General features: G+C 40.5%; 2 protein-coding genes and 1 non-coding gene across 8 annotated transcripts; 2 read left to right on the top strand and 1 right to left on the bottom strand.

Annotated features, from left to right (window-relative positions):
• Positions 1-912: 912 nt before the first annotated feature.
• On the bottom strand, positions 913-18,586 carry CISD1 (CDGSH iron sulfur domain 1). 6 transcript variants are annotated; one of them, XM_058672070.1, is made up of 4 exons: positions 14,828-14,900; positions 13,178-13,334; positions 11,477-11,682; positions 913-1,253 (listed from the first exon to the last, which is right to left on the bottom strand). In XM_058672070.1, the coding sequence occupies exons 2-4, from the start codon at positions 13,182-13,184 to the stop codon at positions 1,164-1,166; spliced, it is 303 nt and encodes a 100-aa protein (XP_058528053.1). In that variant the 5' UTR covers positions 13,185-13,334; positions 14,828-14,900; the 3' UTR covers positions 913-1,163. The 6 variants fall into 6 exon arrangements, with proteins under 6 accessions (XP_058528053.1, XP_058528048.1, XP_058528050.1 ...); XM_058672065.1 differs by having other exon boundaries at positions 13,237-13,334; positions 14,828-14,896; XM_058672067.1 differs by having other exon boundaries at positions 13,240-13,334; positions 14,828-14,896.
• Positions 18,587-20,043: 1,457 nt separating this feature from the next.
• Positions 20,044-73,973, top strand: IPMK (inositol polyphosphate multikinase). The gene is made up of 6 exons (XM_004583391.3): positions 20,044-20,556; positions 36,034-36,119; positions 46,764-46,860; positions 54,856-55,028; positions 63,240-63,321; positions 68,905-73,973. Exons 1-6 carry the CDS (start codon positions 20,364-20,366, stop codon positions 69,525-69,527), a joined length of 1,254 nt encoding a protein of 417 aa, XP_004583448.2. The 5' UTR covers positions 20,044-20,363; the 3' UTR covers positions 69,528-73,973.
• On the top strand, positions 22,343-22,502 carry LOC118759502 (U1 spliceosomal RNA). The gene has a single exon (XR_004996230.2). It is a non-coding gene; the product is annotated as a U1 spliceosomal RNA (small nuclear RNA).
• Positions 73,974-121,896: the final 47,923 nt, after the last annotated feature.

Below are 121,896 nucleotides of genomic sequence, written 5' to 3'. Positions count from 1 at the left end.
TATATGTATTTCCCATGAATTTTCCAAAGATCCCTCAGATATTAGCTATTCCAGCTTTCTCGGACTGCTACTAATTATTTTCAATTTTCATAATCAGTAACAAATGCAAAGCTCCTGGTATGACCCTTCGAAGAATGTCACATAAGCACTGTCTTCAAATCTTTGCTTTCTGAAAAGATGTACCTCTTAGTTTTCTCTAGATGCTTCCTTACTAATGTAAGCCATGTATTTGATTTCCCAGAGTGGGGGCAAGGAACCACATAGCCATCTTCCCTGTCTTTGCTCTAACTTTGTGAATACTATTTCTGCCATGGATGTGAGGCTTTGTAATGAAGACAATTGGCATTGTATGTTCCAATTGCTGCTGCCCTCAGTTCCAGCCTTTGCCATTCCTTGGATACAATTTGGGAACATTATGTTGTTGTAAGACATTCTTCATGACTTTACATCAGTTATGATTTTGGTTTGTTAGTTCCTTTAATGGATCAAGGAAATATTCATCAAGATAATACAAAGATGTTACTGCCCCTTAATTATGGACTTGGCCACTTACAACTAAGCAGAATAACACAGCTCATTTCCTGATTGAAAACTCTGAACACACAGAAGCCATGTTTCCTCAGTGTCACTGCTACTGTCAAGAAGAAATCAAGGTTGTAACAGTTTTTTTCTAGCTTGTACTAAGAAGTATATATAACTCGATCATACCCTATTTACTTTCTAGCATAAATGAGTGATATGAAAAGGTGGTAATTTTTCCTTGAAACTTACAAATACAATTTGCATATGTGTGATTTTGAGAATAATTTAATACATCAACCTCAAGATATGCTATATTCTAATATCATTATTTTAAATTTAAAGAAACGGATCCTTACAAGACCAAAATAACCCACAGGCCATGAAGTTGGTTTTTACATTTTCTTTTTTTTTTTTTTTTTTTTGTTGCTGCTGTTGTTTACACAAATGTGCACCACGATGTTTCAGCAATTAAGGCAAATGCCATGAAATGTGAAAGCTGCAATTTGCAATATACCACATCTAGAACCCAAAGGAGCTGAATTAGACAGAAGTGGTAGTCACTCTAATTAAACAACCAGGTAACATCATGACAAGTTGGTTAACATCATGACAAGCTGGTTTGCAGCATGTGAACTGTCCCTCTAAGTTTCCTTCTTCTTGACAATCAGGGGTCCCACGTTGTCTCCAGTCTCCTCGTTGTGTTTTGTGTGGGATCCATCACAGAACGGGAACTAGCAAGAGAAAGAGAGCATGTCAAACATCCAATCTCAGGATGAGTAAGACGCTTGGCAGAGTGGGCAACGATGCCTAATTCAGATACAGGACATGGTCACTTTTTCAAAGACTTTTCCTGGCTATTCTAAATAGGCTTTCTCAAAGAGCAAGTCTAAAGTACGTATACTAAGTAGGAGGAAAAACTAATCTGTAAAATGGATCATTAATTGATTTTCATTGTTGGCAGCCTTTTCCATGGTTAGGTACTAGTTCAATTCCTTTGTAGTGAACTATCTTATTACCTGTTTATTTTGAAAGATTCCAAGCTCATTCATTTACAAACAATTTACCTGTTTTCCCATGCTGGTTATCTCACAGTAATTTTGCCTCAAACCTTTCCATTTTGTTTTTCTTCATATCCCAAATTCCTTCACTTTTATACACATACGCCAGCACATCGTTTGTAGATAGCATTTAAAAAGACTTCCCTCTTTCAGAGAGGTGATAACAGAAATTCCCGTTTCTTCCCAAGATTTCACATTTTAGATGTAAATGATACTTTGTTGTCCCAAGGGAAAGGGACAATTTCTAGTAGTTGTTTCCCAGACTACACCAGGGAAGCTGAATCCTGTAAAATATTCAGATTTGGTTTCATTACATGTTTGAAAACATACCAGGGAGTCCTCTTAAATCACAGCAAAATTGTTACTCATTTTCATAGCATTATAAATAATACATTGCAAAATGCTCTTGTAAGAGCCTGTTGTGCACCCGGTACGACAGCATAGCAGTTCAAGTCCTTGCCTTGAATGCGCCAGGATTCTATACAAGTGCAGGTTCTAATCCTGGCAGCCCTGCTTCGCATCCAGCTCCCTGTTTGTGGCCTGGGAAAGCAGTTGAGGATGGCCCAAAGCTTTGGCACCCTGCACCCGCGTGTGGGAGACCTGGAAGAGGTTCCTGGCTCCTGGCTTCGGATTGGCTCAGCTCCAGCGTCATGGCTGCTTGGGGAGTGAACCATCAGATGGAAGATCTTCCTCTCTGTCTCTCCTCCTCTCTGTATATCTGTCTTGCCAATAAAAATAAATAAATCTTTTTTTTTAAAGATCTTGTTGCTTCATTATTATTAGAGGTCATTATTTCCTAAGTTGTTGTATATTGATACAATTTTACCAAAATAAACTCTACATACAAGTGCCTATTTATAGACAGTATGTTCCCCTTCTGATCAGCCTACTACAAGGGTATTGAATGTGCTTAAAATAAGTTTCAGTATTGGTATGGAGTTTTCCCTTCATTGTTCTTCTGTGCTAAATTTCATTGAGCTTTACTTATCCAGATAAGCTTGAGATTTTTTTTTTAACCAAGTTTCATTTCACATTTAAAGCACATTTTCTTAGGGTTATTTCCGTATTTTATCTGTTTTAGATAAACACTGCTGGATTTTCCAAATGCATCCTTCCTATTGTTAAATAACATTAACATTTAATGTTAAATAACATTCCTATTGTTAAAATCGTAACAGAAATACGAATGTAAATGCTTCAGATGACACCTTGGGACTTCGAGATTGGAAGGTCCAATCATCAGATAGTTTTTTAATTTCTTCCCTTCTGTCCTTATACCTTTTATTTCTGTTTAATGTGAAATGACGAGAATGTCTTTTATTTTTAAAGATTTGTTTACTTTTATTGGAAAATCAGATATTCAGAGAAGAGAAGAGAGAGGAAGATCTTCTGTGTGATGATTCACTCTCCAAGTGGCTGCAACAGCTGGAGCTGAGCTGATCTGAAGCCAGGAGCCAGGAGCCTCTTCTGGGTTTCCCATGCGGGAGCAAGGTCCCAAGGCTTTGGGTCGTTCTGGACTGTTTTCTCAGGCCACAAGCAGGGAGCTGGATGGGAAGCAGGACTGCTAGGATTAGAACTTGCGTCCACATGGGATTCTGGTGCATGCAAGGCGAGGGCTTTAGCTGCTAGGTTATCGAGCTGGGTCTGAGAATGTCTTTCTAGTCTCATATTGAATGCACCTATACTCTAAAGTGTATCCCTGTTCAATGTACAGTTTGCTGTTATTTTGACGGAGCCAGTTTAGAGTCGTCAATCGGGGCAGACGTCTGTCTGACACAGTGGCTAAGACACCGCTGGAGATTCTTGTCTCCTATTCTGAAGTGCCTATTTTAGTCCTGACAATACTTTCCCCAGGAAGGCAGATAAAGGCTCAAGTACCTTAGTCCCTGCCACCCACATGGGAAACCCATATGGAATTCCATGTTCCTGGCTTTGGCCTTTGGCCTAACCCTGGATGTTGGTGAACCAACCAGCAGATGGAAGATCTGTGTCTTTTTCTCTGCCTTTCCTTAAGCAAAAAGTAAATAGGAAAACAAAACCAAAAAATGTAAAGTAACAAGAGGTTTGGCCTTTAATGGAACAATTAAGAGAGTATAATCTTATATAACTGAAATTTGATAATGAAGGCATATTATCTTCAACCAGAAGTTAGATTAAAATAGTATTTGGTTGATGGTAAAAACTTTCAATGTTAATTTTATGATTATATTTCTAGATATAATTCTATTCCCAAGTAGATGCAATGTAAATGTATCTTTATTATTTCTTTTCTTAGGTCATTAAAATGTGATGTGTGATATTTCTTTTCTTAGGTCATTAAAATGTGATGTGTGATATTTATTAAAAACAAATTCTTCCAACAAAAATAGGAACGCAAGCTTTCATTTTTTCTTGGCATGGCTGAGAAGAAAGGCTATAAAAACCAAACAAAATGTATCTCATAGTAAAATACAGCGTTTCAAAGTGACATATGTTTAATAAACAAACATGATTTCACAGAAATGAAAGTTTACACTGTAAAGACCTCATTTTTACAAACAGTATAAGCAAAACATTTTACTGTGCAGTTTTATCTAGTTTATAAAACATATCCTTGAAAAAGGAGATATTTCTAAATAACCTCACAGTAATCATTAAAAAGGTATGTTTAACTTATTTCTTTTTTATATCATGTTGAAAATGTTAGGAAGCTAATGCTTATTGTCAAATTATTTTTCTTCAATGTATACAATCAAGAACAGAATACAAAGAAATAGCCACATATAAATGAGAAACCATTTTCCTAACAATCTAGTTCTGCCTAAAAACTGAAATTAGCTTATTTGCTTCATATTCTGAAAAGAAAATAAAAAACATGCAAACACATACCTCATATCTTTATAATTGTTGCACTCTTAAGTTGTAAACCAGGTATTAAAATAATTTTGTTCAGAAATACAGATATCTTTTAGTGGTAATTTTTAAGTCATTTAACTCAAGGAATTATAACTTTAAATCAGAATCACTTTCCAAAATTCATATATTTGCTCATTGGTGAAATTTCACTTTAAGAAAATGAAAGGATTAAAAACGTCCCCTTTTCTCCAACAGGATCAGAAATTTTTAAAAAAGATTTATTTATTATTTTTATTGGAAAGTCAGATATACAAAGAGGAGTAGAAATAGAGAGGAAGATCTTCGATGTGATGATTCACTCCCCAAGTGGCCACAATGGCTGAAGCTGAGCCGATCAGAAGCCAGGAGCCAGGAGCTTCTTCTGGGTCCCTCATGCAGGTACAGTGTGTACAGTGTCCCAAAGCTTTGGGCCATCCTCAACTGCTTTCCCAAGCCACAAGCAGGGAGCTGGATGGGAAGTAGGGCTGCTGAGACATGAACCGGCAACCATATGGGATCCCAGGCATGCAAGGTGAAGACGTTAGCCACCAGGCTACTGCACTGGGCCCAGGACCACACATCTTTAATGATCAACCCCTGGAAGTTGCCTAATATGAGATGCCAGCATTGTAGGTAGCAATTGCACATGAACAAAAGTCTGAGACCAAGGTAGAGGCCTGTGGGCAAGGGTCTGCAGTTGGGCAAGGTCCAAGGATATCTCAGAGATATCCTTGAGCCAGTCACATACTGACTCCTGCACATGGGTCACATTGTTACTTCCTGATCATCATGCCCTGGCTGGTTAACATCAATCGGAGAAGTAGGAGATGGAGCTTTCAATGGTTGTGTGGCATCAACTACAGTCATTTGCTCCCCAGGCAGTACAATGAAAGACTGAGGCATCGAGCCTTCTAGGTCAACCTCCTTTCTCAGAGAAGTGGGCTTCCCTCTGGCCATCTGTTATTATAGTCTTAATCTTATGTCTGTCTCTTTTCTTATTTTCTCAAATGCATGCTGCCCCTTCTCCAACCCTGTATATGCCATTGCTGATAGTGGTATTTTTATTTTATTTTATTATTCTTTAACAATTCTTCTTTTTTTCTTTTTAGATTTTTATTGGAAAGGCGGATATACAGAGAGGAGGAGAGACAGAGAGGAAGATCTTCTGTCTGATGATTCACTCCCCAAGCAGCCATGACGCTGGAGCTGAGCCAATCCAAAGCCAGGAGCCAGGAGCCTCTTCCAAGCTTCCCACGCTGGTGCAGGGTCCCAAAGCTTTGGACCGTCCTTGACTGCTTTCCCAGGCCACAAGCAGGGAGCTGGATGCGAAGCGGGGCTGCCAGGATTAGAACCGGTGCTTATATGGGATCCTGGCGCATTCAAGGCAAGGACTCTAAGTGCTCAGGTCCAGTAGTGGTATTTATTAACAAATCCTGGGAAAATTGTGTGAATGAAACTGGCTGAATTTCCTGTATGTTCAGAAAATATTGTTTATGTATCTAATTTGAAAACTATAAATTCCAAAATTATTTTAAAGAAAGACCATGGATTTTTCTTTTGAGACAGAAAGCACACTGGTTCTCTCTTTCAATATCAACCAAAGACAGGCCTGGGTCAGTCCAATGTTAGGGGCTGGAATTCAACGCAGGTCCCTGATAAGGGAGGTAGCGGCCCAATGATTTAGGTCATTACCATGCCTCACAGGGTCTGTGTCAGAGGGAAAGTGGAGCCAGCAATGCAGCTCTGAGGCATATGGCCTTCTTACCCATCAGGCTAAATGCCCACCCTGTGACATCTTTTACCACTGAGGAGGAGAGGGCAGGAGAAGAGAGGCTGCAACAAAGGTTTAGGAGAAAAACCACCATGGATCCATGCTTACTATCTGGAAAAACCCAGCAACGATATTGCAGCTTTTTGCTCAAATGCAGAATGTGTTTTTTTTAATGGCTCCACATCTCAAACCTGTATGCTTTTAGGGTGATTCATGATAGAAATTGAAAACCACTCCTCTCTCCCCTTGATTTCTTGCTTTCACTGGCAACAATAAAACAAACAAACAAAAACCCCACACCTCTCTCAGGGCCAGTTTGACTCATTACTACAAGCAACTCTGAGAAACGCTCTTGCTCTGGTTGAGAAGGAAAAGAAAAAGTGAGACTCTTAAACACTGCTTAGAGAAAAATATGACATTTACTAGCATGTGCACTGAAACAATACACAAGACAGTGGATACAGCATGAAACCACAGTGTGAGAAAATACGATTTTAAGAAACCTGTCCGAATGCAGGGTGGCCAGAGAAGGTTACCAACATTCAGAACACTGTTTCTATAAAGCAGTGGACTCAGTGCACCCCACCTCTCAGCCACCAACGGGATGGAGGTCTCTCGTCTCTCACACCCCCCTCAAAACATAACCACCGTAGCTGCCAGTGAAGGGAATTGAGCCTAAAGAGCAGGACCAGCCACATTTCATTTTCCCTTGTGCTCCTGAGGTCAACTGGCAAAGCATTCCTTTATTTCTTGGTCTGCCTTTTCTTGCTCTGTTCAACCTTTCACTGGACTCCTCCCGCGCCACCAAATAACTATGATGCAACCCACTTGAGGTGAGGGGCAGGGAAACGGGAAGTTGAGTAAGAAGAATAGGTTGCACTCTTCATTCTAACATCAAGGTCCTTCCATCTTCTTGACTGAAAAGTAAGATTCTTCCTTTTCAAGGCTGTTTTATATCTTTCATTTCATTTTCCTTCATTTCTTTACAAGATCTTCCATCTGCTGATTTACTCCTCAAGAGGTTGCAATGGCAGGAGTTCAGCTGATATGAAGCTAGGAGCCAGGAGCTTCTGGGTTTCCCATACGTGGGCGCAGGGTCCCAAGGCTTGAGCCGTCCTCGACTGCTTACCCAGGCCACAAGAAGGGAGCTGGATGGAAGTGGAGCAGCCGGGATATGAACCGGCGCCTATCTGGGACTCTGCAGCACGCATATAAGGCGAGGATTTAGCCATTAGGCTACCATGTCGGACCCTTTCTGCCCTCTTTCAAGATTAACAATGGCTCAAATAATACCTCTCAAGTTACTTTACAGGTTTATTTATTTATATATTTTTTTAAGATGTATTTATTTTTATTGGAAAGGCAGATATACAGAGAGGAGAGACAGAGAGGAAGATCTTCCATCTGATGGTTCACTCCCCAAGTGGCTGCAATGGCTGGAGCTGAGCCAATCCAAAGCCAGGAGCCAGGAGCTTCTTTCAGGTCTCCCACACGGGTGCAGGATCCCAAGGCTTTGGGCTGTCCTCAACTGCTTTCCCAGGCCACAGGCAGGGAGCTGGATGGGAAGCAGGGCTGCTGCTGGGACATGAATTGGCGCCCATATGGGATCCTGGCGCATTCAAGGCGAGGACTTGAACTGCTATGCTATTGTGCCAGGCCTGCTATTTATTTTTATTAGAAAGGAAGATTTATAGAAAGAAGATGAGACCGAGAGAATAATCTTTCATCTGCTGGTTCACTCCCCAAATGGCTGCCATGGCCAAAGTTCAGACAATCTGAAGCCAGAAGCCAGGAGCCTCCTCCAGTTTTCCCACGCAGGTACAGGGTCCCAAGAACTTGGGCCATCCTCCACCACTTTCCCAGGCCACAAGCAGGAAGCTGAGTGGGAAGTGACACAGCCAGGACTCAAAGTGGTGCCCAGAAGAGATGCTGGTGCTTGAAGTTAGAGGCTTGGCTTGTTGAACCATTGTGCTGGCCCCTCCTTAAGTCACTTTAAACATTTCCTCTCTTGGCTCTTTCCATTCTCACTTAAAATAGGGATAGACTTTTTGTGAAACACAATGGAATTGGCCAGCTTCTGAAATAGCAAACAATATACCAACCCCAGAAAGCTGAAGGGAACAATAGCTTATGTCAACAAAATATAACTTGTACACATTACCAAGACATCCAATTCATCTCACTCACGAAACACACTCAGAATGTTAGAAATACACAATAGGTTTCTAGTGAGTAGAGCTTAAGAATAAATTAGAGGGACTGGTTCAGTAGTCAGGTGGCTAAAGTCTTCACCTTGCACGCCTGGATCCCATATGGGTGCTGGTTCTAATCTTGGTGGCCCTGCTTCCCATCCAGCTCGCTGTTTATGGCCTGGGAAAGCAGTGGAGGACGGCCCAAAGCTTTGGGACCCTGCACCCACGCATGGGAGACTGGAAGAAGCTCTTGGCTCCTGGCTTCACACATAGCCTCTATACTAATTATTATGCTGAAATGACATCAGTCAATTGCCCGATTGCTTAACACAATAGTCTTACTGCAGTAGTCTATTTACCTTTTTTTTCTTTTAAAGATTTATTTACTTGAAAGGTAGAGTTTAAGAGTGAGAGAGGCAGAGACAGAGAGATAGAGAGACAGGGAGAGACACAGATGTTCCACCTGCTGATTCGCTTTCCTTATGGCCACAAAGACGAGGGCTGACCCACACTGAAGCCAAGCACTTCTTCTCTATGGTGTGGGTGCAAGCACTTGGTAATCTGCAGCTGTTTTCCCAGGCAAATGAGCAGGCAGCAGATTAGAAGTGGAGCAGCTAGGAGTCGGACTGGTGCCCATATGGGATTGCTTCATCACAGACAGCAGCTTTACCTTCTGTGTCACCATACCACGCTGACCTGGGTGTCTTTGTACAAGCTCATGTGTAGTGCTGAATCTCTGAGAATTCTTTCCACTTAAAAGCCACATTTTTAGTTTTCTCTTAACCCTTCCAGTTCATTTCATCTCCTTAACCGGCTTCTGCTCTTATTCAGCATGTAGAAAATGTTCCAAGATTTCATGCTTAGCCCAGTTTTTATCTATATCAAGGATCAGCTGCACTCCTACTCTTGACTCATCAGCTTTGCTGATCCCTATCTCCGACCCTGATGAAGCACTTAGCACTCGCACACAAAACAAAACACAACTCTAAACTGAGGAGGGTAATGGGAAGAGCTTGTGCCTCTAGACAAGGGGAAGCTGCTTGGCAAGGACTTCAGATTTAAGTTATGCCGCTTAAACCAAAGTGCCAGCTGTGGAAACGGAGAAATGGCAACAGATACGTGAAACCTTTTGACAGTAGGGTTAACCCAATATCGTAATTTTTGTGTGGAAGACTGGAGAAAGATCAGAAGCATTAAAAGAGCAATTAGATACTGCAAACAAACAGGAAATTCAGGTTGACAAGATAATTTCCCTTGTCAGTCATAAGGATTCCAATTTCACATGGTGAATTTGGTAACAGTTGAATGGAAAGGCACAGCAGATAATCTCAATGTGGGAGCAATCAATGTGGGGGTATCCGGGTTAGAGATAGAGATTAGCAAACTGATGAGGGACAGGGAGAACTCTTCCACCCATTGGTTCAGAAGTGGCTGCAATGGTCAGTGAACCAGGAATTTCACCTGGGCCTCCATATGTGTGGTGGGAGTTCAAGGACTTAGACCATCTGCTGCTGCCTTCTCAAGTGCATCCGAAATAGACCAGCTGGGACTTGAGTGGCATTCAGCTATGGGATGCTGGAATCGCAGGCAGCAACTTAACTTCTTCTTTTTTTTTATTATTTATTATTTTTAATTCATTAATTACACTGTATTATGTGACACAGTTTCATAGGTACTTGGGTTCTCCCCACCCCTCCCCAAACCCTCCCACCATGGTGGATTCCTCCACCTTGTTGCATAACCACAGTTCAAGTTCAGTTGAGATTCCTCCATTGCAAGCATATACCAAACATAGAGTCCAGTATCTTATTGTCCAGTCAAGTTCAACGGCTTCTTAGGTATACCCTCTCTGGTCTGAAGACAGAGCCAGCAGAGTATCATTACAACTTAACTTCTAACGCTGTCCCTGACATATCTATTTCTGGGAGCCTAGCCCCACAGTTGAGAAATTTCTCACAAACCCTACATCACATGCAAGGAGGCCCACTGTACTGCTATGCCACAATGAGAGTGTATGTCAGAGTCAGTGTTGTGGCACAGCAAGTTAAATTGCTGAGTGCCACCTCAAGTTCCAGCTGATCCACTTTCCTCTTACCTTTCTCAGACTCTGCCTTTTAAAAGAAATAAAAATCTAAAAAACAAACAAACAAACCAAAAACCCCAAAACAAAACAAAACACTCAAAAGATACATAATGGTCATTGTTTCTTTATTGCAGGAGCCTTTTAATGTCGTTTTTTTGGTGAAACTTATTTTATATGAATGTTAACAGTAGCAGTACATATAGTGTTTATATAAAAATTCTTATGATTCACCAGAAATTGTAGCCATTCAGCATAATAATACTTTCAAGATGATTTTGGGAAAGGATTTTTACCCTCTTTTGACCACTAGGTACCATCTTGTTTAAACCTACAGGCATCAAAGATGAGACTGAAACAAGGAACTTGATGAAATTCTCATATAAGAAAATAAGGTGCTTAATAAGAATCCTACATTGTTAGACATTTGGCTACAGGAGCTTTAGCTGAAATCAGGCTTGTGATATTTACCAAATTTGAAATTTCCAAAGGTAATCTTTAAACACTTTCTTGTGTAAATTTTAAAAACGTATTTTAGTAGTAAAAGCCTGAGAGCTCTCTCTCTCTCTTTCTCTCTCTCTCTCACACATACACACACACACACAAAGAAAGAAAAGAAAGAAAGAAAGAAAGAAAGAAAGAAAGAAAGAAAGAAAGAAAGAAAGAAAGAAAAAAGAACTTTTTGCTTCCTTTCGTGTTTAGGCTGTGCATCTTGTTTCCTGGGTAACAGAAGCTAAGATCTGCTTGGGAAGGAAATCTTCCCAGTAAATTAAGATGGGATTTTCTCTCTTCTTTGGCCAAGAACATGGCTAAATTCACTTGAACTCAAAGAGGGTTTAATGTAATTTTACTACAGAGTGTTAATGTGTCTTGGTAAACAGAGGAATGGAATCCATTAAGAAAGAAGGAAGGAGGAAAGAGAGATCTATTTTTTAATAGTGTCTGGCGACTTAAGTTTGATGCAATAATTTTTCCTCACCTTTTTGGACCTCCAGCAACGACAATACACGGCTTTATCTCCCAAATCTTCCATGTCAAAAGCATGTACTACCTTAGGGTTGTCCTTCTGTATGTGAAGGTTTACCATGGCTTTGTTGCGATGATCTTTCACATAAAATCTTCTGTAAGCAAGATAACCGAGTGCCGCTGTCCCAGCAGCAAAGGTAACCGCTGCAATCCATTCAACTAGGGAAGGAGAGCAGGAATCATGATCAGAACCCAAGTCCACACCAGTTACCTAGCATGAATGATCACAAAGCAGTTGTTCAGTATTAAGCATCCCAACTCTCAAAGAAAGTCTTCAATGTTACCAAAATGACTAGAACTACTGGTGTAATAACTATTGTTAAAACTTTGCCCTGCCTTCCCTGAGAGATTGTGTGTTCTAGTCAGTGACACAAGAGAGAAACTTAAAAATGTGAGGAGGAAAACACAAGGCCTAATCTTTGAAAACACGCTCATAAAAGGGTTTTAAAAACCGTATGTGATGGGGGCTGGTGCGGTAGCCTAGTGGCTAAAGTCCTCCATTTACAAGCACTGGGATCACAAATGGGCGCTGCTTCATATTCCCCTTGCTCCATTTCCCTTCCAGCTCCCTGCCTGTGGCCTGGGAAAGCAGTTGAGGATGGCCCAAAGCCTTGGGACTCCGCACCCACATGGGAGACTCAGAAGAAGCTCCTGGCTTTGGATCAGCTCAACTCCGGCCGTTGCGGCTCACTTGGGGAGTGAACCAGCAGATGAAAGATCTTTCTCTCTGTTTCTCCTTCATTCTGTAAATCTGACTTCCCAATAAAAATAAACAAAGCTTAAAAAAAAATCTGTACATGTCTTCATGTACCTATTATCTAAAAACAAACATATAAAAAATGAGATCTGGAGTTGTGGTGCAGCAACTTAAGCTTCCACCTGCAATGCCAGGGCCTCATGTTAACATGCTAGTTGGACGGAGTCTTTTGCTGCTCCACTTGAGATTCAGCTCCTGGTTAACTTTCCTGGGAAAGCACTGTCACACGAGTCCCTGGCTTCAGCCTGCCCCAGACCCAGTCATTGTAACAGCCTGGGGAATGAACCAGAGAACAGAAGACCTCTCTCTGATCCATTCCATTCCTTCTTCCGTGACCTTCAGACTAAATAAACAAATAAACACATATTTTGAAATATGAAACATAAAAACTCAGATCAGAAATTAAAGCCAAATCAGGAGGTGATTATGCCAGCAAACATGACTCATTCCAATTCACTTAAACAGTAAAATCCCCATGTTATTTTTAAATGAGTGAATTTACAAAAACTCAGTTATAACCACCACACAGAGTATAACTACAAATAGAATTGAGGCTGAAGAAACAGCAACAACAAAAAAAGGACAAATAAAACCACCTTTTAAGGAAAACATTCGAAGGAATATATTTTACCAGATTATAGTTTCCAAACCAGTCAAAAATCCATAGTTCTGTAAAATACCAAACTGCTTTCTCATTACTGAAACAAAATCAAATATACTAATATGCTTTGTAGAAGACATGATTCATATAATTACAGTTACATTCTCAATTAATAAAGTCTAAATTTGTAATTTCCACAAGTAGATGATTATCTGAATACCCTACACACCTCATTTTAAATTTAATAACACTATTCTGCTTCTAATAATAATAGTAAAAATACTTGTTGGACTAACAGGCCATGTATTTTGTGTGGCTTTTCAAGGGATCCTTAGAAACCCAAGTGCTTAACAACTACCCCAGCTCCAGGCAAGGACGGAAAGAAGAAATTTCTGCATAATCTGCTTAGCCTCCGCCTCAGAGAAGAGTTGTCTATTCCGAGCATGGAGTGGGCTGCAGGAAGAAGTTGAACAGGGGTCAGAATAAACACACTGGACTGCTTCCCAGCACTTCCTGAGTCACATCTTCAGTTTCTGAAATAAGTTCCCAGACTAGCAAACAAAACCCTAGAGATAAATAAACACACACACACACACACACACATATTCCAAGGGGATAGAAACACACAAGGAATAATTAGTTGGATGGATTATTGATGCTACTGAGTCAAATTCCTTATTTCACAATTACATAAAACTAAAGCTCAGTCTTACACAGCTCTAATATAAAGGAGCAATCATTCCCACACTTCTTTCCTTTGCTCATGGTCCTGTCTTGCAGTTTATTTAATAATTTAGTTCTGATAAAAGTTTTTGAATTACCATATTCCCCATATTCTATTTTCAATTTCAACTACAGTAATATTTTTCTTTACAAAGCACTTTAGACTGTTTTTCCTCCCACTACATTTGCTATAAACATTCACTAGTGTTTGTGTGTTCCTGAGTGCAGCATGAAAGAGAAAGCAGCTTAATTTACTTGACAGCTATATGCAGATTTGTCTTGAAGTTTAAAGCTGCTCAATGGCATTACCTTGCAGCAACTCCAAACAGTGCTGCTGCTGTGACTTTTAGCTGGATTCAATTCTTCCTATCTGATGCATTACTTACGATGGAACTTTCCTGAGACAACATTCCCTACGTCAGATGCTATAGCAATTCGCTTCTTAGCTAATGGACAACCAACCATTCTGAGTAGGTAATGTATCCACATTATAAGCCAATGGACTAAACATTGCTTTGCTGAATGCTGTTCATAGTACAAACTTAAGACTCGAATAACACAACTCCTCAGACACTGATCTTGGTTATACCGTAGTTTTTTGGTGAATTAATTAAGTACTCACTAACATTTGCTTTAAGGTTGCTACCATATTGTAAAAACTCCTGAGATCCATGGAATAAGCAGATGACAAAATCCAAAGTCAATAAACAGAGAAAGAACTGAAAACCTAAAAACGCAGTAGTATGAAGCTCCTAGTAGGGTGGAAGTATATTAGGAATAGCCACAACTTGGAGGTAACCAAAGGACTTTGCCAAGATCAATTCTTCAGGATATTTCAGTTGGCACCTTTTCAATAATGGCCTAGAACTCAGGTATGGAAAAATCTAGAGCATGACTTTTACTTCTGGTTTATCCTCATTTTCTTCTCAAGGCATAGAGATGCCTGGAATTAGAGCAATCCATACCTTATTCAACTTCGCTCAATAATGCTTTCTATCTACACAAATACCAGCAAAGAACAAAAATACAGATAACAGGCAACATTTCAAAACAAGTCCTCTTTTCTTACTCTTTCCTTGGTCTATACTATTAAATTCTTAAAATTATTCAGAGATTGAAAAGGCACAGATTTACCCCTAAGTCCCAAGCCTTTGTTTATGACTCATTTCCCTAATTTTCTTACTGTGGGGATTATTCTGCCATAATTCAGACAGAAATGTTACCTTCCTTCTTTCCCTGTGGCCCCTTTTCTGCCCCAAACTGCTCACCACTGTGTACCGTCAACTGTCATAGAATCAGAATGTTCTCCCTTTAGGAGAGGGGGAGGGGAACTCTTACTGAATCCTTCCCTTAGATCTTGCTGATTAGTACCTTGGACTTGGCAACGTTTTCCTGTTGTTGCTGTGGTTGTACATTGGCAGGCTGTGTCTGGCATACAATCAGCATTGAAAAGTTTCAGGAAATAAAGTGTGATTCATTCGTGTATTTCTTTCGCCTTAAGATTTACTTATTATTGTTGGAAAGACAGAAGACAGATTTACAGGGAGAAAGACAGAAAGATCTTCCACGTCCTGGTTCATTCTCCACATGGCCACAATGGCCAGAGATGAACCAATCCAAAGCCAGGAGCCACGAGCCTCCTCCAGGTCTCCCACGTAGGTGCAGAGTCCCAAAGCTTTGGGTCATCCTCAACTGCTTTAGGCCACAAACAGGGAATTGGATGGGAAGTGGAGTAGTCAGGACCTGAGCCGACGCCTGTATAGGATACCAGTACTGCCAAAACTGAGGATTAGCCCATTGAGCTATCACGCTAGCCCATGTATGATTCATTTGATTGTGCAGTTCAATCTGTCAATCCTACCACCACATTGCTCTTAGAAAAAAATGACTTGTCTTTGTCAACTTCTTAATTTACTGTATCAAAATGTGGAACTGACTTCTTGAGATTGAAAATAACAACATCCCACCTTTACTATCTGGAATAGCTCAGATACGCACAAACACCACAATGCGTCTCCATTTACCTTTCTCAGCTCCAACAATAGTGGCCAATCTCGTCTCATTTCTTACTCTAAATCCCACTCTTCATTTATTCATTTATTTTTCACAATCTGTAGGAGTTTTATTTCTCTCTTTCCTTAGTATGATCTGCATAGTCCTTCTTGGATAAAAATGAACTCTTTACCGGAATGGGGACCCTCCATCCTCCAGGTCATACGAGGACCTTGAAATCAGTGCTTTGGCCCTACCAAGGCAACCACTGCTATACATCTATAGTAGGTAATTTTCTTTTTAAAGATTTTAAAGATTTATTTATTTTTATTGGAAAGTCAGATAGATATACAGAAAGGAGGAGAGACAGAGAAGAAGATCTTCCATCCACTGAATCACTCCCCAAGTGGCCATGATGGCCAGAGTTGAGTCAATCCAAAGACAGGAACCAGGAGCCAGGAGCTTCCTGTGGGTCTCCCGCAAGTGCAGGGATTAGAACTGGCATCCATATGGGATCCCAGGGGGTGCAAGGCGAGGAATTTAGCCACTAGGCTACCATGCCAGGCCCATAGCAGGTAATTTTTAAACTGATAATTTTGTATGGTCCATGAGTGATGTAAGTAGCCAGTGTCCCTTACAGAGAAAAGGTTACCCATTCCTACTCTGAATGATTATTGTAAATGACTTAGTTAATTTACTGAAACAAGATAGTGTTTTTCCTATGTTGACATGAAATGAATTTGAAAATCAGGAATTCATTTCAATGAAATACACAAACCTAGAAAAGTCAGAGAATAAGAATTTATGAGATGCTATTTTGGCTGTTTATTTTACAAGGACCAGGGTGTGGGCTGTGTGGACAGAGGAACATCCCTTTGGAACCTGAAGGTAAAGCAAAGTGTGAAACAGGTGAGTTGAAGGGAAGGCAGGCTAAGGAAGCTGGTGAACTATGAGTGATTTGAGGTTGAAAACTAGTTTTCATTTATAACAACTCATTTCTCATCCGAACATAAACAAGAATCTATGTACATATTTACGCTTTCAACTTTTTATCTAACATATATGGATAATGTGCTTACCATTGTTACACAATATTCCACGTCTTTTATGATTTTTTTAATTTTAGTTAAGATATGATCATTCCTGCCCCTCCCCAGTTAAGAGATCTAAACTGCTGTCCAACCCATAGGAATGTTTTAAAAACTATCAGCACAATCAAACTTTTATGAGAACTAAACATTAACAGCTAGGTTCCCAAGACATTCTCTGTTTCTGACTAGGCAGGTGCAGGTAAGAGATTTACAAGAGCCATGGGACTCTCCTTACAGGTTTCATAACCTTCATGTTTTTTAGTAAAATAAACCCCAAAGCTGAAGATTGTCAGAACTCATAACCTGCTTCATCAATTGCCAACTCCTTAGGGTGCCAACTAGCAAGAGGATCACTTTTGCATTCCCTTATGGTTACACTTAAAAAACAAGAAACTCTTTGATTACAGTGAATATCACTCCTTAGACAGCGATGAGAAGTCCTATTTCATACCCAGAGTGTGCTACCTAGAAAAGCTGAACCCAAACTTTTGCAATTTTTCAGCCCATCTTACACATGTGCCAATAATCTTCCCATAAAACTATCAGCAGCACAAGCCACTGTAAGACAAAATATAGCCTTACCCTCAAGAAAACAGGTTTTCTTATTTTAAAGAACCATAAGTAAACCACTCCCTACTTGAAATGTACCAATGTATCCCTATTTTTGCAGCGAATCACCTCTTCAGCATGAGCTACTCAGAAAGGTCAAGAGAGTGATCTCATCCTTCCAGGTAAATTCGACCATCATAAGCAGAACAGCTCTATTTCTGGAACCTGCTTCTGTATTATAAAATGAAGGCTCAAGGCAGTAGGGATGGCTTTCCAGAACCTGGTCTAGAGTCTCAGTACCCACTGACTGAATCAGAGGGGTTAACTTTTAACTTCTGGATGACCTCTGCATCTTTATTCAACCAGAGCTACAGGTAACCAAGCCTTGGGGAGTGGCATTTCATATGTGGGCAGAGCCAGCAAACCTATCATGTCGCTAGGAGACAATCCTAAACAATTGCAACATCGCCAAGAACTGTTATAAAGTGGAACTCCACGCTCAACCAATTCTGTAAACTCTGACGGGCTGTTCTGCCAAGCTTTGCTTCCTAACACCAGGTAGGAAGGCTGAGAAAGCTGAGGGCGCGGCGGGCCCAGCGGCCAGTCCTCCCTTCTGGATCACTGCCAGGGAGCGCCAGAGGCATCACAAAAAAACAGGGAACACTGGGGGCCTCGGATCGGATTTCTTTCCGTAAAAAAAAAAAAAAAAATCTGCAAAACTAAGATGTGATTAGTCATGCACCGCTTCGGGACAGAAGGAAACCGACTTTGCAGTCACACGTTGATCTACACGTGAGAGGGGAGAACATTTCCCCCACCACCCCATCTCCTTTTTGAGACGGAAAGATAGAAAAGCGAATTAGCTTAAGGACCCCTAGCAGCGGGGTCATTAGGAGGAACGGCGACCACAGCTAAGCAGAAGCCTTGCCTGGTCCCACCCCGCTGTGACCGGTGGCACCATTACCCCGTGCCCCGACCTCGCCCCCTCAGAGCGCGCGGCCCGGCCAGGCGCTGCCTTGCCCTTCTGCAATCCCAAGGTGACTGGACCGGCCGGTGCGCAGGACCGATGGACCAGCGGTGCGCAGGCCGCCGGCCTCACCCTCTCCCAGGCCCCACCTCACCTCGGATGCTGGAGTTCGAAGTTAGAGTCATGGTGCGGTCACCCAAGCGCGTGTGCACACACTACACTCAGCGCAAACCCGCTGGCGTCCGCAGCTAGAGGTACTGGAGCCGTCCTAAGGGCACGGACACCGGGGAGCTACTGCGCAGGCGCCAAGCCGGGCCTTCTGCACGTGTGCGAGAGCGAGCCAGCCCGGTGGGTGCTGCGCATGCGCGGCGCCGTCGCCCTCCTCGCTCACCCCCGCCGCCCCGGGCCTTGAGGAAGTGGAGTCCGGATTTTGACAGCCGCAGGAGGGGAGGAGGGAGGGCGGGCAAGGGGTAGCTACTGAGTTTGCGCACCGCTGAGGGGGCGGGGCCGTGGAGTACGGGCTCGCGGCTTCGAGAATCCGGAATCCAGGCCGGATTTTCCGTTTCCTCCAGGTGTGTAGGGCGGCGGAGCACAGGTGTTTGTAGGGCACTTGCCTACCAACGAAAGCAGGTATCTAACATTTTTTTTTTTTTTTACCCTGAAGGTTCTTGCTCAGTTTCTGTTTTAGCTGTTAGGGCAAGGTCCAGTTCTCCCGTATGATGCCTGTGCCAGACAGTGGGATCGAGGAATAAAATCCCACTCCAGAATCCCCCTTCGCTGCTGGTGTGCCTTGGATTTAAGTTAGTCTCGTGCTCAAGACCTTGGAACCGAGTGTCAGAGAAAAAAAAAAAATCAAATTCTGCTGCTCTCCTGGTGTCCCCGTAATTGGGGCTGTGTGTTCTGCAGCCTGCGTGTCAGCTCTAACGTTTTGGATTAAGCCTGTTTCTAAGCAGCAGTCCTGGAGAAGGCTGCGATTTGTTTGAGAACACGCTTTTTTTTTTCTTTGAAACTTCTATTGTTTTCGTGCTGGGTAGGAGTTGACTGCAGGTGAAGGGTGGCCTCCCCCACACACCTGGCTGCCTTTCCCCTCTCCCCCTGGGCCATCTCCGAGCCAACCCTTGGGAAGCGCTGAAACGCGCCCTGAATGAATGAGGGCGCCAGGACCTCCTGGGCACGGACCCCGGGCTTGGTCTCTCGGGAGCGGTACCTCCTGGGCACGGACCCCGGGCTTGGCCCCTCGGGAGCGGTACCTCCTGGGCACGGACCCCGGGCTTGGCCCCTCGGGAGCGGTACCTCCTGGGCACGGACCCCGGGCTTGGCCCCTCGGGAGCGGTACCTCCTGGGCATGCACCCCGGGCTTGGCCCCACCGGAGCAGGACCTCCCGGGCATGCACCCCGGGCTTGGCCCCACCGGAGCAGGACCTCCCGGGCATGCACCCCGGGCTTGGCCCCTCCGGAGCAGGACCTCCTGGGCACGGGGCTCGGCCCCTCTGGAACAGGACCTCCTGGGCACCGGCCCCGGCCCCACCGGAGCAGGACCTCCTGGGCACAGCCTCCCGGCCCCCCGCACCCCGGCTCAGCAGGACCTCCCGGGCACGGGGCTCGGCCCCTCGGGAGCAGGACCTCTCGGGCACCGGCCCCTGGTCACCCGGTGCCGGCCTGCCGCGGGGGTCCCGTCGGGCGGCCTCTGGGCATGCTCAGTTGCGGCGGCGGCCGCGGGTCGCGCAGTCGGAAGCTGGCGGCAGCCGAGCAGGCGGTGCTGACGCGCGCGCGGCAGCCGAGGGGACTGGAGGACGGCGGGAGGGGGCGGGGGCGCGGGAGGTGGGGCCGCCGCCGCCGTCAGGGCCCCAGGGAGCGCGGGGCGCCGCTGCCGCCGCTGCGCTGCTCGGTTCCGTGTCCAGGGCAGCGCCGGGGCTGCTGGCCGCGGCGGCTGAGGCGCGGGAGCCGGGACCGCGCTCTGCCGGGAGTTGGGCAGGGGCGCGCCGGGCGCCTCCGCGGCGTCATGGACCCTCTCCCCGGGCCTCAGCGGGCACCAGCCGCGGGAACCCCCGGGCCTCCGGGCGGCCGAGCCTGAGCGACCCCCGGTTCTCCGGCGCCCCCTCCCTCCGCCCTATTTTTTTCCCCCTGCTCTGGCTGTTGCTGCTGCTTGTACGCTCCGTTATGGCAACGGAACCGGCATCCCCCCTTCGGCTCGAGGCACCCGGCCCCCCAGAAGTGCGGACCCCACCGGCTAGCGAGGCCGCCCCCGAAGGCACCCCGCAGCCGCCGGCGGGCGGGAGGCTCCGCTTCCTCAACGGCTGCGTGCCCCTCTCGCATCAGGTGGCCGGGCACATGTACGGGAAGGACAAAGTGGGTAAGTGGGGGTGGCGCTCCCTTTCCGCCCCCGCACGCCCCCTGCCCGGCGGAGCTGCAGGGCGCTCCCTGGCCGGGCTGTAGGGCTCCCCCTGCTCTGCACGCCGCGCCCTGGCCCTTCCGCCCTCCCCAGAGCCTCGTCACCCGCCCAGAGGGCTTCAGAAAGTGGAGCGATTTCCAGCTTGTGGGGCGTCAGGCTTGTGGAGGGGTGGCGAGGAGAGGCGGCCTGGTCTCCCCGGGGAGGGTGGGTGTTGACTGGAGAAGACGGAGGTTAGTGAAAATAAGGAACTTCGTTTTAACTGGACGGGAAAGGAAATTCTCCCCTGAGCACTGGGTCTGTTTATTATAGGCGAGGAACTATTGCAAAAGAAAAGGAATGAAATGCGGATGATGCTAATCTGCTGTTTCTCTTGTGGGTGCAGCTGCATAGCTGGAGGGGAAGAAAAAAAAAAAAAAACCCAACCAGCTTCAACAGCTCTGCCCCTTTATTCATTTATTTATTTATTGATGGTGGTGGTGGGGAGCTTGACTTGGCTTATCTCTTCTTGCATATCAAGGAGGTTTTTCTTGGTGTCTCCTTGGTTTCCCTAGGAGGCGTGGTTCTGATAGTGCGGTAGAAATGCACCCTGGAGTTGTACTAGAAAGGTTCACAGCTGAAACTGTTGTTATTCTTGTTCATCTCTGTAAGAATGCCTCACAGCTCCTGCAATCTGTTTCTCAAGTTTCTAACTTTTAAAGTACAGCACAGAAACTGTCAGTTGAACAGTAATTTCTCTAGCTCATTAATTCCCTATTGATGACTTGTGGAAATCCCATAGATAAGTGTATGACTTTTGCGATCTTTGACCTGAAACAGCTAGCAGAGAGAACGTTTAGTTTATGCTGGTAGGCTGATTCAGGCTTAAAAAAAAAAAAGAAAAAGAAAAGGTGATGATTCAGGTTTAAGTGATAAGATAAAACTGACCTTTTGAGATGAGGTAGCTAAGGCTTGGCCTGGTTGGGGACAAGCTGAAGTCACATAGGTGCTATGTGTTAGAGTACTGAAACCATGAGATTGTCCTTTGGAGTAGGATTTTTTTGTGTGCTGAGCTTACAGAAATGATTTCCACCAGGCCTTTTGAAAATGAATAGGTACTAGTTGGAATTATGTTACTTCTCAAAGAGCAGTATTTCACACTTTACCTGCCTGCGTTTTGTTGTTGTTGGAGATGAGTCCTGAGTTACGCTATCATTGCCACCTGTGTTTTTGTGCCTACTACATTGTGAATTATTTGAGGTAGAGACCCAAGCTATTGATCCTGCTGGCCTTGCAGAGATTGGGACTTACTTTGCACTCAGGAAATATTGAACACATGAAGGCTGACAGTTCTTTTAATACAGAGTCAAGGAAACAAGTTTCTCCAGGTGCTTAGCATAGATGTTTCCTCCTGTGTGTCATGTCTGGGAAGGGGAGCTTGAGTGCTGATCTTTCACATAACCTCTGAAATACATTTTTTGAGTTCTTAACTCTCACTGCTCTTCACAGTTCTCAAGTTCTCAGTCCGGCCGAAAGGTGCTTGGTGATTTATATTAAGCGGGGGCTGGGGACAGGTACTTCAAGGTTAAGATGCCAGGTGGGATCCTGCTGTCCCATGTCAGAAGGCCTGGAGTGGAGTCCTGACTTCTTGCTAATGCTCATCGTGGAAGTCAGTAGGAAAAGGCTTACATGATGAGGTTCCTGCTGCCTGTTTGGGATTGGATTCTTAGCCATCCCTGGCCCTTAGCAGGCATTTGAAAGTAAACCGGTGATACTTACTGGCAGGGGAGATGCCATGATCATGCAGGTGGTTTTCCCAGGGCGAGGCTCATCCATTCACTTGAGATGTGCTGACCCCTGCGATTGCCCCAAATATGGGAAACTCAACTGCATAATTTTTGATAGTGGGGGACTGGGTTCACACTCTCAAAACAAAAAACAAAAAACAAAAAACAAAAGTAAACTGGTGGAAGGGAAATGGAAGTCTTTCTGTTCTTGTACGTTTCAAATAGATACTATAAAAATTAAAATGAATAAATTGACTTTTCCCAGTAATATTCAACAGGCTTGAAAAAAGCAATTCTTTCTGTAAGAGTTATTAAAAATTGATTTATGTACAAAGGGATTAGATTAAAAAGAAAAATCCCAGCATAAACACATCTCTGTGATAACGATTATTGCTTAAGAACGGCACCAATGCTGGGGTGGGTGTGTGACCTGGTGTGGTGTCTGAGTGCTATAGTTTAATGCCCAGCTCAGCCGCCTGTTGACTTCATCCTCCTGCTAATGGACCCGAAGAGGGAGTGGCAGTTGCTCCAGTGATTGGGTTCCTGCCATCCCATGTGGGAGACCTGGATTGTGCTTCCTGGCTCCTGTCTTTGGTCCCCACCCAGCCTGTACCTTCATTGGCACTTCTGGAAATGTGAGGATGACAGCTTGCTTGTCCTCTGTTCTTTGCATCTCAAATGAATTTTATTATTTGCAATCCTCTGACTTTTAATAGTAATAGTTACCTGATTATAGATGTACCCTGAATGTGAGTTAAAACTGCATTACAGACAATGGCTGAAATAGTTAACTTGTCATCCAAGTTGTCTAATGAAGTAGATTCTAGGGCTCAGCACGATAGCCTAGTGGCTGAATCATCACCTTGCATGTACTGGGATCCCATATGGGTGCTGCTTTGTGTCCCAGCTGTTCCACTTCCCATCCAGCTCCCTGCTTATGGCCTGGGAAAGCAGTAGATAATGGCCCAAAGCCTTGGGACCCTGCACAATGTGGGGGACCCGTCTCATAAGAGGTTCCTGGCTCCTGGCTTCAAATCACTTCAGCTCTGGCCATTTTGTCCTCTTGGAGAGTGAACCAGCGGATGGAAGAACTTTCTCTCTGTCTCTCCTCTATAAAATTGACTTTCCAATAAAAACAAATAAATTTAAAAAATAGAATCGAGAGAATAAATTTTTAGTCCTATATTTATTACATTCTTTTAAAAATAGACTTTCTACAATTTCAAATGCTTGTTTTGACCAGACTGTATTGCCCGATTACAATGCCTTGAGGTGTCTGTGGTATCTGTAAAATGTGTATTTATTGACTTGAACTCTCAGATAATGATACAATCCTACATTTATTATTTTTTTACTTTTTTATTATTTATTATTTTTAATCATTAATTACATTGTATTATGTGACACAGTTTCATAGGTACTTGGGTTCTCCCCACCCCTCCCCAAACCCTCCCACCATGGTGGATTCCTCCACCTTGTTGCATAACCACAGTTCAAGTTCAGTTGAGATTCTCCCATTGCAAGCATATATCAAACATAGAGTCCAGCATCTTATTGTCCAGTCAAGTTCAACGGCTTCTTAGGTATACCCTTTCTGGTCTGAAGACAGAGCCAGCAGAGTATCATCCCAGTCAATTAAAAGCTCCAACATACCATCAGCAACAATTTACATCATTATGGAATTAATTGACATAGTAATGAGTAACCAATATGTTAAAAATAAATGCGAGTTCTTAACCACCTTCTGTGACCACCTCATTGACATTTGAATTTTAGTTTATACACAACATATAACATACATAACATAACATGTTATACATAACAACATATCATCTTAAATTAAGGCAAACATGTGGTATTTAACCTTTTGGGATTGGCTCATTTCCCTTAGCATTAATCCTACATTTATTTTTAATGCTCTCATAAGATCACCTGAATAACGATAATCTTCCCTATTTATAAAATGGTTAACATTCAAAGTTCAACAATTTATTTTATCTCTACATTGTCATAAACTGCTTAGTGTTTAAAGTACATTACTTAGCTCATGTTTTACCAACTGGAATAATTCTCGGTATGCTTTTTTAAAAATTTTGTTTATTTATTTGAAAGGCAGGTTTACAGAGAGTAGGAGAGCCAGGGAAAGGCAGAGTTAAACAGAGAGTTGGGCAGGGAGAGAGATCTATTTACTGATTGTCAGCTGGTGAAAACTGGAACAGGCTGAAGCCAGGAGTTTCATCCAGTTCTCCCACATGGCTGCAGAAGCCCAAACGCAGATGACTTTGCTTTTCTCAGGCACAGTAGCAGGGGACTGGACCAAGTGGAAAAGCCAGAATTTGAACTGATGCCCACATGGGTTACCAATGTCTTATGCATTGGCTTTACCGTCTAAACCACAATACCCACCCCACAAGTTACTTTAAACTTATCTCATCCCTTTCCTAATGCTAAAATCATCCATTTCTCCAAGGAACTGTCATTCCTTTTACCTTTGGAAGTGCTTTTATTTATTATTTATTTATGTTTATTTTGATTTATTTATTTCAAGGACAGAGTTACAGAGAGGAGGGAGGAGACAGATCTTCCATTTGCTGTTGTCTCCAAAAGGCTACAGTGGAGCCAGAGTCTTCTTTGGGGTCTCCCATGTGGGTGCCAGGGCTGGGCCAGACCCAAGCTAGGAGCCAGGGTCTTCTTTGGGGTCTCCCATGTGGGTGCCAGGGCCAAAGCACTCATCTTCTGGTGATTTTCCCAGGCTATTAACAGAGAGCTGGATTAGAAGTGGGCTGACAGCAGGAACTGATGCCCATGTGGGATGCTGCTGCTGCTGTAAGTGGCAGCTTTACCTGTTAAGCCACAGAGCAAGCCCCTGGAAATGGTATTTAGAAACCAAGAAGTGAATGTTAGTGTGATTGTTGCTGCTGTGATGTCATGTGTCCAGTCCTTTCCAAATGGCTATAACAAAGGCTATGTGTGTATATTTTAGAAACCATGAATATCAGGCCATGCGTTTTATTCTAATATAATAATTTTCTTAAAAAAATTTTATGTTAATTGGAAAGGCAGATTTACCGGAAGGAGAGACAGAAATATTTTCGATCTGCTGATTGAATCCCCAAGTAGCTGCAACATTCAGTGCTGAGCCAGTCTGAAGCTAGAAGTCAGGAGCTTCTTCTGGGACTCCTAGATGGGCACAGAGTCCCAAGGCTTTGGGTCATCCTTCTCTGCTTTCCCAGGCTGCAAGCAGGGAACTACATGGGATGTGGAGCAGCTGGGACATAAATGATGCCCATATATATGTTGCCCATATATGATCCTGGTGGATGCAAGGCAAGGCTTTAGTCACTGAGCCATCGCGTTAGGCCCAGAATTCTTTCTCTCCAAACTTGATAGTCATATTCTTGTTCTTCCATAGTGAAAATGTAATTCCTCATATGTTTATTCTTTTGCTTAATCCTATAATTTACAGTTTTCTACACTCATATTACTGTAGACACAAACCTAAAATAAAGAACTCAAGATGGGATGCCAATGTACTGAGAGTATGCAATTGAAAACTGTTCAAAGTTGTTTGGTTCATGTTTGTTTTAATTGTTATTTGTTCCTTTCTCCTTTTTACAGTAAGTGCTTATTTATTTGAAGTGTAGTTGGGTTCTATGATTTGTTTAAACTCAGTTTGTTCTCTGATTGTGTTTGTTGGTTATATGTTAGAATGTTTTACACAATCAGAGAATGCTTACAAAAAGAGGCTTCCAAAAGTCAAAGCTTTTAAAAAAAAATCAAAAGTTTGATTTCTTCATCACCCATTGCATTGCTCTGAATTGCCTCTAGGTAACTAATCTCACTGTTTTCTAAATTATTCTGAGTTTCTTCTTGCAGTAGTAAGCGGCTTTTTTTTTTCACAACTTTAACTTGCACTGTCTTATGGTGAACTTATTTCCATAACAAGAGATTTTGTTTTATCAAGGATACCTTTTTCTACTGTGCAACTTCTTCTGACCTAGGGACATTTTGTCCATTTCATTAAGCATCGCTGTGATAACAGGGAGCTCATGTGGGTAAAATGTGTCCATGACTCTGCAAGGACATCAGCACATTTTGGGTTGAATCTTTTTTTTTTTTATTCTTTTCTTTTTATTATTCATTAATTACATTGTATTATGTGACACAGTTTCATAGGTACTTGGGTTCTCCCCACCCCTCCCCAAACCCTCCCACCATGGTGGATTCCTCCACCTTGTTGCATAACCACAGTTCAAGTTCAGTTGAGATTCCTCCATTGCAAGCATATACCAAACATAGAGTCCAGTATCTTATTGTCCAGTCAAGTTCAACGGCTTCTTAGGTATACCCTCTCTGGTCTGAAGGCAGAGCCAGCAGAGTATCATCTCAGTCAATTAAAAGCTCCAACATACCATCAGCAACAATTTACATCATTATGGAATTAATTGACATAGTAATGAGTAACCAATATGTTAAAAATAAATGCGAGTTCTTAACCACCTTCTGTGACCCCCTCATTGACATTTGAATTTTAGTTTATACACAACATATAACATACATAACATAACATGTTATACATAACATCATATCATCTTAAATTAAGGCAAACATGTGGTATTTAACCTTTTGGGATTGGCTCATTTCCCTTAGCATTATGGTTTCCAGTTTGGCCCATTTGGCCACAAAGAACTGCATTTTGTTTTTTTTTTAATAGCTGAGTAGTATTCCATGGAGTAGATGAACCATAGCTTTCTTATCCAATCCTCTGCTGATGGGCATTTTGGCTGCTTCCATGTTTTTGCAATTACTGATTGTGCTGCTATGAACATAGGAGTGCATGTTGGTTTCTCATAAAACAAGTGTTCTGGATATATTCCTAGGAGTGCTATTGCTGGATCATACGGTATGTTGAATTTGAATTGTTTGAATGTTCTCCATACTGATTTCCATAGAGGCTTTACCAACCTGCAGCCCCAGCAGCAGTGGAGTAGGGTCTCCCCTCCCCCCCCCAACCTCGCCAACAAGTGTTGTTGGTGCTTTTATTTATGTGGGCCAGTCTTACTAGTGTTAGGTGGTACCTCATTGATTTTTTTTTTTTTTAAGATTTATTCCATTTTTATTACAAAGTCAGATATGCTGAGAGGAGGAGAGACAGAGAGGAACTGGAGCTGCCGGGATTAGAACCAGCGGCCATATGGGATCAAGGCAAGGGGACCTTAGCCACTAGGCCACGCTGCCGAGCCCCTCATTGATGTTTTAATTTGGATTTCCCTTATTGCCAGGGAACTTGAGCATTTTTTCATATGTTTATTTGCCATTTGGGTTTGTTCCTTTGTGAAGTGTCTGCCCATTTCTCGTGCCCATTTCTTGAGTGGCTTGTTTGTTTTCACATTTTGGTTGTTTTGTAGCTCTTTGTATATTCTGGAGATTAGCCCTCTATCACCTACGTAGTGCGCGAAGCTCTTCTCCCATTCTGTGGGTTGCTTTTTTACTTTGTTGATTATTTCCCTTGCTGTACAGAAGCTTCTTAGTTTGATGAGATCCCATTTGTTTATTCTGGTCTTGATTGCTATTGCCTTTTTAGGAAGTCGGGACCTACCCCTAGATCTTGCAGAGTATTTCCAACATTTTCTTCCAAAAGTTTGAAGGTTTCTGGATGTAGGTTTAGATCTGTTATCCATTTAGATTTGATCTTAGTGTATGTTGGGTTGAATCTTGACCTAGATTCTAAGGACATGAGCACATGTGCTTTGTTCACTTGGATATGCTCAGTGACGAGGGAATCCATATCTGATCCTTTCGTTTTGACATGACTGGGAACACATGCAGTATCAATTCAGCACTCTTTTTGGGCCACTGACTTTCTGTCCACTTTGACGTGGGCACGCCTGCTGACTCCACTGTTGTAACGCGGGAGTGGCACACAGCACTCTGTTAAAGTGAAGTCTTTCAGATACTTGGTAGCTTTTTGGACAAATACATCTTGGATGGTTTGACCAGTTTTATGGGTATTAAAGATTAGGATTTTTTGGGCTCTTCTGGGTCTAATTTCCACAAATCTCAGGTCACTTAAGAGTTAAGTGTGCATAAGCTCCTCCCCCCCTTTTTAAAGCAGTCTGTTCTAGAAATTGGTATTTATCAGTTCATAGTTCTTCATTCTTATACTTCTGTTGTGCAACCTACTGTGTATGTATCACAGTTTATTCAGTCAACTTTTTGGTCTTGCTTTTGGCCTTTTGTCTATTTTTCATTGGTTTATTTATTTGTCCTGACAATAATATTGCATTGTGTTGATTCCAGTTTCTGTATACTGAGTATGGAACAGAGTAAGCATCCCTCTTCCTGCCTCGGTGTTGTTTTTTTCTGACTCTTCGCATCTTTGTGTAGAATTCAAATCAGTGTGCCACTTCTTGCAAAAAAAAAAAAAAGGTAATGCAATTTTGTTAGACATTGCTTTGAATTTGTAGACTGCTTTGATGAGAACTGATTTTTATTTTTCGTTTATGTAGTCCTTTTCCTTTTCAGTGTAGAGGTCTTGCACATTGTTACAGATTTTCTGTAAGCATTTTCTTTTTTAGATTTATTTTTATTGGAAAGGCAGATATACAGAGTGGAGAGACAGAGAGGAAAATCTCCTGTCTGGTGATTCACTTCCCAAGCGGCCATAATGGCCATAGTTAAGCCAGTCCGAAACCAGGTCTGCCACACTGGTGCAGGAACCCAAAGCTTTGGGCAGTCCTTGACTGCTTTTCTAGGCCACAAGCAGGGAGCTGGATGGGAAGTGGGGCTGCCGGGATTAGAACCAGCACCCATATGAGGTCTCAAGCACTTGCAATGCGAGGACTTCAGCAGCTACGCTATCGCGCAGGGCCTCTCCTTAAGTATTTTAAGCTTGAGTAAGTTTCACTGCTTTTCTTTTTTTTTTTTTTTGACTTTTTTTATTAATTATTATGCATTATGTGACAGTTTCATAGGCTCTGGGAATCCCCCCACCCCCCCACGCCCCTCCCCCCTGGTGGATTCCTCCACCTTGGTGCAGTATTACAGTTCAAATTCAATCAAGATTCTTTCCTTGCAAACATATACCAAACATAGAGTCCAGCTACTTATTGTCCAGATGGGTTGAACAGTTTCTTAGGGAGACCATTTCTGGTCCAAAGTTAGAGCTGGTAGAATATCATCCCAGTCAATTAACAGTCCCAATATAACATTAACAGCAATTTGTAACATTATGGAATTGACATGGTTTTGCGTAACCAGTATGTTAAAAAAAAACAAAAAACAAGTTCTTAACCACAATCTATGATTAGCTCATTGACATTTCAATTTTAGTTTGTATACAGGACCGGCTGCTATATACCTTAAAATGGCTATAAGGTACCATTCAGCTGTCTCATGTCTATTTCATTTTAGTATTTAGCCATTTGTTGTGTTGAAGTATAATTTTACTGATCTTGGCAGATTTTAGGATAATCTAGACTGGCTTGTAACTCTAACAAGACATTTGTCAACAATTAAGGTGCAGAACATTTTTTGTGGGGGGGGTGTGCAGAAAAGTCCCCAACACCACCGTGAAGAGTGACTAATGTTCGTGTCCCTTTTTTTTTTTTTTTAAAAAAAAAAAAAAAGGCAGTTACAGAGAGAAGGAGAGGCAGGGATTTTCCATCCCTTGGTTGACTCCCCAAATGGCTGCAGTAGACAGAGCTGGATCGATCTGAAGCCAGGAGCCAGCCTCTGCTGCTTTCCCAGGCCATAAGCAAGGAGCTGGATTAGAAGTGGAGCAGCTGGGATGTAAAATTTTTTTTGCCACGATGATGATTATAATTTTATAAACTGAGAGGAAACTAACACATCACGATCTCTGAATAATTATGTATATCCCCATTTTTTTCCTTCCCATGATAAAATGATCAAATTTGGGACATAGTATTGGCCTTTGCCACTGTTTAGTAATATTCTTTGCAGAAAAAAATTGTCCCATCTAGATGTCATATTGCACACAGTTGTTTTGTCCCTTCAGCTGCCTGTTCATTATTATTTTTCCCAACCAAGAAATTGTTGAAGAGTTTAGGAATAGCATTTTAGGATAACCTTTAAATGTGGCTTGTTTGATGTTATCTATGGATTGAATTCAGATTATGCATTTGGGGGAAATACTGCATGAATTATGTCTGTCCTCCAAGTGTCTTATCCCTATCCCAAAGCACAAGATAATCAGTTGCCTTGTTGCAGGTAAAACTTTGATCACATGGTTAAATGATATGTACCAGACTTTTCTACTCTGAAGTTATGGCTTTTGCATTGTAATTAGGTAATTTTACAGAAATATTTTGAGACTGTTACTGTATCTTCTTCCTTCTAGAACTTCATATCCAGTTTTTTACACATCGTTGATATTGGACAGTCATTTGACTATTGTGATAGTCACGCAATAGTAATATTCTGTCATTCTTCTTACTTATTAACTGCCGTTCCACATTAAGGAATAGATTCTTCTCATTCATCCTTTAATTCTCCTTATTCGTCTATTCCAGAATGAACTAATTTGCAAACCTCAGAGGAGGAATAGTAGACATATTTGCTTCTAGTTCTTTTGATGCTCAGAATGCCCCTCTGTGGCAGCCTATTCAGGCAGGCTTCTGTGTCTTTTGGAAATTTCTCGGTTTTCCTTTGTAATATATGTTTCGCTGTTTATCATGAAGATACTCCTTTTTTTTTTTTTTTCAAGTTGGGAAACCCTGATTTTTTTTAAGGGTTAAATGGTATTTAGCATGCACAGTCTGGATGCTAGGTGTGCTCACTGATCGCTGGATGTGGTTGCTGTTTGTCCTTCAGGAGAATGGAGAACAGAATTGTATAATTTCATACTCTTAAGAAATCTGAGTTCATCCTCGTAATTGTTATTGAAATTCAGCACCACAGGGTTTCTCTCTGCCTTCCTCCATCCTCTCTATGCATCTCTCTTCTTGAGAACTCTCTTGAAATCACACTGTATTTATTCATTTTGAAATGCATATTTACATACTATCTTATATTCCTGGAATGTTAACACCACATGATAAATTGTCCTATACTTACATGTATTGCTGGAATAAATTTTCTAATGTTTGTTAGAAATTTTTAGGACTGTTCATTTGAAGCTATGATCACTTTTTAAAAAAGTCTTTGTTGAAGTTTTTAAAAAGATGGATTTATAAAATAGGAGTGATAACTTTCCTATTTTCTGACAAATGTGGTAAGAGTAATAGTTTTTTTCTGTAGATGCTTGATAACATTCACTAGTAAAGCAAGTTGAGCCTGCACTTGTCTTGGGACATTCCTCTTTTTGTTTTTTTTTAAGATTTATTTTTTTTTAATTAGAAAGTCAGATATATATAGAGGAGGAGAGACAGAGAGGAAGACCTTCCATCCAGTGATACACTCCCCAAGTGGCCACAACGGCTGGAGCTGAAGCCAGCAGCCAGGAGTTTCTTCCTTGTCTCCCACGCGGGCACAGAGTCCCAAGGCCCTGGGCCATCCTTGGCTGCTTTCTCAGGCCACAAGCAGGGAGTTGGATGGGAAGAGGAGCTGCCAGGACAATAACCGGTGCCCATTTGGTATCCCAATGTGTGCAAGGCGAGGGCTTTAGCCACTAGCTACTGTGTGCCGAGCTGGGGCACTCTTAAATTACGAAGGCAGTGCCTTTAGTAGACAAACAACTCAAGATTTATTTCTTATGTTAGCTTTAATGATTTATGTCTAAAAGAATTTATTGAAATTACAAGTGTGGATGTTATAATTCTGTTGTTATTTTAGTGTTTGTAGGATTTATAATCTTTTATTTATTAATAATTGTTTTTTTACATCTAGGTACAGGTTTACAAGTTTTAAAGCACATATTACTTTCATTGATTTTTCTTCATTGTCCATTTTTTATTAATTTTACATTGCCATTTGTCTGTTTCCCTAGGGTTGTTAGGGAAACCTCCTTTTCCTTTTTATGAAATTACCTGAAATTACCTGAAATGCACAGATAGGGATGCAGCTGCTTGAACTGTCACCTGCTTCTTCCCATTGGTAGGAAGCTGGAATTAGAAGCTGAGCTGCTACCTGAGGCAAGACACTCTGGTAAGGTATGCAGGTGGCTTAAGTATTTGTCTTAACAGCTGCACCAGAAAGCAGTTCTTTTCTAAGAACTGTCCATTTCAATCTAAGTACTAACTTCAGCAGCATTCCACTCATCTTGATGTGTTTTCTTTATAATTTAGTTAAAATTTTTTTCTGATTTTCCTTGTGAATTTTGATTCATGGATAATGAAAAGCGTGATGTTTACTTTCTGCTTATTTGGTATTCCTTCCCCCCTAAGTAGTTCCATTATGGCAGAATATATAACCCTAATGTTTTCAGGTGTTAGGCTTCTTATTTGTTTTTTTTAATGATCTAGTATATAGTCAACCATGGTACGTCTTCCATTTATAGATGACAAGAATATACATGCAATTGGATGTACCATTCTCTTTCATTTTGGTGAAGTTGTTTGGTCCTGTTGGCTCAATTTCTTTTTTAAGCTGTAGCAAGTGTGTATCTTGTTGTTATCAGTTACTGGGAAAGTAATTGTGGATTTTTCCTTTGTAGATATCTGTATCCTTTTTGGTTCTGTCCTTTTTAGCTTTATTTCTTTTGAACCTCTGTTACTATCTACCCCTGGATTCAGAATTTTGTGTCTTAGTGAACTGACCTTATTGTTACAAAACGTCTCTTTATGTATGATATAATTCCTTTTCTTGTTCTCTAATGTGCCTGGTGTTATGTTCTGGTTTATAATATATCAACTTTCTCTGAGGAATGCTTACAAGGTACTTTTTCTCTATTTAATTTTTAAAATTTTTTATTATTATTTTTTGCGATATTAGGAGGTCCTTTATTTCAACAGGGTAGGAAGTGGGAGTAAGGAATGGGAAGGCGAACATCTCCTATCATGGTGGCGATGGGGTGCCAGGCAGGGGAAGGGGGCAAGGTGGAGGAGGATGAGGCAGAGCCAGGTAGAAAGTTGCCCATTTTATTTTTAACCCACATTAATCTTTATTATTTTTAGTCATATCTTTATTTCTTCTATAATTGTAGCTTATTGTTTATTTTTATCTACTTAAAAGGTCTAATGTGAAAGAGAAAGAAAAAGAGAAAGAATGGATAGGTTATGTTTGCCAGCTCTTGCCCAGATGGCTGCAAGAGTCAGAGTTGGATTAGGCAGAAAGCAGGAGCTCAGAACTCCATCCAGGCTCCTCCATGGGTGACAGGAGGTCAGGTGCTTGAGCTATCATCTGCTTCTCAGGATGCGTGAGCAGGAAGTTAGATTGGAAGCAGAGCAGCAGGAATTCAAATCAGCATTCTACCTAGGATATGGGAATCTGGCCACCCCAGTGTCTTTAAATATTTAAAGTGCCTGCGATTTTTACATCCTGTTTGGGTTCTCTTTTTGGCTCTGTGTATTTATAATTTTCATTTCTTACAGTGTATTTGAATTATTATGTCAGATACTTTAGTCTCATTTTAAATTTTTTTCCTTCAGTCCTTTTCATTGCAGTATTTTCATAATTGAGATTAAATACAATATGCAGTTCTTGGTGTATGTGAATACTTATGTTTAAATAATACTTTTAATAATAAAAGCAGTATATCCTTAGAAATTTCTGTACAATTACAAAAAAGTAAATAAAAATTGCCTAGGATATTCCTTGAGCACATAGGAACATTAACACATTCTGTAGTTTTAATCCTGTAGAATCTGTTAATTTTTCTTGTGGTAAACACGTAAGAATTTACCGTGCTTAAGTGTACAGTAGTGTTAACAGTGTGGCTGTACTTTGTTAGTGCACACAGAACTGTCTGATTGGGTAGTAGGAATTACCCAGAAGAAAGCCTTGTTTACTTGTAACAAGTAAAGAAGGCAGTGGGAACTGGTTTCTTACTGAAGCCGCCTTCCTGAGAAGCAGATTATAGCAAGGTTGGGGGATGTCCAGGGTGGGGAAGAGAGGGAGTGGAAGTGCTCTTCCTGCTCCAACTGCCTTCTTTCATACATTGTATGTTTAAAATCCTCAGACTCAGGATTCCTGGAGCTTGTTTTGGTTGACTGGTCATCTCTCCTCCCCCTTTCTCTTTCCCTCCCCCCAGAACAATGTTGCAAGATAAAGCTTTCCCGGAACATTCTCTGAAAAACAAGCTCTGACAAGTGAACTGTTTCAGAGTCTCTTACTCTGTTCCTGTGCCGCCTTTTTGACTAAATTCTATATTCTTGATTACTTGTACAACAAACTTTAGAACTTTCTCATTTTCTTATTTAAAAATTTATTCATTTATTGGAAAGTCAGATTTACAGAGAGAAGGAGAGATAGAAAGATCTTCCATCTGCTGGTTCACTTCCCAAGTGACTGCAATGGCCGGAGCTGAGCTGATCCAAAGCCAGGAGCCAGGAGTCTCCTCCAGGTCTTCCATGCAGGTACAGGATCCCAAGACTTTGGGCTGTCCTCAACTGCTTTTCCAGGCCACAAACAGGAAGCTGGAAGGGAAATGGAGCAGCTGGGACAACAAAGCACTCGTACTTTTGCCACTAGGCAATTGCGCTGTGGTCAAATGCCTTTCTTTTTGAAGGCTGGAAAATATTGGGTTGTGTGAAAAAAAAATCTATCTATTTATCTATCTATCTATCTATCTATCTATCTATATATATACACACATATATATACTTTTCTTTCAGTCCACAGACGTTTAGATTACTCTCTTCTCTTAAGTTGTTATGAATAATGCAATAATCAGTGTGTGTGTCTGTCTTGCATATTTTTCTGAGACTGTAGTAATTATTATTTTAAGGTGTTTAAATATTGTTCTACTGACCTTAGATGGTTGATTCTGATTTTCTCACTTTTTTGTGTTTGTGAAATTCTAGTATTTTAAAATTTAAATTTGGGAATGATTTTTCATGATGTAGTGATAGGGCCTGTGTTAATACACATGCTAACTTTAGAGCTTCCTAAGGGCTGGGCCGTCCCCAAACTGCTGCACCTGCCCTAGTCTGGTGCCTGTTCCCAGCCCTCACTGTTCCTGTTGGCTGTGTACCTGTGGAGTACGTGCACAGCTATGTGGAGTAAAGGTTGGAGATAATAAAACTAGGCTGGTTAACTCTTAAATTTTTTTTTTTTTAATTGGAAAGTAAGATCTACAGAGAGAAGGAGAGACAGAAAGATTTTCTGTCTGCTGGCTTACTCCCCCAAGTGGCCGCAATGGCCAGGGCTAAGCCAGTCTGAAGCCAGGAGCCTTCTTTGCGTCTGCCACACAGGTGTAGGGTCCCTAGCCTTGGGCCGTCCTTGACTGCTTTCCCAGGCCACATACAGGGAGCTGGAAGGGAAATGAAGCAGCCAGGATACAAACTAGTGCCCATATGGGATCTTGGTGCATGCAAAGCAAGGACTTTAGTCACTAGGCTACCACACCAGGCCCATTTATTTAACTCTTGTGTTTTGGTGCTTTGCCAATAAAAAATACTGAAACATGTTGGTTTAAAGTCCAAATCTATTAGGAAAAATTAAACATTATGTTTAAAAACTGGTTTATCTCTCACCTCAGGAACAAACTTATGTTGTGAAACAAGGTGTACTATTGTGAAGGAATTATTCACATTTTCTGATTTTTGTTCCATAGGTATACTACAGCATCCAGATGGCACAGTTTTGAAACAGTTACAGCCTCCTCCCAGGGGCCCAAGAGAGCTGGAATTCTATAATATGGTAAGTAGTTGTAAGAATTTCTGCAGTCAGGGTGTTATTCCAAGTTTTCTGGCATAAAAAAAGTATTTTTGGGCTGGCTTTGTGGTATACAACTATCCCTTTCAAATAAAATATATTTTATGCTATTTGCATGTTCTTGTGTATAACAGAAACTAAAGATTCATGAAAATAGTGCTTGGAATCTGCTTGTATCACCTGAACGTATTTTCTGTTTTGTGTAATTTGTTCTAGTTTTTTAAAGGTTTATTTATTATTTTTATTACAAAGTCAGATGTGCAGAGAGGAGGAGAGAGAGAGAGAGAAATATCTTCTGTCCGATGATTCACTCCCCAACTGACTGCAACGGCCAGTGCTGTGCAGATCCGAAGCCAGGAGCCAGGAACCTCCTCCAGGTCTCCCACGTGGGTGCAGGGTCCCAAGGCTTTGGGCCATCCTTGACTGCTTTCCCAGGCCACAAGCAGGGAGCTGGATGGGAAGTGGAGCTGCCGGGATTAGAACCGGTGCCCATATGGGATCCCAGCTTGTTCAAGATGAGGACTTTAGCTGCTAGGCCACGCCGCCGGGGCCTGTTCTGGTTTTTTGAAGGAGAAAAGGAGGGAGGAAAATACAAAAGAGAGAATAAATGATTTGCTGATGCCCCAGATCTCCACAATGGCCAGGGTTGGGCCAGGCCAGAGCCGTGAGCTAGGAGCTTCTTCCCAGTCCCCCACATGAATACAGGGCCCCAAGCACTCGGGCGTCTGCTGCTTTCCCAGGCACGCTAGTAGGCAGCTGGATTAAAAGTGGAGAATCAGGTGCCCTAATGGATGTCAGCATCATAGGTTGTAGCTTAGCATGCTGCAGCACAGTGCCAGCTCCTCCTGTGTACATCATACAAGTTTTTATTCAGAACTGTTAAAATGATGACGATGTATGGATTTGATCTATAGTTCTCAGATATACTGTGCTAGGTGTTTCTACTACAGAATTCCTGGGTCTTCTCTACATCCTGAAGTGTGTTGTGCTGCATCTCCATGTGGAGAGAGTGTATACTTCACGTGTCATTTGACTTGTGACTGGGGATGCATTGTAGTTTATTCATAGTATTCTGCGATGATTACTGACTCAAAGGAGTTTCATCAGCCCTAAATCAAACCTTTGCAAGTTAAGTCATGTTATAGAATTCCTGCCTGCCTCCAGCCCGGTAACCTCCAGTCTGCTCTCTAAATTTTCCTTTTCAAAGTGTTTCATATAAATGAATCCTGCAATATGTGACCTTTGACTTTTGCATAATGGAATGTTTAAGCATCCTGTACATTATAGCATATATTATGTGTTTTTCCTTCTGATGGCCAAGTTTGCTTCTCCGTTGAGCCATTGAAGGACGTTTGAGTTGTTTCATCTTTTTGCTTTTTGTTGGCAACACCCGCGTCGCCACGTACCCTGAGCCGAGCGGAGGGACTAGGGTTACAACACAGACAATACGCAGAGAGCCAACACGAGACAACACGCAGTACACAGAATGCCGATCGATGATAGATTGATCTTTATTGAAACTCCAGGCTTTCTTTTATACTCTGCCTTGCTCCTCCCAGTGTTTATCCAGTCCTTAAGAGGCCACCCTAAATCCATCGAGTTCCTCCCAGCAGTGGCCACCCTAAATCCCTTGAGTTCCTCCCAATGTTTATCCAGTCCTCTAGTGGCCACCCTAAATCCCTTGAGTTCCTCCCAGTGTTTATCCAATCCCTTGGCAGATAACTTGACAAATAGGAAGCAGGAACTTGCGGTTAAGCCAGTGGCTAGATGTATCAGGCCAAAATTGCTCATCCTGTTACCCTCTGAGAAACAAGCTAAGCTGTGGAGTTAATCCTTGGGAGACCGGGGCCTGCAGCTTTTGTTAATAGTATTGCTGTGAATATTTATGTAGAGTATTTTGCTTGAGTACTTGTTTTCAGTTTATTCGGATGTGATCTTACGAATGCAATTATTGGATCCTCCAACAATTACACATTTCATTTTTCTAGAAGCTTTCCGGCGGTTTGCAGAGTGGCAAACAGTAGTGTTGAGTGTATGAGACTTCTCCACTGACACTGTTTCTTTTGTTCAAATATAAAATGTTATCTCATTGTAGCTTGTTTTTGTTTGCATGTAAGCAACTTTTTATGTACTTTCTTGCTAAATTATATATCTTCTTCAAAGTAGTGCATATTCAGATATTTTGCTCATTGTTAGAATTGTCTCTTAAATTGTAGGAGTTGCTTACATGTGCTGGATATGAGTGCCATGGCAGAGGTTTGGCTCGCAGATACTTCTACCATTCTGCTGATTGTCTTTTTTGCTTTCTTGCTTGTATCCTTTGGAGCACAAACTTTTAAAATTGTTCGTGAAATCAAACTTATTTTTTGTTGCCTGCTTTTGGTATCCTATTTAAGAAATTTTTGCCTAATGTAGTGTTATTATGGCTTATACTCACTGTCTTCTAAGAATGAGTGAGGAAGGCATCCAGTTTAATTGTTTGCATGTAGAATTCTAGTTATCCCAACGTTGTTATGTTCCTTCTGCCTGAGTTTTCTTAGCAGTCTTGTTAAAAGTCAGGTGGCCTTCAATGTAAAGAAGTTATTAAAGAAATTCTTAATCCAGTCCTGAATTGCTGCCAGTAATAAAGGATGAATTTGGGATTGAGAGGCAGTAAACTGATAACTGGTACAGAGATCTTCCATCTGTAGGTTGATTTCCTCCCAGTGAAGATGTGAAGATTTCTTTGCTTTCTTCTTTTTTTTTTTTTTAAGATTTATTTATTTTTATTACAAAGTCAGATACACAGAGAGGAAGAGAGACAGAGAGAAAGATCTTCAATCAGTTGGTTCATTCCCCAAGTGGCTGTGACGGTTTATACTGAGGTGATCCAAAGCCAGGAGCCAGAAGCTTCTTCCGGGTCTCCCATGTGGATGCAGGGTCTCAAGGCTGTGGGCCATCCTCTGCTGCCTTCACAGGCCACAAGCAGGGAGCTGAATGGGAAGCAGGGCAGCTGAGACACAAACTGGCGCCCATATGGGATCCCAGCGCGTGCAAGGCAAGGACTTTAGCCACTTGGCTACTGTGCCAGGCCCTCGATTGTTTAACTGAGCAAAATGATATCCAGCTGCATTCATTTTGTTGTAAAAGACAGGATATCATTCTTTTTTGATGGCTGAATAGTATTTTGTAGTGAATGTATGCCACATTTTCTCTATCCAAGTATCAGTTGATGGATATGTGGGTTGATTCCATATTGTATCTCTTGTGAAGTGAGTTATGATAAATATAAGGGTACTAATAATTCTTTTATTTGCCTAATTCATTTCATTTGAATAAATTCCTAGGCATTGGATGGCCTGATCCTCTGGTATGGTATTCAGATTTCTGAGGAATCCCCACCCTGTCTTCATAATGGTTGTACTAGTCTGTATTTCCACTGACAGTGAATTAGGTTGCCTTTTCCTGACACTGTCACCAGCATTCTTTACTATTTGGTTTTTGGATGGCAGCCATTTCAGCTGGAGAGAGATGATATCTTATTGTGGTATTATTTGCATATCCCTGATGGCTAGTGATCCTGAATGTTTTTTCATGTGTTGGTCTTTTGTATTTCATTCTGTTCATATCTTTTGCTCATTTCTTAACACTTTATAATTTGCATAGTTAGCAAGCATTTTCCTCCATTCATTTTTTTTTCCCCCTCCATTCTTTTGATTGCCTGTTTGCTTGGTGGAGGATTTCCTTTGCAGTGTTGAAAGTTTCTAGTTTGTTAGAATCTCATTTGTTGATTTTTGCTGTGTTTTTAAAAAAATTGGTTTGAGATTTTGTGTTTATTGGAAAGGCAGATTTACAGAGAGAAGGAGAGAAATTCTCTGTCCTCTGGTTCATTCCCCAAATGGCTGCAACAGCTGGAACTGAGCTCATCTGAAGCCAAAAGATTTCTGATTCTTTTTCAATTTCTTGATGTAGGCATTATTTGCTGAAACTTCCCTCCTAATGCTGCTATTGTTGTGTTCCGTAAGTTTTGATATACTGTGTTGTCATTTCAGTTTCTTTCTAAGAGTTTTTTGATTTACATTTTGGTTGCTTCTGTGGCTGTTCATTCAGGACCATATTTTGTTGTCAGACTCAGTGTTGTATTTTCTCTAAAGCTTATTTTTGTTTTAGATAATTATTTTTAAAAAAGAGTTATTTATTTTTATTGGAAAGTTTTACAGAGAGAAAGGCCATCCATCTGCAGGTTCACTCCCCAAGTGGCCGCAACAGCCAGAGCTCAGCTGATCCAAAACCCGGAGCAGGAGCTTCTTCCAGGTCTCCTATGCGGGTGCAGGGTCCCAAGGCTTTGGGCTGTCCTCGACTGCTTTCCAAGGCCACAAGCAGGGAGCTGGATGGGAAGTGGAGTTTCTGGGGCCTGAACTGGCGCCCTTGTGGGATGCAGGCTCCTGCAAGGTGAGGATTTAGTCACTAGGCTACTGCACCGGGACCATTTTCTAGAATTTTGAAAGTTAATTTCCAGTTTCATTTCATGTAGTCAAAGAAGATAGATGGTATGGTTTCAGTTTTTTTTTTTTTTTAATTTGTTGAGGCTTACATTATGGGCTATCCAGGAAAAATTCATGCACCTGAGAAAAGAATGTGTATTCTTTGGTAGTGCCATGGTGTGCTCTGTAGGTATCAGTTACAGCCATTTGATCGATACTATACCTCTGTTGTTTGTTGAATTTCTGTCTGACTGGTCTATCCATTGATGTGGGGTGTTGATGTTTCCCATTATTATTATATTGTAGCCAATGTTTCCCTAAAGATCCATTATCAGATGTTAAAATAGCAAGGGGACCTAGCATTGGGTACTCATGTTGAATTGATCTCTTAATCATTACATAATGCCCTTCTTTGTGTCTTTAAACAGTTTGTGTGCTTAAGCCTGTTTTATCTGATGTTAGGATAGAACTGTTTGGTTTTGCTTTCCATAAGCATGGAATATCTTTTTCTATCCTCTAACTCTGTCTGTATCTTTGTTAGGTTCTTGTAGGCAGCAAATAGCTGGGTCTTGCTTTTTGATTCATTCAGTCTTGTATCTTTTAGTTGACGATTTTAGGCCATTCACATCTAAGCTTATTGATAAGAAACTATTTGTTCCTGCTTTTTCTTTCCCCATGTTTATTCCTATTGTCTGTTTTGGATTTTCTTTGTGGTTTTACTGAGAGATTTTCTGCCTTCACATTTCTCTCATAAAGATGACTGTCTCTCTTTGTAGCCCATCCTTAAGAACCATTTGTAAGTTTGGATGAGTAGTTAAAAGAATTCTTTCAATTTCTTTACTTTCTTAAAAAATTGTTTTTAAAATGCAGATTTATAGGCAGAAGGAGAGACAGAGAATCTTGCCTATGCTGGTTCATTCCCCAGATGGCTGCAATGCCCAGAGCTAAGCCAATCTGAAGCTAGGAGCTTCTTCTGAGTCTCTCATGTGGGTGGAGGAGCCCAAAGACTTGAACCAACTTTTGCTGTTTTCCCAGACTGTGAACAGGGAGCTGGATAGGAAGAGAGCAGCCAGGACTAGAACTGGCACCCATATGGGATGCCAGGTGATGCAAGGCGGAGGATTATTAGTCTGTTGAGCCACCATGCTTACCCTCCCCTCCCGTTTGGGGTGGGGCATACTTATTTCACCTTCATTTGTGAATGTGAGCTTCTCTGGGTACAGTATTCTGGGCTGACAGTTTTTTTCTTTTAGGACTTGGACTGTACCTCTCCATTCTCTCCTAACCTGTAGGAGAAATCAGCTCTTAGTCTTAATGGGAATCCTCTGAAGGTAATCTGCTGTTTCTCTCCTGCAAATTTGAGAATGTTTTCTTTTTGCTGTACTATTGAAAGATTGACTGTAATGTGTTGTGGTGAAGATCTTTTCTGATCATGTCTGTTAAGAGTTCTATGTACTTCCTGTATTGGATGGCTACATTTTTCTAAAATAGGGATGTTTTGTGTCATTACTTTACTGAATATACCTTCTGATTCATTCTGTTTCTATGCCTTCAGAAACTCCCAAGACATGTATTTGGTTGTTTGATAATATCGCGTGAAATCTGAATACTGTTTTCAGTTTTTCTAATTTTTTTCTTTTTAGTATTTTGTTCGACTATTTCCAAGAGTTTGTCTTTTAGCTCAGATACTCATCTGTATCACCAATTTGTTGCTAAGACTTTCCATTTCATTTTCTGACTCTGAGTTCTTCATTTCAAACATTTCAGATTGATTTATCTTCAACATCTTTGTAGCTTGGCAAAATTTTTCACCCATGTCCTATATGAATTTCTTTGTCTCATGTATTAGTATTAGTTTCTCTGTGTTTTTTGACTGATCTTATGGTTATTGTTGGAATTTCTTTTTGTGCATTTCATCAATGGGCTCATCGTGCTCATTCTAAAGTTCCCTGTGGGGTGTCATTGTTTTCCTTGTTATGTTTCTTGTGTCTCTGCATTTATTTTTAGGCATTTGTGGGAACATTTGTTGGTTTTCTTCTCTTATGCATTATGGCATTTATCCCTGAAAGGTGCCTTTGTGACTTCTTCAGTGGATATCCAGGGACATGTGCTGGGTGAGACCAGGAAGCTGTGCTCAATGCTCAGCGAAAGAGAAAGAAGCCAGAGTGACACCCAAGATTGACATAGCAGGTCTCAGTCTCCTTTTCCATCAGCACAGTAGGGGGTATGATCACTTCCACCAGATAATTACAGCCTTACTCGCTCTGCCAAGGTGATTAATTCCTGGGATTAGCCCACAGTGGTCCCAGCCCCACCTACAGAGGCACAGGAACCACGCTAACAATCTGTGTGGTTCTCAGTGTGAGGCTGCACTCAGGGAGCTTTTAGAATGATTGCCCAGAGAACCAGATCCAACCCTTGGCCCATCGTGCAGTCCCAGAATTCCCACAGTCATAGTCCTGCATACCTGCCCTGTCCATGGATAAAACAGGTGTGTTCCCAAAGTTAGCTGCCTGCTTGTGCTCTACCTTGGCAGTTTAAGCCCTAGAGCTTGTGACAGAGTGAGGGGGAATGGAGTACTTCAAGGCCTTAATGGTTTCCAGTGCTCTCCCAACCTTTCAGGCTGGAGTCAGCGCCATTGGGGACTGTGGTATCCTGATATGTAGGCACACATCTGTGACCGACCACTCAGTCTTCCTGGGATTGTTATGATAGCAGTTTCTCCCTGATCATCACTAGTTGCCCTTGCTGGGTATAGGGAGAAAGAAATGCACTGTCCCTTCACAGTGTTGGGTGGGTACCCTGACCCCTCCCCTCCCCCCAGGACGCCAGGCGGGACTGAGTCAGTGTGTTCTGCAAGATTCTCCCTCAGCCAATAGTGCCAGTGACGTGGGCTGAAGTCCCTTCTGCCTTGCTCCCAGAAGATGACTGTCTTCCAGCCACAGCTAAGGGAGTGGTGGGTGTTGTCTTCGCTCATTGCTGAGTGTTTGTACTGTCCCACTGCTTCATGACATCTCTCTTCTTTCTGTAGAATTTCTTTCCAATTATCCTTGGAAATGCACTTCTATTTTTTTCTGTTACCTTCCCTGGTGAAAATCAGCATTTGTTTTCCCTGTTCAGCCATCTTGGATTCCTTTCTTATCTATTTTATTGAATGGTTCAGATTCCTTAAATACTTGGTAGAACTTACCTGTAATAAGGGCAGCAAGCTAATGTCTATCCCTACCTTTCCTTTGTTTTCTGTCTCTTCTCTCTCCCTCCTCAGTCCCCTTCAGTCACCACCTGTTTTCGATTTATTCTTTCTTTACCTCTTTCCTAGGGAGTTATAGATATTTAATCAATGATTCAGTTGATTTAAACATCTGCAAAATTTTTTACATAGAAGTAATTATAGTTGATTAGGTTTTTATATGTAATTACCCATCTGACAAAGATCTTCATAGTATTTTTTGTTGTTGTCTCTGTTCTGGCTATCAATCCCCTTTATTTTCTGTTTTTATTTGCTGCTTCCTTGGGTTTTTTGTTTTGTTTTTTTCTTTCTTTTTTTTTATGTCAGCCTTCCTGCCAGCACTATTGTTATGTTATCGTGGTTGGAAAAGGGAAAAGATATTTGAGGTTTTTTCACTATTCATTTTAAAGTATTTTTTATTATCTGTGTTTCAGGGTAGTAACTCTGTCCTCTGGTCTGCTTGGTCCCTGAGCTGACAGACCCCTTCAAAAGTTCACGATGGGGACTTGAACCTGCCAAACATGGACTCAGATGGAGTTCCTGGCTCAAGACCAAAATACATTTTCACCCTTCCCCCAACTTAGCTGCACTTTTTTTTTTTTTAAATCTGTTACACTCTTATTTTTGCTATCCCTTTATGGGAAGGTGTTTGGATTATTGCAACACAGCAGGCAAGATAAATACAAGCCCTATTCCTTGAAAAAAAGAAAAAAAGAAAGAAAGGATTCATTTATTTATTTGCAGGGCAGAGAGAAATCTTTCATCCGCTGTTTTATTTCCCAGCTGGTCCCAGTGGCTGAGGCTGGGCTAGGTCAAAGGCAGGAGCCAGAAACTCTATCTGAGTCCTTATTTTGGTAGGGACCCAAGCACTTGGCCTGTCCTTCCCTGCTTTTCCAGGCACATTAGCCATGAGTTGGATCAGAAGCAGAACAGCTGAGACATGAACTGGTGCTATGTTATGGGATGCTGGCTTTGTAAGCACTGACTTAAACCGATGTATCACAATGCCCATCCCAGTCGTGCTACTTAAACATTCTTGTAACAGAGCAGTTAGGATACCATTTGGGACACCCACTTAAAACAAATGCCTGGTTTAAGTCTTGACCCTGTTTTAATGCAAATTCCTGTTAGTAGCACTTGCTGGGTCCTTGCTACTGATGTATGAGATCTCAATTCAGTTCTCCGTTCCTGGCTTTAGCCTGGTTCAAGGCAGGCCTCGGGGACAATGAACACAGTGATTTCAAGATCTCTTTCTATCATTCTGCTTTTCAAATAAAAAGAAAAACTTTCATATGAGAAGTAAACATTTTAAGACTTATTTATTCAAAGGCACAGTGCAGAGGAAAAAAAAAAATTGATTCACTGGTTCCCTGTCAAATGGGATAATGGCTAGGGCTGGAATTCTGTGCATGTCTCCTGTGGATGACAAGGGCCCAGGAGACTGAGCTTCTTGCACTATTTTCCCCGTCACGTCAGCAGGGAGTTGGATCAGAAGTACAGTGACTGAGATTCAAATTGGTACATATATGGGAGGCTAGTGTTACAAATGGGAAGTTAGCACACAGTACCACAATACTGGCCCCAATTACAAATATTTAAAGAGAAAATGTACTATCTCTGTTGTGTTTCTGTTATGGAGCTAAACTAATTTTAAATACATTTCATAATTTTTCGTAATTGTATGGAGGCAATACATATCATGCACTTATATTACTGCACCTAATGAATGTGCTAAACATGTATATACGTGTCATATACCTTTTGTTTCAGTGTTAACTATGTCATAAACTTCACATAAGTTTATAAAGATCTGAATATTTGTTGAGTCCACTAGACTCAGTTCTGTAGAGTTAATGTTATATGTAACTACTTGACTATGATTTAACATAAATTTTCATAATCATTTTACATCAGGTAATGTTCATGGTCTTAGATAATTTGGAGAATATTTAAAAGGAATTTATTGGATAAAATGTCTGCCAAGCTATTTGCTTTTAATCTATTTTGAAGTTTGTATTTTCTTGCTTTATTTTTAATAATTTTTTTTATAATGATTACATGGTTTATGAAGGTGGGAAGTTTCTATTTTCATTTGAAAGGCAGGGAGAGAATCAGACTTACTGTGTTAAAGGAAGATATTTTTAAATTTTAAAGTACTTATGTTTAAATGTTGTTAAAGGATAATATTTTTAAATTTAAACCTATTTATGTTTAAATGTTTGTTACATAGTGAGGGGATTGCAGAGCAATGTGGGTCTCCGGGTGGGATGTGGAGGGATTAGGGGTTAGGAGAGGGAAAAGACCCCTCCTTTTCTCCTCTAACTGCAGGGGTAGAAATATGCTGGGCTGGGGGATCAGGGAGATGCTGCACCATTCCTTACTGCCAGATCATATTAGTGCCAAGGGACAGAGATGGTCCCCTGATCTGTCCAAGGGACCAAAAGGATATTTTAAAAGAAGGTAAAACCACAATTCCCTTAGCAATATAAAGTAAATACATGTTTAAGATTTATTTAATGAGGAAAATAGGCAGATATTAAAGCTGTTACAAAAGAGAAGAAAGTCCATATTGATTTGGAATAAGGGGGAGAATATGATAACAATTTAAGGAAATTATCTGTACCTCCTTTGGTCAGAGTTATTTGCATTTCTGTCTATAAACAGAAATTATCTTCTTTATTCTCATTGATTTACAGCTTGCATAGCTGTAAAACAGTTCAAAGATACTGAAGCCCTGGTATTATATGTTGTCAAAGGAGATTTTGACAGATATAGCATAGTTTTTACTCAAAATACAGTAATCTCTTATTACATGTTTACTTCCTGCTGGATTTTGTGCCATGGGAGTAGTGACTCAGTTGTATTATGAGAAGTGTAGGGCTGTTATAAAGGGCCTTATATGTATGAGAGATTAACAAGTGTACATTTTTATTTCAGGTGTATGCTGCTGATTGTGATGACAGTGTTCTTCTAGAGCTACGAAAATATTTGCCGAAATATTATGGCATTTGGTCACCTCCCACTGCACCAAACGGTAATATTCTCATGAAACCTTCATTTTTAGTTTTAATTGCGGAAAGTGGAGTTTTTGAAGGCTTTGTGTAAACCCAAACTAACTCTGTAATATAAAAAAATACATAGTATGTATTTTTCTTTCTATTGTCTAAGCAAAAAATATTTGCTTTTCATTGCATTTTAAATAGTAAATAGTAAAACTTTTTATGATTTTATCCCTAATTCTCAACATATTTCTACATCCTTCACCTCCAGGCTTTAAATTGGAATCTCATGAGAAATGCTGGTGATAAGTTTCATGGAGGATAAAAGGATCTATATTAGGGACACTGAGTTTTTTTTTTTTTAAAGATTTATTTATTTTCATTGGAAAGTCAGATATTCAGAGAGGAAGATCATTTGCCTGCTGGCCAGAGCTCAGCTGATCTGAAGCCAGGATCCAGGAGCTTCTTCCAGGTCTCCCATGCGGGTACAGGATCCTTAGGCTTTGGGCCGTCCTCTACTGCTTTCCCAGGCCACAAGCAGGGAGCTGTATATGAAGTGGAGCAGCCAAGATATGAATCTGTGCCCATATGGGATCCTGGTGCATGCAAGGTGAGGACTTTAGCCTCTAGGCTACTGTGCCAGGCCCAAGGACACTGACTTTTTCTTTTTTAATATTAGTTAATGCTTGAAGCAATATTTGCACCTTCAAATCCTTTGCCGGAACAGACAAAGAACTCAATTAAAGGAGCAACAGGATAGCCAAACCCTTGATGACAGTGATTGGAAAGGATTTCAAACTTGAATGGACATAAGAATAACCTATAGTGGCCAGCATTTGTAACCCTGGATATTCCACTTCCAGTCCAGCTCCCTGCTGATGTGCTAGATCTTTGGGCTCCTGTGGCAGAGCTGATGGCATTCCAGGCTCCTGTGTGGCCATCTGGGGAGTGAACCAAGAGAATGAAACTTGCTCTCTCTTTCTCTGCCCCTCTCTCCCTCTCTGTCTGTAACTCTACATTTAATGACCTTTAGGATAGCAAAAGGATTACCTATTTCCTGGTTCAAATGCAAATTTTAATTATGCAGCTGTGTATTGGAAGTAACTGATAACATTGTAAATAAAAGCTGTAGATTTCTGTGCTGGAGATATTGAACCAATGTTGAGAATGAAAAGGTACTCCCATTTTGAGCTGGTTCCTTTTGGTTCTTGCCTTTCTTTCACTGGTCAACTTCCTTTGTCAAGGGACAGGAAATCCTTAAAAGGGGATCTGGGTATCTCCCTGGGAATATCCTCACCTAGGTGATAGCAACTTCTCTGTTCCCTTGGGTGTTTAGGATTCTTCTGTACTTTAGTCACTTGGGAAAAAAAGAAAGCGAGTTGAGGTTCTTTCACTACAGGTTGAAAATGCTTATTTGAAGTGCTTTGGATAGAAAAGTTTCAAATTGTAGATTTTCGAATATTTACACATGAATTTTGGGATATTTTTGGGTTAAGACTCACATCTAAACATAAAATTCATTTATGTTTAATTTGTTTCTTATAACTTATAGGTAGCTTTTTTAGTATTTTTAGTTTTAGCTTAAAGGTATTCTAAATTTTGTTTATTTTTTAATTGGAAAAGCCTGTTTTACAGAGAGAGGGGAGACAAAAAGATCTTCCATTCACTGTTTCACTCTCCAAATGGCTGCAATGGCCAGAGCTGAGCTAATCCCAGGCCAGGAGACTGGAGTTTCTTCGGCTCACCCCTCCATGTGAGAAGTGATTCCAACGTCCCCACACGTGGGTTTGCAAGGCTTTGGTCATCCTCTGGTGCTTTCCCAGGCTATAAGCAGGAAGCTTGATGGGAAATGGAGCAGCTGGGATACAAACTGGCGCCCATAAAGGGTCCCAGCACTTGATGGGAGAGAATTAACTAATTGAGCAATAGCACCTGGCCAAAAGGTAAATTTTTATAGTACTTTCATGTTCCCTGCACACATAACTTGAAGGTACATGTTTTTGTGTTTTTCGCATTTTGGCTGCAAGCAGCCTGACGCATGAGTTCAAGTGTGGGAGTTTCTAACTGCTGTTGTGTCGGTCCTCAGAAGGTTTCACATTTTAAAGCATTTTGCCTTTTAGATTTTCTCAGTAGGAATGCTCAACATGTACTACTCCCTTCCCTTCGTCCTTCCCCTCTCTTCTTCATTAAATTAATGACATCGTTTACTTTCTGATTTTTCTTTAGGCACTTTACAGGTTTAGGATACAGGTTTTAAAACTGATAATTTTTTAAGACTTCATGATAGTATGTTGAGAGTTGTCAAATACTAAAAACTTACTGAACAAAGTATTATAGCATAACTTAAATCATGAGAATTGTTAGCCAGTAAGGAAAGCTTTCTTCTCTCAATTTTTTATGACAAATTTATTGAGATAATTTACGCAACATAAGACCTATGTAAGGCATAAAATTGTATGGGTTTTAGCGTGTTCACAGTCGTAGACTCAGCACCATTATTTATTTTAAGAATAATACCAGTAATGTGGGAGAAGGTTTCCCATATATTATAATTTGGGGCAGTTGTCTACTGATTTCAAGCTAATCAAATATGATAAATCTCATTTGTACATGTGTGTAGATACATAGTGCATGTAACATCAAACGTCTTTAAGTATTGGTAGTTATCAACCTGGTTTGAGCAAACTGAATGTTTTGAAATGCATTTTGTGATTAATTGATAGGCTTCTGAATCTATCAAGTTTCATGAAACAGAGTCAAATTTCATGAAACAAACTGGCCCACTTGTTTGTTCTCTTCCTTCTCTTTCACCAACTTTGGGGACTTCTTTTTTACTTTCAACTTCTTTTGTTCTCAGAAGTGGTTGATGATTAACATAGAAAAGCAGAAATATCTGTGATTTTCCATTTGGAGTCATATTGGGGCCTTGGTTCCTTGTCTACCGTTTCTTTTCTGGAAAGTTCAGAAATAAAGATGAAGCTAATACTTAATATATTTTCAAGATAGTGTAGACAGAAACCTAACAAAAGATGGAACCATATTTTCATAATTTATTAAGTTATTAATATTCATTTATGCATCTAAATCATTCCTCCTTCAATTCCCTAAATACCCTTCCTCTTGTCTTTTGTTGCGGGGTGTAAGAGAGATCGGCCAGACAAGTCTAGGCAGTAGTAAGTGGTCTTTTTTTTTTTAAAGATTTATTTTTATTACAAAGTCAGATATACAGAGAGAGGAGGAGAGACAGAGAGGAAGATCTTCCGTCCGATGATTCACTCCCCAAGTGAGCCGCAACGGGCCGGTGCGCGCCGATCCGAAGCCAGGAACCTGGAACCTCTTCCAGGTCTCCCACGCGGGTGCAGTGTCCCAAGGCTTTGGGCCGTCCTCGACTGCTTTCCCAGGCCACAAGCAGGGAGCTGGATGGGAAGTGGAGCTGCTGGGATTAGAACCGGCACCCCATATGGGATCCCGGGGCTTTCAAGGCGAGGACTTTAGCCGCTAGGCCACTGTGCCGGGCCCAAGGGGTCTTAATTAACCAAGCTTGATTATAGCAGTACCCACCAGAAATAAGCACATGAAAAGTCACCACGGTAACCGAGTCTGAATCAAAACCCTGTGAGGAACAAATGGTCATTACTGTGAAATCCGTCCATTAAGCCTATGTGCTGGCTTCTCTAACAGTATAGATTATCTTAAGAGACATGCAGCGAACAACCTGGACACATTCACAAAGCTGTGAACATTTGCCTTTTCCTGGCTTCTCTGTCCACATTCCATTACTGCCAGGCCTCACCTCTCCTGGAACTCTTGAAAGCATGGAAATTAGAAATACAAAACATATTAGCATTTGCATCTTTGTTGACTCCCCAAAGCAGTGAAGAGAGGGTGAGGAATACAGACATACGGGGGCCATGTTCAGGGGCCAAAGCCAGAGAGCAAGAGGGTTCTCAGGAGGTCTAGAGTTGGAACTCAAGATCAAAGGAAGCACATGGTCAAGAAAGCCCCTCTCTATCATGGGCCTTAATGAGGGCTTGGGACCAAGAGAGCCCTTCCCCATCATGGGTCTTTATGAGGGCTTGGGAGTGGTGTGGTTGTACAACAACACAATACCACCCCCTCCTCAAGTTCCAGATGATGATAGGTGAGTGTCATTTGACTCAATAGGTGAGCAGAAAGAATTACATAGTTGGGAGCAGAGGGATGGCTTCCAAGGTCATGACCTGAACTAGCTGCCTAAGACCTTATGGTCTTTAAGATAACTGTGCTTTTCATCTTTACTATTATTTATGTTTGAAAATTTTTTTCCATAATTCAGATAATTGCATTTTTTTCTATAATACTGGGAACTTTCTTGCCTATCTTTGAATGCCAGTAGAAAATTTTGTGAAGCAAGTTTTTAAAATTTGTAGTAATTTATAAAACACTATTATATCAAGATAGTTAGACTAATGAAGTACATTTACAAAATAGGAAAGTTTCCTTCATCCATATTAATGTTATATAATCTTATACTTTGATCAAAGGCATGGAGCAACTAGATATATTATAGATGTTAATAATGCCCTGGATAAAAACCACTGTGAAATCTTACTGCTTCCCTTAAAAGAGAATAAAATTTGTGTGTTGGAACAGTTGGCAGTTATTTTTTTGTTCTTTATCTCCTCAAAATTGAAGAACTATAGAAATTCTATATATGCTTTCCATAAACTTCTAAATTTATTTACGCATTTCATTTATTTGAAAGGTAGAGAAGAAGAAGGGTAGGGCCAGGTTGAAGCTAAGAACTGGAAATGCAGTTTAGGTCTCCTGCTTGGTTAGCAGGGACCCAACTGCTTGGGCTGTCAGTGTTGCTTTTCAGGGTGTACTTAGCAGGAAGACATAATCAGGAATTGAGCTGCTACTTGAACTCAGAGGCAGGACCACAAGCAACATTTTAGTTGCTGTGCCTGTGCCTCCCCCACACTCCATTCTGGTGCTCAGTGTCAACAGCGGGTGATATGAAATTGCCCTGCCTGGTTCGCCCCCAACCTGAGCCAAATATATGGTGCTGCTGGGTACCATTCCGTGGCCTGCTCTGGGCTGCTCCCTATCATGGTTCTTGTGCTCAGCTTCAGGGACTATGTCCCTGCAGAGGAGTTGCCCAAACTCCTCATCAGAACCTCTTCCAGTGCCAGATCTCACACACACTGGTGGGTCCATAGGCCAGCCCTACTTAGTCTCCTCCTGTCCTAGCACGAACAGTGGCCTTTCCTGATGGGCCCTCACCCATTCCGGTTTTTACTGTTGGGTGTTACAGGCTAGCCAAGCCTGGTCCACACCCAGCCACAGTTCACACTGACTCTGCATGGGCAGAGACCTAGCCTAGCCCATTCTATACCCACCCTGGTTCTCATGAGCACCAGTGTGTGCTGGAATCTAGCCCAGTCTGGTGCATGGTAGTAACATGCACCACACTGCAGCAGTCCACACTTGTGCTTATAGACACTGCAGCCATGCTCAGACTAGAGAGCAGCCCCCAGTCTGGTCTTCGCAGTCATCAGTGGGAACCACGACCCAGCCAGGGCATCCCCTTTGCTCCCAACGAGGCCTATCCCCAGCCATAGATTGTGCGCATGGTTTCTTTGACCCATCCTGGCATAGTTCCTCCCCTATCTTGGCCTTTGCCTTTAGATGCTGTATCCTGGCCTGACCTGGCCTGCCTCCCGTCCTAACTCTCACTGGAGGGTGCTGACACCTGGTGCTTCCCAGTCTGCACCCATCCCTCGCTCATGCAGTCTACAATTAAACTTTAAACCTGAAGGACAAATACCAAAAGTGACATAAAAGTCAAGGCCTCAGGGACAGGCACTGTAGCACAATGGGTTAAGCTGCTGCCTGTAATACCAGCATACCATGTGGGTTCTTGAGTGAGTCCTGGATGCTCTACTTCCAATCAAGCTCCCTAGTGATGTGTCTGGTAAAGCAGTGGAAGAGAGCCCAAGTGCTTGTGCCCCCGCTCATCCTGTAAGAGACCCATATGAAGTTCCTGGCTGCTAGTCTTCAGCCCTTGCCATTATGACCATTTAGAGAGTGAAACCGTGGATAGGAGAGCACTCTCTGTGTGTGATGTTTTCAAATAAGTAAAAGAATCATAAAAAACAAAATGGACAAGCAAACATACAAAAAACAAACAAAACAACCTTGATAGACCAGAGAACTAAGGGCAAATAATGACCTAATTCAATAGTTCTTAACTTAAAAACTTTACTTCTGAAGGTTAAGAATAAGTAATTTAGTAGTAAGTTGGTAAATGCAGTTGTATATAACATACTGAGAACCTGAAAATGAGGTTAAGAAAAGCATTTTTGGCCAATCAAAATAAACAGCAATTAGACCTGTGAAAATACTATTTACTGAAGGAATGGCTTAATTTATCTTATATAAGGAAGGCCAAGTTCAAAGTTCTGTGCAGTAGGATTGGGAGGCAAATCATTATTCATTCAGCAAACATTGTATGTAACCATAGGCAGAGTCTACATTTGTATTTCTATTTTCTAAGAGAAGAAGAAAGAAATAGGAATTTTATCGCTTCTCGGCCTTTTGGCTAAGATCAAGTGTAGAAATAGGAATTTTGTATTCAGGCTTGGGATTTTTATATTCACACCTTAGCTTTTGGCATCTCTATCTTAAAAAGGAATAGCTTTTTCATTTTAAAAATCTCTACCCATTGACAAGTAAAGAATAATAACTTTATGCTAAGGTGTAGATGTATTGATACTTGCTTAGAGAAACTCAGTATATTTTTGGGGCACCCGGAGCTTTGGTGTAGTAGGTTGAATCTCTGGTGGCGGTGCTGGCATGCCATAAGAGTGCTGGTTTCTGTCTTGGCTTCTTGGTTTCTTTACATCCAGTCCAGCTTCCTGCTTGTTTTCTGGGAAAGCAGCGGATCAGATCAGCTCTGGTCATTGTGACCATTTGAGGAGTGAAACAATGGATGGAAGACCTCTCCATGTCTTGCCCTGAAACTCTGCCTTTCAAATAAAAATAAATAAATAAATAAATCTTTTTTTAAAAAGTAGGAACTTCATTTTTATTTGAAAAGCAGAGAGATCTTCTATCTGCTGATTCACTCCCCAAATGTGAAGTCAGGAGCCTGAAACCCAAAACAGATTTTCTGTGCAGATGACAGGGACCAATTATTTGAGCCATCATCTACTTCCCACTGGAGCGCACATAACAGGAAGTTGGAATCAGAAGCAGATCTGGGACTGCAACCCAAACATTGGTACATAGGATGTGAGCAGCCTAAGTAGATTTTTTTAAATTTAAAATTAATTAATTTATTTCAAAGGCAGAGTTAGAGAAAGAGAGACAGAGATTGGGAATTTCATCTTCTTTTCTCACAATGGTAACAGGTTCCCAAGTACACAGGCCATCTTCTGCTGCTTTCCCAGGCACATGACCAGGGATTGGAAGAAGATCAGCCACGTCTCCTGGGACATCAGTGCCTCAGGTGGCAGCTTAATCCTTTATGCCAGAGCTGTACCAAATACCCAGCCCAAGAATTTTTTTTGTTAAAGATTTATTTATTTTTATTGGAAAGGCAGATTTACAGAGTGAATGAGAGATAGAGAGAAAGATGTTTCATCTGCTGGTTCACTCTCCAAGTGGCCACAATGGCTGGAGCTCAGCCCATCCAAAGTTAGGAGCCAGGGACTTCTTCTGGAACTATCCCATGGGTGCAGGGTCCCAAGGCTTTGGGCCATCCTCTGCTGCTTTCGCAGACCACAAAAAGGGAGCTGAATGGGAAGTGGAGCAGTCAGGACCTGAATTGGCACCCATATGGGATCCCAGCAGATGCAAGGCAAGGATTTAGCCTCTAAGCCCTCGTGCCAGGCCCTGTTGGTTAGTCTTGATTTCAGTTGGAGTCATACCAGTTTTTAAATCCAGAGTGTTTTTAACTTTTTATTCTAACATTTCGTTTTGTTGTCCTAGCAGTTACTTTTGTGTTAATATGTGTTTTACTAATTACGGCTTTTCTTTAATCACAGATTTATATCTGAAACTGGAAGATGTGACCCACAAATTTAATAAGCCTTGTATAATGGATGTAAAGATTGGACGAAAAAGCTATGATCCTTTTGCATCGTCTGAGAAGATTCAGCAGCAGGTCAGCAAGTATCCGCTAATGGAGGAGATTGGGTTCCTGGTGCTTGGCATGAGGGTAAGAATGATTATCAGTAAAATACCCATATTTATCTTTACATGTCCTTTCTTGGAATTATGGCTGTCCTTATAATACTTATATATTGGAATACAGCATGTCTTTCGGATTCAGCTGTTGACACCTCCTCAATGTGTCAGCTCCGTGAGGTCACAGGTTTTTATTTTTTGGTAACTGAGACAGGATCTTTGTCTCAGTAGTGCTGATCTGTAGGAGGCAATTAAAAAAAAATGGTAGTATCAACTTCAAGACTATGACTAGTAATTTTTCTGTTTTTAAAGATTTATTTTTTATTGGAATGTCAGCTTTACAGAGAGAAGGAGAGACAGAGAGGAAGATCCTCCATCCCCAAATGGCCACAATGGTCAGAGCAGAGCCTATCCAAAGCCAGGAGCCTCCTCTGGGTCTTCCACATGGCTTTGGGCCATCCTTGACTGCCTCCCAGGCTATAAGCAGGGAGCTGGACGGGAAGCGGAGCAGCCGTGGTATGAACCGGCATCCACATGGGAACCCGGCACATGCAAGGCAAGGACTTTAGCCATTAGCTACTGCCCTGGGCCCTGTAATTTTGTTTTAAAGAAGTTTTAAGGTTAGGTGCAAAATAAATATTTAAAGTATACTCTTTTTTCATAATATTACATCAAAAATATGAAAAAATTCTTTGTCATCAATGTTTTCCTATGTTTACAAAATATAAATTTAAAAAACAGGTGATTATTTCAGACTTTGGAGTTTAAAAACAGTTGTTGTATTTGCTCACAATTCTGTGGACTGGTAATTTGAGCAAGCTCACGTAGGCATTTCTTCTGATGTCATTTAGGATCTTTCATGTGACTGTAGAGATCTGATGACTCACTGGCATGACTTAGGTTACTTCACTTGCGTGTCTGGGAATTGACTGGCTGTTCTTTCAGAAGGTAGTGTCAGTCAGAAGTCTAGCAGAGGTTTCCTCCTGTCCCAGGACCACATTGTGGGAAGAAAGAAACATGATCTGTGAGGGTGCTTGAAATCTTACCTAGGTAGAGAAGTTACTTGTCTTTATTCCTGTGGAATTCTCTATCCAGAAGTCAATTATAGAGCCAGTCCACATAGGGAGGAAAAGTAAGCTTCACTTTGTTTTTCTGCTAAAGAATATTTCAACTTGTTTTTCTTTTTAATTTCATTTGGTTATTTTAAGATTTATTTTATTTATCTGAAAGACAGACTAGGCTCAGTGGAGAGCTGGACTGAAAGCAGACTAGAAGCAAACCAGCGCTCTGGTACTAGATGCCAGTGGCGTAGGCAGTGGCCCAACTTGCTGTGGCACAACCCTGGCCCTTATACTCCTCCTTTGATGATGGATAGTTAAGTTACAACTCTAGCAATAATGTGCTCAAGGATGGAAGAAATGGAAGAAGTCATTATGGAACGTCATATTCAGAAAGTTGTATGTCTAGGTATGTGGAAATGAAGTTTGTGTGCCTCTACCAGAGAGTTGGTTACCTGTTTACTCTCAGTGCAGTTTTAAAGTGTAAGTGGGAGATAGGAGATCTTCCCCTTGTTCTTTATGCAGGAGACTAAGAGTTAGCATCATAGGTGAATTATTAATTCTGTATTAATAATCCGTTTGATTGTTATTTTATTCTGATTTTGAATAAAACTAGAGATATTTTTTTCCCAACAGTGTTACTAAATAACTCTTTAAACTTTAAACCTTCCCTGTTTTCAGACCTCATATTTTTCTGCTTTTTTTCCCCATTTTTCACAAATTTGTTTTCTGCTTCTGAAATAAATGAAAGCAAAGCTTCATTTTCTTTTGCCACAGGTAGATCTACACACTTCACCTGATGGACAAACAGCCCTGCAGTGCCTTTCATTCCCTCTACTCCTTCCTGTCAGGTTAAAGAATTCTCTGTCCTCTGACTGAAGACAGCCCTTGAATCTCGAGTCTTCAGGCCCATGCTATCACTCCCCCCCCCTTTTTTTGTTAGAAATCCTCAGCTTCTTCCCTTTTACATTTATTTATTTCCCTTTTATTTTTAGTATGTTCAAATCACTCTAAAATCTTTGGTTTTTAATTTTAAAAATATTTTTATTTGAAAGATTTTACAAGAGGGAAGGAAAGATAAAGAAGGTCTTCCATCTGCTGGCTCAATTCCCAGTTGGCTCCAGTGGCCAGAGCTGATCCAAAGCCAGGAGCCAGGGGCCTCCTTCAGGTCTCTCACTTTGTTGCAGAGTCCCAAGGATTTGGACCATCCTCCACTGCTTTCCCAGGCTATCAGCAGGGAGCTGGAATGGAAGTGGAGCTGTTAGGACACAACCTGGCCATACAGGATGCCAGTGCCACAGGAGGGAGGATTAACCTGCTACATTACCTGACTGGCCCCTGACATTTTTAAAAATTGAGACATCAAAACCCAACTTTATGGCCCGACGCTGTGGCCTAGCGGCTAAAGTCCTCATCTTGAGTGCGCTGGGATCCCATAAAGGGTGCCAGTTCCAATCCCAGCAGCTCCACTTCCCATCCAGCTCCCTGCTTGTGGCCTGGGAAAGCAGTCAAGGATGGCCCAAAGCCTTGGGACCCTGCACCCTCATGGGAGACCTGGAAGAAGTTCCTGGCTCCTGACTCCAGATTGGCACAGCACTGGCCTTTGTGGTCACTTGGGGAGTGAATCATAGGACGGAAGATCTTCCTCTCTGTCTCTCCTCCTCTCTCCAAATAAATATCTGACTTTGTAATAAAAATAAATAAATCTTTAAAAAAAAACCAGCTTTACTCTGCCATGTTCTGTAGTTATGGATTTAATTTCTCTGCCTTTCACAGCTACAAACTAGTTTTTTTCAGGTTCCTTGCTTGCTAGGCAGAATTCAGCTCATTTGCTGAATTCAGGCCTTTGCTCTAGTGTGCTGCCAGATTGGTTCTTCACTAATGTCCTTAATCATATCCCCATGTTACTAAACAAGCAGTTTTTATTACTCACCTTATTTTACTTTGAAAAGCAGCCTTCACAGATGACTGAGTCTTCCTGGAAATATTCTTTTCTTTTAAAGATGTATTTATTTTTATTGGAAAGGCAGATTTACAAAGAAGGAGAAACAAAAAATTCTCTACTGGCTCACTCCCCAAGTGGCTGTAATGGCTGGAGCTGAGCTGATCCAAAGCCAGGAGCCAGGAGACTCTTGGGGGTCTCCCCTGTGGGTGCAGGGACCCAAGGCTTTGGGCTGTCCTCTGCTGCCTTCTCTGGCCACAAGCAGGGAACTGGATGGTAAGTGGAGCAGACAGGACAGGAACTGGCACCCATATGGGGTCCCAGGGCATGGAAAGCTAGGATTTAGCTACTAGGCTATTGCGCTAGGCCCCTCCTGGAAATATTTTTGTAATCCCTAAAGCAACCCTCTCTTCTGGTTTCTTCTTCTTCTTCTTTTTTAGATTTATTTTTATTGCAAAGTCAGATATACAGAGAGTAGGAGAGATAGAGAAGATCTTCTGTCCAATGATTCACTCCCCAAGTAGCCACAATGGCTGGAGCTGAGCTGATCCAAAGGAGCCAGGAACCTCTTACAGGTTGACACGGGTGTGAAGTACCAAGGGCTTGGGCTGTCCTCTACTGCTTTCCCAGGCCATAAGTAGGTTGCTGTATGGGCAGTAGGGCTGCCAGGACACCAACCAGTGCCATATGGGATACCAATGCATGCAAGGTGAGGACGTTAGCTGTTAGGCTATCACACCTGGCCCAATACAGCATGGTGTTTTGCAATATAAATAAGTCAATCATATTTTTGCCTAATCTTGTAAGAATGTTTTTAGAGTCTGATTTCATGTTGGGATCTGTAATATACTTTTGTTCCGGCTAGCTGAGCCAGTGACGTGGACACGGAGAAGGTCTGGGGATGAAGCTCCGACCAGTGATGGTGGAAGTCTCTCTCAAGCCTCTCCCTGAAGCCTCTGTAGTACTCCTTGTATATTCTTTTCCCCAAGCCCTTAAACAGAACAATAGGATGCCAATGAGTCTGATTAGAAGAGGTGCCTTTAGCAGCAAGCCCATTTCCTGAGTGCTAATCAATTCCTTAGCCCATAACACACTTAAATGTTTGTGTATGCTTTGAAAAAAGAGTTGAATGTCATTCATATGCATGTGGATGTCCAATTGTCCTAACACCATTTGTTGTAAAAAGTATTCTTCCCTCCACTGAATGGTATTGACACTCTTATTGAAAGTCAATGGACCATGCTCTGTTGTGAAAGCCTAGTGACTAAATCCTTGCATTTACCGGGGTCCTCTTTGGGCAGTTGTTCCTGTTCCTCCTGCTCCACTTCCCATCCAGCTCCCTGCTTGTGACCTGGGAAAACAGTGGAGAACAGTCCAAAGCCTAGGGACCCTGTACCTGCATGGGAGACCTGGAGGAGGTTCCTGGATTCTGGCTTCGGATCAGCTCAGCTCTGGCTGTTGTGGCCACTTGCGGAGTGAACCAGTGGATGGAAGATATTTCTCTTTGTAAATCTGCCTTTCCAAGTTAAAAAAATAATAATAATAAGAGTAAATAAAGCATAATTGAGGACTTATTTTTGGACTCAATTCTACTTAACTCACTTTGCCTATTGTTACCCCATGCCACACTGCCTTCATTTAAGTATCTGAGGGGGGTAGGTTTTGAATTCTTAAGTTTTCCTGCTTTGTTCTTTTCCATTAACTTAATGTGGTTTATTAAGATATACGCAATAAGGGATAGAAAAAAAAGCCCTTTAAAAACAAAAATATCAAAAAGAAGTGGGTATAGAGTGATTTTGGAAAAGTTGGGATTTTTAAACTTTGACAAAAGATAGTAATAGCTATAAAACCAAGAAGCAGCAGAGCATATTTTAACACTGAGTTCATGTAGAGACACAGGAGTATAGGGGAATGAGCTAGATGGAATATATATCATCTTAAAAGAACCATACTGAAGAAAAGTTACTGATATCAGGATCTTGTTTTGGGATTTAGTAGATTTTGTGTTTTGAAATTGTGTCTTTATGGGTTAATCTTAAATATTGTATATGTGATTGTTGATTTTTCCAATTTTGTATTGATTTCAAAAGTAGTTTAAATATAATTTGTAGAAGTTCACTTCAATTAAAAATGTATAATTTAAATTATTAAAGGATTTCATTTTAAGTGTTCTAGTATATTTTGACAATTGAAATTTTTTTTTATCAAAAAGCACCCTTTGGGGAGAGGTAACGTTTCCTCATTGCCTGAGAAGATACCTCTCGTTTGATCCTCATGAACACATTGTCTATAAAATCAGATTCTTTCTTGTATATTTGTTTGTAATTGTGTGAGATACTAACTTTTTTCTCATAAATTGATCTAAATATGTGTGTTCAGATGCTTGAATTTGCTTCTGACATTGTCAAGTTCATGAACAGTAAGCAGCTCCGGAGTGTGACGCACGGAGAGGCGGAGCTTCCTTTTGCTTTTTCACTCACTGATTTCTCCCAGCTTTCCTCCCCCACCCCCCTTTTTTTTTAAGATACCATTTTTGCTATATATTTATGTTTTCAATTAGAATGTAACTTTTGCTTGCTGGGTATCTTGGCTCTTGCAAGTGCTGGTGGTGAGTAAGGATTGGAGAGACTTTCAGATCTCTTTCCATTCCTATTTTAGTGAGATAGAAATAAACAGGAAAATAAAAAGTACAGTGTTTGAAACTATTTAGTTTTTTCTCTGTGAAATTTACATTTTCATGTGTAAAACTTATTTTGGCTCAGATGATGTACTCCTGAGTAGTAGAACAGTGACAACTTTTATTGGTAGGGTTTTTTTAAAACACATTTTACATGTGTTTAACACTTTTTATATTTGTAATCATACATAATTTTTGTTGTTTGTAAAGTGGTTTCTTCCACTCATATGTTTTCTTAGGAAGTTTTTGAGAAGATGCATAGTTTTATGGTTCATACTACAAAAAAGAGAAATGTGGTTGAAATTTCTGAGGTTTGACTGGAAATGTCTTCCCAGATGATTACGTAGTCACAGATTGTTCAGCATTTTGGTGGGGGTCTTGTTAGCATTTCATTTTGTATATTTTGGTCTTGGATGTATTTGGATTTTGACCTGGCATATTGGATTAATACACCTTCTCCCTTCATTCAGATGACTGTTTAATCAGACTAATATTATATGATAGATAATTTTCCACTGATTTAAAATTAATATCTACTACATAATTCTCATACATATGACTAAATATGCATATAAATATATAATATGTATATAATACATATAAAATATATAGTATGTATATAAAAATAATATACACAAATAATATGTATGTTATACACATATAAATATACATAAATTTGTGTATATATATGCATACTTAAGATTTATTTATTTTGATTGAAAAGACAGATTTACAGAGAGAAGAAAGAGAGAGAAAAATATCTTCCATCCAGTGGTTCACTCCACAGATGGCTGCAATGGCCAGAGCTAAGCTGATCCAAAGCCAAGAGCTTCTTCCAGGTCTTCCACATGGATTCAGACTTCCAAGGTTTTGGGCCATCCTCCTCTGCTTTCTCTGGCCATAAGCAGGGAGCTGGCTGGGAAGTGGAGCAATCAGGACAAAAAAAGGCACCCATATGAGATGCTGACACTTGGATATGAAGATTGGCCAATTGAGCCATTGTGTTGGCCCTTCTAAAATGTATTTTAGTGTTTGTGTCATCTTTTAATTTAGATTTCTTTTGGCTATTTTTTGGATTTGTTTTATTTGAATTTCTTTTGATTATTTTTGTTTTTCTGTGAACTTTAGAATTAGCTTGTTTGGCTACAGAAATCACTAACACATTTATTATGGGTTTAAATATTTTTTTAAAGATTTGTTTATTTTTATTGCAAAGTCAGGTATGTATTTGGAGAGAGGATGAGAGGCAGAGAGAAATATCTTCCGTCTGATGATTCACCCCTTAAGTGACCTCAGCGGCCAGTGCTGCGCTGATTTGAAGCCAGGAGCCCAGATCCTCCTCTGAATCTCCCACGCTGGTGCAGGGTCCCAAGGCTTTGGGCCGTCCTTGACTGCTTTCCCAGGGCACAAACAGGAAGCTGGATGAGAAGTGGAGCTGCTGGGATTAGAACCAGCGCCCATAAGAGATCCCAGCGCGTTCAAGGCGAGGACTTTAGCCTCTAGGCCATGGTGCCAGGCCCAGGTTAAATATTGTTAACTCACTCTAATTGTAGATAAACTAGAGCTTTAAAAGTGGATCTTGGGCCCGGCACAGTGGCCTAGCAGCTGAAGTCCTCGCCTTGAAAGCCCCGGGATCCCATATGGGCGCCACTTCTAATCCCGGCAGCTCCACTTCCCATCCAGCTCCCTGCTTGTGGCCTGGGAAAAGACTGCGCCCGCGTGGGAGACCCAGAAGAGGTTCCAGGTTCCCGGCTTCGGATCGGCGCGCACCGGCCCGTTGCGGCTCACTTGGGGAGTGAATCATCGGACGGAAGATCTTTCTCTCTGTCTCTCCTCCTCTCTGTATATCTGGCTGTAATAAAATGAATAAATCTTTAAAAAAAAAAAAACAGTAAAATAAAAATAAAACAAAAGAAATACCTCATCTTAAAAAAAAAAAGTGGATCTTTTATAATGTTGAATTTTCTCTGAGAACATGGGTATATTCCTTAGAAATATTTGAAAGATGTCTTTACATAGATCTTGTGCTGTTTTGTTCTTTGCATTTGTAGGTGGAGTCTTCTGTGTACTTTATAACTGGTTATCTGAAGCTTATTTTTTGTTTACTAGTTTGTGCATCACCACCATTTTAAGTTTTTATTGTTTGTATTCATTGCATATTTTCTAGTGTGCAGTCCCTTTATGTGCATGATGATGCCTCTTATTTCTGTTTGCATTTGCTAGTAACACCGGGATAGTGTCAGATAACAATAATTACAAAAGACAATGTAGCAGAACACTTTTCTTGCACTTTTTTTTCCATTTCAAAAGTAATGCTTCCTTATTTTTCATTTGCACTTCAGTTAATATTGGAAATATTCATCTCTACTTATCTGCAAGCGCTTATCTGCTAGATGCCTTTCTGCTTGATTCTTATGAGCTTTTTTTTTTTTCTTCAGAAATCTGTTAGAATGAATTACATGAGTAACTGTCATATTTCGTCACCTTTGTGTGGTTGGCATCATCTCCTCGTGGTCAAGAGTTGGTAGTTTTTTTTTTTTAACAGTAACTGCTTGTCTTTGACAGGTTTATCATGTTCAGTCTGATAGCTATGAGACACAGAACCAGCACTATGGAAGAAGCTTAACAAAAGAAACTATTAAGGATGGTAAGAAACTTCAAATGCTTTTATTGGGACCGGAGTTGTGTTGCAGTGTGTAAAGCTGCTGCCTGTGATGCTGGCCACTCTGCTTCCGATCCAACTGCTTAGCGATGGTCTGGCAGAACCAGCAGTAGATTGCCCAGGTACTTGGGTGTCCACCATGCACAGGGGAGACCTGGATGAAGCTGCTGGCTCCTGGCTTCAGCGCTGACCAGTTTGACCATCTGGAGAGTGAACCGATGGATGGAATTCTCTCTCTCTGTGTCTCTCTCTGTAACTCCATCTTTCTAATAAGTGAATGATGCTTTTAAAAAATACTTTGAGTAGTTAAAATGATTCTAAAGATATTTTACTTTTAGTTCTTCTTTGGAATAATGACTATATTAAAAATAAACCATTTTTTTAAACAAAAATTTGTATTTATGGAAGTGGGTTAATGATACTCAAACCATGAGTCCATGGTTCTCTTTCATTTTCATTGCTATTTTTATGCTTTTGGAAAAAAAGTTTGTGAACCAATTATCTGCCTAAATATTGGACTTGAGTTAGTTCTTAAATTATATTTCACTTTTAGATTTATTTATTTGAATGGCAAGTGACAGAGACACACACAGAGTTACATAGAGTGCGTCTGTCTGCTTGTTCAGTCCCCAGGTTCCTGCATAGGTCTGGGCCACACTGGAGTGTCATATTTGTCAGTACTATCCAGCTCTCTCATGTGCTTGGCAGGGACTCAAGTACTTCCCACGGTGGGCATTCAGTAGGAAGCTGGATTAGAAGCTGAGTCATTACTTGAATACAGTCACCTTGATGCTGACTATGGACATCCCAAGTGGCGTCCTAACCACCATGCCAAATGCTCCTCTTTAGAATAATTTTTAAAATAGGAGATTTAGGTAGCAGTGGATTGAAATGAGCCATTACATAAGAGCCTTCAAAATGTTGTAGCATGTATTTTTACTAAATCTTTACTGGGTTTCCCATTTACAGTTGAAATGTCGTAATGAAAAACCAGAGGCATTAAAAGCATTCAAATAAAGTCTGTTAGCATACAGATATGCTTCTGAAATATTTGTGCTTGAGATACAGGAGAGGTAGTGAGCCTAGATTTCTGGAAATGATAGTATATTAGAAGAGCTATGTATATCTGCTGAGATAAAGAAGAGCTCTGTGCAGAGTTTATGAAAGAAATTTTATTTATATTAAAAAAAATCCATGGTGTGAACTTAGAAAATATTATATGCTTTGCTGTACTTACTCAGCGGCAAGATAATTACCCAGATTAGCTATTTTTAAATTATCTTAAGCAACAATTTTAGTTGCTTAATTCTATTTGGAATTCTTTTTAATAGTTTCTGTACCAAGGAGGAAAAAATGATTTAAAAACAGAAATGAAATGAAATTACATATACCTTTAAGTTCCTGCATATGATAAACCAGGCATAATTTTAGAAGGTGCTTGAATATGGCAACTGACAGCATTTGTCTCAGATTTATCTTTTTCTTTCTTTTTAAAGATTTGCTTATTTTTATTGGAGAGTCAGATTACAGAGAGGAGAGACAAAAGATCTTCCATGCACTGGTTCAGTCCCAAAGTGATCACAACAGCCGTAACTAAGCCAATTTGAAGCTAGGAGCCTCTTCCAGGTCTTCACACAGGTTCAGGGTCCCAGAGCTTTGGGCTGTGCTTTTCCAGGCCACAAGCAGGGAGCCGGATAGGAAATGGAGCAGCTAGGACACAAAGTGGCATCCATATGGATCCCTGCACATGTAAGGCAAGGACTTAAGCCACTAGGCTACTGCCCTGGGATTCTCCTTGCTCCTTCCCCAAGTTCCCTTTTCCCTCACTGAGTTACCCTGTATTATTATTATGGCATAGTTCTTCATAAACAGTCATATGTCCATCATTGCAGGCCTGGACAATAGCAGAGTCCAGCATCCTATTGTCAAGCTATAGTTAACAGTATCATTGGGAGTCCATCTTTGATCTGGAAGAAAAGATGCATACTGCATTGTATCCTCACAGTTGGATATGATAGTCTCCATTACACAGTTACTATACATCCCCTTAAATGAAAAGCCACAAAAGAAAATCAACAGGAAGAAAAGAAGAAATTAAAAATGTCATGAAGTTAAATAACATGCTACTGAATGACTAATGTGTTGCTAAAGAAATGAAAAAGAAAACCAAGAATGAGTCACTGAATAATTTAATAAGAAAGTATTTTGAAAAGATGCAACAACAACAAAAAAATCCAAGAATATAGTTTCTTCAGATCTTTGTTGGTGAGGTATGTCTTCTGTAGGCAACAAATAGATGTGGTTTTTTGTTGTTGTTGTTTTTTAGTCAAGTCTATCACAATTGTTGGATGTGGTTAAGCCACTGACATTCAGTGTTAATAAGAATAGGAGGTAATTTGGTTCTGTCATTTTAGCAATGGGTTGTTCATTGTTTGATTTAGTCTTCTGTTGTTATTTTACTAGGATGTTCTTCAGATTTGCCTTTGGTTTTGGTGGGTGCTATTCCTTTTCTCTGTTAAGAGAACATGTTTAAGCATCTTTTGTAGGGCAGATTTGGAGGAGACTTGTTCTTTGAGCTTTTCTTTACTGTGGAGGAATTTTATTTCATTTTCATAGACAGGAAAGCTTTGCTGGGTACATTATTCTGAGCTGAGATTTTTTTTCCTTTTAGAATCTGAAAATTGTCGCTCCATTCTGTTCTGGCCAGTAAAGTTTCCTATTAGAGGTCTCCTATAAATTTGTTTGGCATTCTTTTATATGTCAATTGATTTTTTTCACATGCACATTTAAAGATCTTTTTCTTATGAGTGACTGGAGAGAGCTCGACTATCATGTGTCGTGGTGAGGATCACTTTTGGTCAACCCTGTTGGGAGTTCTGCGCCTCTCCTGGATGTTTCCCAATTCTTTCTCTAGATTAAGAAAATTTTCCCTTATTATTTCATTGAATACACCTTTAAACCCAGCTTCTCTTTCTTCACCTTCTGGGACTCCCACGACTCTTACATTTGGCCTTTTAATAGTGTCTTTCAGTTTTTGAATACTTTTTTAAGCATGACCTAGCTCTGTTTCCAGTTTTTTCTTTGTGTCCTCCTAGTGACAGGAAATACCTTCCAGTTCTGAGATTCTTTCTTTTGCTTCTTTCATTCTATTTTGGAGACTCTGCACTGTACTTTAATTTGTTCCACTGTATTCGTAATTTCTGAAATATCAGCGTTCATTTGATTCATTTCCTGTGTGACATGTTCCTTAAATTTCTTGAACTCCTGTATTATGTGCTTCTTGTTGTTGACAAGAAGCTTTAGAACAAGTGTTTTGAATTCTGCATTCCCCCGTTTTCTCAATGTATTCCTCAGTTAACTCTGAGGTTGGCTTTTGCTCCTTTCCCATGCGTCTGCAATTCAATTTTACTTACTGTGATTGGCACACAACTCTTCGCAGTCACTTATGTCACTCCCTCCAGCAAGTTCCAGGTCTGGGTTCTTATGTTAGACTTCACCATGGTCTCCATAGCCCCGGCTCCTAGCTCACCCCTCTCCACTTCCTGTGACACTGCTGAGGCTGTACCATTGTCTGCCCAAACTTTCTCCCACTTCCAGTTGGAGCAGATCCCAGGATTAGGGAGACACCTGGTGTCCTATATAGCTAGGTTGTTGTTGGTGCTGATCTTGCCAGAACCTGTTGGCCATTAGGTCTGAGGGCCACACGGACCTATTTTGACCCATACGGTACCGAAGCTGGCATTAGTTTCCCTGTGGGACCAGTGTAATGCATGGACCTCAGTGAATTTGCTCCCAACTCTGCACATGTGCTGCTAACTATTGTCCCTGCAGTCTTAAATTATTTCCACACCATAAAAAATGGCGCCTGATGTGCCACTACTAGAGTTCTTGATCTGCTAGCCCTCAGACCTGAGGGCTACTTGAACCTGTCTTGAGTGGAACCTGTAGGATGTCATGTTGTTGCAGTTCCCTGAGCCAGCAATGAGTTCACTCCCAGCTCTGTGCATGCATAGTACTGTCCCATTTCCTTTTCCTCCCTATACAAAATGGCACCCATTTCTGCTGTAGGGGGCAGACTGGGCTGTGAAACCTACCTTGTTCCTACATTGTCCATCTGGGACCTGCTGCTGTGTCTGCTCCTGGTCAAATCAAACTAACCAGTTCTTTGTCTGAGTTCACCTCCAGAGCTCCTGGTAAATGTCCCTTCTTGTCTTGTTGCTAGTGAGGGTTCTGCTGCCTGTGTAGTTCAGATCGTACTTACTGAATGCCACTGGGGTATCTGTCACTGCAACACCACACCGTTGTGTCCGCTGCTTTCCTGTGTCAGTCAGTCTCCAGGTGCCCCTCTGATGTCATTCTTCCTTCTTCTATTTCCTGGAATGTGCCCTGTCTACTTCACACTGGCTGATTTTTCTCCATCTGTTTAAATGTGTCCTTGCCCTATTCCCTAACTTAAAACAAACAAACAAACAAAAGATTTAGTCAGTATTCCTGAAAACAAGTAAAATTGGATAGAACTGGTTTGATTTAGCATTTTTTAAAAAGATTTATTTATTTAAAAGAGTTACAGAGGGAAAAGCAGAGATATATTCTATTTTGGTTCACCTCGTTACCCGCCCCCCCCCCCCCCCGCCCCCCTTGCATTGGCTGCAACATCCAGGCCTGGGCTAGGCTGAAACCAAGAACAAGTGGTTTCATTTGGATCTCCTATGCAAGTACAGGGCCCCAGGCCCCAAATACTTGGAATGTCTTTCTCTGCGTTCCCGGGCACATTAACAGGGAGTTGCATTGGATGTGGAGCAACCAGAAGTTGAACTGGCATCCATATGCTGGAGTGTTCGATAATGGGCTATCAACATCATTAAAATTATTTTCATTTGGCTCTGTGTTTTAGGTTGGCTGTATAATATGCTTCCAAAAAATCAAGTGAATTGTTATAAAATCCCTACCAAGGATAAATGGTGCAAATCTTGGAATCACATTTCTTATAGATAACTAAACTAGCAGTCTATCTGTAATAAACTTCCATTTTTACCTAAATGAAATATTTCATCTTAGGTTAGGACCATTTTTAAAGATTTATTTATTAATTTGAAAGTGTTAGAGAATGAGAGCGAGAGAAAAAGGAGAGAGATCTTTCTGGCCACAGTGACCAGAGCAGGTCCAGGCTAAAGCAGGAGCTCTCCCACATGAGTTGAAGGAGCCCAAATATTTGGGCTGTCTTCAGGTGCTTTCCTAGGTACATTATCAGGGAGCAAAGTTAGAAGTGGAATAGCTGGGGCATGAGTCAGAGCCCACACAGGATGCAAGTGTTGCAGGCGCTGGCTTTACCTGCTACATTATAACACTGGCACCCATTAGTGTCATTGAAATCCTTTCTAATGAGAGTATCTTCACCAAAAATTAAACTTCTCTGACTAGAGTTCTTGGATTGCCACAATTAACTGTTCAATTAATTGCAAGATATATGATAGGGAAACAGTTGAACTATTTCTGTGATAAATTTGTTTCTCAACTGATACCTATTTTTATAATCTAACGGTAATCCTAATGTTTTCCTTTTTGTAGGAGTCTCCAAGTTTTTTCATAATGGATTATGCTTAAGAAAAGATGCTGTTGCTGCCAGTATTCAGAAGATTGAGAAAATTCTTCATTGGTTTGAAAGCCAGAAGCAGCTTAACTTTTATGCAAGTTCATTACTGTTTGTTTATGAAGGTTCATCTCAGATAGCCACTACAAAGTCTAATGACAGAACTTTGGCAGAAAAGTTTTTGTCCAAAGGACCACTGTCAGATACGGAAGTACTGGAGTTCAACAATAACTTCCATCTGTCAAATTCCCCAGTAAATGGAAAAATAGAGTCCTCAGTAGGCAAAAGCTTATCCAAGATGTACGCTCGGCACAGAAAAATGTATTCAAAAAAGCATCACAGTCAGACTTCACTGAAAGTTGAAAGTAGAGAGCAAGACAATGGGTGGAAGAGCTTGTCACAGGAGCATTTAAATGGAAATGTACTTTCCCAACTGGAAAAAGTTTTCTACCATCTTCCTGCTGGTTGTCAAGAGATTTCAGAAGTAGAAGTGCGAATGATAGATTTTGCTCATGTGTTTCCTAGCAACACCTTAGATGAGGGATATGTTTATGGGCTCAAGCATCTAATCAGTGTACTTCAGAGTGTGTTAGATAATTGACTCCTTTGCTTCAGTCTTTTTAAGGGGTGGGTCGATCACAAGAGCAGTAATCACTCTCTGCCCCTCTAATGCTGTGTAAAGAGTTTGTATTGTGCATTGACGTTCTATTTGTCTTTATACTTTAGTAGAAAGGTTAACTTTTTTACAATCTTACTCAGGAAAACTAATTTGTTTGTTAGAAAACTATGAAGAAAAAGAAACTTAGGATTGTTAAGCAGGGAATGTGGTGGTACATGGCATAAACACCTATTTGGCTCAAGCAAAATGGAAATCATTCTTAAGTCATTAAGAGCTTTGTTCACATTCTGTAGCCAATTTATCATGAAGTCTCTGTCCACCCACCTTTGACAATGAGCCATATCTAAACTACTCTGTTATTACAACACCTTTGAAAATCTAGAAAGCACAGGTTGATACCCTTAGGACTGCTGTGTATGGAGTGACTAAAACTGGAGAAATTTCTGCTTGAGGACATTTATTGTTTCAGTTTTACATTAAAAGTCAGACCAGCATATCAAAAGGTGCTTCTTTGTGCAATTACTTAAAATTGTTGCATTCCAAAAGCAGATTTTTCCTTTCATTTCCATTTGTAGATGTCTTTTAAAATATTATAATTTAAAGAAGATAATTGAAATGCACAACAACAACAAAAATCTTGAAATTGAGAGTGCTAAATACTCTTACTGGAGTTAGCAGGAGAGAGGTTGTTTGCAAGAAGCGAAACATTTTCTTAATAAATGTTTCATTTATGGGAAAATGAGAATATACATTTGTTACATTATGAAATGTATGGTATGGCAGTGAGAAAAAAGTACAGTAAGCAGTGTGATACTTTTCTGTATTTGCAGTGCCAAAAAGGTGAATGATTAAAATTTTGCTTTATTTCTCCTTTAAACAACATTTGGAGACTTTTCTCTTAAACTTCATACATGACCACATTTAACTTGCTCGTGGTAAGAATTTATGTTGCCACAAGTAGTGTTTCCTAGATTTTCTGTTAAGTGATGAAAGGCAACATCCAGTCTTAAGTTGTTAGAGAAATATCATGTATAAATTAGTGGATCATATAAAGTTTGGTGCATATTGCAATCCATATTTTTGTTTCTCAAAACAATTTTATGTCGCATTCAACGAAATAACTAATTCGCTGGAGGTCAAGGGCAAAACTGCTTTACCTGGAAATAGAGAGGCAGATATTTAGCTTTGCTTCACACCCACTGCCTCCCAAAAAGTCCCTAGTTGTTTGCCACCAAAGCATCTACATTTTCAACCTGCAGGTATATTTGATGTCAGTTCTATCGTTCGTTCCTTTGATTTCCTGCCAACTCATCTAAACAGTTAAAAGTTTTGCTTATACATTCTTGGAATATGTCCTGAGCTTGTACGTTATTACTTTCTCCCATTTCCCCCCTAACTTTACAAATTTACCTTTAAGTCTAAGCACCTTTTTTGTATGTTAAGTGATGGAGAAAAGTATCAAAATTTTACATTTCTTACCTTCCCAAGTCTATCTTGAGGGTGCTTTTAGAATATATGAGCCCAAATAGAAGTACCAAGTGCTCTGCAAATTTTATGCTAATAAGTCTATTAAACCAAGATTATTTGAAAATTTGTATACATTTTGTTACAGTAAAATTTGATTTCTTTTATTTTTTTTATTAGAATCAATGTAAATATTTTTCATGTGGACTTCATACCTTTTTCTCTACTGCCCAAATGAGTACTGATTATAGATTTTTGTGGGATTGAATTTCAAGTTTTTTAGTTCTATTTTTTCCATTACAATATGGACTTTTGTTGTTGTTGTTATTTGGATAGTTGTTCAGGAAACCTTAAGCATAAATAATAAACACTATTCTCAATCTTAACGTGACAAGAGGCTTTTTTGTATGGAATTGGTGTCAGCCTATGTACAATGAATTTAATAAACTTAAGTATTATCAATATTTTTGCACATTTTAGCTCCAGATTTTCATTTATCTGTATTTGGAAATGTGGTTTTTATTAAATCTGTGTGTTAACTTTTTTTATACAATAGATCATGTTTTTTTTTTAAAGGAACATTTTTATCTTGTTTTTCAGGGAAGAGATTAACATCTAATTCTGTTTGTTTACATTTTTTATCACTGTTATCCAATGCTGATTTTATGTTAAGTAAGCTTACATGTAACAGTAAGTATCAGTTTATGTAACCTATATGTGACTATTTTACTGTTCTTGTCATTTGATTATGCTGAGATTTACCACTGTGGGGATAAATGATCACTATTCACCATGTGTATTTTGAATGTGTAAACATTTAGGAAGTGAAGTAAGAGTAACATTTGGGGTAATGGGATTGTTAAGCTTTTTCACCCTAGGAAACATAAATAGTGATTTTAGTGTATTTCTTTGAATGCATTCATAAAAAGGACTTTTAAAGAAATTGTGTCTGTGAATAAAACATTTCTCTAATTAAAATTTAAATTGTACAATAGTTTTATAATAAAATATTTACATTAATCGATATTTTAATATTGATGGAAGTTGCATAGATCAAACTAAAATCAATGATAAATCCTAATATTTTATCTAAATAGTTTTTCAAGAAACAGTTATGAAAATGTATATTAAATGACTGTATCATGGAGATTGTGGTGTTTAAACTCTGTATTCCTGAATCTTTGATGTATCTGGAATTATACTTCGAATGCCTCTTTACACTACAGGTTTGCTATCGAGGGGTCCTAGACTGTGTTCCGTTGAATAAGGAGTTTGGATATAATTTTAATACTTTGTGATTTCCCAGGTGTTTTTGTTTATATCAGATCTAAAGTCTAACTATCAATTATATAATGTTGCTTAAGAAAACAGTTCTCAGAGATATTTCATTTGCAAGGTTTTTTTACTTTATGCAGATGAAAACTTTTTTTTAAGATTCGACGTATTGGAAAAGACATGGGCTGAAAGAAAATGTTTGTGAAATTAAAGAATTATGTCCCCTATTTTAGTAGTTCCCTGTTATCAGTTTGGCTTTTTATACTTTGAAACTTACTTTGCTTTAAAAAATTGTTTACAGTGCTATGTGATTATCTTCTTACCCAGTGCCTTTAACCTTGATTTGATAACATTTGTCACCTTGGTTATCCTTTCTGTTACAACAAGCTGTGTTTTCATAACCTTAAAGTCATCTAAAGAGTTTTTTTGGTTTTAATTGTTGATGTTGTCATCGAAAGATGTAACAATTACCTGTTTAGACTTTGAAGAGACAGGATTGCCTTCAGAGGTCAGCATTCTTCATTAGTTCATTCAAAAATATTTATTGGCTATAAACATAGTGTGAAGCATTATTTGGCCCGCCACAGTACCTCTTCCAGCATTGTTTCTGAATAGAGTGGGACGGAGACCTAGAGATGTGAAGAAATAGCCATTGAAGGAGAATTAGCACTTTAGCTTGTGCAGAAGTAAAGGATAAGGCTCAAGTTGAGATGAAGCAACAATGTATTAGAGAGGTGAGAAAGTATGTTGTACAGCATTGTGACTTCTTTCTGGCTTTTGAATCTGGGCGGTAGTTAAATATCATATAACGAAAGCCTTAAGTTTTTACTTCACTTGCTGGTAAAGGTACGTTTAATTAGACTGTCTGTTTAGAGTAGTGTTGAGCGTAATGTTACTGTGAAAAACATTCCATTATATAGTCACAGACAAATGAACTGCAGTTTTTATTTTTTGTATGTAACAATTCAGTACAAATACATTAGATTTCAAACTTGTGTTTATCACTGGTAGTTCAAATTTGGCAGTGAAACTACTTTCCGACTAAAAATTGCATTTTTACTTAAATTTATTATTAATGTTTTAGGGAGGCTGTAACCATAGCCTTTCTCTTTTTCCAGGTTCATATTTAAGTTCCTACTGGTTCTTTTGATAACTTCTGCAATTAAACAAATTGGAATGTACTTTGAGAAAGATTGCTTTTACTTTTATCTTTTTGTTATTATTAGAGTTAAATTTGGCCTTGCGTTCACTTGCAATATATAAACAATTATGAAATGAAATAGTCTTAAGTATGATATACACTTGCATATAGATGAAAATGGTGTGCACAGAGACACTTTACTATGGGAACTGTACTGGAAATTTATGAAAGCATGTGAAATTGCACCTAAAATTGTGTTCTTAGTGACCATTAGCAGCAATGCTGAATTAATTTTACTTGATGAATGAATGTATTTTTAGTCTAGTCACAGTTTGGTTTAAATGTCTTCATGTCTTTTTTTCCTTAATGTATTTGTAAATTGTACTATTGATGTGGGGTGTTCTTGGACTGCAGGGGTTATTGTCAATGTGATTTGTGTTTTTACTTTATAAAATCATTTAATGTGATATACCAGTTTTTATAAGTGATATTTAGATAATCCTAATAACTGTATATTTGACATCTTATTAAAATGTTTTGCATTGGAACTTTTTTTTGAAATTAATTGTAATATGCCAGAACACCCCATGTATAGTTTGAAATTTTCTCTTCATAATTTGAAAATTACTCATTTACCAAATACTTCCTGTCATGGGCCAGAACCCATAGGAGTCATTCAGGATGCACAGGGTGTGTACACGCTGGAGATGATAAAGCATGGAAACTGTCGTGGATGACCTAAAAAAATCTTTGGAATCTACCTAGAGGAGACGTGTACCACAGGAGAAATAAATTGACTCACTTGTAGAATACACACTATAGTTTTAAAGGTTAAGTATGTGAGACAAGTTGGCATGTTATTTGAATTTCATGAAGCAGTTCACGAATCAGCAACTGGATAATTTCATTCACTAATTTGAAAAGGACAAAGTCAAACACCTACACAACACTCTTTTTTACCTTTGAAGACTTTTGAAAGTTGAATAAGATTCAGTACCTATTCTCAAGTTATGTACTGGTGGGAAAAAATAGGTAAGTGTGAGGTAAGGAATTAGTGATGATTCATCAGTATCCAGCAGGGTTGTGCTTTAGGAAGAGCAGTTTTAATATCAAGGGAAGAAGAGCTATGCGATTCATCACATCAGAGTCAGTATTTCAGAAGGGTTTATTGAGGTCTGTCTACACCCACAGCTGTGTCTACCATGGGTGAGAGTGGGATGGGCGAAGCAGTTTCTCCCCTTGGTCTGGTGAAGACTAGCTACCAGACTCATGAACATAAGAGGAAACCACTCTCCCAGAGTCCTTGAGTTATAGCAAAATGTAAAGATAGAAACATTGGAAAAAGGTGAAAATAATTATAGAAGAATGAAAGTAGGGGTCACTTGGAGATTTGGTTTGACTGCAGGCTGAAAAGAAGACCCGGGCAGCTCCCGTGCTAGAGCTGCTCTGAGGATCTCACTGAGGCCTGAGGTTGGCACTTCCTGTGTGGACTCCACAGTGGAATGCAGTACTTTGAGCAGAGACCCAACCAGGACTGTTGAAAACAAGTGCCATGCAGTGGAGGAAGATGTGCTTAGAATGAGAACATGGCCAGTAATGGGTGAGGATATTAGTGGCCATTATCTTGATAAAAGCAAATGAAGATGTGAAGAAACTATTTCCCGTGGCGTTTTGAGTGTAATAATGGATAGCGTTTTCTTTCAGCATTCATGACATTAACCTTTAATCTGTGAGTGGTGACTACTGTGCCAAACATTCTGCTTACACTTAACAGTATGTGCCACTTGCCATCTAACAGCATTTCTTGGAATGCTTTAAGCATAAGTGACCATAAAATTGGTTTAGGGCCCTTGAAAACGATGTCAGAAATTATCTTTGTTTCTAAGAATTTAGGAACTGTTTGTAATTAGTAATATGATTTGATAAAATGTTTCAGGATTTTTAACCAAAAAGTTCACAGGTTTTTTTTTTTTTTTCTTTTTTTGAAAGGCAGGGTTTGCAGAGTAGAAGAAACAGACTTGTGATCCACTGGTTCACTCCCCAAATGGCTGTATTGGCTGCAGCTGGGCTGTTCAGGAGCCAGGTGCTTCTTCCATGTCTCCCATGTGGGTGCTGGGGCCTAGCAACTTGGGCCAGCTGCTGCTGCTTTTCCAGGCACATTAGCATGGAGCTGAATTGGAAGTGGATCAGCTGAGAGTCCACCCAACTCAAATAGAATCCCAGGTGGCAAATTTACCTACTATACCACAAGGCCAGCTCCTTGCAGATACTAACTTCAGTTCTTTATCCAAGTCTGTTGGAATAGTCTGTGGTTTGCCCTTAAACAAGTGTGAGCACATTCCTTTTGTAGTCTCAGATCCACAAAGGCCTTTGTTAAATCATTTTCTTCACAGGGTAGGATGAGAAAAATAATGAACGAGGAAGCATCTTGGACATTAGTCATCTATGGAGGTATAAACAGTATCACCTACATTGAGAAGATCATAAGCTTAAGGCAAATGGGCTCTATTTGTTACTTAGGACAGGCAGAAATGGCTTGCTTGGGTCAAATTCCAAGAATATAATCTTATTTGTAAAGAAACTACTTTTCACATTAGTCTTCCATTTTGTACTTTAATGTGGTTGATTCCAGTCCATCTAGGTTAGGCCACCGGCAGAGCATAGTACAAGTCAGAGAAAGCTTGCCCTATTGTGGTGTAACACCTTAAAGTGTGAGGGGCCTAAACATCTTTTTGTGTGTGTGAGTCTGCAAGAGGATTGGGTGGTTCTGCTGGTTGTGACTGGATTTACTCTTGGCTTCTGGTCAGCTGACTGGTCAGCTGGCCTAGAGTGGGATGCTGTGTCTCATCCTCTCAACAGATTGGCTTAAGCATTTCTCTAAGCTGTGGAAGGGGTTCCAGAGAAGAAGCCGAAAGCGTGCAAGCAGGTTTCATACTTCGGTCGCCCAGTCAAGAGTCAGTGTGCAAGGGCGTTCAGCAATGGCACAGATCCAGGGAGGCCACAGCAATCCAGCAGATGCCCTGGCCCTCAGCTCACAAACAGGCCAGGAAAGGGAGTCTTGTCTCATGCAGGCCAGGGCTTCATCAGACCTCATGCTCAGAAAAGTGACAGGGTGGGCATTTCATTCCCCTGATGGAACAGAGGTGGTCGCGGGGCAAGCAGCTCAGCCACGTGCAAAAATGTGTGTGTGCACACACGCGCACATAAGTGTTTAATGTGTTTTTAAGTCCAGGTCTCCACCCACTGTTTCTTGGAAGAGCCTACTGGGCAGACCCACAGTATTCTTGCTTTCAATTGGGAATTTCCATGTCAGGGCTTAATGAGGACTAAGCAGTCAACACATTCATGAGCCGCTTTTGTAGAAACTTCAATGTCAGCTGATTTTCTTTCAGGAGTGCCCATACCACTAGGCTTCTGTGGCAAAAATTTTGCAAAAGGTGTCATGTTAATATCGCAGACACCAGTTGACCAGTGGCTGTTAAAGCTGTTTTTCTACTGAGCTAGTAGTTTTTGGATTAGATTTTAGTTCCAGAACCTAATTAGTTTTAAAATAGTGTTTGAACTTCTATAAGTTTAACTAAATTTTTTGTTTCCTTAAATCAGAATATCACACTATCATGTTGTTCCTACTGTTTTTTATTAGTAGTATATAATGTGCTAGGAGTGTATATGTGTGTGTGTGTAAATTCTTATAGGAGATGTATTTCTCATGTATTTCCTCATTCTTTTCTCAGAGTGGATTGTATTGTGATTTTTACGTATTTAATTTGTTTTGAAGATGTCATGGGGATAAAAGTAGTCTTTATTTAATGCAGACTGCAGAAAGGAGGAAGAGAGAAAAGAAATCCTCCATCTGCTGTTTTATTCCACACCAGTCCCCCACTAAGCCAAGGTTTGTCCAGGCTGAAACCAAGAATCAGGCATTCAGTTTAGGTCTTGTGTTGGGGACAGGGACCCAATCACTTGAGGAATTTATCAGAAAGCTAAAATTGGGAGCAGATCCAGGACTCTCATGAGCTCTCCTGTGGGATGTGGGCATTAATACAAAGAGCACATTTCAGACACCCCATAGATGCCAATAAGACAACCACACTTAGCTGAACCGCCCTGAGCAAGCAACATCTTAGCTACGACCCCGTATGGCCATCTCTGCATAGCTGTGAAGAATAGTATCAACACTCAGAACTGAGTTTATTCAGAGAAGTCAGTGAGTTGCACAGATGAATTTGTTGCTTGTAGTGTTATGGTAGTTTCCTGATGGTGTAAGGCATTTTTTTTGCTTGTTTGTTTAAAAGAAAGTTTAAAGCTGTTTTATTTACATAAGATGAACAACTTCCAAGTGTTTCACAATATAGATTTAGGAGTATAGTGATACCTCCTTCCTTACCCTTCCTACAGCCCCTGTTCCCACAACTCAACTCCTCCTTATCTCTCTTAAAATTTTTTAAAAAGATTTTTTTATTTTTGTTGGAAAGGCAGATACACAGAGAGAAGGAGATACAGAAAGATCTTCCATCTGCTGATTCACTCCATAAGTAGCCACAATGCCTGGAGCTGATCTGATCCAAAGCCAGGAGCCAGGAGCTTCCTCCAGGTCTCCCACGCAGGTGCAGGGTCCCAAGGCTTTGGGCCGTCCTCGACTGCTTTCCCAGGCCACAGGCAGGGAGCTGGATGGGAAGTGGAGTAGCCAAGACACGAACTGGTGCCCATGTGGGATTCCAGAGCATGCAAGGCAAGGATTCAGCCACTATGCTATCGCTCCATGTCCTTTCAAAACTTTTTTTTTTTTTGTATTGGGATACTTTCCGTTGACTTCACAATCACAGGCATAAACCTCCCTTAGATAAATAATTCATCAAATCATAAGCAGGAAAGAAGGGGGCGTCCACAATCCTACTTGCTAAAGAGTAGAGACAAATGCTGTGAGGAATAGTCACATCTCCAGGTGTCCCTATCACGTAGCACTTTTTTTTTTTGTACTCTGTGAGTTACCACAGATCAGGGAAAGCAAGATATTTGTCTTTTGGGGAGTAAGGAAATTTTGAAAAGACGTAGATTATAGGAGTACAATGGTGGAGGCATGTCTAGATCATATAAATGAATTTAAAATTTTACCACATAGTTAATTAGAGGGTTTATCACATACCATACAAACAAATGTTTTAGATTCTTAAGAAAGTTCAGATATGAAGAAATTTAATTTATAGCAGCTTTACTAAGTTATAATTCAAGATTTTCAAATAAATCTGTTATTTTAGATTTATGAGCCATCAAAGCAATCCAGTTTTTGAGTTTTTCTGTAACTCCAACTTCTCCCACAAGCTTAATTTCACATTTTAACAAACATAAAGCAGAGAATATTCACACACACGTACACTTTTTTTTACATAGTAGAAATCCAGATTTATTTACAACCACAAAAGACACAGATTTATAGAAGAAATCTTGAGCACAAAGAAATTTAGAAGCACAGCACTGCGATTTGAAATTATTTTACAAAGCTATTGAAATCAACATGTGTTACTGATATTAGAAACACATACACAAAACAGAATAGAGAAATTAGAAATAAATAAACACATCTTTGAGAAATCTGCCCTGGTCACACAGTGGGAACAATATACTCTCTCCAATGAATAATGTTGGGAAAAATGGCTGTTCACAAGTGGGACACCTGAGGGCGAGTTCTTGGCACCTGCTGGGTTGGTTCCTGGTGTGGTGCGCATTTGGGGAATAAAACAGGACACACGTACACTTTAAGCAGAAAAGAAAATCCCCTAGTACCACCTAGTGTTGTATCTGTATATTGCAAGTTGATATTAGAATTTTGCAAATGCTTGGACTCCAGGTGTGTGTGTGGGTTTGTGTGTGTTTGTGGCATCAGTTTTAAAAGTTTGTCACTGAAACTCAGCATGCAGCTCTCCATGAGATTATCTAAAATGTTCATTAATAAATGCCTAGCAGCTTCATTTGATGTTCTCGCTTCCCCAGTTAGTGAAATTAACTTTCAGAAGAAAACACTGAGAAATACACAAGGATAGAATGGTTTATCTCCTAGAATTGGATAGTGACAGCATTTTCCCCTTTTGGTTCCATGTAACTCTTGAGTATGAAGCAACTATACTAACTAGAAAACTACACAAAGTGTATCTTAAATAGTGAACATAAAACTTGAGAATGTTATAAAATACCTAAAAATGTACTTCAAACAGCAATTTTTCAAGTGTATTGTTTCCCCTCAGTTCTGTTTTTTAAGATTTTAAAAATTTATTTATTTTTTTATTGGGAAGTCAGACATACAGAGAGGAGGAGAGACAGAGGATAAGATCTGCTGCCCAGATGATGCAAGACAAGGACTTTTGCCACTAGGCCGCAGTGCCGGGGCCCCCTCAGTTTTTTGTTAAGGAGACGGTAGCTTTCCATGATTCACAGGCTGATGTTGAAGGCAGTGGTTACTTGGGAATGTTGTTTTTCTCAGCCTCACTGCGTGATTCCTTGCAGGAGACTCCACATGTTATTATCTGGTTCATGGAAATGCAGTGGCCAAAGATGAATTAAATCGTGTCAGTGTAATGTTCACACGGTGAAATGCAGATAACTCAGTGTTCCTGGAAAAATACTTTATTTCAGGAAAATTATTCAAAGAAACATTAAGTTTGGCAAGCATGCAAACTGATGTTAAGTAGCATATTAATAAATGTCAAATTTAGATTCTAGTCTGGCTCTAATTTTTACTAACTGTGTGACCATGAACAGATCCTTGACCTCTTGTTGAATTTATTTCTCAACTGTAATATGGGAATAATGAAAATATTTATGTGATATTGTTATGGGAATTGAATGAAATAGCACTGCGCAGCCTACATTAGATGCCCAATAAATGTTAGATGTGACTAGCACTATTTTACTATTAATAGTATTTTCTTAAGATCACAAATTAAAGATCTGTCTTACCTGTGACTTTGGGGGAAATACGGTTATACTACTCCCATTGGTGTGTGAAAAGTGTAAGTACAACTGAGTGGACAGAGCGCTGTCCTTGGTTCTGAAATCACCACACCCTGCAGGTCCTGATTCGAAACCTCAGGATACTGGTGACTTCTGGCTCAATCTCTTCTATGAATTTTGAAGCCTGTGAGGGCAGAAATAAAGGGACATGTACACAGACAGATGCATACACACATCCTTGTACACAAACACACAGGAAAGGGGGAAAGCAAAGGAAGGAGGAGAAGGGGGAGAGGGAGAGCGAATGTTTCTTAGAGCTGTTAGGCAAAATACCAGGCGAAACACACTCTGCATTGTTGATCTTGCTTTTAAGTTGCTAGCTATCAACATCAGAAAGACACACTACCCCGTTTCATCCAGCAGAGTTGCAAAAATAGCTGCTGCCTTCAGTGTGTGTCCACACTGCAGATCTAGTCAGATGGATCCGATAGTGAACCATACAGCTTAGGTGTTGTCTCTGCTGCTTTGGTCACGTGCACCTACTCAGAATAGAAGGCGTGAAGATTGTGTCAAGAGTGGAAGTGGGCAAAGGCGCAAAATGCATCATTGTGTAGCCTGCATGGCAACAAAGCCTGGCTGTAAGCACACTAAGCGATTGCTGTGCAGAGCTCAAGTGCTCTGCCTCATACAACTTGTTTTGTGGAACATCTGATGGTGGCTCAGACATGCGCAGTGATTATCATGTGCAAGCAGAGTATGCATGTTGGCCCACTTGTATTATTACAAAAATCTTAAGGGGTAAAATTTTTTTACTTTTGTCCTAAAAATATTATACTATTCTGTGTGTTGCTCAGTAAAGGAAGTGGCAGGCTTCAGTGAGGTGGGTGCAGCCTCTTCAGGGTGAGATAGACAGTTTGATCCATTTGTCTGAGATGGGTCATATAGGAGTTTTGGGGTACCCAGGTCTTCTAAGTCCTGTCAGCCTTTCTCAGTAATTTTTTTTAAAGATTTATTTATTTTTATTGGACAGTCAGATTTACAGAGAGAAGGAGAGACAGAGAGGAAGATCTTCCTTCTGCTGGTTGCAACAGCTGGAGCTAAGCCAATGCAAAACCAGAAGTCAGAAGCCTCTTTCAGGTCACCCTGGCTGGTGCAGCCAACAAGCAGGGAGCTGGAAGGGAAGTGGAGCAGCTGGGACATTGACTTGCACCCATATGGGATCCCTGCACATTCAAGGCAAGGACTTTAGCCACTAGGCTACCATGCAAAGCCCATTTTCTCAGTAATTCTTACTTTTTTTGTTGATTTTGAAAATCAGAAAGATGCAAGGAGAGAGAGAGAGAGAAAAAAAATATTCATTGGCTGTTTATTCCTCAAATGCCTACAATAGCCAGGACTGTGCCTGGCTAAAGCTAGGAGCCTCTGTCACCCACAGGGTGGGAGGGACCCCAGCAATTGGGCCATCATCTGTTGTTTCCCATGGTACCCATCACCAGGAGGTAGAACAGAAGCAGAGCCAGGACTCTAACCCAAGCACTCTGATAAGAGATGGAGGTATCCTCAGTGACATCTTAACTGCTGTGCCAAATGCCCACCCCCTCAGTAACTTCTTTGTGTCCCACCCCTGTGTGAACAGTGCTGTAACTGTTCTGTAAGAAATGATAAACTCAGCAACCTGAAGGGGTTTGGTCTGCAGTTAGACACAACCTGGTGATGATTAGTAATAGGAAGCCTTTATCACAGTCCAGAGAACTTAGGAATGAGAAATTATCTTCTCTCTGTTTAAACCTGATTTTGTTAAAAGCAGTTATCCTTCAGTTTTGAATTTCTTATATTCTTCACATTATTCTTAGGCCAGAGAACAGCTCAGATTTCCTAGGTGATCCCAGGAGTAGTGTAATGAGAATGCACACCGCAATGTGCTGCAGGATCTTCAAGGCTTGTTTCTAAGCATTAACTTGATTTTCATTACCTTTAAGCTGGATAACCAGTGCTAGATTTTCCCATATCTCTGAGGGCCTACTCTCTGTCCCTTACTCCTGATATAATGTAGAATTCTGAACTGGAAAAGTTGGAAAAACTATCTGCCTCTGTTTCCTTGGATCATTGTAAGAGATTACCACAGCTGGGTGGCTTGACAGCAGAAACGTGTTCTCCATTCTGGAAGCTGGAAGTTGTCAGTCTAGGTGTTGGCAGGGCTGTGCTTCCTCTGCAAGCTCCAGGATTCTTGCTTTGCTTCCAGCACCTCCCAGCAGCCCCTGGGGTTCTTTTGCTTTGTAGTTGTCTGGTTCTAATCCATGTTTCTTTGACTGGCTTTGCCCCATTCTTTGTTGTGTCTATGTCTGTAAATCTCTCTCTTCTTATAAGGACATCAGTCATTGGATTTAGGACCCATGCTGACATGAGCTCATCTTACAATATCTGCAATAACTCTTTCCAGACAAGATAATATTCACAAGTACTAGGGAATAGGAGTTAAAATCTTAAGTATATTTTAGCTGTTTGTGCTTACTTTAATTCAAATCATATAAAGTATCTGATTATTCCTTTTTCTTTTTCTTATTAAAATTTTTTTTTCTGGGGTAGATGGTGATGGTGCCATATTTCTTTAGTTGAAGGAATGGCACAAATTAAAGTACGTAAGTGGATCTTTTGGTATAATGTCTGGAAAAGGTGAAGCTAACCCAACTGCACGCAGTGCCTTAGCACACAGCCAGGGAAGTTGGCCTACTGCTGTGGGTCTCTTTATCACTGTGTCGCAAGGTGTGCTTGTTGAAGAGATACTCTGAGCATGTGCACCAGCTTTGGGGGCACTCACCTAGCCCAAGTTCGTTAGGTTATCACTCAGTTCTTTCTTGGACTCCACTGCTCATTCAAGTAATGTGCCTCAACGAAGTCACGCAGGTGGTTTCTCGGCAGTGGCCAGTTTGTACAGCTCCAGTAAGGAGTGGATTCCAAGAGCAATGCACACTCTGCTGTAGCCAGCCTAGTTTCCCGTCATCACACTCCTGAGGGAAGACTAGGCACTCTCGTGGGTTCTGCCGCTCCATCAGTTTCTCAGCATGTTTGTTCCCTCTTCTCCTGAGACTGGTGGAGAAAGTGGCAAAGTTCTTCAAAGCCACATCCTCACAGGCAGGTGGACAAAGGAGGCGCAGGGTTCCAGATTGATCTGGCTGAGTTGGTGGCCTCTGAGTGCAGGTGTTAGTTCTGGCGCACCCGGGAGAGGGAAGCAGTGATAATGGCGGTGGCTGGCCAAAGACCTCTGCGAAGGTGGGCCGAGGGCTGGCTGCAATGGCCAGCTGGGGCGGGAGTCAAGCTCCGGATTGCATCGATGCACCGTAGAAGCAGGAAACCGTGGAGCGTCTTGTGGAAGAACGTCTCCCAAATTATCCTGAGGTTGTCTTACTCTTAAGGATGTCTTGCAGGAAGTCCTTCGAATACAGAAAATAGCATCTTCAATTTTAGTTTGTGCTTCCTGAACCCTGCGCCCTGCATTGCAGCTCCCTGCTTGGGCCTGAGCCCTGATGGAGCACACATTTTTGTGCAACACGGATCACTGTGCTCACCTTCATGACTGTAGAGCCTTATTATCACTCTTGTGTTTTGCGTGTGTTCTGTCTTCTCTACCCTTACACCCCTGCTAACCCATAGTCTGGCTGCAGTGCTCACTGCAGAGGAGAGCTGGGAGAGGAGGCTGGACTAGAGGGCCTGACCGCTGTGCTAAAAATCCTGACACCAGGCTCTTCATTTGTTCTGCAGAGCAGGTGGAACTCTTAAATATTTTGTTGTCTCAGCTTTGTAACAGAAAGGGATGACATTAATTTTGTGTCATTTTCAAAGTTGTCTTGCAAGCTGCTTGTTACTGTTTCTGACATGATTTGAAGATCTAATAAACTCCCGATGTGTTAAAAATTATGTCATTATTATTTTCCAAACTATGTCTTTGGTGCATGTCTAAAGCCTTAGACGTGATATGTTTGAAGTTTCTGGCTGTCTCACTTTTACTCTGATTGTTACGGAGCATTTCTCTAAAGAGATTCAGATGATGTCTCTGAAGTGTCTGGTTGCCACAGGATTATTTTCACATCTCTCAGTACTCTCCTCAATTAACAATTTGCTAATTTGGCAGTGTTACCAAGAGATAAATTTTACTTACAACTAATTAGCATTGCAAGAATATAAAACCAAAACCATCATCTTATTTTGTCTCATTAACTTTTACTAGCTTGTGCTGGGTTATGATTATTTAAATTGATGTGGTAAAGCCTTCTAGGCTTCCCCCTTATTCAATGGTGATATTAAATCCTAAGTTTTGATTGGATTCATGGCTGCTTAGAATAAAGACCATTGTTTCCATCTTCCTTTGTATCTCAATAGGACCCAAAGAGATATATCTATATTTACTATACACATAGTATATAATTACATATAACTTGTAATATAACATAATTGCATATAAAATATAACACAATATATTTATATATCATGAACATATTATAAATTACATTATTATTTTCTTTTAGAATTATTTTTATTAAGTATAATGTTATAATCTATATAATTTCTCTCTATATAATGGTATTTAATAATGGAGAGCTCTGCGTTTCTTGTATATTGCTTTCTCACTGTTGGGTAAAATACAGATGTAGTAACTGGAGCTTAATCATCCATCGTGGATTATGGGTGATCCTTGGAATGGAAATTCCCAAGGGCCAGTCTTATGGCACAGTGAATTAAGCTGCTCTTACAATATTGGTAGCCAATAGCAGAGTGCTGGTTCACGTTCTGGCTATTCTACTTCCAGTGCAGCTGGCATCTAATGTGCCTGGGGAGGCAGTGGATGACAGCTCAAGTACGTGGGCCCATGCTACACATGTACGGGACTGGGATTGAGATTCTGGAACCTGGCTAGACCTGGCTGATGGAGAGTGAGACAGAGAAGGAAGATCTCTTTGGTTATCTTTCTCTGTCTTTCCACTCTCCCTGATACTGCATCTTTCAAATCACTCATCAATATTTCAATCAGTCTTAAAAATGAAATAGAAATCCCCAAAGGGGAAGTCACAAGATATTTGAACCAGAATCTGTTACATGTTGATCTGTTTTAGCAGTTCCAATATGATTACCACTGGGCTCCTTGACTGAGAAATATGATGGTCTGCACTCTTCTGGCACTTCCATTCCAACATTATCTTACCTGGTATACTCTCTAGTGGTCTTCCATGTGCAGCATACATTTCCAGTTCTTCAGGGAGTCCCCCCTAATCTGCCCATTTCTGTTCAGATTTGATTAGAAGTAGTTGACCCTAGAATTACAATTGCAGGAGAAATCACAAGCTTTACTTTGCCCAGTGTAGAATTTCATCTACTGGACTTCAGTGTTTCGCTCATGCATGGTTATGTGATTCATGCCAACTCGTAACAGGCAGTCTGGGGCTTTGGTTGTTGCCAGTGAAGAAGAGTTTTATTGTTCCTATGGTTACTGAGCTGTGAGGACTGGCACTTGGAGTTTTTATCAGCACAAAGGAGGACTCATTTGAAAAAAGAAGTTAACATAGGAAAAATGCTGGGCTGGAATGGACATGTAACACACATATATGTACACAGAAATAGCTTATGATGTCACTAGAGTATTGTGGTTAGCCATTGTAGAAGCTAATGTTCTCAAAAATTAATTCCAGAGCCAATAAATCTTTCCTTCATTTAAAAAAAATTGGATTTGCAACGTGTGCTTGAATCATTCCTAATACTTCCCCTATTGATTTATATAGTTATAAAACATTTAACATATACGTTTTTATTACTTTCATTCTCAAACATACCTGTCAGGTAAGGAAAACAGACGAGGTCTGATTTAATTTTCTGCTTCTCACAGTACATAGCATTGTTTCTTAAAGATGCAGGTGTTTAACTGGTCTGACTGCTCTCAGACACCTAAGTAGTCTTAATTTAACAGATCTGAACCCGTAGAATGCCCATTATCACTTTGTTTGTTTGTTTTTTAAAGATTTTTAATTTCGGAAAGACAAAGAGAAGGAGATACAGAGAAAAATATCTCCCGCCCACTGGTTCATTCCATAAGTAGCCACAATGACTGGAGCTAAGCCGATTCAAAGCCAGGAGCCAGGAGTTTTTTTTTTCAGGTTTCCCATGTGGGTGCAGGGTCCTATGGCTTTGGGTCATCCTTGACTGCTTTCCCAGGCCACAAGCAGAGAGTTGAATGGGAAGTGGAACAGTGGGGCTTAGAACAAGAACTCAAAGAGATACTGGTATTGCAGGCAGATTAGCGTGCTATGCCACAGTTTTGGCCCAATTAAATTTTTCTGAATATTAAGTTGGATGCAAGGTTTCTGTCATGAAGCAGCTTTGTTGCAATGGGAACACACATACACACACACACACACACACACACACACACACACCCACTCTCGAGCACATGATACCAATAGGAAGAGCTGGAGGAGTTTCCTCATCAGAGTCACCACTGAAAGAATTCTTATGAAGGAACTGGGCTGTAAGCTGATGTTAGCAAAATATGGAGAGCTTCTTGATGTGTAGGAGGGATGGCAAGGGCACTCTCAATCGGAGGAAATGGTCCACAGGAGCAGGGAGTGGAAGCAGGGGCCTTCATGTAGTGAGTGGATACACACAGCTGATGAGAGAGTAGTGTTGAGGAAACCCAGTCCAGAAGAGGCTGGTGTTTCAGGTAGAGGAGAGGCGGAGGGAAGCCTTGCGTGCCTCAGTCAGTGAGAAGTTTACACTTCATTCCAGAGTGCAGGGCAAGGACGAAAGCATGCATGTGTTAAGATAAGAATGCAGAGAAGCGAATTTAGAGCATAATGGATTAGAAGAAGCCAGGTGCACTGAGGACTGTCAGATGGGACACTACTGTTCACATCTGGTGTAAAGTGAAAGGATCTTGGGTGAACTTTTGGTCATGAGGGTCTAGAATGTGAAAATATTGCCTCACTATGACATGGGCTGTTGAAGTTCATCCAATCTATCCTGGCACTGTGTCAGTGGCAGACTCTTGGAAGCATGGAGTCTTTATTTACTGGCCAGGATGGCCAGGAAGGCAGCCACACAGCAAGATGCTGATAGACTAACAGTCTGAGCCTCCAAAGAGAAGGTTTTTGTTAATGCTTAAAGCACATTCTGGGTAGTAAGGAAAACCAGATGAGGTTATGAAAAACAAGATACTGGCAATCAGGTAAGGGCACAGATGGCATAGGTGGGAGTCATAAGTAGTGTTGTTAGGGTCATGGGACACAGTCAGAAATAGTCTTTTAACCAGAATAAGCATGAATCATGGGCTGTATCTCTGGGATTGTCCTTCTCCCAGGTCTTGCTCAAAGCCATAGAAGCTTGAGTTACCAGGAGATTAAGATGGAGCCACAGTTGTTCCTGGTCCAGCAATGTTCTGTAATGGGGTGGGGCTCAGGGAGGTGGTCCGTTACATGAACAGTGTTATATAGGGTTGATGTCTGAAGCACAGTGGCTTCGAGTTCTCCAAAATCTTTTGTGCCTAGTGCCTCCAGCCAATTTGGCTTGTGGCTCCGAGGATGAATGGAACACTGGGATTGTATAGATGTCTGGAAGACCTCCAGATCTTTCCAGCTTAACGGGTGTAGGTCACTGGTGCTGTCACATTGGTGCAACAGGAGGGATAATGTAGGCAGAGCTCAGGGCCTGGTACACAGCAAGTCTTTTATTGAGACCAGTTAGTTCTCTTTCTTCCCAAAAGCATTGAGAGAGGGAGCATCACGTGCGAAGCACTTTCACTGTAGTGGCTGGGTACATTTTTGTGATGATCATGGCCTTTTTTCCCCCACTCCTGAGCTGAGGGTCTCAGCTGTCTTGTCTGTAGCCTGAGAGAACAAAGAAGCCCAAGTGCAATGCCAAGGGGCACTGTAAGGGCAGAAGTGCTGATTGTCCCAGGGCTCCTCCTTCTGCCTCCTTTTCCTGGTGACCTCTCTCTAGCTTTGTAACCCATGGCTCTGTCTCTGTCTGGTACAGTGCACTACAAAGGCATAGCCCCAGTGTTGTTTGCACAAGACCGCTACCCTTGCATGTATGAGTAGTTCCTCAACTTCTCCTTTTACCTTCAGGCTTATTTACTGTGTTAGAAACCTAGACTAGGGTCAGTGTCATTGCCATTATCACCTGGGGAGATAGAAATGTTTACTCCAATGAGTTTTGTGGGGACACAAAATTTTGATGTGAATTGTTTTTGTGAAGTGTGAATTTCAGCAGTTAAATAGGGAAGTTGTCACTGTTAATTTCTTGTTGACATTTAAATTGCCGCCTGCCAACAAGCAGGAAGATTTCTCAAGTTTACAAGCATGCATGTGAAACCATATTATATTAAACCATATATTAAAGCAAGGATGTGGTTCTCCAAGCAGATGTAGTGTTTGTTGCCAATATTGTGGAGCTAGTGTCAGAATGAGCATCAGGTCATGGATTTTGGCTTTTGGGATTGATTTTCACAGTTGTCAGTGGTAAATACTGAGTGAAAATAATATTTTATTCCATTTTCTCTGGAAACAACACCTCTTCATTTTATGCTGAGGTACACCCCTTGCTCTGAACTGACTGTAGCCATGGAAAACAAAACAAAAAAGGCCTAGGAAAGAGCAGGTTCACGTCTTTGAATACTGGCTGCATGTTATGCTGGCTTTGGACACTGGGTGGCAGGTTTGCTCTTGCTACGATTTGATGAGGCATTGCAGATTGTGCTCTGATGGGCAGTAAGTTCTCTTAGTTACTGCCTCCTCCCCCCTCAGAGAACACACAGGATGTTCCCATCAAGACAGGCACTTATTTTGCAATCCATAGGGAGCGTGTTTTCACATTATTGATGGCTTGGCTGAGGTTTTTTTTCTTTTTATTTTTGAAACCTTTCAATTCATTTCGGTAACAGGACTTGCAAGAATCTCAACCTCTCATTTATCAATGGTAAATATTAGCAGAGAAATGAAACAGGGATTTAAAGTCCTGACATCACGTTTGGTACTGAAACCCTTTGTCTAATATTTTTGCGGCTTTAGAAGAGCTTAAGAGAGTGGACAGTGGCATGCTCTTTTCCTGTATGAATGCTCAGGGCTTTACCATGCAGTACAGAACTTAAGGCTTAGATTGGTCCTTAGTTATCATTTAATGAACAAGTACCTCCATGGAGCACCCAGTCCTGTCTGTGGCTGAAACTCACCGGGTAGCCACGAAGTGCAGGAGCCTGAGCCCTGGAGAGGGCATGCTTAGATGTGCGTCACAGGCCACTTGCACAACTGCACAGGTGGTCTTGCACGTAAAGCTCTACCTTACGGTGACATTTGGAAATTTTATTGCACACAATAAACATCTCTTCAGGAGAAGCCTTACTGGGTAGCAGTCCACAAGTGTGGTAATGCGAGCAAGGACAGAACCCAGGTGATTCACACTCACTCACCCCTCTGACTTCAAGAAACATGGACCTCTTTTCATCTGTTCTCCCTTCTTGTCTCTGAGCCTCAATTATACCAGCAATGTGAGGGGGGGGGGTCATTAATTAATAGTCCTTATGGTTCTGGATTATTTATTGTATTATCAAAGACAATCACTGAGGCAATAGATAGGAGACATCAGGCTGACTGGAGTTTGGAAGGCTTAGGATGCTGCATCAATTTGGATAGCACAGGGCAAGGCAGGGCAGGGCTGATCATGGACAGGCATGGAAACACTCTGCAGGAAGTCTGTCACTGCGCACAGGAATTTGAGTGGGTGCAGAGGTTTCTCCAAGTAGCCTATATGTGTTTTCTCAATGTCTTGCTTTGTTTGAGGAGTTAAGTATAATGTTATAATTATGTCTTCTGGAGTGAGATCAGAAAGCTTGTATCCTGTGTTGCCAAGAGCATGTTGCGATCTCGGAGGAACGGAGGCGTCTCCTACCCCAGCAGAGGGCATCCCCTGTGGAGGTCTTAGCCTTCAAGGGAGTTCCTGCTGAGCTAGGTCTCTAAGACACCGCAGGGGTGGCAGATTACAAAGTGAAAAGGCTGTTAACCAAAAGCCTAAGCACACAAGTTACTCAATTACTATTCTTCCTCTAGTTGATATGTTGATTTAGGGCTTTTAAAAATGCTTATTTATTTTCCTTTACTTGAAAAGCAGAATGACGGGAACATGGGTATGCATTTAAGAGAGGGAGAAGAAGAGGGGGTGAGGAGGAGACGGGGGGGGGGGGGGCTTGGGGTGGGGGTGGGAGAGGGGGAGATTCTGTTACCTGCTGTTTTATTCCTCAAATGTCTGCAACAGCTGGGGCTGGGCCAGACCAAACCCAGGAAGAAGTGTAGAGCTCTACCTGGGACCCCCAGGTGAGCAGCAGCAGCCCAAGCCCTTGAGTCTCATCTGTTGTCTCCCAGGATGCTTTAGCAGGTAGCTGAGTTAGAAGCACAGTAGCTGGACTTGAACTTGAATTGTGTTTTGTGATGTGGGTGTACCAGGTAGTAATTTAACCAGCTGTGCCACAGCACCCATGCCTATTTTACTGCTTTGTAATCACATTCTGAATAATCCATGAATCGGGTAATTTGTATTTAAAATTAGTTTGGCGTGACCATTCATTTGGTGTAAACACAACATAAAGGGGCCAGTGTGGCTGTTCAATTGGCAAATTCTCTGCCTGTAAGTGCCAGCATACTATATGGGTGCTGGTTCATGTTCCAGCGGCTCCTCTTCCCATCTAGCTCCCTGCTTGTGGCCTGGGAAAACAGTAGAAGATGGCCCAAGTGCTTGGGACCCTGTACCCTAGTGACCTGGAAAAAGCTCCTGGTTCCTGGCTTCAAATCGGTTCAGCTCTGGCCAATCTGTGGACATCTGGGGAGTGAACCAGCAGATGGAAGATCTTTCTCTGTCTCTCCTTCTCTCTATAAATCTGCCTTTCCAATAAAATAATTAAAATCAAAACACAACATATGGGCTCGGCAGCGTGGCCTAGTGGCGAAGGTCCTTGCCTTGATCCCATATGGCCGCTGGTTCTAATCCCGGCAGCTCCACTTCCTCTCTATCTCTCCTCCTCTCAGTGTATCTGACTTTGTAATAAAAAAAAAAAACCAACATAAAATAAGACAGAAAAAATTTTAGTTGATTATAGTATAGCGTTCCTAGCTGGTTTGGCTTTTAAAATCCCTATAAATTGGTAGATCTTGTGTTGTGTGAATTTTATTTCAATAATAAAAAAAAAAAGGACAAATATAACTGGAAAGCAAAATTTCCCACCTGCAGAAGGACTTCCTATTATCTATCAACTCTAAATTAACTATATACTCCATTTGTTTTCATTACAAATCACTAGGGACTTTGTTCTTTCTGTTCTTTATTAATGCATTATCTACACTTGATCTTAGCCAAAAGGTGGAGAAGCGATGATAACACATTTTGTGCTTTCATCTCCTTTTCCTTCTTTTTTTTTAAAATTTTATTGTATTGTTGTTGACAATCTTTACATAGTTAATTGCGGTAAAAAAAAAGGTTCAGGGGGTATAGGGAAGTGGGCAATATTATTATGTCTATATTGTTTCCATCATGTATCTGAGGTAAAAGGGGATATTGAGGGAGAAGCCCCACCTGGTTTCCCGCCCACCCCAAGTCCCGGATGTGGGGCATGCTCTGAGATATTTGCTCAAGTGGTGTTAATAGTTCTCCAGTTATGAATCGCTGCCAGTTTTGCTCGATGAGGTCAGCGAAATATGGGGCAAACGGAGACTTTATGATGGACCATATCATCCAGTGGACGACCTCCTTTTCCTTCTACATGTGTGTCTCTCAAGTAAAACTAACCATTCAGAAACATGAACTCATGTTATCTTTTTCCTGCCTACTGCCCAGCCACTGAGTATTGACATTTTACATCTTAGGATTCCCTTTCTCCGTCTTCACTAAATATTAAAATGACCTGGGGAATTTAAGAAATAAACAAATGATTCATGGTATTACCTGAGCATACTTACAATATTACAGTTCAAATCCAGTCTTGTTTCTTTCGTTGCAAGCATGTACCATGCATAGAGTCCAGCATCTTATTGTCCAGATCAATTCAACAGTTTCTTGGGCAGAACATCTGGTCTGAAAGCAGAGCCAGCAGAATATCATCCCAATCAATTAAAAGCCCCAACATAACATCAACAACAGTTTACAACATTATGGAGTTAATTGACATGGTATTGAGTAACCAATATGTTAAAAAAATGCAAGTTCTTAACTATATCCTATGACTACTTCACTGACATTTTAATTTTAGTTTATATACAACCGGGTCCTATCCACCTTAAAATGGCTGTAGATTACTATTCAGCTGTCTCGTGTCTATTTTCATTATAGTATTTAGCATTTTATAGCGTTGAAGCATAATTTTGCTGAACTTGGCAGATTTTAGGATAGTCCGAACTGGCTTATAACTTTAACAAGGCATATGTCAACAGTTTAGGTGCAGAACAGTTTTAGGAGGAGTGTGCAGAGAAATCTTCAATACCCGAGTGAGGAGTAACTTATTTTCGTGTCATACCTAGTAAGGTATAAGTGAATCCATGCTGACCGTTTGCTGTCTGATTCTAAGCTTTTCTTGTTGTTCTCTGTCTATCTGAATTTTGTTGTTGTTGTTGTTTTGTTTTGCTTTTTTGGGGGGAGGGCTCTGGGGCGACCATGATGGTCATTGCAGGAGAGGGTGGGGATCTGAAGTTGGAACTAAGTAAGGACCAGAGAAAGCTCCTCTCCCTAGTCCTGAAGGGAGTTTACTGTTCTTCTGTTTCTGCATACCACTCAGGGCTCCTGGCTGTTGGTCCGATGACATTGGACCCTGTGAGGAAGGATTTGGACTTCTTTCATCCCATGTGCTAGATCAGAGTGGGAGTGGATTTCCTCAGAGTTCTTGGCCTCTGAAGGCACTCCAATTCCCCGTGGTCTCCTTGGCAGTTGGGATGTAGTCCTTGGTGCCCGTACTGATAGTCCTTGGAGAGGATCCCCCTGTCCACCTGCCCTGCTTTCCCACCTCATTCTGCTAACAATTTCAAATACATAGAAATTAAAGAAACTTTCCTGCACCAGCAGTTCTCAATCAGAGCAGTAGTTTCCGTGTGTCCCTGTTCCCATGACAAAATGTGGCTGAACCTTCGCGTGTTTTGCATCCTGGAGTCAGACATGTTATCATTGTGCCAGGAGGTCATGAATGTATTGTATACTAGATTTACATGGATGATATGGACCATAGATTATGACAGATATTTAGGTGGGAGAAGTTGATTGATAGAGTAGACAGAAGACAACTAAAGACCAAGATTTCTTAGTTCTGGTTTTGCCAGGAGATAATCTGTGCTGTTTTCTAGGGTGAAGGTCCTGTGAACCTATAAATTCCACCAGAATTTCCCATCAGGAGGCTAATTGTGATACAATAGGTGTTGTCCCCTAGGGGGCAACCTCCCATTGTTGGGGCATCTGAAGTTCCTGTCTTCCTGCAGAATCCAGCAACCTGCCATAGCAGCATTGATTATCCTCAGATCTTTCCTGAGGTCTCCTTCTGCCTTCTGGTATACACTTTACTGGTTAACAAGCCTGTATTTTTTTGCCCTTGTTCTTTTGACCTGAAACATTCCTGGGTTCCTTTGCTGAATTCTTGTGTGAGTCAATTCAGACCGCCATAACAAAATACCACAAACTGAATGGCTTACATATAAAATTACTTTCTGTTATAATTGCAGAGTAAATTTCTGCTGCATGCACTGTACTTCCTAGGCTTTGCTCAATGTCTACATACATGTGTTAATGTAAACATGAACTCTGTTTCTGACCATTAGGCATATGAGGGAAGCATCCAGAGAAGTTCAATTTCCTATGAGCCTGGCATGGATAGTTATTTTCCTTCTTTCATTTTGCTTTTATATCCATAAACTAGCCTCATCAGTGAAGTGGGGTCTGTTGTTTCAAATTGCCTTCTGTCAAGTGAAGATGTATGTATAATAATTAGTCTTCAGAGAGTTATCACTCATTTCACCTGTTGGAATTGTTCTTGCTTCTCTGAACATGGTGGTAATTATTTTATGTGCTTCCCTTGAGTTTTATATATATGCATATATCCTTTTCTACTTTCTATTTTTCGTTTATATATTTATTTTAAAAGGTTTATTTGAAAGGCAGAATTACAGGGAAAGAGAAAGAGATCATCCACTTGCTGATTTACTCCCCAAAGGCTACAACAGCAAGGGCTGGGGCAGGCTAAAGTCAGAATCAGCAATTCCCTCTGGGTCTCTCCTATTTGGGTTACAGGGGCCTAAGCACTTGGGCCACTTTCTGCGCTTATAGAGGTGCAAAATCAGGTAGCCAGATTGGAAATGGAGTGGCTGGGACTCCAAATGGTGCTCACCTGGAATGCCAGCATCACAGGTGGTAGCCTAACTTTCTATGGCATATCTCTGGCCTCCTCATCTCTTCTACCTTGATACAAGCTTCATAAAACCAAAAAGAAGGGAACATTTTAGTCTTATTCTCTGTTGTGTCCCTAGATCCCGCCCTAGAGCTAGCACGTGGTGGGCATACACTCCATGAATGAATGATTCAGGCATTAGCTGTAGGTCTGGTTTGCTCATCACTTCTACAAATCAACAAAATCAGTTGCAGAAGCAAAATTGTTCAGTCCTCACACCTTCATCTTTCTGAATTGCTGATTTCCGATATTTACACTTGGGGCATCTATGTTTATGTCACACAACTGCTGCTTCTGTATCTGAAGAAATTTTAAAATCATGTTTTATCTTCATTTTACATCTAAGAAGCCAAATTTTATCAACTTCCTCTTGTTTCATTCAGGATTTGTGATCTTTTCATGTATAATTCATGCTGATATATTGTAGGCTGTTATCATCCATGAACTGACATCTAAAACACCAAAATAAAGCATCCCTTAAAGAGTATTATGACAGACTGGCAGTGACCATGATGTTTACATACAATGAAAGTAATTTAATACTTCATTACTTAACGCAGTTTTTCCAACGTTATCTTCATTTTTGGATGAGATGTAAAAATGGGATTACTTCTTTCCTATTTTATTGCTCCTCAATCCTCTGAAGCTTTGTTCAGTCAGAAAAAAATCTGATTTTCATGGAGACTTATGTACTATACTACTTAATTACCTGCCAATCACAGTTTGGGTCGCTCACATTTTCTAAGATTGTAAATTGTGGTGTTACAGACCAAATCTGATGTGGAATATTCCATGCAGTGTTAAAGATATCTGATTTACTTTTTAAAAAAGAACATTTACTTGAAATAGTTACAGAGATAGGGAGATGGATAGATAGGGAGAGAAAAAGGAAATAAATGGATGTGGGGGAAGTGACAGAGAAAGAGAAATTTCTCATCTGTTGGTTCACTCCCCAGATATCCACAATGATGAGCACTGGGCTGGGTAGAAGCTGATAGCCAAGGGGCTTGTCTGGGTCTCCCATGTGGGTAGCAGGGACCCAAACACTAGGGCCATCTTCTATTGTTACTAACAGGCCACTAGCAGGAAGCTGCATGGGAAATGGTGCAGCCAGAACATGAACTGGTACCCATATGAAATGCTGGCTTTGTAAGTAGAGATTTTAACTTCTGTGCCACAACACTATCCCCTGATTACTTTTTTCCCATTAATTGTTTTTATTTTTTGATGATTTTACATAGCTGATTAGCCTCTGATTACTTTTTTAAAAAAATTAATTAATGGGTGGGCGTTTTATTTGGTCAAGCGGTTCAGTTACAGGTTGGGACACCTGCATCCCGTTTTGGAGTCGCCGGGTTTGAGTACCATCTTTGCTCCTGACTCCAGTTTCCTCTTAATGCCTATCCTGGGAGGGAGCAGGTGATGACTTGAATACGATAACTTTAAAAACTTTCAGAGTAGACGCATAAATATTGAACCATGCTATCTTCCTAAGATTTCTGCATTGTATGCTGTCCAATCAGGGTAAATATCTTCATTTCTTCAAATATTAAGACCTAATATTTCTTACCTTGTGATGTCTCTGAATAAATGCTTATTTAAAAAAATCCATATATTACACTTTATTTAAAAGTTTGGTATGATTGTGGTAAAATCTATTGCTGAGGATCTTTTGAACATTACAATTGTTTCAGTCACGTTATACTTTTGCTAATTGCTTTTGTTCCCCTGCATTTTCAATGAAGAATGTCAACAGCTTTCTAGTTATACTCCTACAAATTGACTGTATCATTTTTAATTAAATAGCAAGGAAAATAGGTGAGGTAATCATTACTGATGGAGCATAAACATTATCAATTTTAATAAGCTGAGATGGCATTAATTAGTAAGTTGATATCACATTTATAATTTGATAAGCCTTGGTATGAAACCAGCAATTTCATTTACTACATGATGCTATGTGATGGATTGTTACGTATAAAAGATCAATACCTTATAGAATTCTGCTCCTGGGTAGGGTATTGACATCTATTGGAATCAGCTCAGAAATCCAAAAACTGGCATTAGGAGTGGGTGTTTGGTCTGGTGGAGAGGTGCCTGCGTTCTAAATCAGACTACCTGGGATTGATATCCAACTCTCACACTTTATTCCAACTCCCTGCTAATGCAGACCCTGGATAGCAACTGTGACAGATCAAGCAATGAGTCCCTGCCATCCACGTTGGAGTTTAAATAAGTTCCTGGATCCTGGCTTCAGCACATAATTGGGGACATTTAGCGATGTGAACTACTAGATCGGAAGTCTTTCACTCTACTACTTAAATAAATAGATAAATAAATGGTAAAAATTGGAATGATATTGGAAGCTTCTAAAGAGTTTGTAAATATCTGGAAATTCCCATTCTATATTTCGAGAGAGTACCTGAAAATTGAAAGTTATTGTCTTGTGTTTTCTTGTAGAATTGTTTATTTCTTAGTTTTGGAAACTAATAGTGGTGATATAATTTAATGCCACTGAACTGCACATTCAAAAATGTTACATTTTATATTATACATTTTCTCCTCAATAAAATCTGAACAAAAGCCATGGCAAAATAAGACACTGTTAGCAAAGCCAAAGCTGGTAAGCTGATCGAACAAAATCAAGAAAGAGGCAAATGGAAAAAACACAATCTAAGAGAAATAGTAACTATGACTACCTCAGACTTAAAAAATAACAGATAAACTTTAATCCTGGTTTGAATACATCACATGTGAAAAGACATTTCCAAACAAGTGGAGGCAACTGATGGTGAACTGGTACTGAAAGCTAATGAATGAGTCAACTGTGGTAAATATATTATTGATGTAATCTTAGGTATCAAATGAAACAGGTTTTAAAAGCATACATTTTTAGTGATTAAAAACTAACATTTAGGGAGAGAGCTTTATGTTGTCTAGGATTTCCTTTGAAATGATTCAGAAAAATAAAATGATAGGAACTCTAAAACAATAGTGTCAGGGTGTTGGTAATTGTGAAAGCTGGTAGTGGGTATGAAATTATTCCATCTGTTTTCATATGTGTCCCGGACTTTCTATAAAATAATACATGATCAAAATAAAGTAATAAAAGTTATTAGAAACAAGTAAAAATTAATAACATTTATCTGCATTTTTGCAATACCCTCCCCAAAACTTGAATAGGGACAGAGAGCTCATTCTTATTCAGAATATTAACATTTAATTCATGCTTAAAGTAAAAAATAATTGTTTCTTTGGTTGGAATTCTGCAGGCAAAGCTTTCAAAGAGCATTTAAAAGCAGAATATATTTAATTTTATTTTTCTTGGGAAAGACTAATTTACTTATTTGAAAGAAAAAGTTACAGAGAGGTAGTTACAGTTATATATATATAGAGAGAGATAGAGAGAGAGAGATCTTCCATTTGCTGGTTCATTCCCCAAATGTTTACAATGGCCAGGGCTGGGCTACGCTGAAGCCAGGAACCTCATTCAAGTTTCCCAAGTAAGTTAAGGGGCCCAAGGACTTGGTCCATATTCGGCTGTTTTCCCAGGATCATTAACAGGGAGCTGGATCAAAAGTGAGCAACTGGGACTCGAACAGGCACTCCTACATGATTCCAAGGCTACAGTCAGTGGCTTTACTCACTATACCATAGCACCAACCCCCCAAATATATTTAATTTTCAACAAATATAGTTCCATTTCTGTGACAATTTTCTACTCTGTGCATAAATTGGATATGGAAAGCTATTTCATTGGAAGAGACTATTAAAATTTAGCTGTTAACATCCAACAATTATTTTGGTGGAAAACAGAATGAACAGGACAGTATTGTTGGAAATGCTTTATATAACTCCATTATTTTAATAAGGATTAGTAAATTAATTTTACCTTCTCTGAACTTGTCCCACCCAAATCCTGGGAAAGAATGTACTCTGTTTCAATATGCCCCTGATGTAGATTAAATAATGGTCCCAAAAGTGGGACATGTTAATGTTATCTCATATGGCAATAAGTATTTTTTAGGTGTGTTAATGGTAAGGATACTGAAATAGAAAATTTATCCTCAATTATCCAAGTGGATGCTAAATATTATCATGGTACTTCTGATGCAAGGAAGGCAGAGGTAGTTTTTCTGACAGAAGACAATGTAGGTGAAGCTGCAGCAGAGATGTTTGGCAAGACGGCAGATGAGGTGGTGATGATCATTGCAGGGAGAAATTTGAAGGTAATACCCTGTGGGCTTTGAAGGTGGAGGACGGGGCTGAGAAGCAAAGAGCACAGTTGTAGAGCCTGGAGAAGCAGTACAAAGGAGTTCTCCTGGATGGCCTTTGTGGGGAGAGTGGCCCTGTTGCCACGTTGAGCTGTCTTGGAATTTTCACCTCTAGAGCTGGGAAGGAATAAACTGTGTTGTTTTGCGCCATCATATTTGTAGAGTTTGTTACAGCAGCTGTTGGATTTTAATGCATCTTTCATCTTCCTGCTGATCTTAGTTTGCATCCAGTATCATGTCTATTTAGACTGAATTACTTTTTTTAAAAAAAGATTTTTTTTTTTTTATTACAAAGTCAGATATACATAGAGCAGGAGAGACAGAGAGGAAGATCTTCCGTCTGATGATTCACTCCCCAAGTGACCACAATGGCCGGTGCTGTGCCAATCCGAAGCCGGGAACCTGGAACCTCTTTTGAGTCTCCCACGCGGGTGCAGGGTCCCAAAGTTTTGGGCCGTCCTCGACTGCCTTCCCAGGCCACAAGCAGGGAGCTGGATGGGAAGTGGAGCTGCCGGGACTAGAACCGGTACCCATATGGGATCCCAGGGCGCTCAAGGCGAGGACTTTAGCCACTAGGCTATGCCGCCGAGCCCCAGACTGAATTACTTTCTAAGATTTTTCTCCTTGCAGGGGGACAGGGGGAGGCTTCTGTCCCAATCCTGGAGACTCCTGGATCCTCTCCAAGGACTATCAGTATGAGCACCAAGGACTACATCCCAACTGCCAAGGAGACCACGGGGAATTGGAGTGCCTTCGGAGGCCAAGAACTCTTAAGTTATCCACTCCCACTTGGATCTACCACATGGGATGAAAGAAGTCCAAATCCTTCCTCGCAGGATCCAAGGGCATCAGAACAACAGCCAGGAGCCGCGAGCAGCCCGCAGAAACAGAAGAACAGTAAACTCCCTTCAGGACTAAGCAGAGGAGCTTTCTCTGGTCCTTACTTAGTTCCAACTTTGGAACCCCACCCTCTCCTGCAATGACCAAAACAAACAAACAAACAAACAAACAATCTAGAATAGACAGAGAACAATAAGGAAAGCTTAGAATCAGACAGCAAATGGTCAGCATGGATTCACTTATACCTTACTAGGTGAGACACAAAGATTAGCTACTCTCACTGGGGTATTGAAGATTTCTCTGCACACTCCTCCTAAAACAGTTCTGCACCCAAACTGTTGACATATGCCTCGTTAGAGTTATAAGCCAGTCTAGACTACCCGAAAAAAAGCCAGGTTCAGTAAAAATTATGCTTCAACGCTATAAAATGCTAAATACTATAATGAAAATAGACACGAGACAGCTGAATAGTAATCTACAGCCATTTTAAGGTGGATAGGACCCGGTTGTATATAAACTAAAATTGAAATGTCAATGAAGTAGTCACAGGATGTGGTTAAGAACTTGCATTTTTTTTAACATATTGGTTACTCAATACCATGTCAATTAACTCCATAATGTTGTAAACTGTTGTTGATGTTATGTTGGGGCTTTTAATTGATTGGGATGATATTCTGCTGGCTCTGCTTTCAGACCAGAGATGTTCTCCCCAAGAAACTGTTGAATTGATCTGGACAATAGATGCTGGACTCTATGCTTGGTATGTGCTTGCAACGAAAGAATCTCAACTGAACTTGAACTGTGGTATTGCAACAAGGTGGAGGAATCCACCATGGGGGAGGGTTTGGAGAGGGGTGGGGTGAATCCCAGTACCTATAAAACTGTCACATAGTGCAATGTAATTAATAATAATAAAATAAAAAAAGATTTTTCTCCTTGTTTGAGAGGCAAAGTTCTCTTGATATGCATTTCTTCTAGCCTGAGTGTTTGTTCACGTATTGCTTTAAAGATGTTGCATTTTCCTGTGTCTGGGAGGAGTTACTTAAACGTAGTGTGGAGAGGTGGATAGTTACTGAAAATGAATATTGATTTTACTTTTTAAAAAAGATTTATTCATGTTTATTGGAAAGGCATAGTTACAGAGAGAGAAGGAGACAGAGAGATCTTCTATCTGCTGGTTTGCTCCTCAAATGGCCACAACAGTTGGAGCGGGGCCATTCTGAAGCCAGCAACCAAGGGCTTCTTTTGGGTTTCCCATGTAGGTGCAGGGTCCCAAATGCTTGGGCCATTCTCTGCTGCCTTCCTAGGTCATAAGCAAGGAGTTGGAGTGGAAGTGGAGCAGCTGGGACTCAAAACAGTGCTAGTATGGGATACTGGTGCCATAAGCGGAGGCTTAGCTTTCTACCTCACCATACTGCCTTCCTTGTTACTATTTTGTCTTAAGATTCAGCAGGCTGGTTTGCATAGAGGAAACACAATTGATCAACTATCCCAGTAAATTTTGCCAGCAAATTTCTGGGTGAATGGCAACTCTGAGGCGTGGGGAGCCATGCAGTTGGGTCGCAGGGCATGGGTCTGTGATGAGCACCGCTCCTTGGTTAGCAAGGCTACGAGGAGTTTCTGGCTGCTTGGCAAGGCCCGGCAGAATGTCTCTGGTCACCTCATTGCTCCTTCACCCCATTGTATGGACACTCAATCACCTCTCTGATATTTCATAGAATTTTTCTGAGGGTGTTGTTGTTGTTTTTCTGTTAATGTGAAGTAATTCCTGTAACTGGTATAACACCTCAAATTGATCATGTTACGATAAAAACATCTTTAGCAACGTAAGGCTATGACACACAGCTAAAAGTATACAATAGTACAATTGAGCTCACAATGTCTCCAAACATCCTGTTATGTGCCCACCTTTGTCCTGAAATCTGCCCTAATATAAGCAATGTTTTCGTTAAGAAATGGCTTAATAATATCTTGGAACAGATGGCAATCATGGAGGTACAAAGAGTTTGTTTACCATGCGCCTCGAATCGTTAAAACACATGATATGACGCATTTTGGTTTCTCACCATGGAAAGCAGAAAGTATATGGGGCATCTTCTAAAGGGAAACAAATGTGAACCCCCCCGCCAAATGGCTTAAAATCTCAACCTTATACTGGCACTTATATTTAAGGAAAGAAAAGAGTTTATAAAAACTTCTATCTTATATTGGCACTCATATTTAGGGAAAGAAAACAGTTTATAAAGATAAAAGGAAGTTTCTTGTAAAGGCCCTCTGTTTGTAGATTGGCTGAGTTGCCTTGATCCCTTTCATTGCTCTTTAACAAAAGAACAAAAAACAATTAAATCAACATTAAGAACAAAAAACAATTGAATCAGCACTAGGTGAAGGTGACAGTAATTAATGCATGGTTTGATTATAGGATTTAGCAAAAAATCTATGTTATGCTTTTATAAATTCCTTTCATTTATTATCTTTTCTTTTAACTCATTACTCTTAATATTTTAAGCAATATTAGTTTGTGTTTAGTAAAAATTGATTTTGAATATAAGTAAACCACTTGTCACTATGTAACCGCATGTGCTGCCAACTGTGGAGTTCCTGGCTTCTGCCAGGTTATTGGAGTTTTGAATGAGTAATAGCTTGCTGAAAATATTTTCTCTAAAGTAAAATAATAGTAATGTTTTCAGGATTGATTTTGTAATCATTCTTTTGTAATGAAGTAAAAATGAAACAATTGGATGCTATGCAAAAGCTTACGATGATTTGTGCATAAATAAAGCAGGCAACTTTTCTCAGTTGTCCATTATGAGCTTCATGCCATAGTGGTCCACGTCTTATCTCTTCATATTGTCTCACTGATCCACGCATCCTTTGCAAGCTCTCCAGTCAGCCGGAGCAGGCCTCCGGCACCTTTCCAGTCATAAAATAAAATATACAAATCAACCACAAAGGTATTTCTTGTATTGAAGTATTTGAAATGTATTTTAAGGGTGACAGTACATTGGAAATCTTTAACATTTCCTCTTTTTTTTTTTGGCTGATGAGATATCACTATGGGGCATGGATTCTCTCTCTGGAGAGAGCTGTCTTGTCAGGCTACTAGGCTGATCTCTGTTGTGTGCCACATTCTGGCTGGCATTTTCACCTGAATTTTCTTCTTGAGATTTGTCCTCCTCTGAATAAAAAAATCTAAGTCTTCCTTCTGTCTTGTTGGCATAATTGTATTCTGAACATGACCTTAAATATATAACTTATATATGATTTTGTTACAGTGGTTGTCTTCAGGTATTCATGTCCAATCTTAAAGATGCCTGTTTGATAATCCAGTTCTCCAATAATGCCTCTTTTGGAAATCCTGTATGTTGCAATTTAAAAATCATACAAAAATGTTCTTTTTAACGCATATTTTTCCTTTTTTTGATTCTTGATTTCCATGCAAAGTTCGGAGACAAAATGATCCACTTTTCTCTTGCATTTTGTAACAATGATAAAATTGTCCTCTTTTTACTTTGCTCAACTTTTCTCATCTAGAATTCATCTAAAAGAAACATAGATATTACTGCTTTTCCCTTAGGTAAAAATGCAGAATAGTCATCATTATTTTGAGGAATGAGAAGAAAAAATCAAAAGGGATATGTGTATCAGTGAATCTGAGACTATTATGAGCAATTGTTGTAGTCTTGCTGAAGGCAATAGTCAAGCCTGTGCCATTTAACAACAATGAATCTATGCTATTTTATATTTTTTGTTTGTATGCAGATGTGTGTGCACAGGCACACCATTTTAGAGGACAATTTCAGTAATTTGGCTCCTAGGTACCCCTTCCTTTGTCCGAGCTGTATTTTTCTCTGAAAGACAGTTTTGCTCACGTAGGTGTCTTTGAAGCACAGTAAGAATAACTTCAGGAAGAACTAACCAGAATCCTTTTGGGTAGAGGGGACATTTTACAGAAGTGTGCAGAAACTTCACTGAAATAAACTCCCTGGAGGCATTCCATACAGACCGCAACTGACAATGGTCATGCTGTCAGTTATTAAGATGGCTATGCTTTCCCTATCTCTCTCAGTCTTTCTTAGGCTCCTGGGGATCAAGTATCTGTCTTTTCCCTTATGTTGCCTAGTTATTTTTCTGTGGTGCAGGACTGTCTACTAACACATTTGCTAGCATCCAAATGGCCATTTCAGTCAATGCCGACTTGATGCTTTAGCTCAATTCTACTCACAGTTGGGCTATTGATTAATTTTGATTGCTAAGGAAACATGTTGCCTGGGTGCTAGTCTTGGATCAAGTAGTCACTAGTAGTCACAGTCCAACCAATCACAGCAAAGCGGTGGATGACATACACTTCAGAGAGCTCCTTACAGGCATGTGGGCACAGCAGGTACATTTGCAGACAAAAAAACAAAAAACAGCAACTGCGATAGGCTAAGGAAGTAAGAGTTTTGAGAAGACTGATTTTAAAGAAGATTTATTTATTTATTTATTTATTGGAAAGTCAGATATACAGAGAGGAGAGACAGAGAGGAAGAGCTTCCATCCATTGATTCACTCTCCAAGTGGCTGCAATGCCAGGAGCTGATCTGATCCTAAGCCAGAAACCTGGAGTCTCCTCTGGGTCTCCCATGTGGGTGCAGGATCCCAAGGGCTTGGGCCATCCTCAACTGCTTTTCCAGGCTACAGTCGGGGAGCTGGATGGAAATAGGGCCGCCAGGATTAGAACCGGCACCCATATGGGATCCTGGCATGTGCAAGGTGAGGACTTTCACCACTAGGCTACTGTGCTGGGCCCAAGAAGATTGATTTTTTTAAAAGGCATATTTGTTTATTTGAAAGGCAAAGTGACAGAGATAAAGAGATCTCTGATCTGCTGGTTCACTCTGCAATAGTCAAAGATATACCAAATTGAAGTCAGGAGCAAGGAATTCCCTCCAGGTCTCCCATGTAGGAAGCAGAAATCTAGGTACATGGACCATCATCCATTGTCTTGCAGGTACATTCAGAGGTAGTTGTATCTGAAGTTCAAAGTAGCCAGGATTCAAACCAGGTTCTTGGATATAGGATGCAGGCATCCCAAGCAGTGGTTTAACTTGCTGTGCCACCATATCTGCCCCAAGAAAACTGTTTGTTTGGCTAACCATCAAATCACCTCTTTGGTTTGATCAATAAGTACAGTCAGCTGTGTGGATTAAGAAAACTAGTTTATATCATTATTCCTTTAATAAGGACCTTCTTTGCTTTCTCCAGATTCTATTCTATGCTAGTTTTTGCGTGGCTCTTGGCCTTCAAATTCCTTCTCTTGTAGACACCTTGGCAGCCATTCAGGTTAAAATTCTGAATTTACTTTAGTTGAGTCCTTTGCATCTCCAGGCACTGCTCCCTGTTTCTGCCTCTTTCACCTCAGGGTGGTTGTCCTGCTGTGAGTCAGGATTTTATAATTATACTTCAGTACTTGATCAAGTAACTGAGTACTCACAGGGTGCCCCTTTTGAGGCGTTGTCTAAAAGTTTAGCTTGTGATATGCATCTTCAATTTCTTTCGAAGAAAAGGAACTTTTTACTGGTTGGAACTTTTAACTGTCAGGGTAGTTCATGTCTGTAACTTTTGTTAAGTTTAAAAAGTAGATTTTTAGGAATGTGACTCAAACCTAAATCAGCATTCAGACAGATAAGAAGCAAATGGGACTATGGTACTGAAACCTGTAGGCTAGCAAAACCAGTTTCTTGGAAGGGCATCATAACGTGGAGGACAACTTTTCAGGCAAAAATATTCATTAATTGCATGTATAAATCCCTCTTGGTCCAATTTTTGACATTTTTCTGGGCTCCTTTGGAGAACTGTAAGAGTTTTGTAGACTTTTGTTTGAGGTAGAGCAATGATTCACCACTTCACAATTATGGTGCAGGCTTCTTCATGAGTTCACCATCACTCTCTACATCCAAGGAGGACATATTGATTCATTTGTGTTCCCAACAGGAATGTCAAAGTGCTGATGTGTTTCTTGCCTCCCAAGACCCATGTTTTGACACACCCTCCCTGAGCAGTTTTCAGGGTTCAGCATCCTGAGTGAGTCACCCTGTTAGGCTGCAAAGTCCGAGCTAGGAACAGAAGCGCTCATGGAGTCTCCAGGAGCCCTGGCAGCCTTCGGGCCCTACCTTCAACTAGAGTTGCCCAATTCTGGTTTTCAATATTGCTTCTAAAGACACAATTGAACACCCAATCCCATATGGAGTACAGCCATCTCAAACTATGAGCCCAGTGTCTACCCCAACACCTGTATGGTTTTACGTACTCACTGCCACGTTAGAACACAGAGTGGTTCTATCTCCCTGATATCTCCTCAAGCTTCCTCACTGCAGTCTAGCTCCCATTCCATCCAGTTCAGCTTCTGGCAAGTTCTAATCTGTTCTCCACCTCTGTGGATTTGGTTTTTGCAAGGTGTCATATAAATGTCATCATGTATCATGTGACCTCTGTAGACTGAATTTTTTTCCTGGGCATGCTGTCGTTCTTTTGGGGCCCATTTTATGGATATGCCACAGTGTATTTTATATCCACTCAATGAAGGATCTTTGGGTTGTTTTCATTTTTTTGGTATTGTGAATAAATAATTATAAAAGTCACATTAAGTACCAGGCTTATCATTTCCTCATTATTTTACCATATTTCCTTGAGTCTGTCCTCTCTGGGTCTTTACATCTGCTGTATCTGTACAGTACATACGGTGCCTATAATGGTGTGTTACTGAGCACCGGTTCCTCAACTTCAAGTGCACCCTCCACACACAGCTTGAAGTCAGTTATTAAGGGAGTACCTTCAAACAGTCCTGTGGGTTTCACATCATGGAAGTTGGCAAGTGTTACACATCAGTGTCTATTCTCCTCCTCTGAGCCAGTTATTAAACATTATTTTGCAAGTTACCAATCCTGGTAGCAATGCCTGTGTGCACCAGAATCTTTGTAACAGGAAGCCAGGAAACAAACCCTGTGATTATGGATACCCGGTACCATGGATGCTTAATATTAGCCATGATTTCATTAGGCAGCTCTTTAATATATAGAAATAAACTCAAATTTTTACTTATACATGAATTTACCTATTCATGACTTCACATTTTAACAAACAAAACACCCAAAAACCCAAAACTAAAAAGCTTGTGCCAGTCTACATATCTTCATTTTTGTTTTTGAAAATTGTGTCACTGAATCTCAAGTGGTAACAGAAATGATTGCAAGAGTGCAAAGTTGGCAGTGTGTAAACACTTGCAAACCTTTTATTTGGATCCGTTCAAGGATAAGCTGACAAAGATGATCACTGAAGCTTGAAGTTGGCCAGACTTTAACTTGCTGTGATCTGATGAAATATTTTAGTTTTATCCACTTTCTTCTTTTTCCTTTTTTATGCACTGGCACCCCAGGCATTAGCTGGAAGTGAATTAAAGGGCCCCAGAAACTGTGATTCTGCAGCCAGCTTGATATTAGAATAGAATTGATTATCTGGAGGTGTTTGCATATCGAAGAGGCCCTCCTATCTATTCATTTCCATTTTAACCCAAGAGATATGTAGAAAGCTTGTTAATACCCTTAACGGTTTTGATCTCTCTGCCTATGTGGCTTCTGATTCAGGGATGAATACTTTAAATCCATAAAAGGGAAATGATAAATAAAAGCAAATGTGACAGAGGAGAAATACACTTCTAAAATGAATTTGAAGTCTATCTTTAGGCAGTGTCAAATAAATTCAGACTTAGTAAAGGGAGACTTTACACAGTTGGTGGCTGTGGAAGGGGGACTGTTTGCAATAGAAAGATGCTCTGATCATAGCATCCACAAGTGTCCCAAAAACCAGACAGGAAACCTTTGCTTTGTATAGGGAGAAGTAAACAAGGGCAGAAGGAATCAAGTGGAGGGAGTTGCATCAGCAGAGGGTGAGGCTGGATAGTTGAGCACAATTTTCTGTGTGTACCCACTGGCTCAGCAGGGTTGCTCAGGGAGGTCTGTTGTGCATAATTGTGTTTGCCTCAGATCCAGGGCAGGCTGAAGTTTCCAAGCTTAGAGAAGCCTCTAACATGCCAAATCAAGTGAGTGTTGTGGGGACAAATAGTTAGATTACTCATTTATAACACAAAAAATGGATTGTGAGAGGTCATTGATTGGCTTGTTCCTATGTAGAAAAGGGAATCAGCAGGTGGTCTTCTTTATTAGTTATGTGTGGTTAGTCTACACTGAGTTGCAAAAGGGTGTTTCTGGTATAGGGATTTCTTAATCAATATTATTTTCCAGGAGCACAAACACAGGCAAAGTTCAATATTTTTAGCAGCCAATGTAACTGACACATTTTACATCTGATTTCTGTAGGAGATCAGAATATGCTGCTCTCTAAATGGGAAGCAGTATTGAGCTGAAGTCATTTAAGAACCAGGTATGGAAAATTCTCTGTTCTTGTTCTCTCTATTTGCCTAAAACCAGTATGTTGATTTACAAAGATAAAAGGTGTTCTGCCCTCTCTTCATGTGAGAATAAAGGTTAACCATGAAAGACAACACTGGACTTCGTTGTCCTGGAGATGGCACTAGAGAAATCTACGATGATAAAACTCACTAGCTTTTATCTGCTATGTGTTTGCCTTTCCCCAGGTTGCTGCCTATGGAGACTCAATTGTCTTATGACTTTCTGAAATATTTACCATTCTTACTGAAGATGCTACTGTATAAGCTGGAATTCAAAGCTGGGTATCTCCCATGTTTGTGAAGTGTACATGTTAATAAACATCTGTTTGTTTTCTTCTTGTTAATATGTCTTTTGTAATAGAGGTTCACTCTAACTAAACCTGTATGAGTTATTTACCCATTATGAGTTATTTTTATTAAATTTTTAATATTTATTTTTATTTTATTTTAAACAAAGAGAGGGAGGGAGAGAGAAAGATCTTAAATCTGTTGGTTCACTCCTCAAACGCCTGTAACATCCAGAGCTGGGCCAGACTGAAGCCAGGAGCTAGGAATCCCATTCATGCATCCCAAGTACTTGGGTCACCACTGCTACCTCCCAGGATGCATATTAACACGAAGTTGGATCAGAAGCAGAGTTGCAGGGACTTAAACCATGTTCTCTAATATGGATATGGGTATCTCAAGCACTTAATGCTGTGCTAAATTCCCAAACTCGCTGTATTTTCCCACAAAACAAAACAAAAAAAAGGATAAGCAGAGAAACACAGAAAAAGAGCTCTTGTCTGCTGATTCACTTCCCAAGCATCCATAACAGCTTCTTGTTGAGATAGCTAGGAGCTCAACCCAGGTTTTCTGTGAGGGCAACAGGAACCCAAACCTTTGAACCATTACTGTTGCCTCCACGGATCTTCCTCAGAGTGGGAAGTTAGAGTGACGAGTTGGCACATGGAATCAAACCTTTTCTCTACAGGATGTCAGCATGTTAACCACTAGGCTAAATGGTTGGCTTACACCCAAGATTCTTTTTTTTTTTTTTAAGATTTATTTATTTTTATTGGAAAGGCAGGTTTACAGAGACAAGGAAAGATAGATAAATTTTCCATTTGCAGGTTTATTCCCCAAATGGCTGTAATGGCCAGAGTTGAACTGATCTAAATCCAGGAGCCAGGAGCCCCTTCAAGTGTCCCATGTAGTTGTGCAGGAGGACATCCTCCTCTTCTTTCCCAGGCCACAAACGGGGAGCTGTACGTATTCCCAAGATTCTTCACTGTAAGTTTTAATGCTGTGTTCTACTTCAGACATATGTTTAATATGAAAATATATATTCACATACTAAATTACATAATATATAATATTACAAGCATTTAAAAATATGTGAATACTCATTGCACATCTCATATTTTCAGTGACTCACATAGGACTTTGATTGGAAAGCTTATTGTCATTTAAGTGTAATGGAACTCTAAGCTCTTGGCAAGGTTTGTCCTTGTGTGCAGCAGGAGGGTCCCAGTACTGTTGTTGCAAGGTATGGCAAGGTTGACCCCGGATTCCTGGCAAATATAAGGTCTGTGATCTCTCCTTAGCTTGTAGAGGGACCAGCAGACACTGTCCTTGCTAAGGCTGAGAGACAGGGGTAAACATAGACCCTGTGGTCAAACCACTCCCTTTGGAATTCAAACCTTGCAGAAGTATATGGGGGAACTAAAGATAAACAACCAATGGTCAATGGAATTTGTGTTTGGCTCACTGTTTATTTTATGCAACATTAGAGATGATATACAACTGTAAGTTTTCTTAAGTTTGATATACAAAGGTTTGATACACAGGTGTAGGCTGAGTGAATTGTGGAAGGGCTGCCAAGGACCTGGACAGCTTCTGTAAAGTGGTGATTTAGGCTGTTGTTTCACTGTTTCCAGCCAATGCCACAATATCCTGGCAATTAGCCAAGACGACCAAGACCAGTGAGAAGAAAAAGAAGCAGCAAAACACCAAGAAAATACTGCAAAATATAAATGACTAGAAAGGGCCCGGAACGATAGCGTAGTGGTTAAAGTCCTCGCCTTGCAAGCACAGGGATCCCATATGGGCACTGGTTCTAATCCCGGTGGCCCTGCTTCCCATCCAACTCCCTGCTTGTGGCCTGGGAAAGCAGTCGAGGACGGCCCAAGGCCTTGGGACCCTGCACCTGCGTGAGAGACTCGGAAGAGCTCCTGGCTCCTGGTTTCAGATTGGCTCAGCTGCAGCCATTGCGGCCACTTGGGGAGTGAACCATCAGATGGAAGGTCTTTCTCTCTGCCTCTCCTCCTCTGTGTATATCTGACTTTCCAATAAAAATAAATAAATCTTTTAAAAAATAAATGACTAGAAAAAGATTTAAGTTTTGGATTTCATGACAGTAAATGACAATTGACTATGTGTGAATCATATTAGCTCAACCTCACATAGGAGCAACTCAGGCTATGGTTTGGGTTTGTATCAAAAAATTTTATTACAAATTAGCATTTACTGAAGAATCAAGATGGTGGAATAAGGTAAGGAAACGTTAAAACAGATGAAAAATGATTAGCCAGGGTGAAGCAGAGAAGGCGCATTCCAGGAAACAGAAGAGGACAGGCTGATGACAGAGGGGCACCTGGAGACTAATGGACACAAGGAAGCAGCAGAGACAACAGTGTAGTATTGCAGTAACCAGAAATCCCAGTGGCAGTTACCAAGCAGTGAACTGAGCTCCACTGCTGGCCAGGGCTCCAGCAGCAGCTAAGTGGGAAGGGGTGTTCACTGGGAGCTCAGGAAATGAACCCAGACAAAGAAATGCCCATCCTGTTGATTTGTTTGATTAAATCAGGAGCAGAGACAGAGCAGTATACTCCAAATAGATGGTGCAGGGTGGATTTCACAGCCCAGGGTCAACAGGGTCAAACAGGTAGTTTTCATAGCCCAGACACCCACCAGAGCTGCATCAGGTGCCATATTGTGTAGGGAGGCAAAGGCTCTAGAATGGCTCTAAGCTTGGAGCAAACTAATTTATAGCTCAGTGCACTGCACTAATATGACATGACAGGTTCCACCCAAAATAGGTCTGAGTAGCCTCCATACTTAATGGCCACCAGATCCAGAACTCCACAAGTGGCACATAAGGCACCACTTTGTACAGTGTGGCAAAGGCTGTGAGACTGCAGGGACAACAGTGAACTGCACATGCACTAAGCTGGGAGCAAATTCATTCCAATTCAGTGCTTTGCCCTGGTCCCATATAAAAAATAATAATGACTTTGGCATCATACATGTCAAAATAGGTCGAGGTGGGCCTTGGACCTAATGGCCAGAAGCTTCTGGCAAGATCAGCACCAACAACATCCTAGCTTTATAGGACACATGGTGTCTGCCTAATCCTGAAAACTGCTCAAACAGGAAGTGGGGGAAATATTGTACAGACAATGGTGCAGGCACTTCATGGTATCACAGGAGGTACAGGGTTGTTGCCAGGAGCTGGAGCTATGGAGACTGTGGTGTAAGTTTAACACAAGAATCCAGACCTGAAACTCACTAGAGGTAGCAGCACAAGTGACTGCAAAGAAAGAGCTGGGTATCAACTGTAATAAGTAAAATCAAATTGTAGACCTGTGGGTGACATGCTTAGAAACCTGCCCTAAAGAGAAGAATCTGCTAACCAGAAGTGCAATTACCAAGAGCAAAAGTAGGCACAGAGGCACAATGAATATCACTGAAGACTTCCCTACAAAGGCACAAAAGCCTTTGCCAACCTCAGAGGAGAAGCACATACCGGAGTTCAAGGAATGCAAGGAATATGTCACATAGGAAATAGCAACACTGAAACAAAATCAAGTAGAATAATTGGAAATGAAGGATACAATAGAGCAAATTAAAAATTCAGAGGTAAATCTCCAAAACAGAATGAATGAAGCAGAAGAGTCTCAGAATTGGAAGACATTTCTTATCACCATGGTGAAACAATCAAAATGCTGGAGGCAGAGTTGGGTCAAACTAAAGAATAGTATTCAAGAATTAAGGGACATTGAAGAGTCATGGGAGTTTCAGAAGGACCAGAAAGAGAAGCTGAATTTAGAGGTGTATTCAATGAAATAGTAAAGATAAATTTCCCCAAGATGAAGAAAGAACTGGGAAACAAAATACAGGAGGGGCACAGAACTCCCAACAGGGTTGACCAAATGTAATCCTCGCCACAACACATGATAATCAAGATCTCTTCAGTCGAGCATGAAGAATAGATTCTCAAATGTACATGTGAAAAAAAAATGGACATATAGAGGAATGGCAATCAGACTCACAGCTGACCTTTCACAGGAAACTACCAGCCAGAAGAAAATGGGGCAATATATCAGATTCTAACAGGAAAAAAAATTGTTGGTCTAGAATAATGTACTCAGCAAAGCTTTCCTTTGTCTTTGAAAATGAAACAAAATTCTTTCACAATAAAGAAAAGCTCAAAGAATACACCTCTTCCTGACCTGTCTGACAAATGATAATTATTTTTTTTAAATTTATTTTTATTACAAAGTCAGAGATACAGAGAGGAGGAGAGACAGAGAGGAAAATCCTCCGCCTGATGTTTCACTCCCCAAGTGAGCGCAACGGCCGGTGCTGTGCCAATCTGAAGCCAGGAGCCAGGAGCTCCTCTGGGTCTCCCCCGTGGGTGCAGGGTCCCAAAGCTTTGGGCTGTCCTCGACTACCTTCCCAGGCCACAGGCAGGGAGCTGGATGGGAAGTTGAGCTGCCAGGACCAGAACCGGCGCCCACATGGGATCCCGGAGTGCCCAAGGTGAGGACCTTAGCTGCTAGGCCACGCTGCCAGGCCCATAATTAAAGATGTTCTTTTGACAGAGAAGAAGAATAGCACCCACCAAAAACAAAGGCAAATCTGAAGAACATCCCAGCAAAATAACAACAAAAGAGTAAATCAATGAACAACCCAATGTTAAAATGACAGGGGTGTCTCTCTCCCTCCTCTTTCGAGGGGCACCCCACCTCCCGGCTTCCTTTCTGGAGGGGCTTCCCCTTCCGTCTCCCTGCCCTGCTCACCTGGTCCTTACTCAAAAACTTTTCTGTCTACAAAAAAAAAAAAAAAAAAAAAAAAAAAAAAGGCAGGACCAAATTAACTCCTATTCATATTTACCCTGAATGTCAATGGCTTAAACTCATCAATCAATCGTGACAGACTGGATTAATACTACAAAACTCATCTATTTGTTGCCTACAGGAGACAAATCTCAGCACCAAACATGAGTGGAAAATCTCATAGATTTTGATATTTTTGTTTTTATTTTTATTTCTTCAAAACACCTTTATTTCTCATATTAAATTCTTAAATTCCTCACTGACTCATAGGTCATACAGTAGCAACATTTTCTTCAAGAAGGTTCTTGATTTTCTTTTTTGTTTCTTCAGTGACACATTGTTCATTCGGTAGCATCTTATTTAACTTCATGGCATTGTAAATTTCTATTTTCTTCCTGTTGTTGATTTTGTGTTGTGGCTTTTCATTTAAGGGGATGTACTGTAACCATGTAATGGAGACTATCACATCCCAATGTGAGGATACAATGCAGTATGCATCTCTCCTTCCAGATCAAAGATGGACTCCCAATGAGACTGTTAAGCATATCTTGACAATAGGACGCTGGACTCTCTGCCTTTTCCATTCCTGCGATGATAAAAAACTATATATGGCTTTATGAAGAACTACAGTATTGTAATAATACGGGGGAAATCAGTGTGTGTGGGGAGTATACTTGGGAAGGGACTAAGAGAAATTCCAGAGCCTATAGAACTGTACCATAAAATAGTAATAGTAATAACAATATAATAAAATAAGTTAAAAATAAATTAGCATCTAGTGTTTCATAGATTCTTTATACTTGGCTCAGCCGTTTTCCATTTTTTGCAACTTATGTGATAAAATAACAACACTCTGTACAGAAAAAGGATTTAAGAATTCTACTCCAATAACGTTTTAAAATGGACCCCTGTTTTAGATGAAGAAAATTACGAATGTAAATGATTTGTGCTTTTTAAGCTGAAGAGTGTTTTTGCTGAAAAGAAATATAGTATATTCTGACATCTTTTATGATTATTGTTTATTTCTTGGAATAAAATCATTTCAGGCTTTCTCAAACTATTCATCAGTGAACACACATACTTCTGCTTTCTGCATCTTTCTGATTTTAGCCATTAACCAGACCACAAGTAATTATGAAGACAGTCTGCATTTTCAAGGCTCCATTTTATCGAGGATTATTTTGTTATCCTGATTATGCAGATTATCACCTCTTGGGTGTAAAACTTTTTGTAGTGATGAACAACAGGAAGATGGTTTGTTGAGGAGAAAAACACTATGATTTATTTTTTTCCTTTTTTAACTGCTTAATTAGTTAATTTATTTAATGGTGCAGTTCCATAGGCTCTTGGATTTCTCCTACTTCCCTTCCCCAACCCCTTCTGCCACTGATTTCCCCTATATTATTACAATTGTCAAGCCCTTCAAAAACAGTCATAAGTCCATTATTCTGCTGTTTAACCGAATTCTGACATTGTAGGTATGAACAATGGCATACAGTACAGCATCCTATTGTCAAGATATATTAAGAGCTGGAGTGGATGTGGGGAGAAAGGTACACTCCTTTACTCTTGGTGGGAGTGTAGGCTAGTGCAACCACTATGGAAGTCAGTATGGGGAATGCCAAGAGATCTGCAGACCGATCTGCCGCATGACCCAGCCATCTGACTTCTGGGAGTATATCCAAAGGAAATGAAATCTGTTTATGACAAAATGACCTGTATTCCTATATTTACATCAGCACTATCTACAACAGTAAAGACAGGGAAACAGTCCAGATGCCCATTAAAAGAGGAGTGAAGTGGATAAAGAAACTTAAAAGAATGAAATTCTACCATTTGCAACAAAATGGCCCCAACTAGAGACCATTATGCTCAGCGAAATAAGCCAATCCCGAAAGGACAACTATCATATTTTCTCTCTGATATAAGACAACTTTCATGCAAAATACAACATCAATAGATATATAGATAAACATGCATGTACAATAATCTTCTAGAGGAGCAGCATAATAAAGACTATCACATCGAGGTGTGAATGTATAAAACAGTATGTATTTGTATTCCATACCAAAGATGGACTCGAATGAAACAGTATAATTTAAAGTTTGCAATGAAAATGCCAAAAGTGGTAGGCATTTTGCATCTAGTTTATTTGTGTCCTAGGTATAACTATGAAATAGTTAAAATGTCTACTAGACTTGGATGAGTGGAAAGTTGTGAGTGGTTTCCCCCTTTGTCTCTCCCCTTCCCCCAGGAACAAGAGGAAATAGTAAATTTGGAAGCAATGAGTTCACCCAATTTTCCCTAAACCTTGATCCTTCCCAACCTGATCAACCATGTAATCATTACTCAAAAATAAAATTAAAAATAAAATAAATCAATAAACATTTAAAAGAATAAAAGAGTCTGCCAGATAGTTTGCTGGGTGTGAAGATATAATTTTCGTCCTCTATTCCTTGTTTTAACTCATTTGGGAATGCTATTGTATACTCTGAAAAAACAGGCTTAAGGTAAAAATTAAAATTTTACTTTTTTAAAAAAAGATTTATTTTTATTGTAAAGTAAGATATACAGAGAGGAGGAGAGACAGAGAGGAAGATCTTCCATCTGATGATTCACTCTCCAAGTGGCCGCAATGGCCACAGCTGAGCTGATCGAAAGCTAGGAGCCCAGAGCCTCTTCTGGATCTCCCACACGGGTGCAGGATCCCAAGGCTTTGGGCTGTCCTCAACTGCTTTCCCAGGCCACAAGCAGGCAGCTGGATGGGAAATGGGGTCACCTAGATTAGAACTGGTGCCCATATGGGATCCCTGCGCATGCAAGGTGAGGACTTCAGCTGCTAGGCTACTGCACCGGGCCCCAAATTTTACATTCTTTTAGAGAACAGTTAAGGAGAAAATGGTCAAGAAAGACTAAACATTTGGAAAATGTTAATAGGCATAGTATTTGTTTTAATATGTTAAACTCTATCAACATGAGGATGAGAAGGACTCAAACTGGCACTCCAATATGTGATGCTAGAATCACAATTGGTGACTTAACCCATTATATCTTAATGCTGATGGCTGCATTAATCATAAAGATGATTTTAAGGGTTTATTTACGTTTAATTACAAAGTAAGAGATACAGATTGCAGGACAGACAGAGAGGGAGGAACAGAGGAGGAACAGAGCTGATCCAAAGCCAAGAGCCAGGAGCTTCATCCTGGTCTCCCATGCTGGTGCAGGGTCCCAAGGCTTTGGGCTGTCCTCGACTGCCTTCCCAGGACACGTGCAGGGAAATGAATGGGAATACGAGAAGTTGGGACTAGAACCGGAGCCCATACAGGATCCCAGTGCATGCAAGGCAAGGATTTCAGCTGCTAGGCTATGGCACTGGGCCTGAAAGATGATTTTTATTATAACAAATTTATAGTTATTTCAAATTCATCTTGTAACTTAATCCTCATATTCATTTTAATTTTAGCTGCCTCCTGTTAACCATCATCCTTGTGATTCGCCAGTCTTGTCATCTTGGCAGCTAAGGTATGTTAATATAAGAATTATACCACTCCCCTCTTAGCTCTTATACTGTATCATTCATCCTTATTGCAGTGGGCACTGTATGCTAGGAATAGAGCTTAATAAGAATCTTAGTTATCCAGGCCTGTTTTTCTTTTCTGCATCTCTCAATTGCTGAATGCATCAACTTTATTTCTTCCTCAAAATGAGATGGTCAAGTGAAATTCTTGTCCTCCTGCCTAGGTGAATAGGAAATTATGGGTGAAAGAGTAGCATCAAGCGAACCCCAGGGCAGTGGAACCCTACTGAGGCCTGTGTAATCCAGCGAGGGAAGCAGTTTCCGCCAGGTCACTGTAGGTGAGGAGGGCACAGATGCTAATGGGAGCCAGCGACACTGGGCTGTCCTTAGGCGGCACAATTACAAGGCTGTGAATGTGTCTGGATTAGTGCTCTGCCATGCTCCAATGTCTTTTTGTCCTCAGGCAGCCGTGAAGCCATAGAGTTGAATGAGGAGGCATTAATGCAGCAGCAGAGACTGCAAATGATTTTGTTTTGTGCTTGGTAAAGGTCACCCTGCCCATTATGGCAATGAGGGTCGCCTGCAAATTTCTTCATAGGCTCTGCCTAGCTCTGAAACATTTCACTTTCACAGCACGAAAAACAGGGTCAACACTCTCATAAGGCAATATTAGGATTTTTGTGGTCCTATCTTCTGGATAGTGAAAGGGACTCAATTACTTTTTCATGAGTGCAGAAAAAAACCATTGTTGGCTTAGCAAGGGGAGACCTTTCCATTTTAGTTGAGTTCTGTATCATACAACAATTACTGAAGGGTTAACATTAGGTGATTTTAGGCTGTGGGGTAGTCTTGGATAGTAGAGATCTGTGGTCAGAAGTTTTTCTTGGTGTCTGCAAATATGGCTGAGATTAGTTTTGTAAATATTATGGAGAAACATCAAGACACTTATGTGATCTGAAAATAGAGTACAAAATTATCAATGGTAATTCCATATAATACAATTGATTAAGATGAACAAACTACAGTTAGTGGTGAATGATTCATTTGGTTAGATACAGCATGATGAGCAGATGAAGCAATTTAAAGCTTTTGGACTTCTAAGCATCCTCCTGTCTTTTCCAGGCCATCAGCAGGGAGCTGGATGGGAAGTGGAGCAGCCAGAATTTGAACTAGCAGCCTATGCGATGGTAGCACTGCAGGAGAAGGAATACTTAGGTTTGACTCCTAGCTCCGATTCTTGCTTCCACCTATTTGATAGCGCAGACCATGCAAAGTATAGCTTATGGTTAAGTTTCTGGGTTCTCGCCACTCTTGTGAGACCTGGATTGAATTCCTGGTTTTGGCCTCAGCCACTGTGTACTTTTTGAGACTGAACCAACAAACGGGAGCTCTTGTTCTCTGTCTCTGTGACTTCTGCCTCTCAAATAAAAAACAAACATACAATTTAAAAGAGAACATGAATCATTGCCCACACACACACCAGCCATAAGTCAAACGTCGACATTTGAGGCAGAATCATGACTTGGACTGATAATCAGGCTGTAGAGAATGATGGGGCCCACTGTGAATGGAAGAGCTTCACAGCTTCACTTAGAGACATTTGTCTTGAAGATTTGAAAAAGCACCATGCCAGGAAAGCAGCAAACACCTGTAGGCAGAATAAGCATGTGTGTTGCAGATTGCAACCACTGCCTTGAGAAGTTATAATCTCATTATGGGGAAAATGTTTCTAACAAAAGCAAGAAATACTGGATAAAAAAGACCTGCTGCTTCTTAGAGCTCCAGCATTGAGAGACACCACGGGGCAGAGGAGATTATAAGGCAAGACACAAACCACATCTTTAAGTGGTTTTGCTGATCACATGTACTTGCATCTACTTTACTTAGTTAACATATTATTAATCACATTTATTCTAATATATAGAGTATAGAGTTACATTTATTGGAATAGATATACATTTATTTATCTTTAAGTGGTGACTAATTGCTTTGCAAATGTTTGTACAGTAGATACTAACCTTTTCTATTACATGATTGGAAATGTCTTTTAAATGGTGACTTGGAGGTTTACTTTGGTTATAATGTCCTTTGTTGTAGAATAATTTTTAAATATAATTTACACTACTGAAACTTACTAACATTTTTTCATTTTGGGTTGAGTTTTGTTGTGCTTTGCTTAATCATTTGTGCTGTAAGATCATAGGGTACTTTTGTATATTTTCTTCTAAAAGTTTTCAAGATTTTTTTTATATTTACATCTAAATTAAGTAAAATGCACCTATGGTTTAAGTTAAGGATCTAATTTTAATTTTTATAGGATAATTGCATAATCAGGATAAGCCAGTAATATTGCCATAACACATTAAGTCATAACTTGCAATGGCTTCATACAATAAAGATATCTTTCTTGCTTACAATGTTGAGCATTGGTAGCTAGTCTGGAGGAACAAAGTTGGTTATCTGCTCTGCAAGCTTCTCAAAGACGCAGGCAGAAGCACTCCTGCACTCCTGTAGCTTTGCCTTCTGGAATTGCTGAGTCTTCCGCTAGCACTGCAGAGAAGGCGCGTGTTTTCATATCACTTCTCGTTGTCATTGGCTACACTCTGTCATATGCGCTGGCTGACTGCAAGTTGTGGTATTAATGTAGACTTTGTAAAGAAAGGGAAACTGGATACTGTTGAGAACAGTTCATGTCTACCAAATTAACTACTTGCTCCAGCATCATTTATTGGTTAACTCATCTGCTCTCTTAAACTTGGGATGTCATCTCCACTATAACATACAATCTTATAACAGTTTGTTTTGGGGGTTCTTTTGTTTCATTGTTGTAGTGTTTCTTGTGGAATACACTACTTTGATAATTTCTATTCCTGTATGACATCTTTACATTTGATATGGTAAGTTACCTACAGTGTCCTTTTTCTTCAAAATTGTCTTCTTGATTATAATTGGTTGTTTCCATATAAATTTTAGAAACAGCTTGTCATGTTGCATGATAAAACCTATTAGATTTTGATTAGAATTACATTTAATTTATAGATTAATTTGGTAAGACGTGACATCTTTAAGATACTGAGTCTTGCCATCCATAAATATTTAGATTTTATGGCCCCAAATAGAGTTTTGCATTTTTCTCAATAAAATTCTGGCACATCTTTTGCAAGATTTATTTGTAAGTATCTTATAGGGCTACTTTAAATAACTTAAATAGCATATCTAAAACTTGCGTTTTCTATTGGTTCATGCACAGGAATGTAATCGACTTTTTTATGGGTATTGATTTCATATTCAGCAAACATTGAGGGCTTACTTTTTGCATCTAATTTTTGGTCAACAGAGCCTCTTGAATTTTCTGTTGTGGGAAACAGTATTATTTACAAAAAGAAATGATGGTGTTTTTCCTAATCCTTGTATTCTCTTCACTTCTTTTATTCTTCCTTATCTAGTCCTTCTTCTTCTTCTCTTACTCTCTACTTTTCCCTTTCCATCCTCTCCAATGACCAATTTCCCTTACTTTCTTCCTTCTGCATAACCTAGGACCTTTAGTTTGAATTTGATTAAGCATGATGGTAGGTCTGTTCTTACTGACTTTGAAGACAAGGTCTCTACTAGTTTATGTTCATTTTGCTCTAGGCTTTTATCAGACACCTTTGTATTGTGCTATGGTTTGAATAAGATCAGTTTCCTGAACTCATGCAGTTGTTTAACCCCTGGATTCACAAAATGATGGTAGTAAAAGCTGAATGAAAACTTAATCCTATTATGATGTTTATAAGGAGGGCATTATGGGAGGTCTTCAGGACACTAGAATTGTGTACTTTGGAAGTAATTCTATTAGAGGCCTGGCTACATAAGCCTAAGTCACACTCACTCATTGTTTCCTTCCTGGCGTGTCAAATAATGGTGCCTGCATACACTGTGCTGTTCCTATCCTCTGTCCTCACTAGGTGAGAGAACCAAGGAATCCCACCTGATTTTCAGCTATGAACCACTACATCAGTGAGCCAAGACAAATGTTTTCCCTTCTAAAGTAGCCAGTGTGGGATATTTAATTCTAGAAATGAAAAGCTAATAAACTTTGTAAAGAGGATTTGGTGTGATGGCTCAGTGGCTAAAGCCTTGCCTTGCAAGTGTCAGGATCCCATATAGGCACTGGTTTGTGTCCTGGCTGCTCCAATTCCATCCAGCTCCCTGCTTGTTTTCTGGAAAAGCAATAGAGGATGACCCAAAATCTTAGGATGCTGCACCCATGTGAAAGACCCAGAAGAATCTCCAGGCTCCTCACTTTGGATTGGCTTAGTTCTGGCCATTATGGCCACTTGGAGAGTGAACCAGCAGATGGAAGATCTTTCTCTTTATAAAATTGCCTTTTAAATAAAAATAAATAGAGCTTTTAAAAAAGAGAACTTTGTAAAGAAATGCCTATTTTCTTTATACTTTGCTAACACTTTCTATTAACAATTGGTAGTGAATTTATTCTACCAGAATGCCATTTGAAAAAAAAATCTACATTTTACCTGGTTGATTTGAAGTTGATTTTCCAGATGTTTATGGTAATTTGACTAACAACCAGAGGTACTGTGCCTTTTTTTTTCTATGACTAATTCATTTTTATCTTATTTTTAAAAATCACCCTATTGGTGTGGATAAAATTCAAGATTCCCCATTAAGGTTAGAATGTGTGGTACCAACTCAGAAAATAAAACAATAAGCTTGGAGCTGATGCTATTTAGTTCAAACTTGGGATAATTCAATAGTTGGTATTTTTATAACACTATCAGAAAGTTTTAACTCATCCCCTTGGGAGAAATCCTCTCTATATTCAGAATACAATTTTTGCTTACATAGCAAAAAATCTGCAGAGTGACTCAAAGGAGAGTAAGGAGACAGCC

Source organism: Ochotona princeps, chromosome 13, assembly GCF_030435755.1.
Source record: "Ochotona princeps isolate mOchPri1 chromosome 13, mOchPri1.hap1, whole genome shotgun sequence".
NCBI classification, from domain to species: Eukaryota; Metazoa; Chordata; class Mammalia; order Lagomorpha; family Ochotonidae; genus Ochotona; species Ochotona princeps.
This window is presented reverse-complemented; position numbering and strand designations above follow the sequence as displayed.

What these genes read in the sequence shown, in the direction of transcription:
- CISD1 (XM_058672065.1), bottom strand. Translation starts at nt 13,279, where the DNA reads ATGCAGAAATTTCTTCTTTCCGTCCTTGCCTGGAGCTGGGGTA. An exon ending in CCTTGCCTGGAGCTGGGGTA is followed by an intron (nt 11,683 to 13,236) that starts GTTGTTAAGCAC and finishes CTCCTTCCCTAG; the next exon opens with TTGAATGGATTGCAGCGGTT. An exon ending in GTTGCTGGAGGTCCAAAAAG is followed by an intron (nt 1,254 to 11,476) that starts GTGAGGAAAAAT and finishes TTCTCTTGCTAG; the next exon opens with TTCCCGTTCTGTGATGGATC.
- IPMK (XM_004583391.3), top strand. Translation starts at nt 20,364, where the DNA reads ATGGCAACGGAACCGGCATCCCCCCTTCGGCTCGAGGCACCCGGCCCC. An exon ending in AGCTGGAATTCTATAATATG is followed by an intron (nt 36,120 to 46,763) that starts GTAAGTAGTTGT and finishes TTTTTATTTCAG; the next exon opens with GTGTATGCTGCTGATTGTGA. An exon ending in ACCTCCCACTGCACCAAACG is followed by an intron (nt 46,861 to 54,855) that starts GTAATATTCTCA and finishes CTTTAATCACAG; the next exon opens with ATTTATATCTGAAACTGGAA.